Consider the following 144,179-nt stretch of genomic DNA (forward strand, 5'->3'; position numbering starts at 1 on the left):
GTTAAAAAGTTATACTTAAAAAATATTTATTCCATTATTCCTTATTAATATTTTATCTATTTTGATATTAAGTTAAGAATTTATAAAAAATTAAAACATAAAATTTTTATTCACCAATAATTTTTTTATATAGAAATAGTATAATAAAAAATTCAAATTTCCTTTGAAAATCCTTTGAATTTTTATCGTTAGGAACTGTTTAAGTTTGGAATTCGAAATTGTATTTTGGAAAGTATAAAAAGAGAGAAAAATGTTGAAATAAAATATGTAATTTACATATTTTCTTCCTTTGCTTCTCAATAAGCTGTTTGTTTGAAATAAAAATGGAATGGGTCTATGAATTTTTGTATGGATTCCGATTACTAAAATCCGTTTGATAAAAGATCCGGAATAATACATATTTAAGAACGGACTTATAAATGCTTACATATTTTACCAAAATACATACACACACAAAAATCGAAAACTTGCAATCTGCTAAAATTATTGAACATCCTCGGAAGTTAACAACAATACCTAAATGCGCCATGAAAATTTCGATACTTCATATGGCAAACGTCAACCGAAACATTTTCCTTATTTTAGAATTACAATTAAATGACATACAATAGCACTCCGTTTAGCGCTGTTTCGTTATAGCGCTCTTGATTCGGGAATGTTGTTTCTGTTTAAACTATTTATAATGAGAGTTGAAATTTTGATTAAATCGTCGTAAACTTCTGTTATATTTAATAAATGAGTGTAAACAAATCGTATAAAACAAGATTAGGCAGATGAAAAGTTAGCATGGATATTTTGAACTCGAATTTTGCTACTGCAGATTCCATAGCACACCCGGTAACAACAATGTCCTTTTCGGATTCAAATCCGAAACTTTCACTAAACAGACAAGCCAACCAGAGAAAGGTTGCTAATCCTATCTACATAGTCTGCTATGCCCAACTGCGTTGGGCATAGCAGACTATGTAGATAGGATTAGCAACCCATAGTAGCGTAATTTATTGGAGGAAAACCATTGGCGGAAGGATATTACGAATGATATACAATAGCTGGTTTGACTAGTACAGGCTAAGATAAATAATTATACAGAAACCTTAGACATAATTATAATAGAAAATGAAAAACAAAAAAGTGTACGTTTTTTTTTTAAAAAAATTGCTTGCAGCGAGATAAGTGCTAATCATATCTAAGACATATTGGGATCACTTTATCACAAAAGATGAAGCATCTCTCTTAGATCTTTATTAGACACAGGCTAAAGTGGATCCTTCACTTCGTATTGAGGCGACAAAAGTACTTTTCTTGTCGTTGAATTAAATTAATTTTTTTTTTTTGTTCTCTTAAACTTGATTTTTTTTTCTCTAAATAAAAAGAAAATAAACAAAAAAAATACTCTGTTTTAATAGATGTTTTTCTAAACACTGCAATTCTAGTACATTGTGAAGAACGTAAAGAAATGCGAAACTGATACAAATATTAAACTTATCGAATGCTAGAGCATCAACAATATCCTGCATGGAGAAAAAAAAAAAAAATAAATAAAATCTCAATTTTTAGCTTTGTTTATATTTTGAAAAAGAAAGATAGGGGTTCAAGGTGAGAAAACAATGAACGATAAAATGAGAAATAGATAATGGTAGAAGTCGTTTTTACAAAGATGTTCGTGAGATCAATTCTCCAATTTCGATTATCAGGATCAACCCCATTCCAATTAACTAAAGAATATATATTGTTATATTAAATATACTAATCCTAAGAGAGAAAAAGCTAATCTATAATTCTACGTATAATATCACTGAACATCGCCAATCAAGGTAGCAGATGGATAATGTATATTTAAACACTTTCCTACAAAAAAAAAGGGAAACGGATCAATGCCAGTTTAATAGTGTTCATATAAGAAGTAGTGTGTGGGGGAGGGTGTAGCTCCTGTAAAACTTGCTGATGCATTTTTCTTCAACTTGGTTCGTGTTCACGTTCTTTCTAAACCACAACAAAGTTTCAGTTTCTGAAGCATAATTAAACAGTGCTTTACTCCCAAAATACCTTCACACATGAGCGGCTTTTATTTGGCATCCTCCCAAGTGTTCGCCATGGTTGTATCTCGAAATAAAAATATAACTTAATTCACGAAGACAGGTATGTGTTCTCTTAGCCTTAAAAGAATCTTAGTTAGTTGCATTTTAAAACAGGGATGTCGTCTCTCGCATGACTCTTAAACGTATAGATGTAGTCGAGTTTGTATTTTAAAGCTCATTATTGTGAAAACAGCTAGTACTTAGTACGCTTAGCAACTTAAAATGCATCCCACAAGGGAGAGGCGTGTGCGTCCGATGAATAACACATGAACGGCAATCCAAGTACGCATCCAAAAGACACTTAAAAGTGAAAAGTGGAAGATGCCTTTCTTTATTTTACTGAAATTATACTTGACTTTAGAACTCGATAGATTTGCATATTACATGCATAGGTAGATAAATAAACAGGAGGGAAAGACATTGGCTGAAGGGGTGGGGGTATAAAGAATGATGCCTCCACTTCTTCTACAAAGGATCCCTTCCAGTGGTTTTATTTAATGTTCCACATCATTAGAACGATCATAACTGTGTCCAGAAATGAGTGCAACACTTAGTTTTCTGTCTAAGTCATTAATTACAATTGCTTCTAATTTTATTTTCGATTTCGCTGGGTAATATTAGTATTAAAATGATAAGCGACCACCCTCGCTCCATTCTCTTTAGACCTAGATTTAATTTCTGGACATACTATTTACGTTATCTCTAAATCTAGTAATTTCTCGTGTATAATTTACTCTAATGCAGTTTCTGCACACCACATGTTACTTAAAGACTTTATACCGGAATGTGATATTAAGTTTAGTATAATAATTGCTTAGATGAGAAATGATGTATTTAGGAAGTTAATTAATGTTATTTTCATAAAGAGGCATTAGTGTAGAATGAAGATGGCGCTTATGCTTGGTGACGTAACAGCATCATTGTTGGACCTCCACGAGACACTTTACTAAAATAGTTGGAAAAAAAAAAGTGCCTGTTGGTGGCAATTCGTTTTCTATTTCATTCTTTTTATTTTTTAAAGTACTGTGGGATGTAATGACCCAGCCTTAGTAACATCCAGACACAAAATAATACTTCTAGATTTTCAGATCATCCATTGCATTTTTTTAATCTATTTCCTCTTCAGGAATAAACGCCTCGTTATTTTCAACTGTTTCATATTCTAGGGGAAAGCAATTATTCAGTAACTTAGCCATTTTATGTTTTCTCCCTCCGATCATCTCCAGTCATCAAAGTTGTTCTTGTATAGTCATATTACTGTCTGCTCAACAGAAGGTGTTCTACAATTTTTCCTTTGGAAATCTCTCATATTTTACATTTTTCTGACAATCTAGACGTATTACTTTTGTAGTCTGAAACGTGTCTGTTTTTACGTTTTTTTATTCATTCATTTTATTCTTCCAGAATTTTTTTCATATTTTTATAAATCCTTATTTATAGTTCTGTTCCTTTTTAACCCGGGAATGCAGTCTAAAATTTCAATTTTCAGACGTTACTTTACTAACAGTTAGAACAAGTCCTAAATTTTCTATTCGCTAAAGTAAAAATTTGTTGTTTTTTTTAAATATAAACGAATATCTGTTTTAAGTTAATTGCTACAAACCTGCGATGGTTTAATTATTTTAATAACTGTTTCATTTCCTAATGTCCTTAAAATTACGTCTTTATTTCCTATTTTTTTTTTTAATTAAATTATTTCACTGTTATATGTGGAAAGTATTAAATTTGCTAGCAAAATATTAACACGTTTACACACACACACACACACACACACACATGAGGGGATTACACATTTTTTCTAGACCCTTTTTTAGAAAAGGGTCTAGAAAAAAATATGTCGTACGTCAGTATTGCAATGCAGGGTTTAGTTCAGGTTTACTTATATTCACTTTATTATGGAGATATTGACGTAAATGCACATAAAACACATTGGCGTTATCAAGAACTGTCTCCACTAGTTGAATTCCGTGCTATAAAATGCTCACTTGCCTTCACAACTATTTTTTGAGCGTGGCATAGTCTCTTTGCCACGAAATAATGTATGGAGGAAATGAAGGGAAATGTAATGTATCTAGTGGAGCGGTATCTCCCATAACAGTTGCATGGAGGGTCGTGTCTGGAAATCGGCATCATCCGTACGCCATTCTCAGAAGACTTAAGCACTTTTACCAAATCATTGTCGATTGATATTTTGTCAGTGGTTTCTACAACAATACACGCGGGACCAACGATAGTCTCCTTGACCCCCTGCCTTAAACCCTGTGGATTTTTGTTTGTAAGGGGCTCCCAGTGATGAGAAAACCTTCATGGCCTTGCGTGGTTGGCAACGGAGATCATTTGAGCACCTGATGCGAGGGGAATTCATTCTACTTTTTTTTTTTTCATTTATCTGGATTTACGATTATTTTGCCTTCTATTTGCGTTTCAGATTATCGACTGCTTGATTGAAATGAAGCCATATTCAAACCGAACAGCTCTGAGTATAATGTTGTTTTATTTATGTGCGCAAAATTAATTTATTCTAAATGAATAATTTTTATTAGTATAGTCTCAGAAAGATGTTTATGAACGGAGGTTAAAATAAAGAAAAAAAAAACCTTAGCGAAATTATGTTCAATGAGGTGTTTTTTCCTTTTTAACTACGTGATTTTCATCTCAAACTCGTTCATGTTATTTTACGCTGTTTACAGGCAGATAAATATAACTTTTTTTCTTTTTTGATAAATATCTTTTATAGTTAGTTGCGATTACACAAACAGCACACATATTCCTGCAATTGGGCTGTTACTGCTCAACAGTCCGCGCGGTTAACTTAGTAGCTGTGCGCTTCGAAACCGTATGCCTGGGGAAGGAGTGTCCCAGGTTCGATTCCTGTCGAAGACGTGAGGAATTTGAGGATCTTCCTCAGCCATAGCCAAGTTAGCCGGTCTTGGGCGCGGGCAGTAGGTTTTTCCCGCCAGTTTATCTGGCGTTTTTCATCCCACAAGCAGGCAAACTGGCCCCATGAACACACACGGATCTACAGTCATAAATACTTAACCCCCTCCCATGAGGGGGCTTAATTCGCCCCAATAGGGACAGGGGAGAAAAAGGGAGGAAACTTCATACGAATAAAATAAATAAAATCAAACTGCTCAACAAGAATTTTTTTTTTTTTAATATTCGGGTATCGTGATAAGACATCATGAAAGAGAAAGACCAGAGTCCGATCCAGTCTTTGTTCTTTTGCTCTTTTCCTGGAAAGGAAAACATTCTTATCGGACATGTCATTAATTAATCTAAATTAATTTCTCATTTTTACACATTTCTATCAAAAAAAAATCTGTTCTCATAATACCACGGGATATTTTCGACAAAATAACAAAACCGCATTATTAGCACGCATCATCAAAATAACGAATAATCAGCAACATTATTAGTAAGTCTAATAAGACTCCCCCGTATTGTTTTCCCAACAACAATCTTGTTATAATACCTTCTTCCAACATCCACGCACTCTCCAGTCGAACAGCGTAACCTATTGTAAAGTACACTAATTTAGTAGCTTTACTGCATCAGATTATTCAGCCGATAAATATTAAAAGCTCCTCCATGCGATCATACAAACAAAACAAAAAAACTTAGTGATAACCGCACATTCTGTTCAGGAAGGGAATATAAATATTTATTAGCAGCGTAAGGGTTTGTAGATAACAATAACGAAAATAATGATAAAAAAATGCCTTTGAACTTGTCTGCCAATGCACACACACACACACACACTCTCTCTGGCTGATTACAAATCACCTTTCATCTGGTAATTGCATTAGGATACTGAAGAAAATGGAGGCATGAATGCGATCTCAGTGAAAAGTTGGCTTTCGTCCAACGAAGATGGCTCATAAGTTTCCGATGTCAGTCTCGCGCCAGCGAGAGAATAAAAAAAAAAAAAAAAAGGGTTTCTGTAGCATCCTATGGAAGTCATATGGCGTAGGCACACAAATGCAAAAAAAAAAAAAATTCCCTCAAATAAAATACTTTCGCGATTCATTTCGATAAAACAATATAAAAGGAACTATTTAACTAATAATCAAAATTTGAATATCATTTTACAATCTTTAATTAGCTTTTGAAAAGCCAATTTAAAAAAAGAGATATGTTTATTTACTAGCTGATTATCTTATGCAATTTTATATAAGAATTGTAGCGCCCTCTATATTCTATTTGTTGTTTATCAAATGAAGTCATATTGAGTAGGCACAAATAGAAAAAAATTTCACAAATAAAGTACTTTCATGTTTTATTTCTATAAAAACAATTTGAAATTTTATTATTTAAGTAATAAAAAAATAGTCATTTTACATTTAATTATATAATTAAAGCTAATTAAAAAAAGAAGATATGCTTATTTTCAAGGTAAATATGTTACTCATAATATATGCGACTTTCAGCGCCCTTATATTCCAGTGGTTCTTTATCGAACTTACCAAATTCGTTAGTAATTAACTGAGAAATGACATATATTCCTGTCTTCGAGATTGACTGTAAATGCCATATATGATGAGGAATGAAGCTTTTTTTTTTTAATCATATTGTTAAATATCTGAACAAATGCACCTTTTATTTATCCAGGTAACTTTTATCGTGAACAAGAAGATAAAAAATATCCGTTTATCCGGAATTTTTGGGGATTCAAGTCTTTCATCATTGGCCTTTAGAATATAAAAGTAGCATTGATATTCATCGGAGATTTTCAGAAAGGGATGGGAAACGGATGGTGTGTGTGAGAGAGAGAGAGAGATCTCAGTTGACCCATGAGGGTACTTCTAAAACGGTCCTTGGACTTTCACTCTTTTAAGGTCCCGAAAAAAAAAAAATATATATATATATATATTAAAAATATAAAAAAAAAAAAAACAGAATACACGGAATAAAAACAAAGATATGCATTTTAAATTGTACAAAAATAACAGTATAATGTATAATAAAATCCAGTAAAAACAATAAAACAAGGAAATATATAAAAAATAAAATTGCGCGCGTGCATGTGTATATGTGTGTGTTATATAGGTCACAGACTTATTTTATTTAAATTAAATAGATGGCAATGTGAAAAAGACAGTGCATAACAAGAAAAATAAAATTACATATATGTATGATACGTGAAATAAAGACGGACGCTTAATTTGCAAAAAAAATAAAAAATAAAATAACTAAGGTACTATTTTGTATAAAATCCAAAATAAATATATATGATAATACACATTTTTTTTTTTTTTTAAATGAAAACTAAATAAATATTGAAAAATTTATTTTCTAATTTATTTATTAATTTTTATAAAACACCTTTTTAAAATTCATTAAATTTATACTTTTATAGTATGGGTAACAGATAAAAAATTTATTGTATATCGTAGCTTGGTATAACATGTCAGTCAGATATTGTTATAAGATAGCAAAATTCTGCCTTATCAGTTTTCCGTGTGGGTTGAAATCCACAACCAGCACATTAAAAATACTAGGAATTCCCTTCCTCGCGACCCCGGTGTTACCAACACAAAAATTAATAGAATCTTGTCGCGAAAAACTCATCCCCTTCAAACCAAAATACCTATCATTCGAAGGTAGGGCGACAGTCATCAAAACAATTCTCAAACCAATGCTGCTACGCACCATCAACCTAACAAACATCGCAGACATATTATCGATTTTGTTTGGAACAAGAGAAAACACGAGGTACGCAGGGCCTTTCTCCATCTTCCCCCCCCCCCCCCCCCCACAAGGAGGGTTTGTCCTGCCTATCCTCAAATATACTGCCACCCAACCAACACTGCTCAAACGATACGGAAAGCACCACTCTTCTGGCAATTTAATCAAGGATTTTATAGGACTTTTCCTACCTTACTTAGGGACCACTGGGCACGCAGGACCATGTGCGGTGATGGTGCCAGAGTGGTACTACAAAATCAGCAAAATATTTAAAATATTTGCAACGGATGGAGTTCGGGTACTTCAGCTCAGCTCAAACAAGCTGTACTGGAAACTATTTGATACCTTTGACTGGGAAAAGTCCGATCTGGGCACAAATGAAGAGGTGCTCTTCACCAACATAAAAAAAAAAAACAGCTGATCACAACCTTTTCACCGGGACTTGGCATGGAGAATAGCCTACGGCAGATTCCCGGTGAAATTGGTTAAATCAGGCTACAGCTCGCGACTTTGCAATCCCTTCTGCGACGTCTGCCACGCAGTGGTAGGGCACCCCTTCTACCATTGCCAGCCAGCACAACGCGTTTGGCAAAGGTTGCCTGAGGTGCTAGGTGCTTGCGATCCTGGTGCCCACGTTCGCTGAAGTAGTCTTGCTACAGTTCCCCCTCCCCCGGTGACCAAAAACAAAAAAGTACCTAATTTTCCTAATTAATGTGATAAAACATCACCTTTGGAAAATCAGGAAAAAACATCTTATCGAGGAAGACTGCATCTATCTCCGAATTAGGAACTGCCTCTCCGCCGTTTCTTGGAGCAGGAGAGATACTTATTGGGCGAAGAACGGTTCCTAAGGAGATGGTGCAGGCCACCAACCATTTGCTATATCACACAGGGGGGGGGGATTCCAAGTGTGTATACACTTATATAGTACGCCCACAGATACGAGACCCTCGACAATTCTACGCATGTCAAAAGAATGAGAATCCATTCCGATAATAGGGTAATCAATCCGTATTGTGGGATGAGTTGTTTATTATTACACGTCTGGAAATGAACCTTCTCATTTATGATCGTTGTAGTTTTTAAAGTGGCAACTATTTCGCTTGTATAACAGTTGGAAAAGTTTACGTATAAAGCATGTGATTTCGCGTGTTGGTGACCGATTCGTACATCGCCTTATTTCTTTCTCCCCTTCAACATGAATTGACTCTTCTTGGCAGCCTGCCAACGACAGCTCTCGCATCTGTGATCGGACTATAACACCACTGCTTTCGTGCCCTCCTTCTAAACCAGCATTAATGTAGTAGTTGTTTTTTTCTAGTTCTTGAAAAAAAAAGAACTAGAAACCTGAACAAACCCGAACTGCAAAGGCCAACATCGAGGTGGTCCCAAGCCGTTTTCAAGGCGGGGTCTTCCGGGCCAGGTCATCTCCCTTCTTGTTCACCGGGCTTACTGTTCTTTTTTTTTCTTTGTTCCTCTGCAAATCTATTTCTTCTCTAGAAATGTCTTCTGCATAGTCCTGATTTATATTTACTCTTGTTCAGTTTTGCTTTGTCTCATATTTTTCCTTTTTAAAAGTGAAAAGTCAATGACCGTTTTAGAAGCATCCCTGGGGGGGGGGGTCAACAGCTAAAACCGGTCAGCTGAGGCCTCTTTCTCTACTCTACACCTCGATCTTTTTATCTTCCTCTCCTACTGTCTGCTGAATCTCAGCACCTTTTTACTCCGAAGACCGATGATGAGAGACTTGAACTCACAAATTATTATTATATTAATACAGCAACTGACAACTTTTATTATTTTTTTATTAATTATAAATAATTATGTTATAACCAAGCAGTGATAGTAATTAATGACCAATCCCTACAGATTCCGTGAATGACTTTTATATGTGTTTCTTTCATCCTTCCTTTATTCATAGAAACTTTTAAACATTAAAAATTATGATTAAATGATCAGAAGATGAAAAAAAAAAATGCAAACAGCAAAAAATCATCATTTCAAGGATAAACATAAGCAAATGTCAGACGAGAAGATGCAGGCATTTTGCAAAGTTTTATCTCTTCCAGTACCAAATGCAGCTGATACCTGAGCGTGGGTAATCCCACGATATTTTCTCTGTCAAAAGCAATACGTTTTATGGAAGAAAATGCCGATCATATCCTAAATGATGCTTATTACTCCGCATTATTTTTTTTTCAATAGCTCTAAAGTGAGAAAAAGGAATGAATAGATTTTTTTTTTTTTTTTGATGAATCTATTAGGGCGTCTTGGTAAAATATAGCCACTGTAAATGACTTCTTCTGTTAGCTTCATCAATCTCTATGGCAAGGGATTCCCAACTGCTAGAATGTGAACTCAGTAATTTGATTTTGCTCTATGACAAACGAATTTAAGTCACATTTCTGTGTGGGAAGGTGATTGAGATCTCAAATCTAGAAAATCCACGTGTCTATTAAAAAAAATATTTTTTTTTATTATTTCTAACAATGGATTAATTAATATAAAAATAGAAATTACTTATAAGACTATTACACTTTTTTTATAATCTTTGTCAAGTAGCTTTATTTTATCCTCCTACATGTTTCGCCAATCCTTTTCTATTGGCATCCTCAGGGAATACAAACTAGTAAGTTAAAATGAAGGTTACAGACTAGGTTATAACTGATAATTCTAATTCATACAAAAAATTGGTATTGTGCGTGTCTCGTTAACGTGATTTATTCGTTATGGCTCATGACGTAATTGTTATGAAAGTTCATTTCTTTGATGTTTAATGATCTGATAAAAGTTTTCTAAATTTCTGGTAAAATTAGACCTTGATTCTTGTTTAGGTTTTCAGTTTTAAGGGCGAATGTAGCTGCTTCTTTAAAGGTTCTTGAATGGTAGTTATCTTCTATGTATGGCATAAGGCTCTTATCCCACTCAATATGATGGTTAGTAGAGGCAAAATAGCATGAAAAGCCTGAAATGTCTTGTCTGTTATTTCTGACATATCCTATGTGTTCTTTCTTTCTCGTTTCAAAGCTTCTAGAGGTCTGACCTACGTAACTAATACCACATGAGCAAGGTATATTATATACTCCAGAGTACTTGTAGAATGGGTGAGGATCTTTCGGTGATCTTAAAAATTTCCGAATAGTGTTGATTGGTTTGAATGCCACTCTGATCTTATGCGGTTTTAAAAGGTTAGCTAATTTTTTGGAAAGGTTGCTGACAAAAGGAATCGTAACTGTACTGATGTATTGGACGTCATCACGTTGTTGATGTGGTATATCAGTAAAGAGAATCTTGTTATAGAGTCTTTTTGGGTAACCATTTAAAGAAAGTTCTCTGGATATTGCGGTTAATTCCGTTAGTAGGGCATCCTTGTCTGTCGTATACTGTATAGCTTTTTTCTTGAGACTATGGATAATGCTAAGTTTCTGAGCTATGTGATGGGCTGAGTTGAAATGGAGGTAACGTCCAGTATTTGTAGGTTTTCGGTATATATACAGATAGGTTGATATTATTATTGGATTGTTTCTTTATTAAAATGTCAAGGAATGGCAGTTTTTTATCTTTTTCCATTTCTAATGTGAATTTGATGGTATTGTGGAAACTATTGATTTGGTTGAGGTAATTAATTAGTTCTTCTTTCACCTGCTTGTGCTGACTTATTCATGGAAGATCTAGAGAAAAAAATCTTAGCCCAGATCATTCCAAAACCGAAAATTTGGTACAGATATGTAGATGACATCTTTATCATTTGGGATCATAATAAAGAAGAACCAATGTATCTATTAGATTTTTACTTTCTAGTGCTCTACCTGTACTCATATCAACAATTGCTCTTTGCATGAATCGATATGAGTGCTATAAAATTTTAATTATTACTAATAATGTTAAACTTTCTTGACGCATATTTTCGTCTGCTTCTACTGTACGCGAGGATAATGTCTTCTGCAACTAACGGATTAGATTTAAATGGTTGTTTGTGAATCTACTGTCACTACAACCATTGCAATATCAAAATCATACGTTCTTTCCTTCATGCATAAAACTTCGAAGAAATTGTAATTGTAAGCAGTTCTAATTATTTCTAATTCTAATTCTAATTCTAATTAATCATTGAAAACTTCAGAGCGATAGATCAAAATTTCCATTTCAAGTAATTAATAAATATGAAATAAGATCTACCAAGCGACCTATTTTCCAGCCGGTGTAAACAAGAAAAGAAGATATATTGGTACTCTAAAAAAGAAATAAAACATAAAACCTACTGATCAATAAATAAAGATAATAATGTAAAATTATTAGATAAATTATCTATAATCACTTATAAACAAATATATTATAGATAATATTTTGTTAAATAAACATAATCTTTCAAATATTATTATTTAATAGTATATAAAATAATACACCTTTTATAATTTTTGATAAATCTACTAAGAATAGCTCCAATGCAACCCATGCATGTCCTAGGTATCCCCGTGTGGTTTCCGGGATAAGAAGAGTTCTACCGCAAATCCATGCGTGTCGTAAGAGACGACTAATTTGACGCTGAGAGTTTGAGTTCGCTCTCTTAAGGTTCCGGCACGGTCAGCTGAGGGGCTTTGTCGGTGAATGAATGCTTTTCTTCGGAATGTGAGCGGTTCTGCTCGGTGTGGGTGGATGGCCATCACTGAGTGAAGCAACGCTGAGATGGAAGGTCTTTCGCCCATGATTGAGTGGCCTACGGATCGTCCGAATTTTTAGAGATTGGCTTTACTTATGTATCACCAATGTAGTTAATGCATGTCGTACGAGGCGACTAAAATTAATACCCAGGAAGGGTAATGGATGGCAATGCTGTAGTCAATGAAGTTCTAACTGAGGCTCGGCTATTGCTGTTACCCTCTTGCCATGATCAGAGCTTTATAGCTCAATAACACCTTATCCTTACACTGTCCTCTACAGATAACGGGGAATATGAAAGGCAATCTTGCTTCGCCCCTTTAACCCAGTCCTTATAAGGATGCATGTCGTAGAACGAGGATTGGGAATCAATCGACCGTGAGATGCGGTGATTGATTCATTCAATCCAATACCCTTGGAAGGTAATGGATGGCAATGCTGTAGCCAATGAAGTTCTAACTGAGGCTCGGCTATTGCTGTTATCCTCTTGCCATGATCAGAGCTTTAATTGCTCAATAACACTTTATCCCTAGACTGTCCTGTACAGATAACCTGGAAGATGAAAAGCATTCTTGCTTCGCCCCTTTAAGCCAGTCCTTATAAGGACTGTAAGGATGCATTTCGTAAGAAGCGACTAAAATGGTCGCAGAGTTTCGCTCTCTCAGATTTCTTTCCGAACTTTGTTCCCGGTGAGGGGGAGGGGCTTAGATTTCTGGGGGTTTGCCGTGAGAGAGCATTTTGAGTCTCTGGGGAGGGTGTTCTCCGGCGTGGGCCGTGAGGGAACTTGTCGGTGGATGCCTTTCCCTGGAATATGAGTGGCTTTGCTTAGTGGTAGGGTGATCCGGTCACTGAGTGGGCCAACGCTGGGTTGGACGATCTTTCGGCAACTATCGAGTGGTCTAGGGATCGTTCTAAGTTTTAAATAAGAACTAAACAGAGCTTTGCTTTAAAATAGCTCCATTGCAGCACATGCATGTCGTACAAGGTGACTAAAATGGGTACCCAGGGAGGGTAATGGATGGGAAAGCTGTAGCCAATGAAGTTTTAACTGAGGCTCGGCTATTGCCGCTACCCAGCCATGACTAGAGCCTTTGACACCCCATCCACACATTTTCTTCAATCAGATGAAGAGTAAACAGTCCATCTCACAAAAAAAAAAATATATATAGTGACATATTCTGTAGCCTTCATTTATATTAATACATAAATATTAAGAATTTTGAATTGTTCATATCGTAAATATTACAAATAATATATGAATTTGTATAATTTACAACTGTCATAAACATAAATTAACGTGAATCAGATGAGATTGCATTAATTTAAATATTTAATGTTTTATAAACTTAACTAGTAATTTTAATTTCAATATTTCAGCCTTTTATAAAAAACTAACACGAAATTAAAAAGGATCGCGATTGGTTTTAAAATTAATCACTGGGCGTGTTTTTGCAGATTATTAATTAGTGCTTAAAATGTACTGTGCAGTATATGCGAATTAAATATTCAAGGTTTCATAAGTGTAATAGATGACCGTATGATATTTAAAATCTAAATAATCAACATGTGACTGATAAAAAGTTTCGGCATTGAAATAGACTGTATCCCATCTTATTATTAAAGGAAACTGTTTTTATGCTTCATAGAGATTGCAGTATTTGTTCGTCTAGAGCAGGTGAGCAGTGAAATGACGTCATACACGATGATGGATGGTACTTAACCGATAATATGGCCACCTTATACATCAATGCGGGAGTAGTAATGTGCATATTTAAGGTAAAGAATGAAAAATTATCCATTGAATCACACAAACGGTAAAAAAAATTACCGAGCCATAAAAAAAAAAAAGCTGGCATTATTTGAAAGCCCCAAGAATTGATCGGCCACAAAGAAAACAGTTAATGAGAGTGTGAAAATGGCATCTGTAGCAGTCGAGTTCGTATCCGCTTATTTGTGAAGAGAGAAAAAAAGGATGGGATTTCAATTTTGGTAACTACATTGACTTTCTCGTTCTTAGATTGTAATGGGGTATTTTTCTGTTGTCTGAGAACTCGAAGCGTGAGTATTGTTTCAAGGAAAACAATCTTTCTCAGTACTTGACACGCCTACAGTTTTATCTCAGCTCAGTTACTAGTGAAACCGATAGACAGAACAACGGAGAGATAGGAAAAAAAAAAAAAAAACTATTCGGCAAATGAAGTCACAGACTGTGCTGATGTCCTGCCAGTGCAAACATGCTAAGAGTAATTTTAGTCACTCCGGAGGCTTTTATGGGATTTCCTTAGAAATCACAGGGGATATTGACTTAAAATCTAATAAACGGACATGTGTTGTATATGATTAACGGACTTTAAGTAGCACAGTCAAAAAATGAACCCCCAGAGGTCGTATGTTAGAAGATCAAAGGGGAAACTTAGTGATGGAAGATTTCTGTTTTAAAACTATCTCAGAAATTATTTATGCATTTAAAGACTGTCTGAACGAAGCGAAGCTAGTGAATTATCTTTTGACACCGTACAAACAAAACCTTCGATTAATTAAGCCTATTTTCTAGGGAACAACTCATCAATTTCGCTTCCGATACTTGACCCTTGGCTTTGGCACGGGATCCTGTAAAAGTAGTCAGTTCACTTTTGCACGCCTCCTTTTCGGGTGATGGAGAGCAATTTCCTGCACTTCATATTGATCATAGTCTCGAGTTCTCCCGGAGATCAATAACGAAGGGCTCACCACTCACAGATAATATTATTTAGCGCAGCACATCGAAGCAATGCATTCATTATAGCATATGTAGCGCAAAGCGTAATGGGAACTGGAAGAATATTGCGTCATATTACTTGCGTGTAACGTAATAATTATTCATTTTTGCACAATATATTGAAATTATAATGGAATAACTTAATATTTGTTATTAATCATATTAGCTACCCAAGCTATCCATGACAACATTAATGCAAAAAATTAGGTTTTGTTTACGACACCATAATATTTTTTCGATAATTATTTGTCAATAATTCTCTTACAGCGAGGATCTATGTAACAAATATATATCAGGCTTTAGGTTTTTATGTGATTTCATCGAAGTTAACTTCTTTGATTTCCAGCTTGCATTGTAATTTATTTAGTTCTTGTTCTTTAGTTGGTTTCTCCTCTCTTCTGTCTTTTTTTGAAGTTCTTTAATTCTTCCATCATACTTTCTTTCATTCTTTAATTTTTAGTTCTTTAATTCTTCGTCCATTCTTCCTTAACTTTTTCTTGGATTCTTTTCATTATTTATTTATTCATTTCATCATTCTTTCTACAGTTTTTCCTTTATTCTCTCTCTCTCTCTCTCTCTATATATATATATATATATATATATATATATATATATATATATATATATATAATATATATATATATATATATATATATATATATATATATATATATATATATATAATATATATATATATATATATATATATATATATGTATATATATATATATATATATATATATATATATATATATATATATATATATATATATATATATATATACGGTTCTTTTATTCTTTCTTTTTTAAGTTCGCCTTTTATTCTTTCTTTTCTTCTTAGTTCATTTTGCATTCCTAAATATTTCTTTCCTGTTCATTCTTTAAATTTATCATCCCCAAAATAACGTTTTCATAATCTTCAAAAAATCATTAATATTTGGTTTCAAATCAAATCATAGTGAATATTTGGTTGCGAGATTACACACACTTTCGTTTAGCTTAAAAGATCAATCATGCACACACCTCTCTCTCATAAGATTAATTAAAAACGTGGCGTGGCATGTTTATTATTGTTAATATTAATAACAATAATAATGTCCAATTACGATCCATAATTAATTTTACTTGGATTTTTTTCCTTCGTCTTTACAGTTTTTTTTTTTTTTTCCTGTTCTCTCGAGTGGCCGCAACGCATGCTCCTCCAGACAATAGGGTCAATTCTTCTTCTTTTTTTTTTTTTTGGCCAATAGCAGGGACAGTCAATGAAGTAATATACAGAGACTGTTAATTGCTAAAGTTTTTATTGATTCTTTAAAGTTTAGGTCATAGTCCATCTAAAGGTTTCTACTGCAACTTCGTGGATGTGGTTTTCTCGCCACTTCACGAAATGCAGGAACAGGCAAAAAAGTTAGGATAATGGATTTTAGAATCCTTTTTAAAAGTTTACCCACATTTCAAGAGCTCTTTAGCTCTTAAACAGAAATGATGACTGGGTAAATTCATTCACCAAAGTGATCGGTACTAGTCTGATCTGTTATGAGCTGGCAATCACAAAACTCCTTTAAGGGGTGGGGGGGGGGTAATATCTAAATATCCATATCCATATGATATTCCTCAGTAACCTCATAAATTAAGGTATATTTTGTAAGAAGTGAAACATTTTGAAGACACTTAATCAAGACAATGAATATGATACTTTTCAATCCTGATCAAAATTCCATTTTTGCTTAATATGACCAGTATACATCAATGCATACATGCGTTCCATATTTAAGTCGTTAATGAATCAGTTTAGGTTCAATGAATGCTGTCCCCTCACCGAATTTTTAACCGACATTAATTCTACATTATGCTGTCAAAAGTGTTGTTCCTTTGGTGAGGTGTATTGGAACGCTATGAATGGGCTGGCTATTTCAGCGTCCCAGTCTAAACTAGATTAAACACTTGAGATGAAGTGGAACAACTCGTGAACAATCTCCGACGTCCCAAGTTCCTGTCAGAAGCGTGTGAATAGTTTAACACTTATAATAAATGTGATATAGGTCGAAAGTGGACTTACAACTTATTAAAATGTATTTTGCTATTTGTCTTTATTTCTTAGGTGTTCTAATACTTTTGGTACATGGTGTATATCCGCCTGTGTACAAACAGAAAAGAAACACATAAAGTTAAGCTAGCACTAATTATACACAGAAAATGTAAAATTGAGGGGGAAAATAGTCTGTGTCCTCCAATGGCGGCTCGTGGCTTGAAATCGTGTGGGTGCTGCAACTTTCGAAATATACATACGCACTGTAAGTAGACGTATACGCACTGTATACGTGTTTGGATAAAATATCAAAATTATGGTAAAAATTTAAAAAAAAATTGAACATGAAAAAATATTGTTTATTATCGATAAGATTATACAGTTTAGTATAATTCAAAATTACTTAAAAATAAAATTCATTCCTTGAATGGATTTAAAAATGGATTCCTTGAATGGATTTACAATTTTTGGATATTACAATTAAATTCTTTAATTGTAATTACAATTAAATTCTTTAATTGTAACGTCCAAATATTTAAAGAGACAGAATAAGCACGATAAGTACTACGAACACTCTACTACTAGCGCAAACCGCATATAAACAACGGTGGAACTGCGCAACGGACAGTGCCGCATTACGCTAATAGCTCGTATCTCACTATGACGTGCATATGCTTGCGCGCGTAGAAATATGACACTGTGGTAAACACAGTGCTGCTACCGTCCTTCGCCCTCCTAAGTGGTACAAGATGGATTTTTATTATTTTTTATACAAAATAAGAGAACTGTATAGGATTGTTGGTGATAAAATTAAATATTATAAGCAAATATAAATAAATTAGTAAATATATTTATATATCGAGAAAAATTGGGATGCTGCAGTTTCGGTGCCTATGCACGAGCCGCCCCTCGTGTCATCTAAAGTAAACTTATCTAATCATGTCAACAATGATCTGCTTACTAACAGAAGGAAACAGACAATAAAAGTTCTAACCTTTGATCCCGACAATATTGATTTTGATTTATTTGACTTTGTTTAAATGCTAAAATGGATCAACGTTGTCGAGATCAGACTGTTTTCCTGACACACTCGTTTTCATATGTCCTTTTATATCTTAAACGAAACTGTTAAAAGAAAAATAATTCAGAATCGCAGAATCGTTTTAACATATCAGTCTACTTAAACACTCCATCTGCTACAATGTCTTTTCTTATTGGTATTTCTTAAAATGGTTTTCAAGACAGGATATAAAAGCTAGATGATAGACACCATCTGTGTATATTTCTTCTGCATGATTTTTATGCCAGTCGCACCCAGGACAAGTTATGAGCTATAACACACATATATATTTAATTCTATTGATTGCCTGAAGTTTACATAACACAGAAACATTGCACTGGAGACAAATAGGATACTTTTTTCGAGGTCACTTCATGCGTCCAGCAAGTGTAGAATGGCGGTATCACACTGAGCGGTAAAAAAATCATCTATTGGATGAAGACAAGATGCAAATCTTGCCTTCATTTAACGGATTGGTAACAACAAATAAATAACTTGATCGATTTTGTAAATTATCACTTTCTTTTACATTAGCTTTATGCACAGATTTACACTTCTCTGTTACACGTTACCATTTTATAATACATACGCCATTAATTACTTCCACTGGGATTAAATAATGAAACTCTAAATGCAAATAAAACACGAATCAGTAAAGAATATATTCGATGGCTCTGTATGTGTATACTGCTAGTAAAAAGTACACTTAACCTCATTTTTGTTTCTTAAATTATTATTTATAACGCCAACAGTTCATAGTATGCGATGATCTGAACATTTGTGATAAAAATGGCATGATCTAGTCAGGTTTATATTTTCCTTTTGATGTGATATGAAAACTGTTTATAATATACCGTGTTTACGCTTTGCTAAGCTCTGGATTTCTACTCTCTCATGTTTTTTATTATCAGAGCTTTGCTCATCTCAGAAGAAATTACAGATAGAGTTACTCCATAAGTAGATCTCCGGAATCAGAAAAATGAACTCATCTTAATATTAAATTAAATTATGAATTAAACTAATTGGTGTACTGTACAAACTTTATATTAAAACATAAAAATGCATTTTATACAGATAATTTAAAGGAAAATATTAAATTATTTTTCATTTTATATGTTATCTTAATTATAACAGCCAATTAGATTACAAACCTGTGATAATCACTCGAATCGATGATCCATTGTGACGTCATGCAGTATTGAATTTCATGCCATCATTTGAGTTTCTTAATATCGTCCAAGTTTATCACAACACATTACGTATGCATGAAAGAATAATTAATATCTAGTTTGGAGTGACTGGAAAACGTATTTGAAATAAATTCTCCGGAAGATGAGTGGTAGTTCATTTTAATTTCAAAACACTTCCATTGAGCGATCAGATAGAAATTTGGCAGAGGGATGTTCCTGTTATCAGCACAGCTTCGTCCAACATTCCACCACTAGTGGCAGAATTTCATTTTATTCCAAATAAAAGATCGTAATTAAATTTACGCTATCCCATGTTCCCAACAAAGTTGTCCACTGTTAATTAATGATCGTTTAGCTTCCTTATAGTATAACTCATCATTTATCTTCAATATTCGTAATAGTAATGATAATAATGACAAATTATCTTTAATTAATGAACGAAAAACTATCGTATTGTACTTAACGATATATTTTCATTTTAATATAATTTCAATTTTTATATTAACTTTAGTGAATTTATTTTATAGGTGTATAGAAATATAGATAGTTTATAATGCAAAAAAAGTTAAATAAAGAATTTATATATTTTTTTACTCTAAGAATTTTTTTTGTGCAACGTTTTACTATATTGAAATATTTATTAATTTTAATGCAAATCCCAGTAATAATAAGAAAGAGATTATACTATGATTACAGTATTTAGTTTGTAAGTATGGTAATTATATTGCAGTTTATTCACTCCTTGCTATGTTTGTTTTTAAAGAATCTTATAGATACTGAACACTGCGACAATTTTTTTTTTCTAACTACGACTTTTTGTAAAATAATTATTTCTAGTAATTACGCAACATTTTGTTATGAAATTTCTATTTGTGGCTGCTTAAAGCCAATTCGTTTTTACTCTCGTGATCCACCGCTTTGGATGACTTTATCACAGTTTTTCTGTTTTCTTAGTCTCCATAGAATCGATTTTAATACAACACACAAAAACAAACTTCATTTATGATATTAATTAGGCAAGAAGTTCACTGTTCTATTTTTGAGTACCCATTCTCATTAGTATTGACTGTTTAAGTTTAAAACCATATGCTATTTCTTCATATATGTTTACAGTATACTTGAAGGTCGGGTTTTAGGTTGTTTGAATTACAACTGATGCATATGAGGCACGTGTATCAATTGCTTGTACTCAGTTCTGACTGGTTTGCAATATCCATTTGTATAAAACAAATATTACTTGAGAAAATTCATCTGGAGACGCTGTCATTCGGCACATTTAACTTGTTGCACCAAAACATATTTTATTTGAAGAAAATAAATATTATATTAAAAAGTCAAGACGTTGCTGACTATAAGGGCGAAGCAAAATGCTTTTTTATTCCCTGCTATCTGATAAGGATTACTGTGTGAGGAAAAGTTTATGAGCTAAGAGCTCTGCCTGAGTGGGTGCGATTCAGAGATCTTCATTTGGAAGTAGGATGGCCTTCGGTCTCCTATATTTTGAGAAGTCTGTTTCATCATAATTTGCTGCTTGTTGCACTAATTCATTTGGATGTGAAGAGGACACTGAGAAGAACTTCACTGCTGAAGACTGCAGGAAAGAATAGATGTAGCGGATATTTGTATCCCGGTGAAGTTGGACATTTCTGACGTACCATGGTGCGTTTAATATCATGCGGAGACATTTGTTTTGCACTTTCTGTAGTTTGAGGATATTTGTACTTGAGGTGTGACTCCAGGCTGGGGATGCGTAAGTGATAATGGGTCGAATCAACAGTTGATAAAGGAGCAGTTTTATTTTGGTATCCAGCTTGCTATTCCTATTGATAAGAGGGTAAAGCTGTGCAATGACTCTTGATGCTTTTGAACATGAGGCTTTTATATGTGAACTGAAAGTTAGTTTTCTGTCCAGCAGTACACCCAGATATTTGGCTTCTGCTTTCCAGGGAATCTTGGTATTAAATAGGAAGATATCATCTTTGGGGAGTATTGAGTTTTTAGTGAAGAGCATGGCAATACTCTTCTGAGGGTTTACTTGCAGTCTCCATTCCGAGAACCAGTGCTCTAATCTCTGCAGATTTTCTTGCAGTTTCTTGGTGACAAGGTGAGGTTTAATAGATCTAACAGCAGATGGAATCATTTTCTCTTTTATTATATCCGATCAGCGCAAGATGATTAAAGGTGTATTTCAATTTCTTAAAAATACTATATATTTTATCTATCTTAAATTTTTTAAAATAAATATTTACTTTATTATATTATTTTTTTAAAAAAGTATATAATACATATTAAAAATAAATCAATATATATTGAGAAATCGTGTGAAGTTACGTTGTAGGTTTATGGAAATATTATCTATTACATGACTATAGATATAATATATAATGTTGTAAAGCTATGACGTCACGTAAATACTTTTTACAGCTGAATCAACATTGTTCATTAAATAGCATTACCACTATAATGGCAGTATAACGTATATGATGAGATGCGTAACACGTACCAATTGCGTGTAAGCCTAGTCTAGCCATAAATACTGTTATAAGTTGAATAGCGCATAATCCTTTAATCTATCAGTAAATCATTCACAGCTTTCAGCACATACAAACCACGTATATAAAGTGCATATAGCAGCACTCAATATTCGAAACGTCCCCCTTTTGCCTTCACGCATGTCCAAAACTCTGTGAGGCCACATTTCGATGGCAAGCACGCGCAACAGCCAAAGAAAACGCTACCACTGCTCGCTCGAAATCCACCTTCAAGATGGGGATGTCGTTTCTTGCGGACTACTCTCTCAAACACCGACCACAATTTGAAGTCCAACGGATTCATATCGGGATTTCCAGACGGCCAATCAGATGGTGATATGTGGTCGGCACGTTCGCCTCCAACCACTGCTGTGGGGGCCTCGCCTTGTGTGCAGGGGCTGAGTCCTTTGGAAGGTCCACTGCCTATCGTAAAACACGGTGCTGTTTAGGAATGTACGCAGGTTCCAGCACGGTGTTTTGATACATTTTAGCAGAGGTTTTGAACCCTTTCTCGCAGAAATGCAACTTGGATACCCCCTAATAATCACCTGATGAGGGATGATGATTCCTCTGAATCCTAGGTGCTATGGTACGTGGACACGACCATCCGGGGCATAATCCTGATTATTCTGGAGGGTAAACGCCTCTTTAACGGTGAAAATCTTCTCATCTGTGAATAGAATATCCCTGTGTCTGTTGTTCGCGTACGGCAGGAGAAGTGCCTTTGATTTTATCATCCTCTGCTACATAAGTTGTGGTGGTAGGAAAGTAGAAAAACGATAGGTTCCCACCCAAGAGAAAGGTTCATCTCTCGCGACTTCACTTTTGCTGTTCTCACAGGATTAAGACAGAGGCGTGCCTTCACAGCCCTCATAAGCTGTTACGTCCTAACACAGAGTCGTTGACTTGTTCTTTGGTGGTCAGTTTCGTCTTCTGTATCGTTATAACGGTTAATAGTCCGATACACAAACATCCTGCTGATGTAAAAATACCCGAGTGTTTTTAGCGTGTTGAAAATAACTTTTTTTTTCTTTTTTTGAAAATAACAGATGGCTGCACTCCAGCCTTCTGAAGTGCTATTACAGCCATGCTGCTCTCATAATCTCCACCACTGCATGTTAACCCGTAAACCTTGGCAACTCTCTCTCTCTCTCTCTCTCTCTCTATGTCTCTACTGATAAACTCACGAATGTTGGCTCTGCACAACGCCGCTAACGGAACCGGGCTAGCGCAATTCTGTGGGCAGCGCGGGTGTATGCGGAAGTTGTAACAGTATTTATGGCAAGACTGTGTAATTATTATTATTATTATTATTATTATTATTATTACCAGGGATTAATAGGAGACCACATATATCACCCGGTCCAGATGTCATATCTTTTCTTGAACTCATTCACAATATCTGCACCTACAATATCCAAGCCGAGGGCTTTCTAGTCACGAATCCGTTTGTGAGAAAAATTCCACCTCTGACCCTTTTCTTAGTTGCATTCATTCTCAATTCCCATGGATGCTCTCTATCCATCCTCCAGAAAATTAAAAATTCTAATTATATTACTAATTATAATGAAGAGCCAAAGGCTTCGATTCGGCGACATGAACTTATTTAAGTTAAGGGATATTACATCCCATATTGTTTCTTAGCCGAATAAGAAACTCAAAGAGTTTCATGCCGAATATAGAAAGTATATAAAGTTCGGCGATTCCAAGCGTAAGCAAATACCTGGATAGTGCAGCACCTGACCCTTGAAGGTAGTGCAAGCTGAGGCAACTCATAGAAAGGGTGGAGCAAGCTCCGATCACTATTCTTGATATTCACCCATAATGTGAACTTAACTCCTAGGAGCTGTATTATTCAACATTATGAGAGAAGGTCACTACCCAGACCGGTTTCGACCTTATGAATAAGTAAAGCCGTCTCTAAAAATTCGGACGATCCCTAGGCCACTCAATTGTGGGCGAAAGATCATCCATCTCAGCGTTGGCTCCACTCAGCGATGGCCTTCCACCCACCGCTCATATTCCGAAGAAAAGCATTCACCGACAAAGCCCCTCACCGGGCCGTGCCGGAGAACACTTTCCCCGGAGACTCAAATTTCTCCCTTGAGGCAGGCATTACGAGAGCGAACTAATAATAACCCCCACCGGTTTCGACCTTTTTTGAGGTCTCATCAGTGAGTAGGTAGACATAGTTAATACCAAGTTTGTAGCGAACAGAACTTACATCCCTTCTGAGAATTGCCAAGAGGTGCCCTATTAAATTACTAATTATAATGAAGAGCCAAAGGCTTCAATTCAGCGACGTGGAATTATTTAAGTTAAGGGATATTACATCCCATATTGTTTCTTAGCCGAATAAGAAACTCAAAGAGTTTCATGCCGAATATACAAACTATATAAAGTTCGGCGATTCCAAGCGTAAGGAAATACCTGGATAGTGCAGCACCTGACCATTGAAGGTAGTTGGGTGCTGACTACCCTTGAAGGTAGTCAGCACCTGAAAAAAGGTCGAAACCGGTCTGGGTAGTGACCTTCTCTCATAATGTTGAACAATAATACAGCTCCTAGGAGTTAAGTTCACGTTATGGGTAAATATCAAGAATAGTGATCGGAGCTTGCACCACCCTTTCTATGAGTTGCCTCAGCTTGCACTACCTTCAAGGGTCAGTTGCTGCACTATCCAGGTATTTGCTTACGCTTGGAATCGCTGAACTTTATATACTTTCTATATTCGGCATGAAACTCTTTGAGTTTCTTATTCGGCTAAGAAACAATATGGGATGTAATATCCCTTAACTTAAAAATTCTATCCACTGGTATACCATACGACCATTGCAGAAGTTTGTAGATCTCTATCCTATCGTCCCTCTTTGCTAATATCTGCACTCCAAACGCTCTGTGCGACTACTAACTAAGGGAAAAGAAAGCATTTTAACCGCACATAGTGTTCTGCCCTTATAGTCCTTATAAGGACTGGCTTAAAGGGGCGAAGCGAGAATGCTTTTCATCTTCCCCGCCCGTTATCTGTAGAGGACAGTGAAGGATAGGGTCTTATTGAGCTATTAAAGCTCTGATCATTGCAAGAGGGTAACAGCAATAGCCGAGCCTCAGTTAGAACTTCATTGGCTACAGCATTGCCATCCATTACCCTCCAAGGGTATTAATCACCGTATGTGTAAGTAAAGGTGATATCTCAAAAATATCGGACGATCTCTAGGCCACTCATTCGTGGGCGAAAGACCGTCCAAATCTCAGCGTTGGTTCTACTCAGTGAAACTCGAGTACCGAGCAGAACCACTCATATTCCGAGGAAAATAATTCACCGGCAAGTACCCCTCAGCGGGCCGTGCCTGAGAACACTTTCCCCGGAGACTCATTTTGCTCCCTTAGGGCAAAACCTAAGAGAGCGAACTCATTTACCCAGGATAACAGCAACAGCCGAACCTCAGTTAAACTTCATTGGTTCAGCATTGCCATCCGTTACCCTATATATGGGCATCTCATATAAAATCAATCACCGTATGTGTAAGTAAAGGTGATATCTCAAAAATATCGGACGATCTCTAGGCCACTCATTCGTGGGCGAAAGACCGTCCAAATCTCAGCGTTGGTTCTACTCAGTGAAACTCGAGTACCGAGCAGAACCGCTCACATTCCGAGGAAAATAATTCACCGGCAAGTACCCCTCAGCGGGCCGTGCCGGAGAACACTTTCCCCGGAGACTCAAAGTGCTCCCTTAGGGCAAAACCTAAGAGAGCGAACTCATTAACCCAGGATAACGGCAACAGCCGAACCTCAGTTAAACTTCATTGGTTCAGCATTGCCATCCGTTACCCTATATGGGCATCTCATATAAAATCAATCACCGCATCTCACGGTCGATTCATCTCTGACCTGTTTCCTACATATGTTCTGCGAATTTTTTTTTTTTTTTTCGGTTGAGAGATGAATTTCACTTTCAGGTGTTATAAAGGCCACTTCACTTATTTCTGGTATTATATCTTACCAAGGTATTATCTTTTGTTATTAGAGCAAAGTTTTCGAATTATATAAAATATAATATTAAATAATATAAATAAATATAAGTATAAAAATTAAATCTTATCTACCATTATAAACAAATAGAAAAAAATTGATCTTCAATCACAGACTGGTTAAAAAAGTGTCACGTGAACAAATCAAACATTATTTGAAATGTTTGATTTGTTTGATTACAGAGCATTTATCAAACGTCGAGTGACCTCTTTTGAGCTTACCTACTAGACACAAATCATTTGGTTTTCCTTATTTATTTTTTTTTTAATTTCAAAAGGTGAAATTGAAACCAAAACTAAAACTGCTCAAAACTTTAATAAATAATAATAATTTTTAATTATGAAATTATAATAGTGTATTAAAATTTGTTAATATATTTAAAAAACAAATTTAAGGCCATGAGGCGGATGAATTATGTATTTGGAGATAGAAATAAAAGCCCATCTCCCAAAAGATTATTTCCAAATCGTATCTAGACAGGTTCCAAAAAAAAAAAAAAAAAAGTTTTCTTCTTCTTTGGCTAGTAAAACGAATTAACGATGATCCGAAGTAGGACTGTTTGATTTAGTTAGCGCGTGTGTGGTTCCTTACAAAATAAGACTTCAGTTGTCAAGACTGACAAAGTGAACGAGTAGTTCACTAAAGCTAACATCTAACGCTATTGGTGCAAGAATCAGCTCGTTCAGTTCAACACCACTTAGTCGTTTCGCTTTACGGAGAATCGCCGTAAAGTAACCCCTATTAGTGCAGCGGGTGACCTGATTACTAGCGTCACAAAGGGAAAGAGATTTTTGGAAAACACCGAGTGATTGGCCTTGATTGAACAGAATAGCCGTAGAAAAGACTAAAAACCTCTTTCTTTCTATCTTTCTCAGTTTATTCTTTTATGTGAAGGTGTCTATTAGCCGTGCTTGCGTTACAAGAGCACACACAGATATACAGAAAGAATAAGAAAGAAATATAACATACAGATAAATGTAAGGGAAAGATATGGAGAGTTGTACGTAAGCATAAATCTAATCTATAAATACCGAAAATTCCAGACTGAGATAATTGAAATGCTGTAAACCCGAAATTTCCATCGCGATGGTCTTTTATTTTTAGAACAAGGAACAATGGGAATGTTGCTAAGCAATAAATCAACCAAGTCAATTACTAATGTGTTTGTTAATAAGGTGGCATTGTTGGCTGTCACCCGGATGTGATAAAGTAGCTCGCAAAATCAGACCAGGAGGGTTGTAAACAAGGGAGTTCATTAGCTGTTGTTTATTAAGACGGTACCGTTTCGTTCTTTGACTTTCTTTAGAACAAACAGCTGTCAGAGTTCATTAGGGTCTCATTTATACGTTCTTGAGTTTTCATCCAACTGTATTATTCAAGATGAAGTTCTTTTTGTATTCGACTGTGATTATTAGGGTTTTAGTAAGAAGGGTTTCTTTATGTGGATTTTAAGGGAATTCACCGTGAAATTATTTCTATTCACTATTTGATAGAGCTTATTCCTAGCTTTTTTTCTCTTTTTGTGCTCTCTGTCCTCCCTTTTTTGTTCCTCAGTGATCTCCATCGTAGTTCTGGAAACTTGCAACACATCGCCATCGAATACCGAATTGTCCTTTGTCTTGGACACTTCCCCTCCCACTTAGTTATAAATCATTGGGCTTTCGACAGCCAGACACTGGACTGTCTGCTTGTCTCGCGCCAACAGACAGACGATGAACATACTGACAAACGATGATTTTTTTTTTCTTTCTTTCGTTAGCTTCTTCACGATATGTGGGTGCTAAAAGAACCCAATTCTCAGTTGTTCACTCCACTCTGCCCTCCGAATTTTTCTAGACAGAATTCCTACACGGTCAAATATAGGGCTCAATATTCGCATATCGTCATGATGATGTTTCTTTTGCGAAGTGATTGTGAAAGATCTGTCACGTGAGCCCATTGTTGATTTCCAGCAGATATATAATCCTGCTAATATAATATTAATGAAGTTTAGGCCTAAAACAACTGAATATTTCTGTTATTTTTACTTAGAATATCACAGCATTTTTGTGGTGATTCCATATCAAATTAAGGAAAATAGGCAGATTAACGTAAAAACAAACAATAAATAAATAATCAAAGTACACTCAGTTTTCTTTCAATATTAAAATAGGTGGCTATATTGGAAACAAAATTATCTTCCCTATCAGGATCATCACACCGGAATTAAAAAACTCGCAACTCTTTTAATCCAAATATTCATTTAATTAATACTATTATAGGCACAAAAGGCTTTATTCGGGTCATAGGCATCTCTGGCTTCTGTCATCCTCATTGAACCATTGCTAGCTAATTCTTACTTGAGGATTGTCTCTGATCAAGTATTGCCTTATATGGTGACAGTGTTGCCCTATAGATCTGCCTTCCCCCACGTGTCACAAGACTCACATTGGCCAAGCATAATTTGAACTTGATATCTAAGTATTCCGTGTGGCCGCATAATTCTGTTAATTTGAATCCCATCGATCATGTAGAACGCAGCTTCCGCATTGATCGACACCAGTACCGTTCTGTATAAACTCTGTAGTCCAGGGGCGAATGCTGGTCTTGAAATTCAGGCTTGCTCTTGTTATCATTCAGGGAGTGAGTGGTGTGATTAAAATCTGATTAGCGGAACAATGAATTACTGACCATTTAAAACTATATATTTAGAAATTTATGTACATTTAATCATATTTATAAATTTATGTACATTTAATCACACAGATGCAAACATTTATTTTACAAATGATATTCTATCTTGTTCAATTTAGCTACTTGAATACAAATTCTACCCTACGGTTCTTCTTTATGAACTGGTCAATAATATCGTCATAAAAAGTTGGTTGTAACTTAATTTTCCCAAGAAACACGCACACTTGTAAAGGCCGGCTGAGGCTCACTGGCTACAGTTACTTTGACTGCGTATGGCCTTGTGTTTGAGACGACGTGAAGGGAGCGGAAATGGCTATGCGCGCGCATGAAATCACAGTGCTGCAGAGAGCACCTGGAAGCTCCCACAACCGAGCAAGCCAAGGTAGCTTTGACTAGACGAGCAAGCATCAGCCTTCGATACACAACGCAAAGCGCAATTATTGCCGCTCAAGCTTAAGACGTCTTCTGTCTACAAAAATAAAAGCCTAAATGGAATGCTTATAACTGCATGCATTTATTAACAAATAAATATTACTTCTTTCTCAATTAATGAGCTTGCGCAACAAGCATGGAGAATTTGCCCCTGCTGTAGTGACAAGACGTTATGGTGTTTCATCGCGTGAGAACGTCCGTCCCCAAGTTGCAGGAAAAACTGTGTATAAATCTCAGTTCCTCGCGGTTTAAGGTCTTACAATATTCACTGTATTCCCGATCTTACTCTGTTGAATCATAAACTGTTGGAACCATTCTAAAGCCGCCATTTTCTTACCACTGACGAAATAGAGGTGATGCATATGTTTAATGCCACCTAGACATTTTTTCCCATCTGCTGTAGATAAACAAAAACTTGCACGTACTGGACCAAATGTATTAAAAATAATATGGATACTTTCTGCGTCATGATATTTTGTTTTATTCGTAGGATGCCGAAATCCGATTGCATAAAATAAAACAAATCCGATAATATGTTTTATTTTCCATAGGAAGTACACAAAACTCCTTTCCCTTTTTATTTATTTATATTTTTCTTGAAATTGATAGGATAATCGTCTCAAATCTCTAATTGTCGCCGATAATTGAGTTTATAATCACCGCGGATTTCAAATAAATGCCACTATCTCATTTTTAAACCTCAACTGTCATTATTGTCTGAGATAGTGTGAGTTCCAGGGTCGATTTCTCTGAGTTGCAGTCTTAGAATTCCAGATTTCCAAAGGAAAAAAAGAAAGATTATCTCCTGAAGAAGCTTTAAATCATGACTTTCAAATTTCGATCGACTTAGCTACATAAGTCGAAATAATACTTAGTTCAGTTACAGTTATTGAAGTCAATTCATTTTTCTTGGTCGATTGAGCCAATTCTTGTCAGGTTGTATTACTCTTTTTATCTAAAATTTGCTGTATTATGATAAAAGATGATTCATTGTTCTTCAATGAAAAATGAATCATTCTGCAGAATTAAAAGAAAATGCTAACAGACAAAAATTAATGCTGATCGTGCAGTTAGCGCTATTAACAATTGATTTCAGTTATGTTGCCAACGTTACTAGACAACTAACAATGATCTGAATTTGCCTATGTTATTAGCAAAAGATTTAAATTAAATTAAATGCAGGATTTTAGATAAAATCTTAGGGCGCCCTCTAGTGGTCATCTATGTAAAAATCCAGTGCTAATTTCAAAGAATAAATAAATTATTTACACGCTATATATACTGCCTTTCAAAAAGTTAAGAGACGTCAAAAGTAGTATTTTATTGTAAGTGTCTCGCACGAGAAGCGGAAAAAAAAAAGTTAAACAGCAAAGGAACGATCAGCGGCAAACACTCATCGAATTTCAGATGCCAAACTGTAAACATCGCAACAACACATTTCTAATTCTGTTATCCATTTAAGTGGGGCAGAAACATCTACTGGAGTTGTAGCCTTCGTTTACAGCGGGGTATTTCCTGTTACTTTTTTTTTTCCCTTCTTCTTTTTCGAATTCCTTTAAACGGGCGATTTCTTGTTAAATCATTCACTAGCTGCGGGTGGATGATAAATCAGTCGAGCCGTTGTATGGTTGCGAAGGGGAAACTGTGTCACTTCCAGTAGCGTGGATCAGATAATCAAATACGGCGAGCACGCTTCGCTTGAGCGATGACAACGCCGTCTTGTAAGTTGGATAAATGCGTTCCCATTTTCACACCTTGTTCAGTTTTCGTGCATGTTTTCGAACCCACACTTACTTAAAAAACGGTGTATTTTTGTGGCATTTATTCCACTTAGAAGAAAGCACGCTGTTAATCGGCAAAGATATGTCTTAGTGTGGCATGAGTGTTGCTTTTAAAGTGAGGGTCCAACATGGCCACTCGCATTATAATTTTATTGCCAGGTTATTATTATTATTACAACAAGAAAGAAAAGTATACTCCATAAACGTAATACTTAAAGATATCAAACTTCGAAAATTTTAATGCTCATTTCAGCTTATATATAACGGCTTTTATAGTTAGCTGATCACATTCGCTGATGGAAAGATTTCGAAAACTTGGAGTTTTAATATCAATAAAGCAAGCAAACTGGCCAGAAGGTACCTTGGTTACTTCAATCCTACTAGATTAAGGAGAAACAAAACGAATCTCAAGGTCATAATATATCGGCCACAGTGTTGTTAAAATGGTGTTTAATAATAATAATAAAAAAAAGTAGAACTACTGCGAACTCAACCGCATTGGCAATTATAATAGAAATTTTACATACTGCACTTTATAAGTAAAACTTTTTATCGAGTAAATACAGAACTTGGCACATTGCCAACGACAACAATGAAATCTAATTGATTTAACAATGGATAATTTTGCGTTTCGTTAAGCGAACGCTTTCCCCCAATACACTTAAATTGATTTATCGTACACTTTCCAATCTGGAATTTGGGTTGAGTTTAGATTACTGCCAAAGCAAGTAAGTCAGTTAAGTCATTTTCATACATGCTAACGACGCGTGTTCTCTAGTCGCTTCGTCTGTTTTATGGAGATGAAATATTCAGACTTTCCATTGAATCTGAATGATAAATTTACTACGATCCTCAATAGAAAAATTTTAACTTATGGGATTTTGTGATAGCATCTAGGGTGAGTTTCCTAACTCAAACTATGTCATGATTAAATTCATTAATAAAAAAAAGTAAAACAAAAAAATAAAATAAAACAAAACTTTTTTTCGTTCATTTATTTTATAGTTTAAATAAAATTCAAACCCCAAGCCATTTCGGACATCTACATTTGACCATTTTAAATGACAATAACGCAATAATAATAATGTTAAATACATTAACATTATTATTATTACGTGATACCTCCTAGGAGTTCAAGGACTCATCGCAAGAGGGCACTCTACTCCATAGTGTTATTAGAATTTCTATATGTTTATTATTGAATTTCTTTTTTTATTCGAAAGATAGTTCGAAAGATAGTTTGGGCTAAGAAAAATATCGAACGTCCAGTTTGGAAATTAAATATATTTTTTATATTATTTAAAGTAAAAATAACTTGTGAAATGCTTTCAGTGGACTTGTGGAGTACTATTATTCCTCATTAAGGCATCGAGTGTTACGTTCTGATTTTTATATAGTTAATAAATAAAGATATTTTGTAGATCAATAAACAAATTTGTTGAGTGCAGGTGGTTGGGGAACATTGCTATGAGGCATTGTGGTTTATCACTTTACTGAAAAGCATTTTTAAAAATAAGCATTTCTTTTATTGGAAGAATGGAAAGAACTATTTTGTTTACAATATACAGAGTGGGTTAAAATTCCACGTACAAACTTTGAAGGGAGATAGAGAACATCAAAATCAACCATATTCACATAGGAAAGCATGACCGGAAGGTACTAACAGGGACACAAAGATACAGAAATAATACAAGGCAGTAATTAATTTAAAAAAACTTTATTAGGCGTAACTGAACAGTTCAATAGTAGTTGGATACATAATATGGTAAAACGAGGTGCATGTCTACCATCTCAGCGTTCGTAAAACGACACATCTTCGTACGACATCGAAAGCTTGAATGAGGAAGCCCCAATTGCTCAATAATGATATCCTTATCCTTATAAGGACTGGCTTAAAGGGGCGAAGCAAGAATGCTTTTCATTTTCCCCGTTATCTGTAGAGGACAGTGTGTGGATAAGGTGTTATTGAGCAATTAAAGCTCTGATCATGGCAGGAGGGTAACAGCAATAGCCAAGCCTCAGTTAGAACTTCATTGGTTATAGCATTGCCATTCATTACCCTCCAAGGGGTATTGGATTGAATAACCAATCCCTGAACGATATCTTATAGTCCTTATAAGGACTGGCTTAAAAGGGCGAAGCAAGAATGCTTTTCATCTTCTCCGTTATCTGTAGAGGACAGTGTAGGGATAAGGTGTTATTGAACTATTAAAGCTCTAATCATGGCAGGAGGGTAACAGCAATAACCGAGCCTCAGTTAGAACTTCATTAGCTACAGCAGTGCCATCCGTTACCCTCCAAGGGTATTGGATTGAATGAATCATACCCCCTGAACGATATGTTGGCGTTAGATTAAACAAATGTATCCATATTATAAATTACAAACAGGTGTATTTAAAAATATAACATTTTTTAAAATTTCCTTTAATAGCGCAAATTTTATTACATATTACCAACAAATATATTTAGAATGCTAATATTTTATAAAAATATATTTGGTAAAATGATTATTAATTCTATTTTAATGTATTGAAGACTGTGTTGATCGACCCAAGCTATGGAACCTTGTAGTGTCAGTAAATGTAACAGATGATAACATATCCTTTTTCCATGTTGATGTCAGTTGTTGTTGATTGTGAGGGTATCTTTGTTTTGCTTGAGGTAGCGTTAGTCTTCAGGACAGAAAAAAAAAAGAAAAAAAAACTGAATTTTCGGAAGATTAACAACAAACCCTTAGGGGAACTTCCATATATCGAGGGAGTCACGTCCGGTGCTCAGAGCACAACGGAAGTTACATTTATCAGTGGGAATTTTTACAAAATATCATCTTTTGCACTGAATCCTTGGAATGCAATTCAGTAATGAGACGATATAATTATTGAAACTATTTATTTTTCTTAAATATATTTTATCGATTCATGTTGGAATGTATTTTAAAAGATTTAACTGATTCCTCTTGCACAATAACACTGTTGTAAAATAAGTAGGACTTCAGATATCCTCCCATCATTCAACTTTCTTTAACGTGTATTTGGCTGTCTTTGCTACGTATAATCCTCAGGCGACAGTAACATATGACTGATCAGCATTGAGCTGCAGTTTCCATCCATCTCTACCTCTGTGTGGTCTTTTTATTCTGTCAAGAACACATGCCATAGCTATCAAATCCAGCTATCCATTTCACAATGTCCTGTTAAATCCATTCGAAAAAATGATGGGAGGTGGAAGAAAAACGAAAGTGTAAATTAGAGTCGATAGTAGCAAAACAAATTCGACATGATTAAATATATATATATATATATATATATATATATACGTACATAAATAAAAAAAAGCACATCATAACAGAGGAATTCAAGTGATTATTTTGGATGTTTCAACTTGATTATCACGGATAACAGATTCAAATAAGACTAAAATATATATATAAATTCTCATTCATTTGGTTAAAATAATCTTATTTATAAAAATACAAATAAATAAATAGCAGGTGTTGGAATATATTATTAAAATATTTATGAGAAATCTAAAACTTTTGAAAATTTATAACTTAATTAGGTAATAAATTATTCTTAAATAAAAATTATATTCGATATTTATCTTCATTATGCATAAAAGATGCTTCTAAAAGGAATTTTGTTGTTCAAGTTCTTGGAATTATGTTTATGTTAATTTCTAAATTAATGTCGCTATAGTAACCATTGGTATGTATGCAATAATCCAATAATTCTAACAACCATCTAATGGCAAACAATATTTGTAGCATCTAAAACGTAATTTTTCATGTCAGTTTGTGTATAATTTTACTGATTAAAAAGTTACGCGCGAACTAATTACCAATATTATTCCCCATTCTCAATTATCCACCGAAGAACAAAATATTTCAATGTATCTTCAGCATCCTGTAATTCCTTTTGCTTTTCTAGCTAACCCATTGCGAGTCACGCTCATTAAGAGGCGGGTACCAGATGTTTAAATCCAATTACCGTACAGACAGAAAAATATGTGGCTATCTGTTGCTCGCGCTCCATTAGACCGTCGATGCTCTGATTATATGGCAAATTAAGAAAGACATTTTGAAATTGCTAATGGAAGTGTTAGAAAGGTTAATGTCACTTTCTTCCTATAGGTGGTGCTGATGTCGTCTCTACTGCTGTTGTTGCCACTCTCCCATGTCACTCATACCAATGCTGTCAGCGCTGGTAAGTACCTAAAAGGAGTGCTTGTGTGTGTGTGTGTGTGTGCGCGCGTACAAGTTTGCTAAAAATAAATCCAATTATCTTTTAGAACAGCGACGTGATAAGGAATGGCGGGGGAGGGGGAGATAGGAACACAGATTGATTTTTAGATGGTAGTGGTTGGGATTATTTAGTGTTTATTGAGTTAACAAAGTTTGAAAGTTAAGATTAATTGCTTCGTAGGAGGTAGTCAGTTGACTGTTGGGAAAGTTATGCTAGTCATATATGGAAGATTACCATCTCCACATATGATTTTACGAAACTAACTATAAAAAACCCTAAAGGATAAAGAAATATAATTTCTTTCAAATTGTAAAAAAAAAATTACCCGTTTTTTTTTTTAATCTATTTAAAGAAGATTTGAGAACATCACTTAAAATATAATAATAAAATAAAATAAAATAAAATATAATATAATATATAATATAAAATTAATCAACTCCTTGTCATAACTTAATTGTAATATTATGATGTTGAATATTTAAAGGTGTTAGAGAGAATATTTTAAAATTTTTTAAAAATTATTTTTTTCTAAATTTTATTAAAAATCTTAAAGTAAAATATAATTTACAATATTATTTCTAAAAAATAAAACTTTTTTTCTTGATAATTTACAAAACGAGTTTTATGACGTCACATCCATTTTATACAGGGAAGTTTTGTCTATTCCATAAAATGGAACTACAAATTTCCTTGAATAAGTAAAAAATGCAAGCAATATCCTTTAGTTTCGACAGTTTCGATATATATTTCTTTGACAATAGAAACGACACATACATTGCACATACCAGAAATATCAGTAAGCCAAACTGCATCACGGTGTCCTCGATACAGAGCAAAATGGTCAACAATAAACCGGAAATAGGAAAAGCCAATCTATTATTAGCCGGACAGTAAACTAATGGATTTTCTGATTCACGCTGAGTTCCAGTTTAACTTCTGATGTCGGAAGAGCCTGACGATGGTTGTAATAAGTTCTAATCGTTTGAAACAGGGCCAAAGAACTGCCACAGCTAAATCATAATTGACTAAGGCTGTTCCATTTTCTTTCTTCTTTTTTTTAAATTTTATTTAATTCGATGGTAACTATTTATCGAATTAACTTCATCGAGTACTTAATGAGTAACAAACTAATTAATGCCGGTAAATTAACACCCTGCAGTACATCAGCATAAGGTCCGTTTTTTTGTAATGTTAATAACCTTACAAAGACCAGCTTTGGAAAAAAACAGTATTTGTAAGATAACATAAAATGAATTTCGGTAACAAAAAAGGATGAAGATAATGTTATTTAAAATTTCGCTTTTTGGACTTATAATTGGTTCAACGTATCCCTAGTATGGTTTCATGCAAACATCACTTCAGCTTAGCAACGGCAAAATTTAATTTTCGTCAAAACAAAAACAACTCCTGCGTGAAAATTAATTATCCTATATATGCGGTGTGTGTGTGTGTGTGTGTGTGTGTGTGTGTGTGTGTGTGTGTGTGTGTGTGTGCGCTGGTGTTTCTTTGTCATGGTGAAAAGCTTTAATTTAGATGAATGTTTGAAGATTTTAAAAAGAAATATATTACTGAAGCTACGGTGTTTGCAAGGCCACAAGAGAACGTATTAAACCTAATCATATATGCGAAGGGCATATTTTTAACAGAAACCTACTTCTACTTGTTAACCTCTTATTTAGTTATTTTAAATGGTGAAACTTGGTCTCTGGAGATGGTAAACAGGATGATGATGAATATCAGTGTTTTGTAAGAACGTCTTTTACTTAGTATCTCATTAAAAACATCATGATTTGTGTATCCTTTGGATGCAACCAATGATATTAAATGTTCAACAACATCCCCCTTGGGGAATATGTGTCTTGTTGAATTGCTTGCTACAAGGGTATTTTAATTACCTGCTCCAGGATCTTATTACCAGCAAGTAAGAGATGATTGAGAAGTTGTTGCGTATATAATTAAAGTTGACTAATGTGTAGCAAGAATAAATTGAGTATGATATATAGAACGTTGATATCCCGTCTTCCGTTGGTAATATAAATAATTAAAACTGAGTTGTTTTGATACATTTTCTGGTTAGTTAGTTGTTGTGATGAAGCATATATATATGCTTCATCACAACTACGGTGTTTGCAAGGCCACAAGAGAACGTATTAAACCTAATCATATATGCGAAGGGCATATATGATGAAGCATATATATATATATATATATATATATATATATATATATATTTTTTTTTTTTTTTTTTTTTTTTTTTTTTTGGTTTTATTATCTTTGAAATTGTCTATTAAGAATTATCGGAGATTTTTCTCAAATTGGAAATTTTCTATGACCGTTATTAGCAGACCGTTGCCATGACAACAATAAAGAGAAGTGTCCTGGGTTTTCCTAATGATTGTTTGGTGAGTGAACAGAAGGTCTTTTCTATAGATTGCTGGTCTGTCCGGCAAATAGTTTTCTATCTGAACTCAATTATTCTGCTTCCTGCACGTCTTCCTAAGAAAACACACTCCACTTAAGTTCATGTTTTCAGAGAGTGCATGTCAAGACCAAATGAACACACTTGACTGTGTTGGGAACATAAGCTAACGACAGACTGTCTACTTTAACCAGCTTTCTCTTCTTCGGGTGTTCACTAGCCATAAACTTCAGGTCAAGTTGTGTAGAGAAGATGTCTACTATTATTTCACACATAATATTCGACATTCTAGAAGAATAAGGCTGTGCCCCAATTATCGATTGAGCGGAAAATTTTCACAGGTTTTTAAATTTATATAAATAAAACAAATTAAAATCTTAAAAATTAATTTAGATTTTCAAAGCTCGTTTAATAACTTAAATGAATTTTAAGTAATCTAGAATTTAATTCCCACACCTTAAAGTTTTTCTGAATTCATCGTATAAGAATATCTAATTGAATTTCTTGAGAGGGTCGACAAAAAGCTATCTTTCAACCAACATATCAAGACTGCATGTGCAAAAGCATCTAAAGCCATAGCTCAGATCTACCCGCTAATAATTAATAAAAATAGCAAGCTCAGCAACAGAATCAAATTGCAGCTATACCAGATGACGATTCGTCCTATAATCACCTATGCCTCTCCAGCCTGGAGCCACACCTCTAATACTAACATTATTAAGATACAGCGAGTGCAGAACAAGTGCTTGAGAATGATTTTGAACGCCCCGTGGTATGTTAGAAACAGCCAACTCCACAGAGACACAAATATTCCCTATATTCTCTCTTATCTACAATCCTTAGCTTCCAAATTTTTTCTAAAGACGTCCACACATCCCAACGATTTGGTTCAACAAGCTGCAGCATACGAGCCAATGGTCATATTTAAATATAGAAGACCAAAAACTATATTAGCCTCCTATAGCGATACATAATCTCCATGCCCATTCAGGGCGAGCAAACTGCTCGTAAATTTTACCCTCACTGTAACCACGACAGATAGCGGGGAATATGAAAAGCATCTTGCTTCACCCCTAAAGATAATAAATGTCAATTGTCAATTGAGAGGGTGGATACATTCTGATTGAGGAAGGTTGGATATATCGTATGTGTAGCGTCTCGTGATAGTCCTTGATGATGATGTGCATTCGTACCGTAAGTTAGATGTCATTCAGTGGTGATATCTGGTCTTAGAGCTACTGTGGGAACTTGTAAACTTCGTTTCTCAAGAGAATTCGCCGTAAAGTCTATGTTTCCAAGTCGCGGTGTTCATTGTAATTTGAGTGTTGATTGTGGTCTCACGATAGTCCTTTAGTGTGATGTATTTTGTGTTTATACACTATACGGAAATCCTTGAGATCCTGCTCAGGTAAGCATATATTTGAATATTTTAAACATGAACAATTTAAGTCCCGATGACTTTATCCAATCGCTGAATAAGAAGCTGGCCCTCGACCTCCTCAAAAAACTGTTGAAGAAATTTGAGGTAGAGTGGCCAGGGTTTCTAAACCTATATTCAGCAACAGACGACTCCACAGAAGGGGACAACTCAACACCAGGGGAAGAAGGGAAGACGAACCTGATAATCTCTGCTCCCACTCCAAAACATGATACAGAAACCCATGCACGGAAAAAACATAAAACAGCGGAGACTCAGATAAACGAGGGGATAGAAGATAACCCTAATACTGACCTCCCCACACCCAACAACGAAAAAGTTCCTCCAACTGTTCTACGGTAAAAAGAACGTTGGACGGCCCTTAGGCTATTATGCAAAACTACCAAATTGTCTTTTCATGGGCAAAAAACGTAGACGACGGAATTAAAATCCAGCCTACCACAGTAAGCGACTACAGACTCCTCACAAAAACCACGGACGAGTCAAATATTAAATATCATACTTACTCACTGAAGTCGGAGAAAAACCTAAAAGTTGTACTCAGGGGAGTAACATAAAATATCTGCACAGGTGAAATTACTGAAGACCTCTGCCTCCACGATCTCCCACCTGTCAAGGTTAGCAGAATGCTACGGGCTGACAAGAGTCCAATGCTCCTAGTACTCGTTGAGATACCCAAAACACACCAGAACATATACAACATAACAACGATCTGTGGTCTGAAAATCACAACAGAACCACTAAAGAAAAGAGCCTCGTTGGGCCAGTGCTACAGATGTCAGAAGTACGGACACGCACAGAAACTCTGCAGAGCAGACTACAAATGTGGGCAAAACCACTCCACAGCAACCTGCTCAAAACCCAGGACCTCACCAGCGAACTGCGGGGGCCCCTACCCGGCAAACTACAGAGGCTGCAGTCACTACCCTAAGAATAAAACAGGCAACAAAATGAAACAGATCTCTCAACCCTGCCCACAGGCACCAGAGTTGAAGGCTCCCCAGTTGCCTGACACCCAACAAAAGACAACAAAATACCAGCTCACACAAATGGAAAATACCACCAGTCTGGAAAGCCACCGTCGAAGCAGGTCATACGCCGAAGTAGCCCGCTCATCCAAAGATATCCAGCAGGACCAAATTCTTCCAAACATGACAACAGTCATCACAGCCTCATTGGCAAACATACTTCAATAAGTCAAACCCTTCACCAAACTCCACAAAAAGATTTCTAAAAGAAACCCAAACCATATTATCAATGCTTGTTAATGAATAAAACTAGATTACTCCCAGACTCACTAAAGATCGCCGCTTGGAACTCCAATGGCCTAAAAAACAAGACGCTGGAGCTTCAAGAATTCTCTCACAGATACAACCCTGACATGATCCTAATTACTGAAACTCATCTAAGACCTGCAGACAACCCAAAACTGAGAGGCTACACACTATATAGAAATGACCGACTGAACTACAGAGGTGGTGGTACAGCCATATTTATCAGGAACTGCATCAGGCACAATGGAATACTCACCCCTCTAACCTCCAACCTAGAACTCACCGGTGTCGAAGTCCACACAAAACTCAACTGGAAGACTTAAAATCTACGCCGCCTACAACTCCCCTGCTAAGACCCTGCTATTTTCCGACTTGGATGCTGTACTAGGTCCAAATGAATCCATCATCGTCGCTGGGGACTTAAACTCCAAACATCCCTCCTGGAACAGCAGAACCACAAATAAAAATGGCCATATCCTCTTCAGCTACACAGGATTAAACAACACTCTCGTAACAGGATCCATTGAACCAACCCACCACAGCCCAACTGGCATAGCCGACATCCTAGACATCGCCATCCTACACAACATCAAATACCAGCACAGCATTCAAGCACTGAACGAATTATCATCAGACCACAACCCAATCCTACTTCACTTAGGGAACAAAGACCAGTCACCTCCCACCCAAACCTCCATTATCTGGGAGAAACTTAAGAAAGTGCTACCTGAACACATTGGTCCGGTTCCCCATATAAAAGCCAAGGAAGAAATAGACACGGCAATAAAGAGCATCACCAATCAAATCAATAAAGCCATAACAGCAGCCACAGTATCCACGATTACCTACAAACAAAGTCGTCTCTCGGAAGAAATCATGGACTTAATAAGCGAAAAAAAACAGACAAAGAAAAAGATATCGCAACACTCGTTCTCCCCATGACAAAACAGCCCTGAACAGATTAAACAAATCTGTCCGAGAAGCTCTCCAGAACCACAGGAACCAACAATGGGACAACAAGCTCACCTCCATCTCCACATCTGGCAAACATCATAAACTCCATCCTCAAATGGCAGCACTTCCCCCAGTCATGGAAAATAGCTGACATCATCCCAATTCACAAACCATGCAAAGACCCACACCTACCTGAAAATTACCGTCCCATTAGCCTGCTATCCAATTTAGGGAAAATAGCTGAGAAAATCATCGTCATCAAACTCCAAGATCATGTCAACCAACTAAATATCATTCCACAAGAACAATTTGGCTTCCGTTAAAATCACAGTACCATCCAACAGATTCATAGAGTGGTAGAATACATCACCACAGGATTTAATTGGAATCAACACACTGGAGCCGTCTTCCTAGACATCTCAAAGGCCTTCGATAAGATCTGGCACTAAGGCCTCCTCTACAAACTTATCATCGCTAACCTTCCACTAAACATGATACACCTGATCAAATCCTCTCCAACAGGAGGATGCAAGTCAAAATCAATGGAACAGTCTCAACCCAACGGAAAATCCTCGCTGGAGTTCCTCAAGGATCACTGCTAACCCCGATCCTGTTCAACATCTATATGGCAGACATCCCTCAAAATCCTTTCACATCCACCATCGCCCTTTATGCTGATGACACGGCTATTCTAGCCAGATCTCGTAACCAAAACACTACAAGATACCATCCTGAATCTAGAAAAATGTTTTAAAGACTGGCGACTACAATTAAACCCTCAAAAAAGCAAAACAATACTCTTCACAAGAAGACGAGCATCCCCCAAAGGAGATATCACCCTGTTCAACTCCAAAATTCCCTGGAAAACTGAAGCAAAATACCTCGAATAATTCTAGATAAGCGATTATGCTTCAACAGTCACATCACGAGCACACGTACCAAAGCTTCAAAAGTTATCGCCCAGCTATACCCCTTTATCAACAGACACAGCAAACTAAGCTCAAGAAACAAAATTCTACTGTACAAGACAGTGATCCATCCCACAGTTATATACGCCTCCCCATCCTGGAGCCATACCTCCAAGACAAACATCTTCAAGCTACAAAGATTACAGAACAAATGCCTGCGAATGATACTGGACACCCCATGGTTCATCAGGAACGCCCAGATCCACCGGGACATAAATATCCCCTACATCTCTCCACTACTACGCTCCCTAGCAGAAAAATTCTTTATGAAGACATCTACGCATCCAAACCAACTAATTCAGCAAGCCGGAAACTATGACGGTAATGACCACTGGAAACATAAAAGACCGAAAACCATCTTAACACTCAACGACGTGTAACCACTTCTGCCCACTCAGGGCGAGCTAAAATAGCTCACAAATCTCTCCCATCACTGCTCCAGTAACAGACAACAGGGAATATGAAAAGCGACAAGCTTCACCCTCTGCGTCATATATGTCCTGTGTCCTGTGTCCGAGGCTCGGCTATTGCTGTTACCATCTTGCCTTGATCAGAGCCTTAAAAAAAATTGAATTTGTTGATCTGAGGTTAAGATGGCGGCTCACTTGTTAGTGCTGTGATTACGATAAGACGATTTTAGTTTTGATTCCTACTTTTGATTCCTACTTTGCAGGGTGTGAGGACCACACCCTGCAAACTATACGGGCTGTATAGCATTTCCCCCAAACCAAAAGATACAACTCAAAACCAGTAAACCTCTTCAAGAACGCACGTCCTCCGATCAAACCATAGTCTCCACAACGGATGGCAGATCGTATGCTGAAGTTACAAGATCAACCTTCCAAAAAGACCCAAAATCAAATCAGTCACAGCAAACCAATAAACCTATCCTATTGAACATAACAAGCCACTTACGTGAAATGCTTGCTGAACACCGACAAACCAACCCAAATCAAAAAGCCAAGGATATCATCTTAAGGCACACACACAATCACTCTTTATGGAAATTCTTAACGGATAAGTCTAAAAGGAAACCGAAATCGTTACAAATTGTTTCATGGAACGCAAATGGTTTATCTATCAAATTACAGGAGCTGCAGAAACCCAAGCAGACATCATACTCATAAATGAAACACATCTTCGTCCAAGTGACAAAATCAGAATCAACGGTTATAGCACTTACCGTACAGACAGATGTTTTGCTAGAGGTGGAGGCACTGCCATCTTTGTGAAAAGAAACATAAAACATAATTCAATAGCCGAACCCCAAACAGAACACATGGAAACTTCAGGAAATACATATGGAAAACACAAGCAGTATTACGATATATGCAGCCTACAACTTCCACCCAAATAAAAAAACTCCTTGAATCTGACTTAGATGTGATACTAAATACAGGCAGAGCAGTGATTATAGCCGGAGATTTTAATGCCAAACATTCAGTCTGGAACAGCAGAAACTCAAATATTAAGGGAAGAATACTCAACTCTTACACCACTTCAAGAAATATAACAGTAATAGGACCCACACATTACGGAGCAACCGGATGGCCTGGATATAGATATAGCTATATTAAAAAACATAGCGCACAGCTATCAGATACAAGCAATCAACGACTTAAGTTCTGATCATAACCCCATCATATTACAACTAGGCACCATACAAGATTTAACAGAAAACACCACTACATTTATAAATTGGAAATAACTTCCCTCAACCTTCCAGTCCAATACAGCATATAACATCTACCGAAGATATAGAAAAAGCAGTGAAAACTTTTGAAAAACAACTACTGACAGCTATAACACAGGTAACAAATATAACCAAATGTGCACCATTAAATAAACTCCCAGAGGATATAAAACGTCTTATCCAAGAGAAAAACAGATTAAGAAGACAATATCAGCGAACAATAGACCCAGCGGATAAACAAGCAGTCAATAGAGCAAAAAACCAGGTTCGATATGCCCTAAAGGATCACCATAACCAACTCTGGAATAACAAAATTCACCAATTAAACACAGAGGATTAATCAATATGGAAAATCATGAAATCACTCCGTTCAAAGCCTTTCACACTTCCTCCAATCCAAGGTGAATAGAGTGTTTTCTACAACGACGAGGAAAAAGCTGAAGCATTTGCTGACAGCATAGAAAAACAATGCAGCCCCAATTATATCAATACAGATATAAATTTCATAAGTAAAATCCACACCCAAGTGCGTAAAATAACTCAAAATGCCTCACTCCAATCCAATAACAAATCCGTGTCACCAACAGAAATATATGAGATTTTAAGAAAACTAAATAACAAAAAGGCTCCGGGTCCAAATGGAATAACAAACAAGGTGCTCAAGTTACTTCCCCGCAAAGAGGTTATGCATCTGGTAGCCATCATTAATGCCATACTCCGGCTAAATTATTTCCCAGAGCGATGGAAAATTGCCGACGTTTTCCTAATTCCCAAACCTGGAAAAAATACAGTTTCCTGAAAATTACAGACCAATCAGCCTTCGTTCATGCATAGGTAAGATATCCGAACGTGCTATTCTCACACGGGTTCAAGAGGCAGCAGATATCAACCATGTCATTCAAGATGAACAATTCGGCTTTAGGAAATATCACTCCACAACGCTACAAATTTATAGAGTTGTTGAATATATAACCCAAGTGTATGAATGGCACAAACTGGCGCAGTTTTTCTGGACATCACTCAGGCATTTGATAGAGTGTGGCATCATGGACTAATTTTTAAACTACACGAAGTTGGTATTCCATTACCACTAGTTCTACTTATCAAATCATATCTAAATAACAGAAAATTTAAAATAAAACTCAACGGTATCAGATCCACAGAGAGGAGAATCACGGCCGGAGTCCCTCAAGGCTCTCTGCTATCTCCCCTACTCTTCTCTATATACATGGCGGATCTCCCCAAACTGTTCCCAGCTATCCCCGCTCTATATGCCGATGACACAATCATTATAGCCAGATCCTTCCGTCCACACCTGGCCACAATCAAGCTGCAGAGAGCAGTCAACGAGTTGGAGGATTGCTACACCAAGTGGCGTATCGCAATTAATCCAAACAAAAGCTCTGCAGTACTTTTCACCAGACGTAAAGCAGAACCGAATACAAGCATACAAATGTTTGGTAAAATCATCCCTTGGCGCAATTCTACCAAATATCTGGGAATTCATCTCGATAGACGTCTAAACTTCAAGTCATTTATGGATAGTGTCGCCACTAAGGCAAGTCAGACCATAACACAGCTATATCCATTTTTGAATAGGAACAGCTTCCTAAGCATAAGCAACAAAATTCTCCTTTACAAATCAGTAATCAGACCGCAACTAACTTACGCCTCTCCAACCTGGGGTCACACAACTAAGAGCAACATCAACCAACTTCAGATAATACAGAATAAATGCCTAAGAATGGCATTTAATGCCCCATGGTTCGTCAGAAACATCCAGGTACATCAAGAAGCCAATCTTCCAGATATTAAGACCTACATGACAAGCATTGCGGAAAAATTCTACACAATCACGGATAATCAGCTAGTTCAACAGGCAGCGGACTACAAGCCCTCAGATCGTTTCAAACATAAAAAACCGAAATCCTCCATCGCAAGAGAAAGCTGATACAGCCTCAATGCTCACAATGAGCGGGTAAATTACCCACAATAATCTCATCACCCACAATCTAAAATCCAGATGAAGGGATAAAGAGCCAAGGACTCAGTCCATCAACCAATTAAGTTCAAAGTTCAAAGTATTAAATTTGCTGTTCTATTGTATGTCATGGATCGTGAATATTAATGTTCTCCTTTTTATTAAGGGCAATTTGAAGAATTGAATTCTTAGTTTGATGATAATACTTATTCTATTATGTCATTATACACTGATAAAGCACTATAACTACCCGCCTAATGTCCTGCTGGGCTGCTTTTCACATCGATAACAAGACAGGGCCGTTAATTGCCTTAAACAGCTGATGTCAGTTTGGATGTGCATCTATCTATAAGTTATCCAGTCCATACTCGAAAACGATACAATGTCAATACATCAGAGCATGTATAATTGTTCAGTTGGTTAATATCTGGAGAAATTCGCCCGCATTTCAAGAGGGGGTGTTGTCTATGCGTTCCTCGTATCAACTCCATAGATTCTGGGTCAAACGAAATGACACTATAGTCCTGGAAAACTGTCTAGGAAGAGATGCAACATACCAGAGAATGTGCAAGTGATCTAATACGTGCTGTCAATATGTTACACCAATTTGCATAGCATAAGTCAATACGCAACAGGTCCCGATTTTGACCAGCATCAGTGGCATAGCTAGAGCTTTTGCCGCTCCTCTCAATACACACCAAAAATACTACAAAAAGTCAAAACGATGTATAGGGAAATAAATTATGTTTGTTTTGGAAGTAAAACTTTTATTCCAACATTCTAAAATGTTATTTTTCTTGCTGTTCTATAGAGTGTATGGTAAGATTTCTTAAACGCAAAGTGTCGCCCGAGGCGAATCGCCCCCTCCTCCCCCACCAACTACGCCAATAGTATTACATTAGTTTCATAAGATGGTGCTATACCTGTCCTATGGGCCTTATGGCCGCTGCATCAGGAATCGTGACTCGTTAAACCACCACACCTTCTCCTGGTGTGCTGCAAGTGACACCAAAACAGTTGCTGTCGACAATGGCTTTCGATGAGGGCAATGTGTCTCGCTGTCCTACGGATACCAAAATCCCATGTGCGTGATCTACAACGCTGTTTTCACATCGCTGGTATATTGCAACATCGACTGGGACACCGTCACCTGTTGCACCCTTTGCTAACCTTGAACATCCAGTTTCTGTGTTCCTTTACAATTTTATCGGGTGGATGGCCGTATTTCAATGATATATGGTTTATAGCGCATAATAGCTATAATATACTATACTAATCTCTAAACCGAGAAACTAATCTTTCCTATTTTTTTTTACATTTATCCTCCCCCCCTCCTCACTTTATACAAGCAAGCCTTGAGTGCAGTCTTATTCTATGGAAAAGTAGCGTAGTGGCTCTCATTGACCTACTTGGAATGTTGCTCCAACAGTGGAGGGTCAATGACTGGCATAAGGAAATGCCTTTGGTGCTCTTTTGTGTAAGTTAGCCAAAATGACACTTTTTTTTTTTGTTTCTTTGTGCCTTTCCGTGAAAGTCATCTATCAGCTACATGTTTCCTCCGGTAAAGAAAGTTCCGTCGAACGTCTTAATGTCAACTGCAAGCAAAGGTTGCTGTAACCGGAAGTGAAAGTTTCCAAACAACCTTAGTTGTTATCAACAGTGATTTTTGCACAAAACTGTTGACAAAGCAATGAAAGTTATTTCAGAAAATATAATAACAAATAAAACCTATAGTAATTAAAAGGATTATAATGAAATGAAAATAATTCAATAAATTATCTTAAATATTTAAAAAAAAAAGAAAATATAATGCAAAAAATTAAGTACACCAAACGGTAATAAGCAAGAGACTATTATATTAATATTGTCGAAGATGTTTTTTTATTTTTTTATTTTTATGGTGTTTTTATGGTGGAGGAACTGATTGATTGACCGGGAGATGGACTACCGATCTGCCATCAGATTATTCTGCTTTTCTTTACTAAAAGATTGATTGAGTGCAGGAGATCATTGGAGAGATTAATAAAGTTAAGTAAAAGTGAGTGCGATCAAGAAGAATATAAAAACTTAGATCGCCGTCGTTTGTGACGACTGACTGGACATATCAGCAGCCGTTAAGCATAAGGTCAGGCCTAGACATGGACTTCCCATTTGAAGACCTAAATTTTAAACAACTGCTCGCAGTATTCAGACAAGTCGGAATACTACACACCAAATGGCCGGGCAGAGTACAGATCCCGGCAACCGAAACAGAGATGAACAACCCCTCTGACCCTATCCCCTGCACGTTTCTGCTAAAAAGAGAAGCCAGCCAATGGACACAGCGGCGCAAAACAAAGAACGAGTCCCGCCGGTAATCCTAAGAGCCAAAGCACAATAGTCGACAATTTCGGAGGCCATGAGAAACTCCGAGATTAAGTTCAAAACAGCCAAAAACTCCAACGAAGGAGTTCGTGTCCAGCCCGAAGGGACATCAGACTACCGTATGCTAACAAAGCTTATGGACGAACTAAAGACCCCATACCACACTTTCGAACTCAAAAGAGAAAAAAACCTAAACGTTGTCATCAGAGGACTGGTAGAAGAAATCACTTCTGAAGAAATAGCCATCGACCTTAGATCTCAAGGACTGGAGCCCATAAAAATCTCAAGAATGTACCTGGCAGACAAGCGTCCCATGCCGCTGGTTCTCGTAGAAATTAGCAAAGAACAACGAGAGATTTACGATTTCAAAACAGTATGCAATCTCATGATAAAAACTGAACCACTCAGAAAGAAAGCAACAGCAGGACAATGCCATCGCTGCCAGAGATATGGGCACGCACAGAAGCTATGAGCAGAGCGGAGTACAAATGTGTGAAATACGGGGACAGTCACCCTTCTCACGCATGCTCCAAACCAAACACCACTCGACCACATGCGCAAATTGTGGTAGCCCACACCCAGCGAACTATAAAAGCTGCACTCTCCACCCAGCTAACCTGACAAGAAACAGAAAAGCAGGCACTCCACCACCTCAAAAACGTGCAACACCCCTGGAAGAAGGAATCCCTCTGCTAACAACATCACACAGCTCATATGCTGCAGTAGTTACCTCAAAGGCCAAACCGGCAGAACCTACTCCCAATAATCAAAACTCAGCTGCTATCCTAGTTGCCACCCTAGGGGAGATGCCAACGGCTTTCAGCAAGACCAACCTCAATCAGAGTGATACAAACAAGTTCCTAAAAACACTCAAGTAATATTCTTAATGATAAGCAATGACTAATACGCCTACCTCGAATAACTTCACACAGATCGCATTCTGGAATGCTAACGGCCTAAGCAACAAACTCCTGGAACTACAAGAATTTACAGTACGATACAGAATAAACATTCTCTTAATCAATGAGACGCATCTTCGGCTCTGCGACAACCCAAACTAAGGTACTACACACTACTTAAAAATGACAGGCTCAACTCCAGAGGAGGTGGCAAGGCTATTTTTGTCAAAAAAAGACATAAGATACAACGACATCAAGAAGACCACAACCATAAACCTGGAAGAAACTAGAATTGAGATACACACCAACAATGCAGGTACTCTGAAACTATTTTCAGTCTACAATCCTCCAGGCAAATCATTCCTAGCCTCGCATCTCTCCCAGCTCCTTGACACAAACGAAACAACAATAGTGGCGGTAGACCTAAACGCAAAACGTCCCGCATGGAACAATAAAAACTCCAACAACAATGGGAAGAGTCTACACAAGTTTGCTATGACAAGAAACATCATCAAAGCAGGTTCGGCCGAACCAACACACACTACAGACCGCTGGGCAGACCTGATGGGATATAACCATTTCCAGTCACACCTCGCACCAATTCCAGTTACAGGTGGTTAATGATCTTAGCTCCGACCACAACCCGGTACTACTAAGCCTAGGCGGGGAAACAGAAATCATCCCCAGTGACACCTGCACAAATTTCACAAAGTTCAACGCTACTCTCCGCAACCTCACAGGCCCCCATCTCAACCATTTCCTCCCCTAAAGAAATAGACACAACGGTCAGTAGACTGGAAAACACAATCCAAGCTGACTTAGCAGCAGCCTCCACCGTCACTGCTCCCGCTCAAATCAACCTGCTCCCAGAAGAGATTATAAAGCTAGTCCGCAACAAAAACAGGATCAGACGCCGTTGCCATACCACACTGTTCCCCCCCCAAGATAGATAACAGCTAAACAGGGCAACAAACCTAGTCCGATAGGCGATCAAAGATCACAAGAACCAGCTGTGGGAGAGGAAGCTAAGCTCCTTAAAAACCTAAGACAACACGCTATGGAAAATTACTAAAGCCCTCCGCAGTGATCACTACAGCATACAACTAATTCATGGAGAAAGGGGCATAGCCTACAGAGACGAAGAGAAAACAAAAGCTTTCGCGGACACCCTGGAGCTGCAATTCAGCCCAAACTACATGCATGCGGACTTGCGCTCCATTGAAAAAATATCACAGCAGGTGTCCCCACAAGGCCTATCGCCGCTTCTCTTCAACATTTACATCTCAGACGTCCCAAGCACAGCATCAATCACCATGGCTTTCTATGCAGATCACATGGCGATACTGACCAGATCACTCAGGTCACAACCTAGCCACACAACGACTACAAAACGCAACAACAAATCTCGAAAAATGGTTTAAAAAATGGAGGATAGATGTCAACGTCGACAAGAGCAATGCCATAGTTTTTATAAGAAGGAAAGCAGCTCACGACGGAGCAGTCACGATGTTCAATGCGGATATCCCATGGCAAAAAGAAATAAAATACCTGGGAATCAAACTAGATAATCGACTCAGCTTCAACCCCAACTCTATCCTCTACTCAACCGAAGAAGCAAAGTTAGCACAGAAAACAAACTAAGAATACACAAAGCAATCATCAGACCTACGCTAACGTACGGATCGCCGGCATGGAGCCACACCTCCCCCAGCAACATCAAAAGACTACATGTACTCCAAAAGTAAATGCCTCCGAATGATCTTCGATGCCCCGTGGTTTGTTAGGAACGCCCTCCTCCACCAAGACGGAAACGTATCTTCTTTTCTCAGCCAGACTGCTGCCAAGTACTTCGCTCAGGGGCATCACTCCATCCAATCCAACTCATTCTTGAATCATCAAACTACGATGAAAACGACAGAGGGAGACACAAACGCCCGAAGGCAGCTCTGATCATTGATTCAAACGATTCTACACCGCCCTAATTAGGGCGAGCCAGGCGCTCAAAATTTCTCCCAATAAATAATCAAAACCTCAGCGATGAAGGGATAAAAATCCAAGGGATTGATGTCCATCTCGCCATAGAGGTTAACAGTAATATTTTTATGGTAGGTTAAGTCGATTCATAAGTTGATTATAATTTATATATATATAGTTTAATTTGGCGAAGGCTGGCTGAGGTACGTAGGATCCTGGTGCCTGACTTTCGCTGAAGTGATACTATTAGTTTCTCCCCCACCACCACCGCTGACCAAAAACAAAAAACACCTAATTTTTCTGATCAACGTCATCAAACATCACATATGTAAAATACGCAAAAAAATCTGCTCACTGAGGAAGACCGAATCTATCTGAGAATTAGGAGCGTTTCTCCGCCTATCTACGTCAGTTCCTGGAGCAGGAAAGGCACCATCTAGGAGAAGAACGGTTCCTAAGGAGATGGTGCAGGCTACCGACCATATGCCAGATCACACAAGGGAGGGGAATTCAACTGTGTGTACATCTGTGACACCACTGTCCTTATAGCCTCTTAAATCCAGATTTTTCTTTGTTATCCTAGTATAAGTTCTTTTATTCCAATGTAGGGAGTGGCCTGAATTGTTTCAGGGCATTTCGTCCAATTATTTCCCTCCAATGCAAATCTCGTCCAATCCCTACATTTCGTCGATTACCTTTCTCGTCCAGTAGGGCATTTCGTCCAATCCTATTTCTCCAATTCTTCATATTAGTCCAAGAAGTTATAATTAACTTGTGATCAGTAATAATAGTCAGTTGACACAAAAGACGAGGGTGCAAGACAATATGCATGGTCCACCCTCACACGTTTGGTTAGGTTAGGTTAGGTTAGTTGACACAGGTGACAGTAATAGTCAGTTGACATCGATGGGGCAAATTGGGATTGGACGAAATGTCCGACTGGACGTAAACCTGGGCTGCGAGGGCCAATATCGAGGTGGTCCCAAGCCCTTTTCAGAGCGGGATCTCCAGTGCCAGGTCCTCCCTTTTTTTTTTTTTTTGTTCACTGGGTTTTATTGTTCCTTTTTGTTTTTCTGTCCTTTTGTTATGTTCTACAGATTTTTATACTTTGTGGATGGGTTTTATAGTAACTTTAATAGTCCAATTTATATATTTACTCTTGTTAGGTTATTCTTAGTTTAGTATATTTTTCCTTTTTTGGGATTTTTCCTTTAAAATGTGAAAAGTCAATGAGCGTTTTAGAAGCACCCCGAGTGTGTGTGTGGGGGGGGGGAGTCAACAGCTAAAACTGGTCAACTGGGGCCTTTTTCTCTCCTCTAACACTATACACCTCTATCTTTTTCCTCTCCTACACTATCCGCTGAATCTCAGGATCTTCTTTACTCCAAAGGCCAATGATGAGAGACTTGAACTCCCAAATTATTTATTATTATTAATATAATTATTAATTATCTGTACGATCCCTTAGGATCGTGTAGATGGTGTAGGCCACCAACCATATGTCAGATTACACGGGGGGAGAATTAAAGTTTACGTGTAATTGCAATATCATTGATCAGTTTTTCAAAGCTGATTTTGTCCTCAGAGATTTTGTCCTGATTTTGTCCTCAAAGCTTTTTTCATTCTGAAAAAAAAAAAACACAAGCTTTGAGAACAAAATCTATGGATTAGGCTTAAATCAGAGTATTACAAATAATAATGAAATTATGATTAGAAAAAAAAAAGTTAAATTAGCCATTTCCATTTGAAATCAATTTCGGATAACAACTGATCTCGAAAGTTAATGTGTTATTTGGGGGAGGAAGTGAACTATCATCAATTAGAATGCTTTCATGCATGACCTCTGAACTATTTAAACCATGTTACATCGCTTCTCGAGCCATTGCTGCTACACTTCAGGTTTCACTAATTACTTTTCGTGTCACCACGAAATCTTGATGAGATTTCGGTGTTGTAATTGAACTGAGAACACGCATACAATGCCATTCGAAAATTCTCTCACTGACCTTTATCCGAGTTGCTCAGTTTCCATAGCAACCAATAGCATATGTATGTTTGCAAGTAGTGCAAATGCAAATAGCGGATTTGCAAATCGTCTGCCTTTTTTTTTTTTTTTTTTTTTTTTTTTAATTTTAATTTTTGTTGTTGTTAAGCCTAAACTGCTTCGGTATTTTGTGTTGGACAAAACCCAGGTTTAAAGACTGTCGTTTGTCTTAAGACAATTTTAAGACTTTGAGAGTTGGCAGTGATAGATTATAATATGTATTAATGATCGAGGAAACCAGATTCTATGGACCAAGGCAATAAACAATCCATGAAATTTATTCAGTGAGGAGAGGCTACTTAAAGAAAAACGGGAAACATTTCAAGCTACCAAAGGTGCAATAAATCTTTACAGTAATCGATCCTATGCTAGAATCCCTTTCGTAAGAAAAATAGTTATGGAAATTGTCAAAACGTATTGATTTTCGTCTTATATATTAATATACATAACTGAAACTACAGAACAAGAGTAGAAGAACTGACTTTTTTGTTTTTACTCACCTTGTCTGATGTGACTCGGTTACACGTAAGAACAGCCTGTAGTTGTTTATAAGTTGATATCGGTTATGGACGTGATCTAAATTATGCATAGTCGGGAATTATTGTGAAAACGTTAACAGCGACATCTGGCGGTTTTCTTTTTCAAGGAGTATATATTATGATTATTAAGTTATATTGTGAAATTACGTTTTTAATTGTCTCAAATTATTTCCTGACTTGTGTTTTACAATTTAAAATAATAAACTGATTAATAAAAAAAGGAAATTAAGTTTGCTAATAAATTCTAAATTATTATAAAAATTAGAAAAGTAAAAACTAAAATTACTTATAAACACTGTAAACACCATTTATATATTTGAAGAACATTTAATGAATATCTGAAGATGTAAAATTATATTTTATCTCATCGTTTCTCGTGTGATTATTTTGTATAACATTTAATGAATATCCGAAGATGTAAAATTATTTTATCTCATCGTTTCTCGTGTGATTATTTTGAAATAAAATCTTCAGACAAAAATTTAAAATATTCGGAAATTTCCAGACATCCAGACAACATGTCTTCCATATAGTTTAACTCCGTTAGTATATCCTATTACAGTAATGGGCGTTCTGCTCGTACGAAAACTAAAGGACTCGTGTATCGAAAAATTAAAGCCTTTTAAGGCCAGTTATTTGTCATTTTACGGCAGAGATATGGTATTAAAAACGATCATTATCCCAATGCTCATGCATACGATTAACGTAACAGAAGTTCAAAGAAATGAACTTTATAACCCACTAATAGATTTTTTCTGGAATAATAGGAAGCATGAAACTAGAAATGATACTTCAAACCAACTAAGGGGGATTTTCGCTTCCCAATCTAAAATACGTATACTGTGTGAACACATTTAAAACCATAACAGAAGTCCTTCAGTTCGAACCACGCATCCGGAACTTTGATTAAGTACTTTCTGGGGCATTTTCTTCCCTACTTTGGGACCACGGATTATGCTGGTCCTCGCGCAGAGGTTCTGCCCAAGTGGTATTATCCACCATGTAATTACATAAAGAAGTTCACGACAGATGGTAGAAGCGTTTTTCAATTAAAATCACCAAAGTGAGACTGGGAATTTTTTCAGTTTTCTAGATATGACACTCCGCATCTCGGAACAAATGCGGAGGTATAATATTATTCAACAATATCAAAAATAATTGAGGACAACCATTTCACCGGGACTTGGCCCGGAGGATAGCCTACGGACATCTTTCGGTGAAGTGGGTAAAGTCGCGATGCAGACCTGGACCGTGCGATCCGTTCTGTGACGCTTGCCAGAACGTTGAAACGGTTGGACATTTCTTCTACTTCTGTCCCCCAGCTCAGCGTATCAGGCGAAGATTCAGTAATGTACTAAGCATCCCAATGCTGACCTTTGAGGAGGTCGTGTATTTACAGTTCCCGCAACCTCTTAGAAAAACGCAGAAATTCTTAATTTTCCTAGTAAATATGCTGAAGTTCCATATCTGGAAAGAGGAAAAAAACCGCAGATACGGGACGAAAATAGAATATACGCGAGAGTCCTCAGTGGGTTTTATTTTTACTTGCGTAGGTTCTTGGCACAGGAGAGATACCCGCTAGGGGATGGAAGGTTCTTCAACAAATGGTGCAAACCACCGATTATCTGTTTCATGACACAGGGTGGGGGGGGGGGGAATTAAACCTTGTCTATTTTTATAAAATAATTCTTTGGTTTTATAGTTCAAAAATAGGAGGGGATTGACCCGAACTGCGAAGGCCAATATCGAGGCGGTTTATCAGCTCCTTGAGCTGATGAACATAAATTATTTTGAATAATTTATGTTTATTCAAAATAATTTTTCATTTTTCATTTATGGCATTTTTTTAGGACAGGTGTGATGTCTAAGGACCTTTCTAGTCACAACCTCACGGTTAGATAGCTAAATTGGTCGACAGAGGCCTCTATAAACTTCCTGGTATCATACTCTACCTTTTGATCTCTTCCACTCTCACTACTTGCTGATCCCCAGCACTCTTTTATACTATAAAAGCCGATAATAAGGGACATGAACTCCCAAAATATCTTTAAATAAATTACGTTAAATACTTTATCTGAATCCTTAAATATGTCTTTGGTCCAATAAGCTTCACACCTGAATAAAACACTTGGATACATCGCTACCATTTATTAATAGGCTTAGGACATATTTGGTTACATTTCTCTTTAAGTTGGTGTGTATTATATAAAGAAATTTCAATTTTTTCCGGGTTATCTTTAATAAAATAAAATGGCTAATCCATTATTTTTTTAAAACTCGGTAACTATACTCCAAAAAAGTTTAGAACTATTTATGAAATGTTTGATTATATCAAAGTGAATCCTACAGGTGGCGCCACTTTAGAATTAAGAACTTCCGTGAGTGAATCTTTTTTTTCATTGTTTTATTGTTGTTTCATTACAAACAAAGTAAAAACCGCCAATAGACTCGGAAAACGTAAAAACTCATATTAAAACTAAAACGCATTTGGAAACACATCATGAACAGCATAAACAGGATATGACGTCATGCAAGTGATCTTGCGTGATGGAAACTATATTTTCTAAGTAAAACCTTTTAGGTAACTGATCGTGTCCTCAGGGCTCCCTTCAAAGTGAGTTATCGTACTACTCTACGAGAAGCTTGGATTTTGGCCTAGCAGCCTTTAAACGGGATGAGAAATCATGTATGGGGAAGTTGAGACCTACAAACTGAAAGGCAATTCGCTTTAACAACAACCAGGTTAAGCGATTGAGTTGTATCGATTGCAGAGTATTGATCGTTTCAAGGCTCGTTCACAAGAAGATAATCCCTTGGGGAGAAGATGATGGATTCTGTAGTTCTATCTATAGATGGATTCGGGTCTATAAACTATTTTCTAGATTCATCGAAAAGATTTATGCTCTCCTGCAAGAAGCCTTGAAGTACATCGACTTTGATTTAGTATGTGTTCGTAGAGTGATATAAAAACTAGCAAATAATTAGGGAGAATTTCTGAAGTATGTGCGAATGGAGGAATAGGTGGGAGTTAAATAGAAAGGGTACCCCTCCCATCCCAGTGAGTTCATGAGAGTAACCACCAAACGATAATTCAAAGGAGTTACTATTTAATGCTGGAAGTGTTATAACGCAGACCGCTAGAAGAATCATTTATTACTTTGAGTCCAGTCGCCAACTAGAGCAACTTTTTCTAGTTCTTAGCTAAGCAGGTTTCCGACTTAGTCTATCTGCAGCACAGGTAAGTAGGATTTCCACGCACAGGAAACACAAGCTGTTATATCTGAAAATATTGGATTTAATATCAGAAAACAGTACTAGTGTTAAGGTTTACGAACACGAGATGGCAGCACTTGTCAGCCTTACTCCCTTCCTGATGCCTTTAAAATCATCGATAGGCATGGACTCAGCTTTCGATGATGATTGGTTGAAAATCGGCTCCTCTCCTCTCCTATATCAATGCCTAATTCGTACTTAAAGTGCTCTGCCTACTTTCCTAAAGACATTAGAATATTTATTTTTTTTTAACTAAATTTATCATTAAACGAAAGAGATAAAAGAGCACCAATATACACACTTTCTTGGAGATAGTGCGCATTTCTAGTTTGTCAAGCTGCTTATTGCTTGTTTAGTCGCCTTCCCTAAAAAGGCAGTCCTTTTTAGGGGTGAAGACTGCCTTCTTCTGAAGCACAAAACAACCAGCGCCTGTTAAACCAGAGAGACTTTTAGCACTTGCAAATATTAGATGAACGCCTATATATCGAATAGAATATATTTTGAGAAGCCATTTCTTGATAGGATAATATTCAAGTACTGGTAAGTCTTTTGGAATTAGTGCTGAAGACAATACGCCACTCTATGAACAACATCTTTATTTCTCTACTTTCTTTCTTAACTTCTACATCATCACTCACCGTAGTTGGACGCATTTCAACTATGCATTGAGACGTTCATGAATGATAATAAAAAAGCTGTTTTGCTTTGCGAATTTTGCGACAGTTGACTCTGCCTAACTTTAGGCTGTGTTTCTAATGATAACATGCTTATAAAATCGCATTTCTTCGCGCTTTCTACACTAAACAAGTTTTTCGGTACTAATTTTATATCACTTAGAACATTTTTGGCAAATAATTTTATATGTAAATTCGCTTTCTTATACAGTATCCATAACATTCGAGAAAACGCAGGACCGACCCTAAAGAAACGGTAAGAAAGGGCCCCCGCAATTCATTATTTAAACTGTACTATTGCCGTAAGTGACCCTCTGCTAGCATATCGTCTTGTAAATTCATAAACTCAAAATTTTGTCAAGAAGGTTGGGGTCATTTGTGTTGACCTGTCAGCTCAAACGCTACGTTAAGAGATAAATAGGTTTTCCTTTCTCAAAACTGGAAAAACTGGTTAATGAACGTACCGCCCTTAGTTTTCTCTATGTAATTGTAACAAAGAACTGTACACCACCAACAATCAGTCCATATTTAGAGTTAAATATTCATGTCATGTGTGCAGTACTGTTTACGGACATTTACTAAAAACAATCAATTAATACAATAAAGAGAAATTTGTTTGATATTTTGGTAAGGTGATGTATATTTCTATTTAGTTTTTTTTTTTTTTAATTCTTCGTTTACTGGATAAAGTTTTACTCTTTGGAGGAGTTTAACTACATGGACGTGACTGTATTTTTCACAAACTCAATAAAAACAAAAGATTAAATAGCGAAATGCGAATTCTTCTTCGTTTTGACAAGAATATCTACTTATTATCATCAAATCTGTTTGCTGGGGGGGGGGGGGGGGGGGGAACCATAACTTTATGTTATTGTCTGACAGTTTTCAATAATGCGAGTATTTGATTAAGTCCCAAAATTTCAAAATTTAATCTGTTTCATTAATAATACTCCGTTCATCTTGGTTGAGGCTTTTCATCTTTGTTTAAAAGGCTCCCGTGTGTGTGTGTGTGTGTGTGTGTGTGTGTGTGTGTGTGTGTGTGTGTGTGTGTGTGTGTGTGTGTGTGTGTGTGTGTGTGTGTGTGTGTGTGTGTGTGTGTGTGTGTGTGAAATGATGACTAGCGCGTCGTTAGGGTACGGTTAGCATTGTTTACTATGATAGCCACATTAACACAGACAAAACAGTTTTGTTTCAATTGCTGGCCATATCAGCTGGAGCAAAACTGATAGCGTTATTACAGAGAGTCCTAACCGTACTGTGGAAAATAAATCACTTCACAACAGAACATAATAAGGTATAATTATCTTGCTCGGTAAGGTGTATGCATTTAGCATCTGTGAATCGAGCAACTGGCCCAATTAAGGAAAAGTGGAAATGAGAAACGACAGTGGATAAGGGAAATAAACGAACCAAAGAGAGAAAAGCGTAAAAAAAAAAAAAAAAAACTAACTACATCGTTGGGTGGAAGCCTTAGGGGAAATGGATACTCAAATAGAAGTCCCGTTATAAACGCATTCAAATTAAGTAGCGTTTTGCGGCTGTAATGGGAGCCATTAGCGATACACATTAAACAGGCTTATAAAGAGAGTGTTGTCAGCAAGCTTACAGATAAATAAACAGACAGTGGTACCGACATAGTTAAGAAGAGATGATGTTCACGTGCTAGAAGGAGCAATATATACAAAATATAAATAATTAAAAATGCTGTCATTTTTTAAATTCTTTCGTGCTGGGATTTGAAAGGCCACAGTTGAATTTCTTCACAACTTCTTTATCGCAAATAAATTCATCATTCTACAATATATATAATGATACTGTCATGGAAATGATATCGAAAAAAGCACGTCCTGTGGAAATGGCGTGTTACGTCCATAGTGTTAGACCTCTCAACGAAAGATCGTTCCATAATAAATTTAGTTTAATCCTTTATCCAAGTGTAAGCAAACAAAGTTTGCGCCTGAGGTATCTTCAGGACTGAGGCTGAACTCGTGGTAAAGGTGGACCAAGCTCTCATCACTCCTTGTCTTAGTATCTCCCATAATGCAAAGCACATCTTCTTGCGGACATGTATAATGCTATGCATTAAGGGAAGGTCGTGAAATCAGTTTAGTGGGTGGTCACGAATATGTTTTTAAACAAATTAGAATAGAAAATATCACGGCGTATCTCGTAGATTTGAGATCTTTAACACGTTTAGGCTGTGCGGTGCCACATTCCACGTTTCTTTCAAGAGGGAAATATTATGACTGTCAGTACTGTATTTAGTGGTGCTAAGCTACTTATTTTTCTCGTATTGACTATGTGGTGCATGTTTGGTTGCGGATACAGGGACATTTTCAGTCTTCTTCCAAAAGAATAGGCGTAATGAGCAAAATTCTGTTCATTGAAATGAATAAAAATGAATTTGTATGTTTTACGGCAATTACACCCTTTGAGTTAAATAAAACATTTCCTAATTTATGTTTTGTTGTTCATTTTCAGTTGTTTTTTTTTTCTATGGAATTTTTAAATAAATATGATGCAGCGCGAAGCAAAGGCGGAGTAAGCTATACGCACTTCGCCTTCTAAAATCATTTTAATATCTTAGGTGCCGATGGGGCCCCGTATTATATATTAAACCGATACAAATAAATACTACACTTTTCGTTTCTCAGCGTTTGGGTAACATAAGAGTGTAGTATCCGTTCTTATCAGCATAACATCTGATAGGGACCACAAGTTATTAACTAATTTTTGAAAGGCAGCAAAGTGCTTGGGGGCTTGCTCCACGTTGCCGTGAGATGCCTAGCATCGCGGTCAGAATAATTTAAAAAACGCTGGATTAGAGGAGGTGTTTCTAAGCCTTTCTTCTACCTGTTCCTACTTGGTCGATCTTTGGCACACACAAGTAGGGTTGGTCTCTAGGAAATTGGGAAAAAAAATGTTTTATTATCCTGTAAACTCAATGAAATCGAACGTAGAAACCACACTATTTGTAACAATAAATAGTATTAGGATTAGAGATCACTAGATGGCGACAATTGTCTGCCGTACTCTCTTTCCCGGATGCCAATTAATATCGTTGATAGTCTTAGGCCAGCTATCAATTAGGCCAGTTGATAGTCTTAGGCCAGTTGATAGTCTTAGGCCAGCTATCAGTAGGCAAGACTAAATAGCCTTGCCTACTCCCTTCTCTCTTTTTTTTTTTTTCATCAAAAATAGTCGAATTTTGTGAATGAGATTAAGTACAGAAGTCAATATAAGTGCTGGATATAATTCTACACAGACACATAAATAAACTCTAAACCGAATGATTATGGCATTGCCTATTTTGATGTCAATGTCAACGCATGAGCAAATATCTTAGAGTTCCAGTACTCAACACTGGAAATGACCTTGTACAATACCGTTTGACCCGTGTTCTATACTGTAGGTGCTTAAACTTTTTATCTGCGATTCCATTCCTTTTAAATAATCATGTAACCAGAGTAATGCTTGATGAAGTTTATTTCTGCAATAAATTAAACAAACAGAGAATGAAAGGTTGTAGTATATAGTCATTTCAATAATTCTGTAATAAATATCTAATTCATTCACATTTATCAATGTTTGTAGCGATCCCCCAAATACTTTTTTGAGACCCTTGGGAGGGGGGCGATCACAATTTAAGAACCGCTGATTTACTCTACACTATATAGAGTAGATTAGTGGTAGACACCCACTCTGTTAATGGTGTGTTTGTAGCCAGTTTAGCGTGAGGAAAGCTCTTTTACTGGCTAACTCGTTTTTAATCAGAAAAATCACATATAAAGAATCCTCTCGTAACGAGAGTCGAATTGAGATCTTTTCAAATCGAAGGGCATATGTGCTAATGTTTTTCCAACTGCATCACGAAGATGCATGAAAAAAGACTTCGAATTTTTGAGAGGACAGTTTCTCCTCCTAGAAGTTCTAAGTCTTTTATCATCATACAATCAGTCTCATGCTGCGATGTTAGGAGGAGATGTTTCTCCTCCGAACATCGCAGTATCAGACTGATTAACTAGCTTTCAGATAATAATAATAATAATAATAATAATATATTTTTTTTTGCTGTGTTAGGATGCCACGGAATCTATGATTGAGAAATTCGCGCGCGCGCACTCACACGCACACGCACGCACGCACGCACACACACAATAAATTGGAATGTACTGATGCGTCGCTGAATTGGAAGCCTGAACGAATATATTGTGTTTCATTAAGTTTGTATGGTATTTTGGATGCGTGTTTCTTGTTCGCAGTATGTCCTTAGAGCTCTTTTCAGGCTATTGTAGTTTGTAAGGTTTCTGTATTCAAAAGGTAATTTGTTTATAATGTCTGGGATGTAGAAGTTTCGCGTGGCCTTTCCGTAGTGATTATTGTATTTATATGTGATATAATTAGTAGTCTGAGGTCTTGTTATACGGAATGTATTTCTAACTGTCCTGTAGTTGGCATCGAAATAATGTTTTAGCAAGGCTGCATAGTGACATAAATGTTTTGCTGTCAGTATTTTGTGTTCTGACATTGCAATGTTTATAAGGTCGTGATTTTCTCTTTGTTCCCAAAAGATATGTGATATTAATGAGATGCTAGATTCTGTTCCCAACACCACTGCCTCCGAAACCATAAAGCACAGCTTCATGAAAGATGCAAAACCTAATATGAAAGACGCAAAAAAAAATAATAAATAATAATAATAATAATAATAATAATAATAATAATAATAATAATAATAATATCTTTTTAAAGGGTCTTTGCCTCTACAGAATTCTAACCAAGATCTTTCCAGAGCATCATCATCGATACGAACTGAGCCAATAGGCTCATCTTAGGACTTCAAGAAACATCCCAAAACTTTCTAAAATATGTAATAGATTACAGTAATGGGTACTGTCCGACCACAGATACTAGAACCCTGGCTGGCAATGTGCCAAGAAGAGTCAATTCATGTTGAAGGGTAGAAAGGAATAAGGCGATGTACGAATTCGTTACCAACACGCGAAATCACGTGCTTTATACGTCAAATATTCCTAGCTGTTGTACAAGCAAAATAGCTACCACTTTAAAAACTAGAATTTTCATATAAGAAAAGCTAATTTTCCGAAGTATAATAATAAACACTGTTCTCACGAAACGCATTGATTACCCTATTATCGGAATGGATTCTGCCATGCGCAAAAGTGTCAAGAGGTCTCGCATCTGTGGTCGCACAGTACAAGTACTTTATTTAACAGAAATGCTTCAAATAACACAATTCACTTTTATTTGCTGCAGTATAAAAAAATGTATTCCTATTTACCAGTTTACGTACCATTACCAGAACTTGAAGAAAGGGACTAGGTTACATTACGATTAAATATATAACACCGGATCAGGAGTGATTCTTCGTGGGAAGAGCATGACCTGCTTCATAAAGTAGTCGGTGTTTTTTCTGTGCATGTTTATATTTAATACGTGATTTACTTCATGTTTGTTTTTTATTACGTTTTTTATTCCTTCGTTATAGTGGTGAGTTGCATTTATTTTCATAACCAATATGAATACTATAACTCTCCAGAGTCTCAAATAATCCAACAGAAGCAACTGTTGGAAAAAGGCATTTTATATCTACATATGAGTTATTTATTTATAGATGTCTTTCATCCGTGATTCATAGAAGACTAGAACTCGGTTGTCAGAATGGGCAACTACAATCAGTTACTAACATCTGCAAAGAAAATTGTTTTTAGAAAAAGGTATACACCAATGAATTCTTTAGCAACAATCTTATTTAAAAAAAAATCATAAATCCATCTACAAAAGTCCTAAACAAATTTTATATCTAATTCCAGTTTTCATTTTCAAAACTTTTGAAAACTTTCGTTACAAATTTCAACAGGGAAAGTAATAATTGATTTTTAAAAAAGTTACAGTAAGCAGAACTAAACTGCTACTTAAACATCTATATTAAGTAAAATTATCCATAATTTGTCTATTAAAATATTCCTGAATGTTTTACTAAACTACCGCCAGGTGGCGATACCGTATGCATCGTGAATTGCCTGTAATTTATTGAAGAAAATAATAGAGCTATACAATTCTCTATGTTTTAATTAATTGTCACCAGGAGGCAATACTGTATGCGTTATGAAACAAAAATGAACTATTTTTAATATATTAAAAAGTGAATTCTAAGCCCATTGTTCATTTTCATATGTGCAACTGTTAACCCAGTTTTTTTTTTTTTTTTTTTTTTTTGGACACGCATCGAGTTCAAGAACATTTATATTCTGTGTTAGATTCTATAAATGGCTTTTGCCAAAAAATCGATTTATATTCGAAGCGACATGGTTTGGTGAATAGAAGTTGGGAGTCGTGATATGATTGATGTCCCAGAACATTACATACAGGACACCAAAAGATAAGTTTCCTACTTCATAAAAATCTAGCTACACACAACGTTTTATAAGAGCTGTGGCCTATAAATTAAAAGCAATTTGTAGGAGCTGTATAGCTCATGTCGTTATCTTGATGTCCAAATAGATGATTTTTTAATGGAGTTATCAATTTTATTATGGGCATTTATCAAAATAAGGATCCTCGGAGTTAGTGGTGAATCGAAAGAGATCTCTATTAAGTCTGACCCACTCTCCATTAAAAAAAAAAAAAAATGGTAACCTAGCAACACTGCAATAATTAGATTTCAGTTATCAAGACCACGTGGTTTGCTTGCTATTAAAATTAACTGTGTTTTTCTGTCTATTTTTTGTTTTATTCGCTCTTTTTTTCTATTATCTATTTTTTTTTCTCTTCCGGTTGCCATCTTCCTCCCATTTAGGTTAGGGGACTAGTTGCCATATGCCTGTGGTCGTTCAATAACTCTTTATTATCTATTTTGTCAAAGTGTGCATTTTTTTTTTCTTTTTTGTTTCCGGGTTTCATCGGTCGCCATCAATCATAAAATGATCAATAAAACTTTCTCTGTCAAAGTATACGAGCATATCAGAATTTCGACCACCCACTTCAATGGAAAAGTTGTAAATGTGCCATCGAAATCTCGACCTGTAACACACATACGCACACCTGTCTTTATTTCACGTTAGAATTAATTAACGGCGTTTTAATTGGAAAAAAAGTCACGCATTGCATCATGGGAATTTTCCTTCCACATTATTGGGAAATGTCCAAAGTACGAAAATTTAATATAACCGAGAAAACTAATTTATTACTTTCACTGATTGAGGTAGGTGGGAGTTCATCCTTTGGAAAAAGAAATAAATAAATAAAAAGTACGTGACAGATTAACCTCTGATGGGACTTAACTGACCATAGCCATCTCAGTGAAGATACCCACCTTCTAATAACTTTTCCAATGGATTGTCGGTAAAGCTTTATTGATTTTCAGGTTATTAGCTTCGCTAATGATACAATACAATAACTCCCACGAGTAATTAGGCATCCCTGACGGTGTCCCAATTTGCTCCAATGGCTCCACTTGAATTCGTTAAACACATCTCCCATCAATACGTTTTTCTGGTTCTGCTTCGCGTTTCCATTCTTGTTGGCCCTTCCCGAGCCAACTTTCAAGCTACCGATTCTAATTAAACAGATGTAGTGAAGGCTGCGCCATGGTAATTATTATGCTAATGACGATAACAGCTACCGCTTGCTTTAAACGCAAGTCTCAAGCCTTTGTGGTTATTAATAAAGGTGCCATTTTGTGCATTAGCCTGACATCTTCGGAGCGTTTGGTCTGAAGTGCTTGAATAACAAGACGAAAAAGATTCATCTGGGAAATGAACGGTGAACGAGGTAGGAAAGAAGGAGAAGAGACGTAGATAGATAAAAGGAAATAGAATGGAAGAGAGACAAAGTGAGAGGAAGATGCAAATATGAGAGAACACTTTTTTTTTCAACCCAGGATGAGTTGTACAACAGGATCGTATTTAGGCAAAGCACGTTTAAAATAAAAAGAACAATTGTGAGAGAGAATTGGTGAAAAAGGGGAAAGAAAATGAAACAGAATGAAAGAGAGAAAAGGAGACAGAGAATGAGAGAGAGAGAGAGAGAGAGAGAGACAAAGTGAAAAAATGCATTCTCTGTTATGTCGAGAAAATGTCGGATGAACAAGTTTTGTTCTAAGACTCTCTGCTTGGCTGTCACTTCTGAAAAAAAAAAAACTTTTTAAATACTTTTATTGCAAACAGCATTCGATCTTGAAATTTCTACGCCTAAGTACACAAATAGAAGGAGGGTTTCTATGACTCCCCTCGTTTTCCACGCAGTTCGCCGACATCCACCGCAAGATATGTTGGGAAGTCATTGTCAGACGACCCATTTCCTCATTTTTATCATTCATTGTGGGTCGTTCCTGCTTAATATATATCCATCAGTTTTTTTCTTCTTGTATCTTCAGGATTTCTCTGACGTATATGTCTATCCTCTGCCTGCGATTCATCTGCTAATTGGTGTTTGCACTTTGAGCATGAAATAAACGACAAAGAAGTCGATAGCTTTAATCAAATATTGATACATAATTGTTTTATATGCATATTAAAGTGAAGAAAACAGTCGGAACATCGATGTGAATACCAAACAATCCGAAACTGTGCGTGTGGCGTGTAGATGGCAGCCGTGATATGGTTGGATCATGTTAAAGCGGTATTCGATTCGAGATTGCGATCACAGAGTAGCATTTAGGTGAAGGGAGAGAGAGAGAGAGAGAGAGAGAGAGAGAGAGAGAGAGAGAGAGAGAGAGAGAGAGAGAGAGAGAGAGAGAGAGAGAGAGAGAGAGCTATTCTGTGATGAGGTAGAACATGTTTATGAAACTAGGGAAACTGTCCGAGCCAGAATAAAAACATTGAAGAAACGTGTATATCCATAAAAAATCATGGTGCTCTCTGTCATAAGTTTCTGAATAAAAGTCAGTTATAAGGAGAGTGCACACATATTAGACAAATTGTTGTTATAACGAGTGTTCATTATAACCGATGAAACATATAGAAAGATTTAAAAATGACTTGGGAGTCAAGCAGCAAGTAATTATTACGATTCATAAAAGAAAAACTAACGCAAGTTTAGTAATTATGTTAAACACTTCGAATGTTAGTATTCGAAGTGTATTCAAATACTGACATACTTCGTCATGTTACGTTAGGCAGGATGTTCAAATGGAAAGAGATCAATCGAAAGAACAATTGAAAGGGAGACTTTCGAGAGCCAAAATATTTTTTTTTTAAAAAAAATCATGTTAGCTTTATTGTTAACCACAGTTTGTGTTGTAATTCAGGCAACCTGAATTGGTAAACAATTATAGCTTTATCCCCCCCCTACACACACACTTGTGGTACTATACAAGTATGTCAACTTTGAATTCACATCATTCATATCAAAAATGGGGAAGGAGAAAGAATCGTTCATGTCCATGGTAACGATCACATCTGATAGAAATATTTCTATCACATATATATATATTCAGAAGACATGGCATATGTTCAGCAAAATGCTTACATATTCAATACAAAAAAAAAAAAACTGGGAAATGGATTGAGTCCTTGACTCTTTATCCCGTCATCTGAATGAAGAAAATCTGTGTGGATGGGGTACTATTGAGCTAAAGGCTCTAGTCATGGCTGAGTAACGACAATAGCCGAGCCACAGTTAAAACTTCATTGGCTACAGTATTGCCATTCGTTACACAAGAAGTCCTAAAACTTTTTGTGTACAGCATTTTCGATTCCGAATTCCTTATCAGGACTGGCTTAAAGGGAACGAAGCAAGAATGCTTTTCATCTTCCCCGTTATCTGTAGATGACAGTGTAGTGATAAGGAGTTATTGAGCTATTAAAGCTCTGATCATGGCAAGAGGATAGCAATAGCCGAGCCTCAGTTACAACTCCATTGGCTACAACATTGTTATCCATTACCCTTCCTCAATTGCAAAAGTGGCATGTCAGCCCTTTATTTTGTTAATATATAAGTTAAAATATGGTGTATGATGGAAATTGGAATTAAGGAGATGTAAAAGCTTTAAAATTAAAAGCTTATTAAAAAAAAAAAAAGAATGAAGCAAATAATTTTTATTCTAAATAGCAAGATAATATATATAGTTTATAGTAAAAATACTAAAAATAGTATATCGTTATTTGTATATTCGCATAAATAGAATAAGGCATATATATGTTAAGCAGACTTTACCATTTTAATATAACTAGAAACAACTATCTGCAATGTATAATAAATCCACATTACCTCTTAGATTATATATTTATACGATTATATATTATTATTATTACGAACACGTGAATTTATTCAAATGTTTTTTATGAATATGTAAATAATAAACAGGATTTTTCTTTAGTAAACGACAGGATTTAAAATATAGTTTTGGTTTTAAGTAGTATTAGCAGCATAGATGTAAATTACAACAACATAGAAACAATAAAGTGCATTGCGAATCTAATTCAAAAAGATAAAATGACAACAATGAAAATATATTGTTATGACAAAAAAAAAATTCAATAGTCTTCTTGTATCAATAAAACATGAAAGCAACCCAAACAAATACAACATCAGTTTCTAGAAAGTCAGAATCCAAATCTGGGGGAGAAAAAGAAGTCTCTTTTAAGCATGCTCAGTGATGTTCAGCTGACGCATTTCAAAAGATGGAATTTGAACCTATCTTGTTGATGAGATGATTCAAATAAAGCAGATCTGTCAAAGGAAAGAGATAAAAGGCTAATTATTACATTAAGGACATTGTTCAATACACAATTTCTAATCTTCAGCTGACTATGAATTGATGTTCATAATACCCTATGAGTATCGCTTGGCTAACTAACAACAACGTAATTGAAGAGGGTATTGTTGCAAAAGATGCGCTCATTACTTTATGAATACCGGACCAATTGTATGCATCACTTGCTACACTATTGATTGTTGAGTTACAAGGCCAAGCTGCTCATTATGGCTTCATCAAAGCCACACGGCTTGTACCATCATAAACATCTTCCTCTTTCGTCCTAATGAGAATAGCCGTAAGTTTTAATTACCATCTTTCCAGTTAAACAGATGTTAACATTTCAGTGTAGTATTAATTAAAATTGAACCAAATATAATCAATCAAATAAGACAATCATTACTCGAATAGTTTAGTGATGGCAATGAATAATAAAGTAAAATTATTTTAAATAACTTTTAAAATAAAGATGGAACTCTAATTATAATTAATATATTCTTAATAAAAATTAAAATTCTCTTAAATTAATATAAATATTATAAAAACACCATAAATAAAAGATAATAAATTAATTTATAGACCAAAAAAAAGTAAGTCAATAATAGATGGCAATGCTGTTTCAATGAAGTTTAACTGAGGTTCGACTGTTGCTCTTACCCACTTGGGCGATGAGTTTTTGAGTTCGCTCTCTTAAGGTTTTTGCCTTAAGGGAGCACTTTGAGTCTCCGGGGAGAGTGTTCTCCGGCACGACCCGCTGAGGGGCTTTGTCGGTGAATTATTTTCCTCGGAATTTGAGCGGTTCTGCTCAGTGGTCGGGGAGCCCGTCACTGAGTGGAACCAATGCTGAGATTAGGACGGTCTTTCGCCCACTATGGAGTGGCCTAGAGATCGTCCGTATTTTTGAGATTTCACCTTTACTTACATAGTCGGCTGTTGCTGTTATCCTGGGTGTGAGTTTTTGAGTTCGCTCCCTTAGGGTTTTTGCCTTAAGGGAGCACCTTGAGTCTCCGGGGAAGGTGTTCTCCGGCAGGGCCCGCTGAGGGGTTCTTGTCGGTGAATTATTTTTCTCGGAATTTGAGCGGTTCTGCTCAGGAGTCGGGGAGCCCATCGGGGTGCTAGGATGGGGCGGCCGACACTGAGTGGAGCCAACGCTGAGCGGTTCTGCTTAAACGGGGAGCCCGTCGGGGTGCTTGGACGGGGCGGCCGTCAATGAGTGGAACCAACGCTGAGACATGGACGGTCTTTCGCCCACTATGGAGTGGCCTAGAGATCGTCCGATTTTTTGAGATTTTACCCTTTACTTACTAATCAGGTTCGGCTGTTGCTGTTATCCTGGGTGTGAGTTTTTGAGTTCGCTCCCTTAGGGTTTTTGCCTTAAGGGAGCACCTTGAGTCTCCGGGGAAGGTGTTCTCCGGCAGGGCCCGTTGAGGGGTTCTTGTCGGTGAATTATTTTCCTCGGAATTTGAGCGGTTCTGCTCAGGAGTCGGGGTGCTTGGACGGGGCGGCCGTCAATGAGTGGAACCAACGCTGAGACATGGACGGTCTTTCGCCCACTATGGAGTGGCTAGAGATCGTCCGAATTTTTTTGAGTTCACCTTTACTTAAACATCGGTGATTAATACCCTGGGAAGGTAATGGATGGCAATGCTGTAGCCAATGAAGTTCTGATACTCGGCTATTGTTATTACCCTCCTGCCGTGATCAGAGCTTTAATAGCTCAATAACACCTTATCCCTACTCTGTCCTCTACAGATAAAGGGGAAGATGAAAAGCATTCTTTCTTCGCCCCTTTAAGCCAGTCCTTATAAGGATAAGTAAATTTATTAGCTTGAATGAATGCTAATTAATAATCCTTCTTATACATTATAGATTTATGATAACATAAATAAATATAAGATAATAGTGCTAATTGATTCTCATTCATAGGTGTTCTGAATACATAAACACACAATTGGAGAAAACCGTCTAACCCGCTTTATTATCAGCGATCATCATCGTACAACTGAAGATTTAACGGAAATCTCATTTTGTTGAATGCCATTCTACATCGGAAAGTAGATTGTTCTAAATTTCTTTCTCTATTCCCCCCCCCCCCCCCAAATAACTTCTAGCTCGAATTCTACAATTCTCTAAATTTTAGTCATAACCTCCTGCGGCATATGAAAGCAGAAGTTTGAATCTACCTTTGTTGATCGCGTGACGTTTTAAGTCAAAAGGAAAGTACACTTCTGTCAGTATGACATCTCTCACGTAACTGCATTACTGGTGGCACCTCATTAACATTCATATCCGAGCTGTCCTTTTGCAAACATCTCATCAGAAAGATATGAATAAAATTTCCATAAACAGCTCTGATATATGTGCATATGGTTTGAGGAATTCTTCAACTTAACTTGTTTGAAAGAGCAGAGGAATCAAGAGACAGCTAACAAAATTATGGCATTTACTATAATCTATACATCATTTTCGAATTATTTGCAGAAAAAAAAAGCTCTACAAGAGTATGATTTATGTATCTGATTTGTCTTTAAAAAAAAACATATAATTAGATATCTGAAAACCTTGTTTAATTGTTGCATAAGCCAATATATTAATTAGTATTTCACCTATTGTCTTTATCAAAACATTAAGCAGTTTGAAGCCTAATTATTTGGAATGTTTGCGAAAGAAACATTCCAAATTGTTGCCTCAACAATTAAATTTTCGTTAACGTCTTCATTTTTGAGATTTAATAGCCCATGGCAGATTTTTTTTTCTTTAAAAAAAATGTCAACTGCAGTTTAATTATTATACGTGGATGGTCTGAAAAGTTCTCGGCCTAACAATGAAAAAACGAATTTATAATTTCAAAATTATTTTTATTTTTCAACATAATCTCCCTTAAGACTAATACATTTATTCCAGCGATGCTGCAGCGCCTTTAGCGCCCTCCCTGTAGTGGTTGTCAGTAAGATCTGCAAAATACCCCTGTACAGGCTGCATTCACCTCTTGATTCGAAGAAAAACGCTGACCAGCGAGGAAGAGTTTTAGTTTTAGGAAGAGATAGAAGTCAGAGGGAGCCAAATCTCGGGAATAGGGTGGATGTTCCAACAATTCATAGTGCAGATCCCTTAATTTTCCCATCGCCAAAACACCTTTGTGGGAGGTGCATTGTCCTGATGAAAGATGATTTTTTTCTTCTGCAAACCGGGTCTTTTCTCACGAATTTTTTCGTTCAGTCTGGTTAAAAGATCGGAATAATATTCCCCGGTTATTGTTTTACCCTTTTCAAGATAATTAATAAACAAAATGCCTTTAGCATCCGATGCCATGACCTTGTCTTCTTTGGCGCTGAACAACCGGCTTCTGTCCACTGTTTTCACTGCTGTTTGGATTCTAGTATGTACTGGTAAATCCAGCCCATTTCTTAATTGTCGAAAACAAAGGGGAAGAAGAGTGCCCATAAACTTTTATGAACTTCGAATAAATTTCTTTTGCCGGTGAACCTTCTTTTACAAAGAATTTTATAACCACGATACTCAGTTTTTATCTATTTCAAGGGATACAAACACTTTTGCTTCAGACAGCTGTAGAAAACAAACTACTTGATAGAACGACTTGCAATTTCACACGGATGGTTATGACAGATGTTCCAACTTAGGAAAAAAAAACATCTTGCCGATAGTGTTACCATTTATGGTTGAGGCCAAGAACTTTTCAGACCACCCACGTAGATTACAGGATTTAATTTATTACATGATTTTACTTATATATATGTAATTTATATATTTATTTTAGGTTGCGAATGTGTAACATTCGACACGACCTACGGCAAAGAATTCGGCATCTTTACCTCTCCCAATTGGCCTATTCCTTACGATACCAGCATCGAATGTCTTCTCTATACTTTTATCGGAGAAGAGGACGAAATAGTGGAAATTATCTTCGACGAATTTGACGTACAAAAGACGAACTTAGAGTTAGTTGGGTTTTTTTTCTATTTGTCTATGTTTAATTTCTCATAATTACTTTCTTTAAATTTAAATGAAGTATTTGATTCTGAAATTCCAACCTATTGTCGAGGTTATGAATAATGAGCCAACATATTTAAATTTCTTTGCCTGCTGAAGTCAACGATTTTCAGTTTATTGACGCACTCTGCCGGTAATCATTGGTACTCATTATTGCGCCTGCGTACACTAAAACTTGAGTTCCTATTTCAAATTATGCATGCTGCATTTTCCTGTTACTTATTATTTCTTCATAATAAATAAATACCTCGCATATAGTATAAATAAGCTTTTAAGCCGTTATATCATATAACCTCGTGCGGTGGTCGGGATAAGAATAGCCCACTGTAGCCCATGCATGTCGTACGAGGTGACTAAAATGGGAAGGAAGGGTAATGGATGGCAATACTGTAGCCAATGAAGTTTTAACTGAGGCTCGGCTATTGCTGTTAATCTCCTGCCATGATCAGAACTTATAGCCCTATATTACCCCATCTATACATTTTCTTCTACAGGTAACGGGGAATATGAAAAGCATTTTTGCTTCACCCATCTATCCAAAAAAAGAAAAATATATCATATATTGCTCCACAAGATAAAACAATACCGAACAGAAAAAATCGGCAAGTCCATGAAGCTCTTCAAAAGCACCGAAACCATGATTGGGAAACCAAATTGACTAATTTAAACCCAGAGGACAACTCCATCTAGAAAGTCTTGAGATTTCTTTGCACTAAAAGGCAACTTATAAACCCAAATACAGACCAAGAAGGCAAAGAAAATAGTCCACACATACAAAGAAAAAGATGAAGCTCTAATAGACAACTTGGAAACAAAATGTAACCCCTCTTACGAAAATTTAAACATCAACCTTATCACCGCCGTGTCAAGCAAGTCTTAAGAAAACTAAAGGATAATTCAAATCCAATTACACCTACTTCTCCAGCAGAAATAACAAATATTATAGCCCATCTGAACAACAAAAAGGATCCAGGTCCAGATGGCATCTCCAACAGAATAATAAAATTAATACCCAGAAATGCTATAATTCATTTAGTCAACATAATCAACGCTACTCTCAGATTTCAGCACTTTTCAACAACCTGGAAGACTGCCGACATCATTCCTATCAAAAAGATTGGAAAGAACCCCATCTTCCAGAAAGCTACAGACCTATCAGTCTTGTATGCTGTCTTGGTAAGGTATCCTGTCTTGAAAAAGTTATTCTCACAAGGCTTCAATCTGAAGCGGACAAATTAAGAATCATCCCAAATGAGTAATTTGCATTCCGTAAAGACCATAATACTGTACAACAGATACATAGACTGGTTGAGCAAATCACAAAAGGCTACAATTGGAACCCACATACAGCTGCAGTCTTCACAGATGTTGCAAAGACTTTTGACAAGGTGTGGCATCAGTGCCTGCTATATAAACTCATAAAATTCAACCTACCAATGAAGCTAATAAAAATGATCGATGCATACCTTAAATACGGATATATGAAAGTCAAAATAAATGAAATTATGTCAACTAGAACCAAAATCGTGGCTGGTGTGTCTCAGGGCTCTCTTGGCCCCCTTTTATTTTCAATCTACATAGCTGACATCCCCAATAACCCTAGTACAACCATCACTGCATTATATGCAGATGACACCGCTCTACAAACAAGATCACTCAGTCCCCGACTGGCAATCATTAGACTCCAAAGCATATTCATATACTAGAAAAGTGGCTGATGGACTGGACATTCAAGTAAACCCCCCAAAAAAATTCAGCTATAATGTTCTCCAAAAAGAAGGTCCAAAGCAAGAAAGAGATTCACCTATTAGGAGTCAAGATTCCATGGCAGATCGAATTAAATACCTCGGTGTGATGCTTGACAAAAAACTTCAATTCAGCAATCACATGAAACACATCGGCTCGAAGACATCTAAAGCAATCACGCAACTGTGCCCCATGATCAACAGCAGAAGCAAGCTGGATGTACGTAACAAACTACTTATATATAAGATGGTAATACGCTCAGTCATCACTTACGCATCTCCTGCTTGGAGCCGTACCACGAATACAAATATTCAAAAACTGCAGAGGATACAGAACAAATGCCTGAGGATGATTCTGGATGCCCCCATGGTTCATAAGAAGCTCCCAGATACACAGAGAAGTCAACGTTCCTTATATTTCCTCCCTTCTCCACGATCTAGCAGAAAAGTTCTTCACCAAGGCAAGTAATCATCCAAACCCGCTGATCAAACAAGCTTCGAACTACAATGAAGCGGAATACTACAAATATAAAACACCCAAATCAATCTTATGCTCAGCTGAACACAGTTAATCTCACTACCCTCACAGGGCGAGCTTAGAGCTCAATGTTTACTAATCAACCGGATGATTAGTAAACAATGCAGTGATGCCGTCACAGCATTATCATCAGGTTATCACAACAATTAAATTTAGAGCCATTTTTGGCTCATGTATTGTTGATAATTTCTTTATTGTGATTTGAAACAGTTTAATTTTGTATTATACAAAATAAAATGGGGAAATACACAATGATGTGAAATCCAGGAAGAAATATTATTTACGCTAACAATGTAGTCACGGCGTAACTCAATTTTATAATAATGGAATAAATTTTGTACGTTTCCTGTTATTATTTGCATTCCTTAAAGAATTAACTTATATTTTGTTATGAATATTGATAAAAAAAACTTATCATTGATAACATTTTCTTAATTTCAATCATTATTTTCTTACTATGAGATTAAATTTAGGAACGGCTTTCATGTTCATATCTCCTTCATTTTTCTTCCTTCTTTTATTACCTTTCTCTGTCATTCCTTCGCCTATTTTTTCCCTGCCTCTGAGTAGGCTTTATTGTCTACGTGTTATCTTTCTGTTGTGTTTAATGTATTGCTATCATTTTCCAGTCTTTTCTTTTAGCTGTCTGTATATCACTTTTGATTGGCTGCCCCTTTTTTTTTTCTATCCCCTTCTCTGCCTTCTTTAGCACTTTTTTTTTTTTATCGTTCAGTCTTTTTGTCTTTTACTCTCCATAGAATCACCGTTAGCAACAACAACACCTATTGTTGATATTTTTGACTGTTTTACGGTGAAAAATCCGATAACATTGAACCCTTTTTCTTACAGTTTCTTAAAATGCTCTTGCAGTTTTTGAATACAATAGATAAAACCATAGTCTTTTCAGAATGTCTAAGTGAAACAACAGATTCCTTTTTTTTGGAAAATCAATAATGCGGAGTCACACGAACTTCCCTCCCCCCATTAAAAGTTTCACATCGAAAACGGATGGAAAAATCAATAGCGCAGAAACGTTTTTTTTTTTTTAAACAAAACGACATATTTTATCTTTGCTATAGTATGATAAAGTACCAGGTTTTTTGTCAAATGCATAATACTGTTGTGTCGCTTCTATCGATCAATACACATTGCTCAGTTAATGCCAAAAAAAAAAAAAAAGCTTTTGTTTTCGTACTAGAAATGACAATGAAAAATTATAAGAATTCATAAAGTGACACAATAAAATAGTATCTTACGTTAATCGAAAATCTATAGGTAATTATAACCCCGGCTGTCATTACTTCAAAAGGAATCCGTCATTGATAATTAACACCTCAGCTATCACCATCGACTGGTTAATCTGGATTCTTAAACATTCGTTCTCCATTAGCCAACAATTGCATTTTCTTTTTTTTTTCAACCCCCTTCCCACCCCGAGTTTCTGCCTTTGAGTTACTTCCAACTTCCAATACCAAAGGAAAATAAGCAACAACCACTTGATGAGATTTATAGATAATTGACGGAGATAAAATGGATTTAGTAACCTTTTTATTTTTTTAATGGAGATAGGATATTAATTCTGATGATGTCATTGGTAGGTGTTCTGGGATTTGGAGACAGTTAAACCATAATTAGTCTCTTGCTTTCTTTTGTTTTTGATGCGAACTCAAGTTAAGTACTAAATGTGATAGTCAATTAAGCAAAATGCTGTCATTTTCCGGTAGAATTAACCTTAGTGTATTGCGATATTTCCTTTGTTTCCTCCTCTTTGATAAAAACAACTTTGTGTTAATAAAATATTAGCACGAAGTAATAAAAAACAGGAACATAAAGGCCTAAGAAACAATTCTGGTAATTATTTGTAATAATAATTGTTGAGATGAAAGTTCATAAAATAAACAGCAGAACTGTAGTGTTAAATTAACCACGTCTTACAAAATGTCGGAAATCATATAAATAATTTTATGAATTTATTATGCAATGCATTATTGAAATTTTTTTATTATTTATCTCTTGTTGCAAAAGACAGATTCCTATTGGTTGACATTCATTTTAATAATTGTTTATTCCTTAGTCACGTGCTTGTTACCATTTTTATTCCTCATATCATATCGCGTACATTAATACTTTGTTTCGGATCAACAATAATTCAAAAAACAACAATGTGCAATTCCTGCATATTTCGAGCAGTAAACGCGCAGCTGTCATAGCAACCAACAGCCAATTGGAACTGCATATTTGACAAATGATTTATAGGGTTCGTGTAGTATTTCATAAGTAGGAAAGACTGGTGCATATTGCAAAAATATTAATTAAGCCAAGAAAGAATGTCAGAAATTAATAAAAATTAATAAAGATAAAAAGAAATTTAATTGTCAACATTATATATAATGCTAGAAGATTAACTACTTTGCAAATTGGGAGGAGAATATAAAAATAGATTTCCTTAAATTTTATAGCGCGATGAAAAGAGTTAATTTGGAATATTTTATTAAAAAAAAGGGGATGCCTATCTAATATTTAATTATTAGACAAAATTATTTAATGAAATTTGGCGAAATGATCAATTATTCTCAATTAAATCCTAGTGAAAATTGATAATTAATTTTTAAAAAGCAAATGATGTACGGTAGCTGATTGTTTTGGAACCCAAATAGTTTATTTCTTTCTTTTTCTTTTTTTTTTTTATCCACTTATAACAAAAAATGTTTTTTTCTCTCTCTCTCTCTCTCTCTCTCTCTCTCTCTCTCTCTCTCTCTCTTACAGATGCATCTTTGGGGATTTTGTGAAGCTATTTTTACACCTGGAAGATCCAGCTGTGAACGAAAACACGCCTTGGAATATCGTGATGTGTGGGAAAATAGCAGACATCGATCAGACATATTATTCCTCTGGTCCAAGTCTGATTTTCGAGTTCCATTCGGATTGGAGGCGCACGAACAATACTGGCTTCAGAGGAACATATCGATTTCTAAGTAAGTAGCTTGTCCTTAGTGTGTGTGTGTGTGTGTGTGCGCGCGCGCACGCACGCACGCACACACACACACACACTCTCACTCATTCTATTGGGTATACAGTTCTTTTGAATGGGTCAGAGATTAACACGGGAAAATGGAAGAACCTACACGCCGTCACAAAAGGGAGAAAGAAAAATCATTTTCTCTACTAGGCAGACATCGCTTAGTATGTACCCTGACGGTTACATGCGGTTACCATGACAACCGCGTGTCTCTTGCGGGCCCCAACAGTATTGTTGAATTTTTCAGCGGAACTAAAATATCAAGAAACCCAGTTCAGCCGGAAAATGTAACTTTGTTTTAAATCAAATAAGGCTTGGAGCTAAAAGCAGGTTGGACAGAGTAGGAAGGCACGTCTTGCCACTCTTACACATTGGCGGAGAGTGGATGCTTCTATTTACTGCAGATTTTTTGGCACTTTAGTAAGTTTGAGCGTTCCTTTTTCTCCTCCCCCCCCCTTCCTCAAATACTAACACACACAAACTTGCTGCGAAGCGTTCAACCGGTCACGTGGAACATTTCAGGAATCTGTTATTCGTGTAAACACGAAGTTTGCTTAGGAGGGGAAAAAAAAAAAAAAGAACGAAAAATTGGATGAAGGAGCATCGCTCAATATCGGGGGAGGAAAAATAAAATAAAAAAATAAAAAGATGCCACTCAGTTTTATATCCGATGCAAAGGAAAGTAAAAGGATGTTGATGTAACGGAAAGTATTTGACGTATTGAATGGCAACTGAAAATCTCTTAGAGTCAATCATCTTATAAAATAGGATTGGTAAAAAAAATGATAAATGAAGCTTCCGTTTCGAAACATGCAAAGGCAGTCAAAAGGAAATACGAATATTCGCATAGCGCTCATTGAATAAACCAGTTTTGGTTTGTGAAATCGATTTTTTTTTTTTTTGTACTTAATGAAACGCATTAAACATTGGCACGCAGAGAATTAAAAACAAAATCGCTTTTAGTTTAATTTGGCCATTATTGTCTGCAATCGACAAGTTTAGCTTGATCGCAGCGGCCTCTAGTGGCGTGTTCATTTTTTTTTTTTTAAATTTCTTTTATCGTTAGCGAAGTTTGGTAAATGAAGCTCGAGAAATATTCTTTTATGAATCAAACACGAACAGCATTTTTTATTTAGGAAACAGTGATTTATATTTGAGAAAGCAAATTAAATATTAAAAAAAAAAATACTTCAATCATGTCTTGTACGTTGTTCACTAAAATAAACAAAGGCATTGTCTTTTAGCTATAAATTATGTTTGTTTAAATTACTCTAAAAGATGCTCTTTATAAAATGAAAACAAGAGAACGCTTTTTTTTTAGCTTAAAAGAAGCATTTGATATCAACGAAATAGCCTTAATATTAAAGAAAGAGAATTAATGATGAAATAAATTTTCGTTATGTTAATCTTTCTTTTTGATTTCTGTTCACTTAGATTGACATTTCGCTGCCTGATGTTTTGCGGCGACCTCTAGGGTGGTAATAATTCATGTCATAGTTTTAATAAATAAATTATTCTTGAGAATTCAAATTTAAGAAATCATTTATTTTAGAGCAAAAAAACGTTATCTTTCATAAAAAGAACATTAAACTATAATGTATCACATATTATAAATGTAATTTGCTAAAAGTATTATTTTTTTTGTTTTAAATTTAAAAAAAAATAATTAAAAATAAACAATCCACCATTTCATGTAAAGTATTTCAAGTAAATAAATTATTACTTTTCTTGTGTATACGCCTTTCTCCCCGTGTGGTTGCCGGGATAAGAATAGCACCAATGTAGCTAATGCATGTCGTACGAGGCGACTAAAATTGGTACCCTTGGAGGGTAATGGATGGCAATGCTGTAGCCAATGAAGTTCTAACTGAGGCTCGGCTATTGCTGTTACCCTCCTGCCATGATCAGAGCTTTATAGCTCAATAACACCTTTTCCTTACACTGTCCTCTACAGACAACGGGGAATATGAAAAGCAATATTGCTTCGCCCCTTTAAGCCAGTCCTTATAAGGACTATAAGGTATACGCCTTTCCAATTACTTAGGATTAAGCAACGTTGTTGTGGCAGGCCCCACCGAACCAACTCATCTCAGTAGGTTTGGCACTGTTGACATCCTGAATATAGCTATCCTGCAGCATATCAAACTTCAATACAGCATTATAACTATCTATATCTATGGATGAACTATCATCCAATTACAACCCAATTCTACTACAGCTGGGAAAACAAGAATACCTGTCTCCTCCTTCTGACTCCTACATAGCATGGGAAAGACTGTCAACAGCACTCAAGGATTATATTGGACCTGTTCCTCACATACGCACAAAAGAAGAAGTAGAAACTACAGTTACAAATCTCACACAACAAATTAATTCTGCTACAACGGTAGCTACCCCCTACAAATCTGCCCACAAGCCAGATCGTTTGCCTGAAGACATCATGAATTTGATCAGAGACAAAAAACAGAGCTAGGAAATAAGGAGCTACTGATCACTCCGTCTGGGAACAACTGAAAAATATCAGAAACAAAGACAGATCCTTCCCCCCAATATTCTCTGACCAGGGCCTTGCTCACACAGATGTAGACAAAGCAGAAGTTATAGCAAACAATTTGGAGGAACAATGCAGGCCTTCGCATGAAAACTTTGACTTTGATCACATATATAAGATTCACAGCAAGGTCAGACACTCACTCAAACTTCCTGACACCAGCACTGACCATATTGCACCAATGCTGAGACATATGACATTATTAAAAAATTAAAGAACAAAAAAGCTCCTGGGCCAGACGGCATTACTAATCGGGTGATCAAACTTCTGCCCCGAAAAGCAGTAGTGCCCCTGACCATAATTATAAATGCAATCGTAAGTCTTCACTATTTTCCTTCCACCTGGAAACTGGCCGATGTAATTCCTATACATAAGCCGGGCAAGGATCCTCACCTGCCTCAAAATTATCGTCCAATCAGTCTCATCTCCAACCTAGGTAAGATTGCGAAGAAGGTCATCCTCGCACGTCTTCAAGCCTCAATAAATGAACTGGACATCCTTCCTAAAGAGCAGCTCGGTTTCCGGCAATACCACAGTACTACTCACCAAATCCGCAGAATAGTGGAATACATTATTACCAGCTACAACTGGCGTCAATACACGGGAGCTGTTTTCCTTGACCTATCCAAAGCATTTGAATAGGTCATTTATGTATTAATCCAAAATATGGCATTTTGGATTACACATAAATTTATCTCAGCTGGTATCTCAATGAAATTGACACATTTAGTTAGTTCATATCTGCAAAACAGAACCATGCAAATCAAGATTAACGGCACTACTTCATCTCAGTGACCCATCTTGGCCGGAGTGCCACACGGATCACTACTGCTCCATTGCTGTTCTCTGTATACATGTCTGATATCCCGCACAACCCAATGTCATCCATCATTGCCCTGTATGAAGATGACACAGCATTATTAGTCAGATCTTTCCGACCACATTTCGTTACTAGAAAACTTTAAGAAAACCTTCTAAAATTAGAAAGATGGTTCTCCAAATGGAGACTGCAAGTTAATCCCCTAAAAAGTTCAGCTATTCTCTTCACAAAAAGGTCGATATCTCCTGTAGGAGACATCTTATTATTCAACACCAAAATTCCCTGGCAGACGGAAACAAATTACTTAGGTGTCGTCCTCGACAAAAATTAACTTTTAACCAACACATCAAGGCTACATGTACAAAGATCATCAGAATCAAACTGCTTTTATACCAGCTGACGATTCGTTCTATATGCTTTATTCGTTACTTATGCTTCTCCAGCCTGGAGCCACACCTTCACTACAAATATTATCAAATTGCAACGGGTTCAGAACAAGTGCTTGAGAATGATCCTAAACGCCCCCTGGTTCGTCAGAAATCATCAACTTCACCGAGATACAAATATTACTTATATCTTCTCCTTCTACAAACTTTAGCTGCAAAGTTCTTCCTAAAGACGTGCACTCATCCCAATGATCTAGTTCAGCAAGCTGTAGCCAATGAACCTACGGATACATTCAAACACAAAAGACCAAAAGCCATTTTAACTTCCTTCAGTGATGTATAATCTCCATGCCCATTCTGGGAGAACAAACTGCTCATAATATTTTCCCTCACTCTGACCGTAACATAGACAATGGGGAATATGAAAATCTTTTCGCTTCACCCTTTAAGTCATAAATGTCAATTGTCAATTCTTGTGTATAGATTAAAAGTAATATTTAATATCAATATCAATAAAGCAGAATTAATGATAAAATACATTTTATTGTTTTCTTTCATTATGATTTTTTTTTCAAACAAATTTTCAAATTTCTTATTTATAAAATAAAAAGATTCAAATTGAAATCTTTTTATTTTATAAATAAGAAAATGAAACTATAATGTATCATATATTAAAAATGTAATTTGCGTAATTTTTCTTTTATATTTGAAGAATTTAATAAATGTAAACAATACACCATTATATAAAAAGTATAATTAAGTAGATAAATCACTGTTAGTGATAGTGATTTACTACTAGTGATATTTACTACTATTTATTACTAGTGATAGCTTTCGAAAATGACTCATTGCAAAGGAAATACTGTAATCGTTTTTATTTTAAGAATTGTGCTGATTAAAGTTACAGCGATTCAGAACAGATGTAACTAAAAATTATTCCACCTTTCTGGGCAGAAAATGCGATTATCTCTTACTACATTCCTGCCTTCTGAAATTAAAGTGAGTCGATCTCTCTTTTTTTTTTATCTGCTGTGTGTGTACTTTCTTACAGAGTTCAGATTAAACGCATCAAATATTCAATGATTGTACATCCAGATGAAATCTAAGAACTATGAATGTACCAATCACTAAGAGAATGCGCTTCAAATCAGTAATTTGGGAGAAAAAAAAGTGAAAGAAATAGATTGATTTCTTAGACGTGCAAAAGGTAATTAGAGATTCTAGTGAATGACCTCTGTTCCAGCAAATCCTTTTCGTACCTTTTAGCGATAGAATCACTTGAAATTACTGCAGATAAAAGAAGTTAGCGGGAAAAAAACTTCATCCATATCGAGGGTTAGAAAGTGATTAAATCATAAAATATTTTGGGCATTTGATTCTCAAATCCAATGTGAATATTGCAGATTTAAAAAAAAATAAATAATAAATAAAAAAAACTCATCTTAACGAGCTATATAAAAACGTATAGGGAATAATTATGTTATCCAAGCTATCGCTTAAACCTCTTTGTCAGATTTTATTTCTTTTTTTTTTTTTTTCATTTATTTAAGGACCGGACAGAGATAAAAACCACGTTCATTAGGAGCATTTTAAATTATGCAAATCCTGCTTCATTTTGTAACTCTCTCGTAACAAAACTGCCTGAAAGAATTTTCTCTTATTTGATTCTCGATTGTTTTAATGAAGCGTATAAGATTTTCTGTTTTGTAGCGTTTCCTGGAGCCAATTATTAGAAGAATTAACTTGTAAAAGAGTCTTTAGTTGTTCCAAAGAATAATTTTTGCAATAAAACATAAATGAAGAGAAAGCTCCATTCTCGCTAGCGATGAGTACATTGCAAGCAAGAACTGAATATTGTCTTTTTATTTCCTCTTTGCTTAATAATGGCTTTATCAAAGTATTAAAAATGAGCTAAATTAATTTTGGATAAGAAATAATAAGGCATTTTATTCTTACTATAACATATTATAAACAACAAAATATAAGAGTTATTTTTGTTTAATGTTTCTAGAATTTATAATAACAAAACGCCATTAAGTTTTTTATATACAAAAGATAGATATATTTATTTCATATCAATATATATATATATATATATAATCGAGGTGAAGTGAATCAATCGACCGTGAAATGCGGTCGATTGGTTCATTAATGCCCTTGGGGGTGATGGATAGCAACGCAAGGCTGTACCAATGAAGTTTAACTGAGGTTCGGCTGTTGCTCTTATCCCCTTGGGCGACGAGTTTTTGAGTTCGCTCTCTTGGGGTTTTTGCCTTAAGGGAGCACTTTGAGTCTCCGGGGAGGGTGTTCTCCGGCACGGCCCGCTGAGGGGCTTTGTCGGTGAATTATTTTCCTCGGAATTTGAGCGGTTCTGCTCGGTAATCGAGTTTCACTGAGTAGAACCAACGCTGAGATTTGGACGGTCTTTCGCCCACGAATGAGTGGCCTAGAGATCGTCCGATATTTTTGAGATTGAACCTTTACTTACATAGTCGATTGGTTCATTAATGCCCTTGGGGGTGATGGATAGCAACGCAAAGCTGTACCAATGAAGTTTAACTGAGGTTCGGCTGTTGCTCTTACCCACTTGGGCGATGAGTTTTTGAGTTCGCTCTCTTAGGGTTTTTGCCTTAAGGGAGCACTTTGAGTCTCCGGGGAAGGTGTTCTCCGGCACGGCCCGCTGAGGGGCTTTGTCGGTGAATTATTTTCCTCGGAATTTGAGCGGTTCTGCTCAGTGGTTGGGGAGCCCGTCACTGAGTGGAACCAACGCTGAGATTAGGACGGTCTTTCGCCCACTATGGAGTGGCCTAGAGATCGTCCGTATTTTTGAGATTTCACCTTTACTTACATAGTCGGTCGATTGGTTCATTAATGCCCTTGGGGGTGATGGATAGCAACGTAAAGCTGTACCAATGAAGTTTAACTGAGGTTCGGCTGTTGCTGTTACCCACTTGGGCGATGAGTTTTTGAGTTCGCTCTCTTAGGGTTTTTGCCTTAAGGGAGCAATTTGAGTCTCCGGGGAGAGTGTTCTCCGGCACGGCCCGCTGAGGGGCTTTGTCGGTGAATTATTTTCCTCGGAATTTGAGCGGTTCTGCTCGGTAATCGAGTTTCACTGAGTAGAACCAACGCTGAGATTTGGACGGTCTTTCGCCCACGAATGAGTGGCCTAGAGATCGTCCATATTTTTGAGATTGAACCTTTACTTACATAGTCGATTGATTTTATATGAGATGCCCATATAGGGTAACGAATGGCAATGCTGAACCGATGAAGTTTAACTGAGGTTCGGCTGTTGCTGTTATCCTGGGTAAATGAGTTCGCTCTCTTAGGTTTTGCCTAAGGGAGCACTTTGAGTCTCCGGGGAAAGTGTTCTCCGGCATGGCCCGCTGAGGGGTACTTGCCGGTGAATTATTTTCCTCGGAATGTGAGCGGTTCTGCTCGGTACTCGAGTTTCACTGAGTAGAACCAACGCTGAGATTTGGACGGTCTTTCGCCCACGAATGAGTGGCCTAGAGATCGTCCGATATTTTTGAGATATCACCTTTACTTACACATACGGTGATTGATTCATTAATGCCCTTGGGGGTGATGGATAGCAACGCAAAGCTGTACCAATGAAGTTTAACTGAGGTTCGGCTGTTGCTCTTACCCCCTTGGGCGATGAGTTTTTGAGTTAGCTCTCTTAAGGTTTTTGCCTTAAGGGAGCACTTTGAGTCTCCGGGGAAAGTGTTCTCCGGCACGGCCCGCTGAGGGGCTTTGTCGGTGAATTATTTTCCTCGGAATTTGAGCGGTTCTGCTCAGTGGTCGGGGAGCCCGTCACTGAGTGGAACCAACGCTGAGATTAGGACGGTCTTTCGCCCACTATGGAGTGGCCTAGAGATCGTCCGTATTTTTGAGATTTCACCTTTACTTACATAGTCGGTAGATTGGTTCATTAATGCCCTTGGGGGTGATGGATAGCAACGCAAAGCTGTACCAATGAAGTTTAACTGAGGTTCGGCTGTTGCTCTTACCCCCTTGGGCGACGAGTTTTTGAGTTCGCTCTCTTAAGGTTTTTGCCTTAAGGGAGCACTTTGAGTCTCCGGGGAAGGTGTTCTCCGGCACGGCCCGCTGAGGGGCTTTGTCGGTGAATTATTTTCCTCGGAATTTGAGCGGTTCTGCTCAGTGGTCGGGGAGCCCGTCACTGAGTGGAACCAACGCTGAGATTAGGACGGTCTTTCGCCCACTATGGAGTGGCCTAGAGATCGTCCGTATTTTTGAGATTTCACCTTTACTTACATAGTCGGTGATTGATTCATTAATGCCCTTGGGGGTGACTGATAGCAACGCAAAGCTGTACCAATGAAGTTTAACTGAGGTTCGGCTGTTGCTCTTACCCACTTGGGCGATGAGTTTTTGAGTTCGCTCTCTTAGGGTTTTTGCCTTAAGGGAGCACTTTGAGTCTCCGGGGAAGGTGTTCTCCGGCACGGCCCGCTGAGGGGCTTTGTCGGTGAATTATTTTCCTCGGAATTTGAGCGGTTCTGCTCAGTGGTCGGGGAGCCCGTCACTGAGTGGAACCAACGCTGAGATTAGGACGGTCTTTCGCCCACTATGGAGTGGCCTAGAAATCGTCCGTATTTTTGAGATTTCACCTTTACTTACATAGTCGGTGATTGATTCATTAATGCCCTTGGGGGTGATGGATAGCAACGCAAAGCTGTACCAATGAAGTTTAACTGAGGTTCGGCTGTTGCTCTTACCCACTTGGGCGATGAGTTTTTGAGTTCGCTCTCTTAGGGTTTTTGCCTTAAGGGAGCACTTTGAGTCTCCGGGGAAGGTGTTCTCCGGCACGGCCCGCTGAGGGGCTTTGTCGGTGAATTATTTTCCTCGGAATTTGAGCGGTTCTGCTCAGTGGTCGGGGAGCCCGTCACTGAGTGGAACCAACGCTGAGATTAGGACGGTCTTTCGCCCACTATGGAGTGGCCTAGAGATCGTCCGTATTTTTGAGATTTCACCTTTACTTACATAGTCGGTGATTGATTTTATATGAGATGCCCATATAGGGTAACGAATGGCAATGCTGAACCGATGAAGTTTAACTGAGGTTCGGCTGTTGCTGTTACCCACTTGGGCGATGAGTTTTTGAGTTCGCTCTCTTAGGGTTTTTGCCTTAAGGGAGCAATTTGAGTCTCCGGGGAGAGTGTTCTCCGGCACGGCCCGCTGAGGGGCTTTGTCGGTGAATTATTTTCCTCGGAATTTGAGCGGTTCTGCTCGGTAATCGAGTTTCACTGAGTAGAACCAACGCTGAGATTTGGACGGTCTTTCGCCCACGAATGAGTAGCCTAGAGATCGTCCATATTTTTGAGATTGAACCTTTACTTACATAGTCGATTGATTTTATATGAGATGCCCATATAGGGTAACGAATGGCAATGCTGAACCGATGAAGTTTAACTGAGGTTCGGCTGTTGCTGTTATCCTGGGTAAATGAGTTCGCTCTCTTAGGTTTTGCCTAAGGGAGCACTTTGAGTCTCCGAGGAAAGTGTTCTCCGGCACGGCCCGCTGAGGGGTACTTGCCGGTGAATTATTTTCCTCGGAATGTGAGCGGTTCTGCTCGGTACTCGAGTTTCACTGAGTAGAACCAACGCTGAGATTTGGACGGTCTTTCGCCCACGAATGAGTGGCCTAGAGATCGTCCGATATTATTGAGATATCACCTTTACTTACACATACGGTGATTGATTCATTAATGCCCTTGGGGGTAACGGATGGCAACAATGCAATGCTGTACCAATGAAGTTTAACTGAGGTTCGGCTGTTGCTGTTACCTCCTTGGGCGATGAGTTTTTGAGTTAGCTCTCTTAAGGTTTTTGCCTTAAGGGAGCACTTTGAGTCTCCGGGGAAAGTGTTCTCCGGCACGGCCCGCTGAGGGGCTTTGTCGGTGAATTATTTTCCTCGGAATTTGAGCGGTTCTGCTCAGTGGTCGGGGAGCCCGTCACTGAGTGGAACCAACGCTGAGATTAGGACGGTCTTTCGCCCACTATGGAGTGGCCTAGAGATCGTCCGTATTTTTGAGATTTCACCTTTACTTACATAGTCGGTGATTGATTCATTAATGCCCTTGGGGGTGATGGATAGCAACGCAAAGCTGTACCAATGAAGTTTAACTGAGGTTCGGCTGTTGCTCTTACCCACTTGGGGGATGAGTTTTTGAGTTCGCTCTCTTAGGGTTTTTGCCTTAAGGGAGCACTTTGAGTCTCCGGTGAAGGTGTTCTCCGGCACGGCCCGCTGAGGGGCTTTGTCGGTGAATTATTTTCCTCGGAATTTGAGCGGTTCTGCTCAGTGGTCGGGGAGCCCGTCACTGAGTGGAACCAACGCTGAGATTAGGACGGTCTTTCGCCCACTATGGAGTGGCCTAGAGATCGTCCGTATTTTTGAGATTTCACCTTTACTTACATAGTCGGTGATTGATTTTATATGAGATGCCCATATAGGGTAACGAATGGCAATGCTGAACCGATGAAGTTTAACTGAGGTTCGGCTGTTGCTGTTACCCACTTGGGCGATGAGTTTTTGAGTTCGCTCTCTTAGGGTTTTTGCCTTAAGGGAGCAATTTGAGTCTCCGGGGAGAGTGTTCTCCGGCACGGCCCGCTGAGGGGCTTTGTCGGTGAATTATTTTCCTCGGAATTTGAGCGGTTCTGCTCGGTAATCGAGTTTCACTGAGTAGAACCAACGCTGAGATTTGGACGGTCTTTCGCCCACGAATGAGTGGCCTAGAGATCGTCCATATTTTTGAGATTGAACCTTTACTTACATAGTCGATTGATTTTATATGAGATGCCCATATAGGGTAACGAATGGCAATGCTGAACCGATGAAGTTTAACTGAGGTTCGGCTGTTGCTGTTATCCTGGGTAAATGAGTTCGCTCTCTTAGGTTTTGCCTAAGGGAGCACTTTGAGTCTCCGGGGAAAGTGTTCTCCGGCACGGCCCGCTGAGGGGTACTTGCCGGTGAATTATTTTCCTCGGAATGTGAGCGGTTCTGCTCGGTACTCGAGTTTCACTGAGTAGAACCAACGCTGAGATTTGGACGGTCTTTCGCCCACGAATGAGTGGCCTAGAGATCGTCCGATATTTTTGAGATATCACCTTTACTTACACATACGGTGATTGATTCATTAATGCCCTTGGGGGTAACGGATGGCAACAATGCAATGCTGTACCAATGAAGTTTAACTGAGGTTCGGCTGTTGCTGTTACCTCCTTGGGCGATGAGTTTTTGAGTTAGCTCTCTTAAGGTTTTTGCCTTAAGGGAGCACTTTGAGTCTCCGGGGAAAGTGTTCTCCGGCACGGCCCGCTGAGGGGCTTTGTCGGTGAATTATTTTCCTCGGAATTTGAGCGGTTCTGCTCAGTGGTCGGGGAGCCCGTCACTGAGTGGAACCAACGCTGAGATTAGGACGGTCTTTCGCCCACTATGGAGTGGCCTAGAGATCGTCCGTATTTTTGAGATTTCACCTTTACTTACATAGTCGGTGATTGATTCCTTCAATCCAATACCCTTGGAGGGTAATGGATGGCAATGCTGTAGCCAATGAAGTTCTAACTGAGGCTAGGCTATTGCTGTTACCCTCCTGCCATGATTAGAGCTTTAATTGCTCATAACATCTTATTCCTACACTGTCCGCTACAGATAACGGGGAATATGAAAAGCATTCTTGCTTCGCCCCTTTAAGCCAGTCCTTATAAGGATAAGGATATATAATCGAGGGTATGATCGGAGAGAAGAACAATCCAATACTCTTGGAGGGTAATGGAGCAATGCTGTAGCCAGTGAAGTTCTAACTGAGGCTCGGCTATTGCTGTTACCCTCCTGCCATGATCAGAGCTTTAATAGCGCAATACCACCTTATTCCTACACTGTCCTCTACAGATAACGGGGAAGATGAAAAGCATTCTTGCTTCGCCCCTTTAAGCCAGTCCTTATAAGGACTATATATAATCGAGTACATTTTGATGCGAATGGGGTTCTGTTTTTATTTTCACTCTTATTAATTTAAAATTAAATAAATATTTAATTAATTTAAAAATTTAAATATATATGTATAAACAAATAAATTTGTTTTTAAGTGATGGACAGTATATTTAATTTCATTACAGTTACGGAAAATTTAATTAAGGATTTTAAGATTGAAGTGTAAATTGTATATATCATTTAAATCTATATGTAATGCCATCTTTAAATTTCTGTTTGTTTTCTATTATCCAGTTATATATTTCAGCTACGTCTGCGTGGAGTGACACTAACACGTCATTAATTGTATTACAGAGGTCTTCCAGACAGACGGACAACTGGTGCCAGGGACACTTTGCGATTATCACTTCTACAGTGAGACGGCCAACAGGACGAGGGGGAGGTTTTATTCTCCTCAGTACCCTAGTTCGTACCCAAAGGATGTTAGCTGTACGTATCACTTCACTGCCAAACAGAACGAGAGGGTGAAGGTAGTTTTCGAACATATACGACTGCAGCGCGGGGATCTCAGGTAAGTCCAAAGAAAATTACAGCAGAAAGTGCTTGGTTCAGGATTGTTGTATATTTTCTATTTTTTTTTTTTTTTTTCTAATTTAGTTTGGCTATTCTACGAACTTTAATGTAAATAACTGACTTTAAGATGGAATTGTTTTTTGGGGGGTGATTAAAAAGTTACATCCATGGTTTGAATTAACAATAAATAAATAAATATTAAAACTCAATTAACAGTTCGTTACTGAAGATCTATTTATAGGACCTTTTTATTTACAGAAAACCTAAAAGTTTGAAAAATTTTACTTGGAGTTTTGAAACACGATTAGATATGAATTTTGCATTATTTCTACTGTGAAAAAGCTATGCAAATAAATAATAAAATTAAAGAAAAGTAAATTGAATATTAGATATCGGGAAATTAAATATTTAATCTTAAATTAAATAGTCTGTTGAATTTTTCCGAGTCGCAGCACCGTTAATACGATTTCGGATAATCGAGATACCGTTTACTATTCACATTCTTTCAGTAACTTACAGAAACAGCATCTCATCTTAAACTTCACCAGAACGCATATTCAAAATGATATTCACTCCATTTAGTCTCATAATACTAACATTCATATATTATCATCATCATCATCATGGATGGCAAAACACAATATCCTGAACATAAAGTCTAAACAAAACATAGAGTCTAAGACGTACTGTTACTCAGACACCATATCAATAACGCTTACTGTAACAATAGAGATACGCATCGCATAAACAAGCCATCAGTTCCCAACCGGTGGTACGCGTACGCATTTCCACTATTTTACATTAAGATAGACACTGAACAAAAGTGTCAGTATTTAAAAAACAGCTATTTTAAAAACAAAGGGTACAATTTATAAAAATGAGTTTAAAAGGGGGTACACAAGTGGGAAAAGGTTGGGAACCACTGCTCTACACAACTAGGTGCGATAAGAACTTGTATGGAGCGTCCTTGAAGGAGCATCTCATACCCATACTGCTCAACAACCAACCACACAATCTGAACAGTGTCAGAACATTAAATTAAAATACAAATTGCGTAAATTGTATCAACACACTTAACAACTACAAAAGTTGCTAATTGTATATTATTATTATTATTATTAAGAGAGACCTCCAGGGAGTCAGAGACTCATCGAGTGAGGCCAAGTAATACAACCGTCCAACTATCATAGTTATTCTTGAATCCATTCACACTGCTTGCAGTCACAACATCCAAAGTCAATCCATTCTAATCACGCACCCCCCTCTGAGAGAATAGCCCTCAACCCCTTCTTAGCGACCTTCATTCTCAGCTTCCAAGGATGTCCTCTTCTCCTTTCTCCATAAATTAAAAAACTTACGGAAGTCTCAATCATATCTCCCCTCTTTCTCCTGTTTGCTAATGTCTGCAGTCTACAAATTCTCAATCTGTCTTCATACTGAGTATTCTACAATCCTGATATCATTTTTAACACTCTCTCCAGTATGTCAGAATTACAACGGAAACTAGACCTGCGCACAATAGTCCAAGTGAGGTCTTATCAAGGCCTTGTAAAGAGGCAAAATAAAATCCTTATCTTTAGTTGTGAACGTTCGTTTCAGCATTGCAATTATCTTTCGAGTTGTATTTGCAATCTGTGCCACACGACCCCTGAACTTCAACTTCCTATCTACAAACACTCCAAGATCCTCATCAGTTTCTTCAAGTATAATCCCACCAATATAACACGACATTGGGTATCTAATCACGCCGAAGTGAATGACTTTTTAACATTTACTGAAAGTGAACTGACACCCATTTTCCCGTGCCCACAATTCCAGCCTACTCAAATCATTTTGCAAGTAATGCATATCAGCAGCATTCCCGATTACCCTACCTCTCTTAAATTATCAGAATGCGAGTCCTAACCAATTTTTCGAAAATCTTCACCACCACTTTTGAGATACTAATTGGTCGATAGTTTGATACATCGGTATTTGCACCACCCTTGCGCAATGGGATTACCATACATTCCTGCAGAATCTTCGCTGTTCTGAGACTCATATTAAACAGTCTGGTCAAAGGAATGGCCAGTTCAGCTGAACACTCTTTTAGCACACGTGCTAATATTATCCCATCAGTCCCTGCTGCTGATTTCTTATTAAATTTGTGGAACAGCTATAATATCTCGGCCTCACACATCTGCGTTTCTTCATCCAGTGAAGAGCTAAGAGTGAGTTCAATGTTGCGTTCACCAGCTTGATAGCTTTTAACAAAATGCGCACTAGTCAGCTGAACAACCTCTTCTGCATCTATAACCCTCACGCCATCTGGATTTAGAAGAGTTATTTTTTCATAGTCATTCTTTCTTTTACTTGCAGCATATCGATAGAATTCTTGTGGGTTGCGTTTAGTACGCAGAGCCAGTTTCTTTTCATAATCAGACTTTGCTTTCCGTACAACAGTTGTGACTATTCTAGCCTGCTGCTTATAACGTTCATAACGGACGTCATCCTTATGCAAGGATGACCTTATGCGGTATTCCTTTCACATCATCATTTTCTTACGAATCTCTTGCTTAATAAGATTACACATCCATTTGACTTCTACCTTATTAATTCTTCGTACTCTCGGGATACACTCCGATATCGCATCATTTAAGTATTGTTTAAATGCTTCCCATGCACTGTCGATATTCTTCTCATCGAGCAACCAATCCCATTCCACTGAACTCAGTATACTCCTCAGTTGGTCATAATTTCCTGCTTTGTAGTTCAGCATGCAACCTTTTCCGAATGGAACATTCTAAACTTAACCAATTCCGATGTGAGTACCGCATGATCACTGTCACCAACCGGAAGCAGAATAGGTGTTTAACTGAAACGCCCTCTGACACTATAATCAAATCTAACACTCTTTGACTTCGAGTTCCTTCTGTCACATGCTGCTTGTGAATATCACCCGAATCATAGTAACCACAATAACAAAAAAAAGTTAATTGTTATTCCCGCCGTCTTCAGAAAAGCTAACTCTATCTTCAAAGTGAGTGGGATTACCCTGCCTCACAATCATTTTACTATTATTCACTTAGCACTTTAAACAGAACTCTTCTAACAGATCATAAAATGCAATATATAAATTGTATAAATGTAAACAGCCTGAATGATGATATCTTTGTGTCAAATGTATATAAAATAAAAAAAATGAAAATATTTTTTTTATTTATAATATGTAATAATAACTGCTAATATATTACAATTTCGATTATTTTAATATATTTAGTTAAATAATTTGTTCATAGATGTCACTAGGATAAACTTAACATCAATGCTACGTTGTCCTGTGACGTCATTCTAGCAAGTTCGTGGCTACTAAGCAGTTATACATGAAATCTTGCGTGTTTCCTATAGTTACTTACTGAATTTCAAAGAATGTTACTTGTATTCCAATATTTATTTTTATTATGAAATATCGTAGTTCTTTTTTCAGTGTTTTTCTGTTATAAAATCATCAAAGGGATAAGAAGCCCAGAATTTTTAATTTTGGGTTTCTTGAGTATGGGAAAAAACTCTGTTTTCAGGATTTTTCAATGTTTTTTAATGTTCACGTTTCAATCCTCACGCAGTTATAATTTGAGTTAGTGCTACAGTCCATAAATGTAAACGAATACACACGTATGAGGCTATTAACTTTCTAGTGACGTCACCTTCTAAGGAATTATTCATGTATTATTTACTTCACCAATTGCTTCTTACTCTCGTACCCATTTACTATAAGTGAAATGGATTTGGAAGCTAGGTTAGAATTTAGTGTGACTGAATTCGAATGTTGCTCATTAAAGAAAGGTGACATTCCTGCTTTTTAATATTACTATTTTATAATAATAAAAAATTAATCTCTTAACAATAATACTGTAACTTAAAAATGGATTTTAAAATTAGCTGGGAAAAAAAAAAATTTATGGCAGAAAATGTATCCAATGAAATGATTTTAGGATAATATTTTCTTTTTTGTATAAGATCTTGTATTAAAAAAAATTCGAAAGGTTAGCAGTTGTAATGCGTTAACAAAATTTCGCAGTATTTTTAACGGCACTGTTTTCGTTTTCGTAATAAATAAAGAAATCGCGTTGAGGTCAATGGATTTCAAAGAATAAAAAAAAAAAAAAAAAGCTTTAAGCACAGTTACCTGCGCTTTCCTAGAGGAAGTCGATGTGACCTCTTGTGCAACCGAAATAATCAAAAACATTTCCGATAACATCTATCGCCATAAATGTGTTCAGCTATGAACCCATTCCCGTAAGCAAAGGAGTTCGACAATGCTTTCCTCTGAACTCCCTTCTTTTCTCTCTAATACTAGAATCTTTTGTTTTGTTTTTAAATAAAATTTATTTAAAAAAAAAAAAAAACGTCAACTTTATATGAAAAGTCACCTATGAGAGGAATACCGCTGTCCATAGGCTCCAAACAGAGCAAGACTGTCGTGAATGCTAATATTGCGAGAACCTTCGTGATTCCGATGCTATTTACATTTTCTTCGGCATACTGCAACTGTTTAGCGTGCTCGGTGGTCTTCGTGCTAACCTAAACAAAATGAAAATCAAAATTTTTGGAAAATTCGGCCCTGCCAATCTTCCGTAGGGTTTGACACTATTAACAATATTAGAATTTCCCTTTCTTGCGAGCCTTCAATTCCTCGTGACAAACCCGTCCCTTTAAAGCCAAATTGTTTGTCTTGCAACAGTCATCAAAATCGTCATAATACCAATATTGTTACACACAATGAACTTAATAAACACCACACACGCACAAAATAAAGCTATTTAAGGCAACTCATCGACTTATTCTGGAACCACAGGTACTCAGGGCTTTTCTCTATCTCCCCCTTCCCTCCATGTAAGGAGATGGGGGGGACATGCCCTGCTCATCTTAAGATATTCATTTTTCGCTAACACTGTTCGAACCATACAGCAGGGACATCAAATCCCTCAATCGGATATGGACATTAGCCTACAATTTGATTCGGTTCAGGTGAGTACGATTTCATCGAGTCACGATCGAATTTGAACTTTGCTGGAATGAACAAGTTTTGTGTGGTTCCAAAGAACTCTGCGCCGAGTGTGAATAGCGTGAGAAGCAAAGCCAGACGTGTCGGGTTCCAGAAATGTAATATAGTCTTGATGTTCTTGAAGATGATATGAGTAAGGTACGTGATAGACTCCTGGTGAGGAAAGAGGTGGTCATGTATCCTTCGTAGATGGCAAGAAGAAGACAGTTCCTAAGGTGGTTTGAAGGAAGTGTGTAGATTGAATTTACGAAGAATCTTTGCTCCAAGGCTTTTTTAAGGTAGAGTATTGAAATTCGTTTCTCAGTAGAAGGAAGATGATAATTATCAATTTTAATGGTAATTTTGTTGCACCCATTACATATCAAATTGCTTTAATATCATTCAGTTATCTAACAAAAGGTGATCGAAAAAGTCCTTATAAGGACTGGCTTAAAGGGGCGAAGCAAGAATGCTTTTCATCTTCCCCGTTATCTGTAGAGGACAGTGGAGGGATAAGGTGTTATTGAGCTATTAAAGCTCTGATCATGACAGGAGGGTAACAGCAATAGCTGATCCTCAGTTAGAATTTCAGTGGCTACAGCATTTCCATCCATTACCCTCCAAGGGTATTAATCACCGCATCTCACGGTCGATTAACTCTCCAACATCATTCCAACCCCTCCAACCGACCACCATCGAAAAAGCACATCCTATGAGCATTATGTACAAGCTTTATGTATGAAAGAATTTGGTGTCAAAGAGTTTTTTTTTTTTAAGATGAACACCGTCATCTTTATGGATATAAAAATACTTTTTTTTTTACAAGAGATTAGGAAATAACATATATGAATTAAGATGAAGACTTTCAGTTGCATCTCACACACACATCTCTTTTCATACGGAGTAAACTATCTTTTAACCTGCTGTTTTGGGGATCCATTACCTATGACAGGCGGAACAGAGCCTGTGCACGTAACCGCGAACTATCATACTGAGAGAACTGCGCGACAAATTGATGTTCTGTCGGTTGCGGTGCTCTAGGAGTTCGATTGATTGGAATTACAGCTGGGGGGGGGGGCCTCAGTGTATCGTGTCTTTTAATTTGCGTGTAATCTTCTAGCCAGTTTATCTGTTTTACGGAATAAAAAATCCCGAGTTTTCGGGAGCAAAAATAAAAATCCCCTCCCGTATGAGATCGACTAGTTTAAGTATTCAGCCAAAAAAAAAAAAAAAAAAAAATCGAACTCAAGTTTAGAATTCCGAAGATAACCTTACCTCTACGATTTTGTTCCCATCTGCTACTAGATAATCATCCCCAATTGCGGACTTTTTTTAAACCTAATCTTTCGATAATTAAGCTTATCCAATCGTCCACTGTAAGCGTTATTCTGAAGTCCATTAGACTGATCGGTAGTCGAGCAAATTAACCTAAATACGACTTAAAAAGTGGTAATTTTTACCCTCCTAAACACATCGTCCGTCTTCAATTGTTCGGCTAACGTAAACTAAACCAATAAAAGCGCGAGTTTGTTTGTTGTTTCCATCCTTTGTATTCGCTATGTAATTAGCCATATTCGCTACGAAACAGTTTAGCTTCATTTTCCATCTAATTGACTCCACGTCTCATTACTCTTTCATCATGGAGAAACGTTTATTACTATCCAGAGACGCGTTATGCACATCTAGTATCTCTATGTTCAATTGTATCCTGCAAATATAAACGAAACAAATATCAAGTCCTTAGTTTGGACCGTCTTCTTAAGAGAGTACTTATTTTATACGTCAATAAGCTGTGTGTGGGTGTGCGTGCGTGCATGAGAGAAAATATGCACCAATAATAAATGAATTGTCTATCGAACACGACTTAAAAAAACGATGCATTACTCTAGTTCGCGAACGCGCAAGTCCCTAGTAGGAAGCAGTGCAAACGTTTCCATGGCAACCGAATTTCTACAATCGTTTGTTGCTTTTGATTCAGTTTAAATGAAATTCTAGATAAATTTGATTTACGTAACTTTTAAACGTAATTTTTTTTTTAAATTTATATTCTTTTTAACTGTCTGTTCTTTCCACAGGCATATAATTCCAATCGGGCTGCACGGATTTTAATAATATGCGGTGCTTTGAATCCTTATAAATCTTTGAATAACATTTCTTATTTACGATTCTTACTAAAATATGACGCGAGATTTCGTCACATTTTAGTAAGCATTTCGTCACATTTGGTTTTCAACGGATTCATTTTAAAGGTAAAATTAGGCCAAATGTATAAAGTGTAATTCATATTTAGGATGTTATGGCATAATCATCATCTTAATTTTGGTTTACTTTGGGCTATTTTTTTATTAAAAAAAATTTTGAAAAAAGAATACGAAATACGTCACTCATTACAAATAAACTGCGTACAGGACGTAAGCCAAAACAGCTCAAAAGATCAATTATTGTAATGATGCATACGTTGCTAGATACCTATGAGAATTAAAACATTCATATTTTTATCTATAATTAATTTGATTTTTATTATTCTTTAAATACTTATTGTAAAATAAAAATAGATGCATAATACTTACAATCCATAATATATACTCTTATTTATACCAAAAATCAATAATTTATTAAATCCACCTTCTATAATAATATATGCAATAATATTATTAATGATGTAGATGATACATAATATCTTGAGAAGATAGATCAATCAATCGACCGTGAGATGCGGTGATTGATTCACTCAATCCAATACCCTTGGAGGGTAATGGATAGCAATGCTGTAGCTAATGAAGCTTTAACTGAGGCTCGGCTATTGCTGTTACCCTCCTGCCATGATCAGAGCTTTAATAGCTCAATAACACCTTATCCCTACACTGTCCTCTACAGATAACGGGGAAGATGAAAAGCATTCTTGCTTCGCCCCTTTAAGCCAGTCCTTATAAGGACTATAATATCTTGAAACAGACTTCGTTTTTCATATCAAAAATATTTCAATCAGCCAAAATGATATATATCATATCATAGCAATTTTTGACATTATCTCATTATTTACTAACGTCACTACGGAGGAGGTATATTGACATTACTAAAGGACAAATTGTCTAAAAAGATATTTGCTTTATTAAAGCATTGTATTCAATCTGGCTACTTCAGATATAGGGACTCCATTTACAAACAAAACCAAGGCCTAGCAATGGGCAACCCTTTATCCCCGGTTTTAGCAAACATGTTCCTGGAAGATTTTGAAACAAAAGCCATATCGTCCTTCTCACTTAAGCCGAAACTTTGGAGACGTTATATTGACGATATTTTCATCATCTGGAGTCATGGACACACATCTGTCATGGATTTTCTTCATCATCTTAACAACCAGCATCCTAATATAAAATTCACTGCCAAACTAGAACGAAATAACTGCCTTCCATTCCTGGATGTATTTCTTACACGATGCTCTGATAGATTTAAAATTTCTGTATAAAGAAAACCCACTCATACCAACAGATATCTGCACTGTCAATCTCATCACTTTCCACCACAAAAGCTCGGAACTATTTCTACCGTAGGACACAGAGCACGCTCTCTTTTAAATGAACCGGATGAGCTCAAAAAAGAAATTAATCACCTTTCTCTTATCTTTAAACAAAATGGATATTCTGAAAAAACGATTGAGAAATTTCTTCTGGATCCTCCTAGGCAGCGTACTACGGAAACTACTGATTTTAAAGGTAGCATCTCAATACCTTACATTAATTCAGTCTCCAATAAATTGGCTAAAGTCCTTAAAAATACAACATCAGGACGTTTTTCACTACACTCCCTAAAGTCCGTTCTCTTATAAGCCATCCGAAGCCTATTCATCATAACCTGAAATATCCAGGTGTTTACAAGTTATGGTGCGACTGTAATATTCCTTATTTTGGACAGACAAACAAATCTGTTGAACTTCGTATTGAGGAGCATAAGCGAGACATCTCCTATAAAAGATCACACGCATCTGCCCTATCCAGTCATGTTCTTTTCTCAAACAATCCTCATGATGATCTACAGAGTCACTCAGTTTGCTGGGAGAAATCCGAAAACATTTTCTGTTGCAGTGATGAGTTTGAGAGGAAAATCGTGGAGGCCAGAGAAATCCTCTTTAATCACCACTTAAAGAATTCCAAGAAGCGCATGCGCGTAAAAAACGCAGAACTGAAGAGTTACGCTTAGACGACAAAATGGATGATGACACTCCTAACACTTCAAGTACTGTTAAAGTGAAGGTTCCCCCCCAATCATCCTACGAAACAAAAGCAAATGAATATCAACGGTGAAGATCAAAATACCGTATTTACTCGAATATAACTCGCCCGCGCGTATATTTCGCACCCCTCATGTTACTTTACGAAAATAAAAATTAAAACGTTTCGCATATACCTCGCGCACGAAAAAAAGTTTAAAACTTTCAGAAATAGAGAGGGAATGAATGTTGTTAGGATATTTTCAGATATTTTGGAATTCGATGGAAGAGAATCAGCATTTCAACTCAACAATTGTCGGCTTGCCTTTGTTGTTGAGTCGTGCGATCGTTTGTTAATACCGCACCCATCATATGCAAGACCGGAAGTAGCGATAGCGAATAATAGATTCCCGGTAAATCATACCCATTTTCATTTTTTTTTTTTTTAATCATTGCGATCTTATGATTCCGAAATGATAAAACGACGCACAATAATGAAACGGTTCGTTTTAATTTAATTACAGAAGCATTGTCGCTAAAGATTCGAATATATCGCGTGATGAAGGTGAGCCGCTGATCGCGTAAATACCTAATTGATAATTAAAATTTAAATGCGTTAATTTTATAAATAATGTGAGCAATTATAATTAATACTGATGATTTCATCCTTATTATTAAAAGAGACCTCCAGGGACTCTGAGACTCATCGAGGGAAGCCACATACTACACACACACACACACACCCGCTATCATACTTACTCTTGAATTTATTGACATTGCTTGCACCAACATCCAATGGCAATCTATTCCAATCACGCACCACCCTCTGAGAGAAAAATCTAGTCCTCACACCCTTCATTCTCAGCTTCCAAGGATGCCCTCTCTTCCTTTCCCCACCCTCCATAAATTGAAAAATTCCATCAACTGAAATTCTGTATGACCCTTTCAGAAGTTTATAATTATAAACGTCACTGTCGTTTTTTCCCTGAAAAACTTAAGTTTTCGAAAATCCCCGCATATACGAGTATCTCGCACCCTGATTTTTAACTTTAATTTTGGGGGAAAAAGTGCGAGTTATATTCGAGTAAATACAGTATTGCCTGCTCATGGGCAAAAAATACAGACGAGGGCGTAAAGATTCAGCCCACCACAGAGACTATCGTCATCTAACCAAAGTAATGGACATCCTCAATGTACAATACCACACATTCTCCCTCAGGTCGGGAAAAAAAAACTAAAGCTGGTACTGATACGAGTTACTGAGGATATCGCCACCGAGGAGATAGCGACAGATATCAGCTGTCGTAGTTTGCCTCCGGTCAAAGTGAGCAAAATGTTTAAAGCTGACAGGAGACCGATGCCACTTATCTTGGTGGAAATTCAAAACCCCGATAAATATTTATGAATTAACATCGGTCTGTGGATATCGGCAGGGCAATGCCACAGATGTCAGAAATATGGGCATGCTCAAAAATTATGTGCAGACGATCACGGGTGTTTGCAATGTGGAGAGAACCACGTCACTAACACCTGTGCCAAGCCGAGAACCACATCGCCAGATGTGCCAACTGCAATGGCCCTCAAAACTGCAAAGTACAAAGGATGTAGCTATTATTCAAAAAACAAATTGGTAGTAAGAAATAAATCAAACACATCCTAACCTGACTGCGATCATTACTGACTCTCTCTCTCTCTCTCTCTCTCTCTAGTTACCATGCTTCAAGATTTCAGTAAATCAAACCCATCACTAACCTCTACAAAAATATTCCTTAAACACAATTCAATAGCCAATCCACCAACCCCAAATTTAGAGATTACAGGCATTGAAGTCTACACCAGCACAGATGGTAAGCTCAAAATCTATGCTGCTTACAACTCACCAATCAAAACTTTACCGTTGGCTGATTCAGACGCCAACTCTATCCCTTGATTAATTGCCGCAGCAAATTAAATACAAGGAACGAACTACTACTCTATCAGATGGTGATTCGTCCTATAATTGTCTCTCCAGCATGGAGCCATACCTCTAATGCTAATATACTGAAACTGCAACGAGTGCAAAACAAATGCTCGTGAATGATACTAAATGGTTCATCGGAAATGAACAGATTCACCATAATACAGCACTAATATAAAATAAAAAAACATCGTAATATAGACATATATTATTATAATATTTATTGCATTTATATTCGATATTTTCTGTTTTTAAGCTTTTTTTTTTGTGCTTCTTATCAATACCTTTGAAATGCAACTTAGAGGAATAAGCATATATTGACTAATATTCATTAAGTGCCGAAATGTGCACGAAGCAAAATTTGTGAACCAACACCAATCTATGATTTCTTCCATTAAAATATAAAAAATAACAAAAAAAGAAATAATAAATAAAAATTAAATGTTTCTTTTAAGATAAAAAAAAAATCTACTTAGTCTTAAAAACATTTTAAATGTGTTTTCATTATTTCACGGTCCCCTTAAACAAAACTAACGGCCCTCAAGGGAGCCGCGACCCACAGCATACTAAAATGGCTTTTTATTATTTATGATTATAAAACTAAGAACAGATTACGGAAGAGAAATCCTTCTCAACTTATATATCATCAAGAATATGTTCGAACTTTTATATCAGAGGTAAATACAAATCGATAATGTATCTTATAAAGTAAACAATTCAAGTGTTTTACTGTTTGAATTTTCTACTTAAAGGGTAGTGCATCCCCCCCCCCTAGGGGAAAGCGCATCCATTCTATTTTGGTCAATCTCTTTTTGCCAATCTGATCCACTGCGTCTCGGTAGTTGTTGAGGTCTGATTTTTTTTCCTACTTTTTTCGTTCCCGAGTCAAGAAGTTTTAGCGTCGTTCGACAGTGCTGTGTCAGCTGTCTACTCCCGGTCACCCCCCCCCTATCTGCTTCTCCCTCCTCATCCCCCTTCTCTAAGTCTAACTTGACATTATCAGAGCATCGAGTCTTTTGTCTTCCTTTCGTTGTCCTGAGCGCGTGGTGTCCGCGCTTTTGTTCTCTCAGGTAATCTACAGCCTCATGCGATCTGTACTTTTATGCGCTCCCCTTTTCTTTCTATTCTACTTCCTACTCCCCCCCCCCCCCCATCATCCTTGTGTGTGCCGCAATCCCGTTTAAAATAGCCAGAATGCCTCCTTTAAACTTGCTTCTACCGTAATGCTTCAAACACCATCTCTCTCTCTTTCTCCCGTTGCTAAGCAACAAAAGGCTTAACGTACTTTTAAATGGTGAATGTTGCTAAAAAAATGTGAGAATGAATTTCGTATCTTGGATTTTTTGCAGAACGAACAAAAATATTTGATAAAATAAAAAAATAAAATAAAAGGGACCTAATTTCCCTTCAGAGTTTTTCTTAAACTAAAAATAACTTATCATGATGGAAAAATACGCAATATGAGATTTTTTTTTACCAGTATTATAGGTTTTTATAGTGACCCCAAGACACCTATATTATACAAATGTTGCTGATTTTTATAATGAGTAAGTGTTTCCATCTATCGGTGAAAGTTAAAACTATTCATCGCTTAAGGCTAATCCCATTTCCATTATCGATGGATTATGTATTTTCTTTCTTTGAAATTAAAATGAAAAAAAGAAAAAAAAATCTGTGCGTAGTATATGCACACAGAACTAGACTTACTTCTTCAGCACGCATAGGTGCATATTATATTTATAATATAAATAGAATACTGATTTACTAACATAAAAAGCCAAAAGGCTTCAGTTCGGTGATGTAAAAATTATAAAAATAAATGGAAGCTTGGGCATAGCGATCATGTCTCCCATAAGGTCCGGCTAGGGCAACTCATAAATGCCGGAAAGTGTATTCCCGTAAACTCTCTGGTCAAATTTCGTACGAAACTTTCATAGTTTCTACATTTGGCTTTGAAATAATGTTGGATCTAATATCCACTTGATTTTTACAGTAATAAATATAATTATTCAATAAAATTGATTCCTTTATCATTCACAATAGATTTATAGTAACTTAAAGTTATTATGAAAAATTATTATCTCGAACTACCTTAGGAAAGGTAAGCCTGTTTAAAAACATTTATTCATATGCATACTATTTATGGACATTAATAGCTGGTTATTTCTGTAAAACTACATAATAGTTTCTTAAAACTTCTGAAGAATATGGTCGAACGATATTCTTTACATAAGCAGTTTCCTGACTTTTGAGTCGTTTGTCATCATCAAAGGAAAGTTCTTTTGTGCCTGAATATTAAAAGCTCTGTTAGCTTCTTGGTAACATACACGAATGTCCGATTTTCCTGCTGGATGAACTTCGTTTTCGATTTTGTAAGACAACAACTGCTGGAGCATTATTGTAAGCTAATATTGTTTCCACAAATGTAGAATCCCTGCAAGTCAACGTTGCTCCAATCACCGTAGCATTGTTTCATCTAAAATTACTAGAATCATTGTTACACCCAACATTATTGTACCATTTGGCGAGTAAAGATTGCTGTAGTCACTGAAGCATTGTTGTAAGGCAACATTATTAAAATCATTCTTCTAATCGAACATTACTGCAATCATTGTTGTGAGACAATGCTACCAGTCTGTAGTTTTGTTCCAAGGAACATGATTGCAATTATTGTTGTAAGTCAATCCTACAATTATACAGTAGTTGCAAGTCAATATTACTTATCTGTAGCTTCCTTTTAAGCCAACATTATTACAATCATTGCTGCAAGCCTACATTACTAGTGTAATAGTGATTGTTATAATGTCATAATATTCTCTTACAACAATAATTGTAGTTTGCTGCAAAGTAGCATTATTTTAATTATTGCTATTACAATTCATTGTAACAGCAATAATTCTAGTATGATATGAATGATAGCTTGCAAATGATAGTTGATGGTAAACTAACATTATTACAATCATTGAGGAAGGTATGATTACTACTGTTTGTTGCAAGCCAGCATTGTTACATCCACTGTTGCAAGTGAACAATACTGGTCACTTGTATCATTGTTGCAAACTAACATTACTTCAATTATTGCTGCAAGTTAACGTTATTACAATCATTGTAGCAAGGCAAGATTACTATGCTAGCATGTATATACTAATACTCATGCTAGCATTGTTGCACGCTAACATTATTGCACGCTAAAATTACTATATTTTTGCAAGTCAACATTATTACAATCACTGTTGCACGTCAACAATACTAGTCATTTAGCATTGTTGCAAGTCAACATTACTCCACTAATTCTAGAATTATTACAAACTAACATTATTACACCTATTTTAGCATTGTTGCAAAGTCACGTTAATTCAATTATTACTGCAAGGTAAGATGATTACAATCATTGCGATTACTAGTCATTGTTACAAGCCAACATTATTACAATCTCCTGTTGCAAGTCAACAATAGTGGTCATGTTAGCATTGCAGCAAGCCAACATTACTGTACTCATTATTGCAACCATCATTGTTGTACGCCAACATTATAACAATAATTGTTATGATAATAATTGTTCATAACATTATTATCATAATATTATCAGCCAACATTACTGTACTCATTATTGCAACCATCATTGTTGTACGCCAACATTATAACAATCACTCTTGAAGTGAACAAGATATTTAGCATTGCTGCAAGCCAACTTTACTAAACTCATTGTTCAACCTAACCTTATTACAGTTCATTGTTGAAAGCCAACATTTTAATAATCACTCCTGAAGGTCAACACTACTAGTCATTTGAGCATTGTTGCTAGCTAACGATGTAGGAAATAATGCGCATTCTCGTAATAATACCTATTTGAATTCTGAAATATTTGTTTTTGGTAATCGCCTTCCTTAAATACATCCAATAATCATTGATCTAAAGACGTTTTCGTCAGCATCGAAACTGCTGTGATTAAAGTTTTTCTAATCCGTTCTTCGCTCAGTTTTTGTTCGGCTCTCATTCTAATGCGGACTTGAACCACTTACAAGCGAGCCGGAAGGTACGCTAACAGCAAAAACAATTTGCGTTGTTCCTAAAGCGATTTAAATGCTTTCCATTTGGATGTGCAATTTACGAAAACACAATTTCTTCAACCATTTTTCTTTTGTTCTGTCTGCCGGTGAAAAACTACTTAAACGCAAAAGTCTCCGTAAACAGAAAGCTTACAACATAAGGAAGGTGGAACGTCAAAACCTAATTTAAAGTACTCGAAAAGAAGTGATAGATGGCAGCACTGTTCTCCAGAAACCAGAACAGATCGCAGACAGGAAGGAAATTGAAAAAATAGCACAATTTAAAGTGTAAATTACTTTTATACCAGAAAGAAAATGTTTAATAAAATTTAAATCTGATACACCGCGCAAAAACGTTGCGCATGCGTGAGTTATTGTGACGTCACTAATTTTTATGTCATTTTTATAGTATTACCGTTGATTATTGCTAACTAAGAGATTGTTGAGATACCTAACGCTATTGTTGCCTAGGATATTACTATTTGAAGGTTATATTTATGTCGTAATTTAAATAGGGAGTATCCGAAGCATCAGACTGACAAACCTAGCGAATAATTATGTAATAGTGACGTTTATCATTAGTTATATATATATATATTTTTTTTTTTTAGCATAGACAGATAACCTTCTGGTTAGAATCAATGCAATTTTCTTTGCTTTACAGCTGCCTCAATAGCCCGGATGTCATCATAATATACGATGGAAAGGACAGTGCTAGTCCCATTATTGGGCAGCTCTGTAATATCAACACTTTTGTGGAACTCGTATCTACCGGACCGGAACTGTTCATTGAGTTCATTAGTCGAAGTCATTTTCCGGGTCAAGGCTTCAAAGGGTCGTTCCTCTATGAGAGCGAGTCAAACAGCAAAACTCAAGTGGACATCCCTTTTATGGGTAAGTTTATTCTTCTTAACTTTATAAGATTATTTAAATATAGTTTTGTAATCATGAAAATAAAGATAATATTCTTATTATTATATTTATATCACCGTACAATGATGACTTGGATTGGTTTAGATCAAATCATGTAATTGATGTCAAGTAGTGTTGTTTTGAAATGCACAAGCGCCCTCTAGGGGCGTCAATCTGAATTAAATTCAAAGAATATATTAATCGTAAGAAATTAGTACCAGCAATAATATCAGTAAGCTGTAATAACAGTCTTCGCTTTCTTGAATAGTATTAAGTATTAATATTATTACTCATCTTTCTATACATGTGAAGCAAAAGGACCATCACCATAATCTCGGATAATGCTTGTAACAATTCGTCCTGGAAGTGTGATCGCTGGCTGTTTCTCAGCTAGATTCATGGACCTGGTCAGCTTTAAGCCTTTGCTATGCAAGCGTTAGCAATGGCTAGGCCGAGACAATGAAGTATTCTTCCCCAACACACACACACATACACAAGCGTCCGTTAGTGTTAGCGATAACACGCGATTTAGTCTTGCATTAATTGTTCGTCGTAATGACACAAACAATAAATTGTGGATGGAATGTCAGTGCCCTTTTCGTGACTCGTAAAAATTTACTAAAACTGGGAAAAAATGTCACTGCAGAAAGACAGGAAATTACTTGAGATGATACCTTAATATAATATATATATATTAAGGTATCAATTAATACCTTCCAATATCCAGAGCCTACTTGAATTTGTTTAAAACATATCTGCAGCAATACTTGCAGAAGTTTATTCCAATTATTGACAACTCTTTAGTGATTGATGTACAGAAAGATTATATTAACAACTAATAGAATCTTTCCTTAAATCAATCACTCTTCATTAGTTTAAAACTGCATCTCTTAATACAGATTTAAACTAATAAATCCAAAGTATTAATTTATAAGAGCACTCAGTCTCAATACTAATAGAATCTTTCCTTAAATCAATCACTTCTTATTAGTTTAAAACTGCATCTCTTAATACAGATTTAAACTAATAAATCCAAAGTACTGATTTATAAAAGCACTCAGTCCCAATATTGATCTGGTCCCTCTCTTTTGAACTTTCTCCAACATATCCAATATCCTTTCATAGAGAGGACTGCCAAAGTTCGATACATTATTCCAAATTAGGTCTACCCATTGCCTTATACATGGAGATAATTACACCTTTGTGTACTGGAAGAGTTGATTAGTTTCTTCTTTCACCGTTTTGGTTTTATCCATACCCAAATAGTTGGTTATTCTCGGAGTTTTGATACGCAGGTGAAAGTCTTTTCATTTTAATCTTTTAAATTCACTGCCATTTTTCAGAATAAGGGAGCATCTCATCTAAACCTACAGAACTTAATCTTTATTGTTAACTGCATTTCCCACTTTGGTCGTCTGCAAATTCAGACATAGACTTTTAATTCCAAGATTAATAGCATTGGTAAAAATTAAGAATAACAATGGACAAATATTGATCTCCCCAATCCCAATCTACGACTTAGAAGAGAGTCCAAACCGAGGCAAAATATCGTTCTCTATCTTATCTCCCTTAATCATACTTAATACTTGCCTTCACCTTAATGCTATTTCCCCAATCTGGCTGACAAACGGATCCATGACTGCAGCAATGCGAAGGCAGAATTTATATTGACGTCCAGTACGATTCCTTTCTGCTTTGTAAGCATCGTTCTTGCACCTAATGTATGTTACTTTTGAAGATGTTCTACAATATTTTAATATAGTCAATAAAAAATGGAAAATAATAATAATAAAACAGTAATTCTATCATAATTGCGATTGTCGAACTACCCAATCAGATAAAGATGAATAAAAAAAATGAAAAGGAATTTATTCATTCTTAGGAAATGGATGGATATCCTTTTAAAATTACTTCTGCTAGCATAAAATGAAATACAAAGGTTTTTTTTTTTTTTTTTGTGAATCTTCACTTCAAAATTAAAAAAAAAAAAAAAAAAAAAAAAAAAAGACATTTTTCTTCCGTTTTCGTTTTAAAGGAATTTTTACTTTAGCTTGACAAAGACCAAAATTTCACAATGGCAAAGCAGAAAGTTAAAAGGTATTGACATGAATTGTGAACAAAAGATAGGCACAGGAAAACAAAAAACTACCTCAAAGATTGAATAATTAAAATGAAACGGGAAATAGCTCTTTAGCAAAATGAAAGGAAAAATTACAATCTAATCTCAAACTCGTTAAACCAATAGTAACGTACGCGAACTGTTCAAAAACATGAAATCTACTTTGATTGTTTGTCCCAGAAAAAAAAAAACATGATTTATGACTTTAATGTGAAAAAAATTAACACTTTTTAACTGTTTGTCATTTCTCGCTAGATGGCGCTGAATTTTCCATTTTTGACTCATTTTTAAACATTTTGAATTTCATACCAACTGATTTCAGAAATAAATTGGGATAAAAGCAAATATTCTAATTTATTCGAAAATACTTGCCTATTTTTCCTCAAATGACATTTTCAAAACAATAATTATAATTTATTAAAAATTAAATAAGAATTATTTCATTACTAATAGAGTGGGTTTACTAAAGCTTGGTTAAAAGGACAGTTTGAATTATATTACTTTAATTTGTGATTTAAAATTCGTTAATTTGTAAACAGTCTTCATAGATGGCGCTAGCATAACATCAACTGAATTATGATAATATTTTCGTCATTCATTGTAAATAATCCATTGATGCTATTAAACATGTGCTTATCTTCGCATCAAAATAAATGTGCCACAACTAACTAAAAGTAAAAACTATGTACGGAAATCTAAAATCAAACAGATAAAATTATTTACTTGATAACTTTTTCTAATAATATTAACAAATATATATTTAAAAACCGAACCGTTAGTCAGTTCTCTATTTTCTCAATAGATGGCGGCACAAGCTAATTTAATTTGAAACTTTCACTCTCCGCTGACAACTTTCAAAAAATTAACTTGTTTTCGACATAGGGGGCGCTGTTAAGTTGATCAACAATATTGCGGTCGCTTCTGATGCTTTTGCTTGACCTAGTTCCTGTCACCACGTGGCCCATAAGGATTAGCACCTTTCCGTTTAATTCTCTCACCACCTCTGTTCACTAAACATCCCAGGTGGCACGTGCTCGCTCGTTTATCTTTAACACGTCAACGCACGGGAAGAGTGTGGATCGGAACTAGTCACCCGAGGGGGGGGGGAAGTTTCGGTATGTGCGATGGGTTCTGTAATAATCTTTACCACATTAGGATCATCAATCGTACGATGTCGAAATTACAGACAGATATTGAGGCTGCTTCCCCAGAGAAATATCCCGGATAAGTACAAACAAGTTTGCTCGTCCTTCTTCAAGCGTGACAAATGGGAATGATGTGAAGAATTTCTTGCTGTCATTCTTATATCGTACGTGTGATTTATTGCTTTACTTCTTTTTATCCATCCCCTCTTTTTTCTTTTTTGTTTCTTGTGTATCAGTTAATGATACTTAACTTCATGTCTGACTGTTTCACTTTTCTATGTCTTATTTGATTTACAGAGTCAGTGAGGCGTACGCTAGAATACCACACCACAACGTCAGCTCCTGGTAAGTTAATTTTCAGTAATATTTGAGAGTGACAGGTGCTTCCAACTATGAGGAAAAAAATTACAAACTTGCCAAAATTGAATTAAACCAGTAGCTTTTTTTTTTTTATCTTTAAAAATTGTGTCGTTATTCTTTTGTATTATATTTATTTAACTGATTACTTTTGGTAGACTTTATTGGTATTACTGAACAGTAAACTACACGTCTATAATCCTATCAGATAAAAAGCAACGTGAATATTATGTATTTTTTATACGAAAGTATAAAATCTATACGATAATCTATACGATAGGAAAAAAAATTGCAGTTCCCTGTCATTATTTACTGATTAACTGGTGCTGCCATCTATAATGAGATTTCTAAAACAACTTTCTACTTCAGGACAAAAAAAAACAAAATTCTAGGTAAGGTTGTTTCTATAAATTTATATTTGAAATTTTTACTTTTCTACTTTCACAAAAAAGAGTTTCGTGCGAAAATTAAAAAATGTGTATTGTACATTGAATGCAAATCTTAATCTAAACGATCATTACTGTTTTGGAAATATAAAAATCTCACGGTGCTACCATTAGATGGCGCCACAACTCATTTATTTATGGAACATGAATTTGTTTTTGCTATTATTGTATTAAATGCATTTTGTTTTACGAAAATTGAATTGCGTACTAGAAATGTACTAAAATTGTAAGAAATGAAAATGATGCAGAAAAATGTTTTTTTTCATAATGAATGCAATAGATTTTTTTAGTTAATGTTAATTATGATTAAAAATAACGAATGTATAATTTAAAAGTAACTCTTGGGAAAAGTATTACTTTTAAATAGATAAATTTAAAAAAAAAAAAAAAACATTGAACAGTTCTGTGACGTCACATTTATTTTATCTTTCTGGCTTCAACCACATCATACAAATACGACTATACCTGATGACACCACTGCGAAAATTATTCAACGCTGTTTTTTATTATTATTATTATTTTTTATTTATTTCACAGTTGATAATATTATAAATAAAATGTAAAGATCATTGAGAAAAAAACTCACTCTTTCTCTTAATATTACATTCGTCTTCATAAATAATAATCATAATTATTAATGCGATTTAAATTGAGATAATTTTGCATGCACTTTATGAATTCTTGAAGTCTTTTTTTTTTTAATTGTAGGAATTCTTTATAATTGAACAAATGCTTTGTATTAGGATGCCAAAACTATTCCAGAGATATCCCTGAATCAAATTTTGCAGCAATTTATATATTAATGCACGCAATAACTTCTGAATCATCAACGTGCTTCAAGTGCAAATTAAGTAGCTTATTAAGAAATAGTCTCACTGCATATTTTAATTCGATTTCAAATCGAGATCGATATGATTCTCATAAGTAGATTACTGTAGTGAATAATTAAAATACGTTGGAAATATTGGTCTTTCAATAATGCTCTTGAGAATTCTGTTCATTCGACGTCAGTGCCACATAAGCTGTGCTTCCTTGCATCGAAATTTATACTAATTCTGGTATACTAAATAAATCTAATGAAAATATTAATATATATTAATATGCGCTCATGCAATCAAATATTTCTACACTAATATTAAATTGTAATGAAGAATTCCTAATAAAGTTCATATATATATATATATATATATATATTAGGATTACCAAGTTATTTTATAAACTTGGTTATTTTAACTCCTAATCCCAAGTATGCAAACGATTAAGTTTGCGCCTGAAACAAAGTTCAAGTCTAAAGATGGTAGTACAATACCAGGGCAACTCATTGTAAAGGTGGTAAAGCTCTGATCACTATTCTTAGTATTTTCCCATAATGTAAATATTAACTTGTAATATCCCCAAGTTAAAAAATTTATTACATCTATATCTCCTCCAGAGATTTTTATTAAAACATCTTGTTGCAACTTCTATAGGTAAAGTTGATAAGGCTCCGTATTACTATAACCTTAGTATTTAGGATCTAGCTACTCACTGAGGAGCCCTCAAAAAAAGGTTGAAACCGGTCTGGGTAGTGACCCCACCCATAAAGCATTGCAGTATACATCTTTTAGTGAGATGTGCTTTACATTATGGGAAAATACTAAGAATAGTGATCAGAGCTTTACCCACCTTTACAATGAGTTGCCCTGGTGTTGTACCATCTTTAGACTTGAACTTTGTTTCAGGCGCAAACTTAATTGTTTGCATACTTGGGATTAGGAGTTAAAATAACCAAGTTTATAAAATTACTTGGTTATCCTAATATACAATATCCCCAAGTTAAAAAATTATATATATAATAGTACTATATAAAATCTTAATGATAGGGTGTTATTGAGCTATATAAACTCTGATAATAGCAGGAAGGTAACAGCAATAGCCTCAGTTAGAATTTCATTGGCAACTGCATTGCCATCCATTACCTTCCTTGGATAGCCATTTTAGTCGCCTCGTACGACATGCATGGGCTATATTGATGCTTTTGTTAAAGTAAAGCCAAACTCTAAAAATTCGGACGATCACTAGACCACTCAACAGTGGCCGAAAGACCGTCCAACTCAGCATTGGTTCCACTCAGTGACGCCCCTCCCCCACCGAACAGAACCGCTTATATTCCGGAGAAAAGCATCCACCGACAAAGCCCCTCACTGGGCCATGCCGGAGAACACCCTCCCCGGAGACTCAAAATGCTCTTCCAGAGCAAACCCCCTGGAATCTAAGCCCCCCCCTCACCGGGAGCGAAATTCCGGAAGAAACCTGAGAGAACAAAACTCTCGATACTCTGCTTTCATTTTATTCGCCTCTTACGACTCGCATGAGTTGCGTTGGAACGATTCTAAAAGAACTGGGAGATGGTCTGAATCCTTTACGTTTTGTCCCGTCATCTGAATGAAGAAAATATGTGTGGATGGAGTGTTATTGAGCTAAAAAGCTCTAGTCATGGCTGGGTAACGGCAATGGCCGAGCCTCAGTTAAAACTTCATTGGCTACAGCATTGCCATTTGTTACCCTGGAAGTCCTAAAAAGGAATTTCTTTTTCTTCACATCCCGATACATAAAGTCCTTATAAGGACTGGCTTAAAGGGGCGAAGCAAGAATGCTTTTCATTTTCCCCGTTATCTGTAGAGGACAGTGTAGGGATAAGGTGTTATTGAGCAATTAAAGCTCTGATCATGGCAGGAGGGTAACAGCAATAGCCGAGCCTCAGTTAAGGCTTCATTGGCTACAGCATTGCCATTCATTACCTTCCAAGGGTATTGGATTGAATGAATCAATCACCGCATCTCACGGTCGATTGATTCCCAATCCTCGTTCTACGACATGCATCCTTATAAGGACTGGGTTAAAGGGACGAAGCAAGATTGCCTTTCATATTCCCCGTTATCTGTAGAGGACAGTGTAAGGATAAGGTGTTATTGAGCTATGAAAGCTCTGATCATGGCAGAAAAAGGTAACACCAATGTTGAAAGCATGTTATTTTTTAGTAACAGTAAACATATTAGGTGTTAGCATTTTTCATCTATAATTTACGTTATTTTCAAATAAAAAAATTAAAAGTTTGTTTTCTTAATGATATTATACATACATTTTAAAAATATAGCAAAATTTATTTATACTTATTTTATCAATTAATAACTTGATTTTATAAATTTTGAATACTTGACAAATTAAAGATATCACTATTATGCCACATGATATTAAATACGGATTTTAATAGAAAAATGTATTCAGATAACAGCGTTGATACCTTCTCAATATATTATATCTGTCTTTAATTTAAAAGAAAAAAAAAACTTTATAAATCACACATTTCCTGATAATTTTCCTACTCAGTGTATACATTGTGAACATTACAACACAAAGTTTGTAATGTTCACAAAATAGCCGTGTTTACAAGCAAAGAAATTTCCAGAATGCATTACATCCACTCTATTTCATAACGCTGCCCTCTATTCCCTAAAACAAACATCAGGCAACTGGTTCTTGACATCTTAAAAGCATTTTGCTGTCGTCAAATCCCATAGGCTATCCCATAAGTCCTTGCGATGTATTTAGCTAGTTTAGTTATGTCTGCAAAAGAATGACGAAATTTTCTTGACGAATCGTCTTCTTAGAGCTTTCAGATGATAATGTTGGTTAACAATGATAGAATAGCGAAGGACAGTGCGAAAGAAGAAGAAAATAAGTAACATAATATTTGATGTATTCGACGTGTTTTTAAGTTATTTAAGAGCAGGATGATGGTTGGTTTTGTTATAAAAAAAATCGCAGTTGTCCGCTGGGATTTTTCCAGATAATACTGATTAACGGATTTTCTTTTGAGATGAGGATCCATTCCCCAACATAATGGATGGTGTAAGACTTCTCTTTTCGTCAAAGAAGAGGTGTTATTGACAACTTAATCTTTCTTTCCCGGACAACGCCAACTTTCCTGAACTAAAATCCAAAAAAAAAAAAGGTTTCTCCGAGACTCCACAGAAACTTTCGATTTTTTTCAATTTTTTTAATTTAAAAATACACAATTTGATTTATTATTATATATCCGTAATAATTTATAACAAAAGTTTAACTATTTCGTTGTTGATTCGTATCCAAGTTGTATTCAATTAATGGTTTTGATTGTCAATAATGTCTGAAATGGAAAGCAGATGGCGCCACTATTCAACCAACTCGAGGTCTGTAATTTCATTGGTCCAGTCGTTGGCTTATACGGATATACACGACCAGTAGTTGGATCCTATTTGCTCTAGAATTCCATTGAATAGCTGATTTATCTGGAATTTGAAGATACGGGTAATGATTAGTAATATAGTGTTATGGGTTCGTCAAGGGGATATATTAATAGTCTTCTAACAAGGCTTAGTATAGAATTGTAATATGAAATAACAATTCTAATACTAAAAAAATAAATATATGAAAAATAAATAAAAATCTAGGGTTAGTAACTCATGACAGACTTAAAGGAAGCAGAGCAAATACGTTACCATAGCAACTAGCGTTCGCATGATGGTTTATTTCAATAATACTCTTTTAATCAGTAGGATAGGATAGGATGAAAAATTGCATTAATACGAAGTGGAATCAAAAATGCATTAATACAATCACAATACATTTTAGTTGATAGGACGTGCTGTAAGATTACTATTTTATAATGGAATTCGTTTACAAAATTGGATGGAACGCAAAACAAAGTGACAAACAAATTTTTGAAAATTATCTTTTATTTTATCTTTTTATATTTTTAAAAAATATTTCTTTGTAGAGAATTTTAGATTCCATGGCATCTCCTTTGTTTAGAGGAGATGGAGACTACCATCTGCATTGTACCTTTTCTCCTTTATTATAAAGTGTCATAGGGAGCTCCAGACGTCCTTCCTTCTTTCTCTAAATTCTCAAAAAAAAATTTTTTTTTATCAGAAAATGTTTAATCTTTAATTGCATAAGCAGAAGAGTGCATACTTCTACCACGAGTCTAAAATTTTCCTAATCAACGTGTAATAGACATTTGGATGTTCGTGTCTTTTAAGTAGTACGTTATTACGACAATCACGTCAAAGGTGATCATATCTTGGGCTTTAATTTGCATATTTATTTTCCTTATTTTAATTCGTGTTTTAGTCAGGTAGAATTCAAATATTCATAGATTTTATTTGAGATTTAAAGAATCTCAAGTAAAATACACGATCATCATTTGCAACTTCCGAAATGCTTTTGATTTGACTTTTTAAAACTTTAATTAAAATAATAAAAATGCGTTTTAGAGTATCATTGCTTTATTTTAAGTGTCTAAAATAGTATTTTTTTAATACGAATTTCTTTTTGCGTGTGCGTCTCATGGCATCTTTCTAGATTATCCCCCACCGCAGTCATTAAATGTCACATTTGTTACAGACTCCACCTTTCCAACTCTCCACTCCTCCATTAAAATCTTTACTATTTAAGATTAACTTTAAGACATAACGTATTCTTAAGACTATAAACATGACTTATTCCGTGCCAAGTTTGTCCCATTTTCAGTTCAAGAAATCTTCCTTGAGGTGCTCTGATCTGCTGTTAACGACAGAGCGTGATCAGAACAATTGAAAAGATAGAATGAATTATGTGGTTCACTTTCCAACGTTACGTAATGATGGAGCGAAAAAAAAAAAAAAAAAAAACTTAATGTATATTCTTACATTGATAAAGAAAGAGTCTAATTCATAGCTTACGAGGTTCGGTAGATTATTATTACGTTTCCACACGCATCTTTCTTTTGTCGGATCTTCGATTCTACTGCGACCACCGAATGACTTTTTGGTGTTTCTTTTTTTTGAAGGTGACTTTTAAATCTTTTGTTTCTCTTCTTGGGTATCCACCCCTATCGTTGACAAATTACTACCCACAATGAGACGAGTCTGTCCACCGGTTTAATAAAATCAAAAGAGACCGTACACTGATTGCGACCGAAAAAAAAAAAAAAAAAAAAAAAAAAAAACCTTTTAGGACTGTCAGTTAGTCTTGCAGTGATTTGTGGGCGTTTGTCTTTTTTTTTTGTGTGTGTGTGGGGGGGAGGGGAAGAAAAGTGGAGAATGTACGTATTCTAACGGCACTTTTATTCCAAACATGCATCGCATTTTCTGTGGCTTCCGTACACACACACACACACATACATGACGAGCGCGCGCTTTGTTGTTCCCTATTGTCGTTTTGCCATTCATTCACGCTGCTTTAACACAAGACCAATTGTAGGAAGCGGATACAGCTATCGAAGTTCTCTCCGTTTTGTGACCAACCCACGTATCACTGCTAACCGATCCGCAATGCTACCCAGACAAGTAAATATAAGTTTTTTTTTTTTTTTTTTTTGGTTAGACACGCAAAGGAAAGAAAAAAAAAAAAAAAAAAAACCAAACGATATCACATATGGCACACATCACACCAATACCGACTTCCCTTATGTTAGTTTTGCGTCCGGTATAAACGTCTCTTGGTTGCTATCCGTCTCCTGTTTCATATTTATCATCCCCCTCCCTCCCCCTCTCCTATTGCGTGCAAGTAAAATTTCCCTTGTAGTGAAAGCCGCAGTTGTGTTTTACTGTCAGACGTTTCCTTCGATGGTTTGTGGAAACATCAGGCGCATCTATAAAAGCAGCAGCGAATTCTCTTTGTAGCCCGCAATACGCGTGATTTATTTATCAAGCCAACAGTAAAGTGATACGAGAACAGATGGGGTTCCCTTTGGTGTCTTGATTGTTGCCAGTCATCACAATGCAATGAAACTATCAAATACCATACTGTTCGATGGTCTGCGCATGCGTCACAGAAGTCGATACTGTATTTTCTTCTCTAGGACTTATGGGTTGGGTGCTATTTATAAGATTTTTAGTACATAAAAAAAATAGTTTGGATAAAATAGACGTAATGAACGTTCTGAATAGGGAAACCCTTAATGATCTCGTGAAATTATTAGCGTTTTGTACTGAATTAAATTTGAGATACTATGCCTGGTTTACCTTTCCTACGCATTGCCTTAGTGGTATACAATACTTGAAGACTAAATTATAGAACTCAAAAGCTTTAATTTAGCATAAACACATACTGTAATGTAGGATATTATAGATCCAGCGATATTTTATAGAAAAATATGGAAAAAAGCTTAATTTCTAAAGTTTTTAACGTTTTTTTTTCTATATTTGACTTGAGATTAGTATTGTCTGTTTTTTTTTTTTTTTTTTTTTTTTAATGTTGCTTCCACCAACGACTTCGAACCCGCATAAACCTATATAGTATATGCGGGTTCGAATCCCACCGTGGGCATGGATGTTTGCGATTGTCTGCGGAAATGCTAGTGATGGTAGTGGGCAGAAGATGGCGTTGGTGTAGATGATAGGGTTCGCTGTGGATGAGTGGTGGAGACGGAGAGTTGTAACGTGGTTAACCTCCCTGGAGGTGTCAAATAATAATAAAAATATTTTTGCATGATTTCGAACAATTCACTCACCTGATGATTCTTTAAGTATTTATCCAGTTCTGGTCTTCTTGATAGAGCCTCAATAGCCCAGTCAGAACAGAAGAAGCTTTTTGGTTTGAAGATTGTTTTTTTTTTTTTTTTAATTCTCGAAACAGACAAATCGGTCCTGTGAACACTCCTATCTACAGACATCCTTCGAGGGATGCAGTATCGGAATGGCAAGCGACTGCTTTAAATAGCCCGAACCTCTATTTAGAGGATTCAACCAGTCTTGGATGGACAAGAACAGGCTAAGAGGAGGCTCTTCCTTTGCTAACGTCAGCGTTGCTAGATTCAAAAACACAGAATTCAAAGACTGTTATAGGAGCGTAACTGATTTAATAATGAGAATTAAAAAAAAAAAAAATTTTAATGGTTGGGGCAGATGGAGTTAATTTTCGCTAAAATGGGAATTTTTCTGATGCGAACGATAAATCAGAAAACGGTTATTTAGTAGCCATGACAACAATATGAAATCCCATTTTCCAGTCTGCGCACAACCTATCCTGTGCTAATATTATTAAAGGGCTAATCTATCTCTGTACTATCAAAGGTGTGACTCCAGTGATTATTATGAAAGATTTCCCTTATAAGAAGGTTAACCCCATTTCTTAATAACTGTCCCAAAGGATTCCATCTTTTATCTTCGAACTTTTCAAATTACTGACTATCTTTTGCACTGATTCATCACTTATCGACATCAAAAAAATCCCCATAATGCAAGATTAGCTGGAAAATGTTAGATTTTAGTGAATTAACCCTTTGAATTCTTAATAATGGGTGTCCCCTCATCAGTCAAGAAGAGTACAACAATATTTTCTTGGTAGAGGGCGCCACTAGTGCAACTTGTCTTTTGCGATTGGTTAGATTTTTTACAGCTTACGTGGCTGTTTTCTCGTAATTATTATTGTATTTAAATAAATAAATAAATATAAATAAAGCGTTATCTCTTATATTCTCATTTCCTAGACGAGCCTTAGTCTTTATAAGGACTAGCTTAAATGGACGAAGCAAGAATGCTTTTCATCTTCCCCGTTATCTGTAGAGGACAGTGTAGGGATAAGGTGTTATTGAGCTATTAAAGCTCTGATCATGGCAGGAGGGTAACAGCAATAAGGTGTTATTGAGCTATGAAAGCTCTGATCATGGCAGGAGGGTAACAGCAATAAGGTGTTATTGAGCTATGAAAGCTCTGATCATGGCAGGAGGGTAACAGCAATAAGGTGTTATTGAGCTATGAAAGCTCTGATCATGGCAGGAGGGTGACAGCAATAGCCGAGCCTCAGTTAGAACTTCATTGGCTACAGCACTGCCATCCATTACCCTCCAAGGGTATTTTGGATTGAATGATTTCAGCAGGTGAGGTGGGTGCAATTTGAATGGAATGTGTGAGAGCTGAATTGAGCGAATATCTGACGTTACGATGGATCTTGTAGATATGACTAATATCAAGGTGGTCGTATGCGGGTTTGCATTGTTTTTCAAGATGAATTGCTATTGCCTCAGCTTTATCAGCATCAGTGTGGATGAGACCTGAATCTGTTTGAAGAGGGGAAAGAGGTTTATTTCTGTTTTTAATCTTTCGGATAAGATTCCATACAGAGTGATCCTCAGTGGAGATGGAGGTCAGTTTTTCTTCCCAGAGTTGAGTTCTATGAGCTGCGAGTGCATCTCTCACTGCAGAATTGAACCTGTTTAAGATCCGCTTGTCTTGTGGCGCCCTGGTGTTGTGGTATCTTTTTCTAGCCTTATTTTTTCCCTAATCAGATTCATAATATCTTCAGGCAAGTGGTTGGATTTGTGAGTAGTTGCAGGGGTAGTAACTGCTGCACAGGCTGCTGTAATCTACTCTGTTAGATTTTTGACAGCTGTTTCGATTTCCTCTTTTGATTTAATGATGGGAACAGGACCAATATATTTTGGAAGCACCTTGGAGAGCCTTTCCCAAGGAATAAATGAGTGAGGGGGGGGATAATTTTTCAAGATTTCCTAATTTTAACCGTATTGAGTTATTATCTGATGATAGATCATTGATTGTCATTAGATTGTATTGGAGTCTGATGTGCTGCAGTATGGCTATGTCCAATACATTAGCCCTACCACAGGTGTTGTGATGGGTGGGATCAGCAGGACCTATTACATGAAGGTTGTTGAAACCAGCATAGTTCTGTAGTATCTGTCCATTTTTGTTGGTGGAATGGCTATTCCAGGTAGAATGCTTGGCATTTAAATCACCTGCCACAATGGTAGGCTCTCCACTATCAAATAAGGCGTTCAAATCCGAAAATAATAATGATTTTTGTGGCGGATGGTATGCTGCAAAAATTTTTAATTTGCCGACAGAACTCGTGAGAATCTCAATGCCAGTGACCTCAAGATTGAAGGTAGGTTTATGGAGTGATGAGAGATAAAATTCTTGATGAAAATTGCCGTGCCTCCACCTCTGTGGGTTGATCTGTCAGTTCTGTACGATTGATATCCATAAATTTTGGGATTGTCTGCAGGTCTTAGATGCGTTTCATTTAGTAAAAGGACATCTGGCTGATGTCTGTGGACAAAATTTTGAAGTTCTAGGATCTTATTTCTCAAGCCGTTTGCATTCCAGGCTATGATCTCTAGGTAGTCTGGTTTTAATTTTTTACCGTTCATTAGTGAGCGCTGAAAATGATGACTTGGGTGTCTTTTAGAAATCTGTTAGTAGAACTTTGTGAAGGATTGGATCTGCTAAAATCTAATAGCATATTTGCCAAGGAAGCGGTAATGATAGCTATCAAATTTGGGCGTGATGCTGACTGTTCTAAGGATGTCTGTTTAGGGCGGGTCACATCCGCATATGTCCTAGACTGCTGTTTTTGAGGGTTTTTTTTGGGGGGGGCTCAGTTTTCAGCAGATGGGCTTTCAGCTCTGAGTCTTTATTCTGAACTTTAAGAGGCTGTGAAGTAGTCGCTGATGTAGGTGAGCTAATAGAAGAAGAGAATGTTTCTTCTTCAGATTTTCTATTAGGTGGATTATGCAAACATCCTCTGTAGTTGGCAGTGTGAGGACCGCCACAGTTGGCCGGGGTAGATTTTGGCTTAGAGCATGTGTTCGTTGGGTGACCGACCCCACACTTCAAGCATTTAAATTCGGCCCTACACATTTTCTGGGCATGACCAAACTTTTGACATCTATGGCATTGCCAGTTGAAGCTCTTTTTCTTAATGGTTCTACCGAGATTTTCAATCCACAGATGGTCGTCAAGTCATATATGTGTTAGTAGGTGTGACTGATCTCAGTCAACACTAGTGGCATTGGGGTCTTGTCCCTCTTGATCATTCTGCTGCAGATCTGTAGTGATTTCGTCTGTGGAGACATCCTCAGATACACCTCTGATCACCACCTTGATATTTTTTTCAGAACCAAGTGAGAATGTATGATACTGAATTCCACTGGTATTTAATTCAGATGTTAACCGACGATAGTCCATAACAGTCTTGGGGTGAATTTTAACACCATCTGTGACATTCTTTGCATGGTGGTAAGAGATCTTTAAGTTGTTCATTGTATTCCTTAGCGACATCCATTTCTTCTTTTCACGCAGAATAATCGGGGGATCTTTTCCCTTGAGGAAGTAGGAGAGTCTGGGACAGAGCCATCTTCTTCCATTACATCCACATTTGGTGGTTCGGAGGTCGCAGTTTTGCGCGCGCGAACCTCCTGATAATCAGTGTGGTCAGTAAGGAAATGATCTTCAGCCGTTGTTGCTATTTCGGTAGCGCTGTCTTGAAGAAGTTCTAGAAGTTGAGCGTCGTCTGTATCAGCTTCTTGTATTTCGTGAACTACTGCCTTACCTGGCCATTTTGTGTGAAGCAGATTTCCTATATGCTTGAAAATTGCCAGGAGCTGCTTGAAGTTAAGTTCCTCATACGGTGCATCTATGGTTGGACCCACGTTTTGTTCTGTGGAACAGGACATGACTTTCCTTTTCCACAGTATTGTAATAATAGACCTACTAAGTTGATTATTTGAACCTGTTTGAGAACCAAACCGGTTGACTATATACCAGTAAAACTACTCACTGCCAATAAATACTTGTCAAATTCCTGTGACTCACATTTTATATCCAGAGTCCTAATATAGAACTCAAGAATCCCCTAGAACAGTCCTTATAAGGACTGGCTTAAAGGGGCGAAGCAAGAATGCTTTTCATATTCCCCGTTATCTGTAGCGGACAGTGTAGGGATAAGGTTATTGAGCTATTATTTAAGCTCTGATCATGGCAGGAGGGTAACAGCAATAGCCGAGCCTCAGTTAGAGCTTCATAAGCTACAGCATTGCTATCCATGACCCTCCAAGGGTATTGGATTGAATGAATCAATCTAATCCATAATCCCCCCCTAGAACAGCCTCAAACAGCTCATTTGAAATATAATAATTATTATTATCTCTAAATGGTGTACGAATAATTTAAACGAATTAAAAAAAATTTAAAGGAAATCAAAATAAAACTGACAACATTTTTATTTTGTTTTATTTATTTAGTTAGTTTTTATATTTTTCTGGTGATTTTAAGCAACTTGAAGAAAGATATTCTGGCATAATCATATGATTCACTTTAAAACATTGTTATGCTGAGTAAAGATCCGCCCACAACCACACTTTTCACAGTATTTGCAACTTTCCATTGTCAACTGCGAAACAATAGCCCTGTTCGCCTAAATAGCTTTTATGAGATAAAGTTTCTACCTAAGAAAAAAGTACGAACCAGAAGAAACCACTCGATCAATGTCACATTACAAAACAGTGTTCCTTACCAGGAACGTGTTGGCGCTACAGGAACATGGAAAGATAGGCTCTCGCTGTTCCTGCCTATCACAAACACTCTTACAAGCAACCTGCATATTTCTTTGCTTGTAGTAAATAAACAATGGCTTTCATTATTATTTGAATGTAAAATAAAATTAAGAGTTCAATTTCAGTAAATCTACCAAAAGATGAAAAGAAATCTATTTAATTGTTTAAAGATTTCGTGAATGTAATTGTTGCAAAATATGTAATTTTCACTGTACAATATTGTATTTCAACAAAGTTTACAATTGTTGCGAAATGTACAACCAATCTGTTTTATCGTTTACAGATTAAAAAAATCGAGTTGATTTCAATTATTATGAAAAGTACAAGCAAATCGGATTTATTCTTTACGGATAAAAAATCGAGTAAATTTCAATTGTTGCAAAATAAATGATCAATCAGTTATCCATTATTGTTTACAAGTGAACAATTCCCGATTACATTTCAACAATGTTTGTTCAAATGTAACTGATTTTTTTTTAATTGTTGCAAAACAATATCTGTCAAATTCTCATAGTTTAGCATTTGCATAATTATTTGTGTAGTAAACGTAACAGACACACGAATAAATAAATAAATATGTCTGAAATAAAACAGTTCTGCCTTATGTTAAAGGCCAAAAAAAAATGCCGAGTTGCATATCACCAATGGTTTAGAATATTTGAAATGCAAAATTAACTTCTGGAAATAATTTTTCATAGACCTATGGGAATAGAGATAGGGAGGAAATGTTTTTTTATTATATTTTTAATGCTAATATTTGCTACTTTGAAGATGTGTTTATTATTATACACAAGTAGATGTTTTAACCATTTTTTTTAGATGGACGCATCAGGAAATTTATTCTAAGTACTCTTTTAATACGAAAATATCCGCGTTTGATATAATCAGCAAGCTCCAGAGAGAATTGGGAAGATTAATGGCTTTAAAGAGAGCACAAGAAATAATGAATTTTTTACGAAGTATTTTTTTTTTTCGTCTCGAAAGTGAGAGAGAAAAGAAAGAAAGTATTTTAAGAAACAAGATGTGTTGTCCTTTTAACTCCATCGGAAGTCGATGATAAGTAGTTGAAAACGAACAGAAGATTATTATGAAAAAGAAAAAAAATAGTACGATATGAAAAAAAAAAAAAACTAAAGTTGCGAGTAATCATCTGGCAGGATATTCTCAAGAAAATTGGAGTATTTTGAAGAGTCAGGATGTTAGAAAGGATTTTTTTAAATAAAAAATAAAAAATAAAGTGATGTAAAAATTCCTTAGGAAAAAAGCGAATTATTTATTTGAAAATCCACGATTTAACATACGAACACAAAAAATCGCATAACATAATCCAAAATAGCCTAAGAAAACTAGATAGTTTCAAATGCGTTCTCATTAATGACCTACATAGCCAACTATCAAAATGTAATTAAAAATATGTTTACAGTAAAGAAGGACATATTCATGAGAAACTAGGTTTCCATATTATAAAGTATATTATACTTGCCAAGAAATTATATTCTTTATTTTAATCATTACCCAAGTGTAAGCAAACACAAAATGTCAAAAAAAAAAATTATCCAAATTTATTTACGTAGTAACACTTCCTGTAATGTATAGCACTAGATGCGTAGAAGTGTGCTTTGCATTATGGAATACTAAAGCAATTAATGTTGTCTTGTACACAAGAAGACTACTCTTGCAAATACTTGATGCAAATTTTGTTTGAATAAATATAGCTAAGTACTTCAATAAAAATATAAGTTATTATTAAATCTAATATTCTTTAGTCATTCTAAAATTTTGTATAGCTAAATTTTTCTAGAATAACTTTATAATATTCTTATATTATAAAGTTAATATATATATTATAAGAATATACACGGTGTATAAACGGTGTATATTCTTATACACCGTTTTATTCTTTGAATATAAGGAATATTAAAGTTACTAGATTTCTCAGCTAGAACTTCATTGCCATCAATGAAGTTATTTCCATCCATTACCTTTTTTTTAAAAAGGCAATGAAGGTAATGCCATCCATTACCTTTTGTTTAAAAAGGTAATGGATGGCAATGCTGTAGCCAATGAAGTTCTAGCTGAGGCTCGGCTCGGCTATTGCTGTTATCCTGGGTAAATGAGTTCGCTCTCTTAGGGTTTGCCCTAAGGGAGCAATTGAGTCACCGGGGAAAGTGTTCTCCGGCACGGCCCGCTGAGGGGTACTTGCCGGTGAATTATTTTCTTCGGAATGAGCGATTCTGCTCGGTGGTCGAGTTTCACTGAGTAGAACCAACGCGGAGATTTGGACGGTCTTTCGCCCACGAATGAGTGGCCTAGAGATCGTCCGATATTTTTGAGATATCACCTTTACTTAAACATGCGGTGATTGATTTTATATGAGATGCCCATATAGGGTAACGGATGGCAATGCTGAACCAATGAAGTTTAACTGAGGTCGGCTGTTGCTGTAATCCCCAGGATATCAGTATCCTGTGGAATCCTAATCCTGTGGCCTCCTTTCTTTCTGAGAGGGTTGTAGATGATTACTAGGGAGATATGAGGCAAGGTGGTTTCCCGTTGCCTTCTCTGACATATATGACTGTAGCCGAGTGTGTTCACGGAACCGGTTTGCCTGTTTTGAGGGATGAAACATCCTCCACATCCGCATGAGACCGATTAATTCACCTTTTGTCGAAAGAGCCAGATTAGGGTTCCTCACGGCATAGACGGGAATCGAACCCAGGTCTTTCCAACCTGAGCTACGGAGGCTTAAACACGGAATATTTCTAGTAAAATATTACCCTATCTATAAATATTTCATCAACCAATAATTAATTAAGCTAAAAAGGATGCTAAAATTTAAATATTTACATAAAATCGATTGGTACAGTGCTGCCATTAACATATTAAAAGTTACTGAATTTAATTGTTGCAATTTTAAACAATATGATAAAAGTAAATGTATAACAGGATTTCGAACTAAGGTAAATAAAGACAGTATAGTATGAAGATGGGGAATTAAATTTTGAAGACAAAAGTGTTAGGAGGAGTTGAAATAATATGGAAACCTAAGCGAAAAAAGTAAATAATATATTAAGTACATTCTTTTAATTTCGCTTTTATTGTCAACGTTTTAATGAAGCATACGGATGTGATCCTGAACATTTCTAGGAAATGTTCAGGATCACTAGACTGCCAGAATCGAAAGGGGCTTTCTTAGACGTGCTCCCGAGTTAGTCGATAACTAGCACAGCCAAGAATAGTTTATTCTAGGAAACTGAGAGTTTTAATCCTGCAACTCAAGAAATCCACCGTGTCTCTCTCTCTCTCTCTCTCTCTTTCTCTCTCTCTCTCTCTCTCTCTCTCTCTCTCTCTCTCTCTCTCTCTCACCACACAACACACACACACACACACTTTCAGATAATAATATGAATGGAGAGAGGGTTAGCTGTTTGCCTTACTCTCTTCCCGCGATACAATTTAAAATCATTGACAGTTTTGGACCAGCTATCTGCGATTGGCTTCCACTCTTCCTAGTGTCCAAAAAGTTAGTTAAGACTAAATAGCCGCAGCTCTTTGGGGAATATAATGCTTTAACGGATTTATTTTATTTTCATTTTGCTATTCTTATTTATTTAATTCTTAAATTTTTTTTTAAGTTTTGAACAAGGAGTATCGTACTAATCTTGGAAGGTCAGTATCCACATTGGTGCGTGAATAAGAGGAGTCTTGGCTCAGAAAAGAAAATGTAAATATTAGAGGAGACTGGGGAAATTACCATAAAGTAGGAGAAAGTTAAATATTGATAAAGTAAAGAAAGATTAAGTTATGAAAATAAAGACTTCAAAGGGAGACGAAAAGCTTCGGCGGTGAAATAATTGATTTGGGACAACGTTACAAGCAGGAAAGCATAAATTAATGGATTGAAGTGGCTACAAAAGAGTCTCATCTCACTAAAAACAATGTTTCAAGCCAAGATTAAATTTTAAAGTAACTCTAATGCTATCTAGATAAACGGTTAAAGTTGAAATCTGGTTATTTATGGTGCTCCATGTTGACAGCACGTGCATTTATTATTCACAAGGAAAAAAAAAAGAAAAAAGAGTAACTGTGACACATCATCCTTTTCACTCCGGGCAGTTCAAGAGACTTGTTTCACCCCTGAGGTAAAGCTGTCAGTCTTACACGTTATTTTATTTTTTTATTTTTTCTAGTTCACATTTCTTGCAGAAATAAAATACGCCTATTCACAGTAGGCATTTATGTGTATAAATTTATACGCAAAATGAATTTATATACTCCTGTTGGGTTTTTCATATGAAATAAACATTAAAACTGTTCGTTGCTAAGCAACCAGTCACGCGTATAATGATGAAATTTCAGTATTGTTGCAAAGAATTCAGTGTGAAGTGTAAATTAATTGTTGACAAGCCTCGCTCTTAACCGATTGTTAACAGTTCGTGGCAATTATTGAAACACATTGTTACAATTGACAATTTCTGTATAATTCAGGAAATCAACCATACTCATTAAGCTGACCGGAAATGCACCTGGGAGACTTATAATTAATTCAAATGCGATCAGTACAGTGTTGATAATGTATACAGTACGCGGATGAAGCTTATCAGAATTCGATGTACCGAAAGTCGGTCCAGTTTGTAGGTAATTCTCATTGCACAAAGTTTCACTAGAACAGACTCATATCTCCTAACTATTTATGGTAACATTGAAGATTGAAGCTTGGAAAGAGGGCATGGAACGACATCACTAATAAGTTTCATATGTGTGTGTGTGTACGTCTTTGCTGGTAACAGCTTCTACCATCTAAGACAAGAGTATTATTTCCCTAGACGAGAAAGCAAACTCCCTAAGATACTGAAGTCATTTTCCGCCCACGGCCTCTTTTCTAATCAACCTGGGATATCGAACTTGACAAGGAAAACTCAGCTACCTTTTGAAATTACAACGCAAAGATACATTGCAGCTAATCAGACACACTAGCTCTGCCATCCGAATTATTTAAGCCACCATGAAAAAATATATCTATCTCCAAAGAAAAACTACTTTCGTGGCCTCATTAACTCTACGGCAAACACATTCTGATAGCGAAGTTTTGTATGATTTCAAATTATGTCTTGTGGTAAGCTATCGCTGAAGCAAGGGTGGATAAGAAGTCTGCACGGAGTTCTCGGAGCTTTTAACAAAGTTAATTTTCTTCTTGCAGCAGACAGAGAAAGAGAGAGTAGAAAGAGGAGTTAGTTTTTTTTTTTTTTCCTAAAAAAAAATAAATAAATACTCATTAATGTACTGGTCATGATCATAGCAATGCGAGATTCACATGCAGAACGAAAATGGTTCCCGTAATTGGCTAGAATTTTTGCGAAAATATTCGACTTCAAACATCTTCATTTAATGAGGGACATTCATTAAGCTTTCCGGTGGAATTATCATTGGATGAAAAAATAACCATTCATCTATCAATTTGAATTATACAGCAGCTCATCTGTCAGTCAAGTTACAATGATCCCACTGGCCGCGTAGCTAAAATTGTATTTAGTCCTATCTTCTTTGAAAACAAGTATTTGTCCATTGGTGATGGCTTCATTCAATGCTAATAAATGATTTAAAAAAATCAAATATTTTACTCTCCAAAAGACAGGAAATCTTTTGAAATTATAGACTTCGATGGTTTAACATTTTATTTCTTATATTTATAGAAGTTTTTCTATAAATAATAAGTAAAGTTATATTTTTATGTTAAACATTTTTAAATAGTTTATTTTAAAAAAATTAAAAATATATCATACTTCTGTAAATAACCCACATGATTATATTATAATTAAATAATAAGAAAGAAATCCCATTATGACGTCTACTAGTGACGTAATAAACGTCACTAGGTGTTTTGATTAGTTAAAGCCATTGGTTAGAGCTTTCATCTGTTGCCACTAAATGATTAAGTAAATAGAAAAATGGTTTATAAATAAATACTGTAATTTATATCTTTTATTGTAATTTAATAATAAATTTAAAAACAATATGAAGTTAATAAAAAAATCTAAAAATAAAGAATACACCTTTTACATTTAATATAATTAAAGTACAATTATTTTCGAAGGATATCGATCTTGAGATGAGGGGTTTCACGAGACAGAAAAAGTCATTTTTAGGACTTCCAGGGTAACGAATTGCAATGCTGAACCAAGGAAGTTAACTGAGGTTCGGCTGTTGCTGTTATCCTGGGTGATGAGTTTTTGAGTTTGCTCCCTTAAGGTTTTTGCCTTAAGGGAGCACTTTGAGTCTCCGGGGAAGGTGTTCTCCGGCACGGCCCGCTGAGGGGTTCTTGCTGGTGAATTATTTTCCTCCGAATTTGACCGGTTCTGCTCAGTGGTCGGGGAGCCCGTCACTGAGTGGAACCAACGCTGAGATATGGACGGTCTTTCGCCCACTATGGAGTTGCCTAGAGATCGTCCGATTTTTTGAGATTTTACCCTTTACTTACTAATCAGGGTAACAAATGGCAATGCTGAACTAAGGAAGTAAACTGAGGTTCAGCTGTTGCTGTTATCCTGGGTGATGAGTTTTTGTGTTCGCTCTCTTAGGGTTTTTGCCTTAAGGGAGCACTTTGAGTCTCTGGCGGAGGTATTCTCCGGCACGGCCCGCTGAGGGGGTTCTGGCCGGTGAATAATTTTTTTCGTAATGAGCGGTTCTGCTCTGTGGTCGAGTTTCCCTGAGTGGAACCAACACGGAGATTTAGACGGTCTTTCTCCCACGAATGAGTGGCCTAGAGATCGTCTGATTTTTTGAGATTTTACCCTTTACCTAAACAGTTCCAGGGTAATAATTAGCAATGCTGAGCCAAGGAAGTAAACTGAGGTTCGGCTGTTGCTGTTATCCTGGGTAATGAGTTCGCTCTCTTAGGGTTTTTGCCCTAAGGGAGCAATTTGAGTTACCGGGGAAATTGTTCTCCGGTACGACCCGCTGAGGGGTTCTGGCCGGTGAATTATTTTCTTCGGAATGAGCGGTTCTGCTCGGTGGTCTAGTTTCACTGAGTGGAACCAACGCGGAGATTTAGACGGTCTTTCTCCCACGAATGAGTGGCCTAGAGATCGTCTGATTTTTTGAGATTTTACCCTTTACCTAAACAGTTCCAGGGTATTAACAAATGGCAATGCTGTACCCAATGAAGTGTTAACTGAGGCTGTGCTATTGCCGTTACCCAGCCATGACTAGAGCTTTTTAGCTCAACAACACTCCATCCACACAGATTTTCTTCATTCAGATGACGGGATAAAGAGTCAAGACTCAGTCCATCGCCCAGTTCTTTTAAGATCTTGAGATGAGATGTGGAGACAATCAATACCCTTGGAGGGTAATCGATGGCAATGCGGTGAGGCTCGGCTATTGCTATTACCTTCCTGCAATGATCAGAGCTTTAATTGCTCAATAACACCTTATCCCCACACTGTCCTCTTCAGATAACGGGGAAGATGAAAAGCATTCTTGCTTCTCCCCCCTTTAAGCCAGTCCTTTTAAGGACTTAAGAAAAAATGTATCTGAGTATGTTCATGTAATTATACATAATGGTTTCTTGTTCTAAATTTGAAGTTCTTATAACATTCCAACTGATGGATATTGGATTTTCTAGCCGATACCGATATATACGAAGATGGGGGTGGTTAGATTTATGCACATAGTTCTATATTTTGTATATAAACTGTATTTTGCTCGATGAAAAACAGTCTAGAAATGCGTTTGGCACTTCGAGACTGTTTAAGCAATCATGTTTTTGAGAAATATAAACTGTCTTCTTCGATTTATCATCTAACTATTTGAAAAAAACCCTAATACCGATATTCAGAACGCAGAGCCGTGCACAATCTCAGGAACAATAAAGAAATGACAATTCCAGCATCATAAAGGCAAAAGTAGGTGTGAATAGAGTAGTATGAAATGAAATTCGATGGATTTATGCAACAAGAGAATTATCATCTCAGTACATCCACTTGAATGTGGAGTTTTATTATAGTTGATTCGTTTTATCCGATGGTAACTTGAACAAAGAATAAAATATCCGATAGAAGCTGGTTTGAAAAATAAATGCGTGCATTAAAACAATGTACATAATGACAATTTTTACAGGTTACTACAAAGTTCGTTAGTTATTGTAAAAGTGGCCTCTTTCTCATTGTTTATTATATTCTGTGCAAATATTTGAGTTGAGTTTTCATTTGGTTAAGAATGGAGCAAGCGTTGCGTAAACTGCTTAATAAGCAACGCATATTGGCAACACTTACTTATTGAGATGGAAAAGCTCGCGTGTGTAGGAAACGATAGCAGGAATTTTAAATTAAAATATTTTTACTCTGCACAAAATGAGATATCTGTTTAATTTCCAGTCTCTTGATTTATAAAAGATAGTTTACGTTTCATTTACATTCATTTAAAATTAAAAATAAACGAAAATTTAAAAGATAAGTGACAACGGATATTTTGGAGACGTCAACTATTTTGTGAATTTTTAAACAGCTATTACAAAATGGCTTGTGTATTCTAGAAAATATTTACTCTTCTGTAGGATACGGATATACTTTTATAAGATGTGTCCACAGGGAATATGGAGCTTTTGTTGCTCTTTTAGTATTGACGATGCTTTTTTTATTTATTTTTGAAAGACCGGGTTCGAATTCCATCTAAGACGCGAACCTTCGTAAGGGCTTTTCAACTAAAGATGAGTTAGATGGTCTCATTTTTTTTTTCTCCCGGACACTATATTTCATTCCGTGTATATATATATATATATATATACATGCATGTACGAAAGCCTCTAACACCTTTTCGTTCTTCAAAAGACGTAAGCGAAGCTCCTTTAGCCCTAACTTACTTTTGGAAATCGGTGGGTAGTCAGTTTCTATCCGTAGGCTGTCGTCGATAGACGAGTTCGCTGCTGTGTAATTTTTCAACGTATTAGAAACAAATAATAGCAGAATAGCGCCATATTGGGATCCTAATCCCTAATTGTTCTAACACGTAATTGTGAATGTAGTGTGAATTGTACGGTTGATATTTTTTTCAGTTGTGAAATTAAAAATCGAATGTCAGAAAGAAAACAAAAGTTATAAATATGTAAAAAAATCGACTATTTCATGAGCTGAATGAAAACAGAGCTTTAATTACAACCTATAACGCTACGATTTAAATACGTTAAAATGCTTTCAAAAGCTCCAGGAAAATAGGATCTGACTTTATCGATTTGTATCATATATATATATATATATATATATATATATATATATATATATATATATATATATATATATATATATATATATATATATATATAAATATATATATATATATATATATATATGTAGAAAGTATTTTTACCTTGGGTATAAATATATGTTAAAGATACCAAGCAAATTTAAATAAATAAATTATATATATATATATATATATATATATAATTTATTTATTTATTTATTTGTATTAATGCTATTAGTTCAGATGTTACAAAGGCCTTTTTATCGAATTGTTTATTTTCCTTGAATATTAGAGAGGGTATTGTTCGTGATAGATTGTGTGATGACATGGGTGAAATGAAAAAAAAAAAAGTTGAAATCAATACAAACACGCACAAGCGAATAATGTTGGTAATTTTAATTTGGAAATAGCCTTAGCCAAGCATGTAAAGATCTGTTGAATAGAAATTAAGTTATTTATCTTCCGTAGCCTGCCAGCATATTCCCATCAGCTAAAGTAGAACTTTTCTATTCGTTGAAGGAGAGAGAGAGAGAGAGAGAGAGTACACTTCTGGGGTTTTCTTTTGCTGCTAACACTCAATTCGAAGGTTGAGTAATCCTGTCGTTAATGTTTAGTGTAAGTGAGGTCGACAAAGACAGATGGACTGCAATCTAGTGGACCAGTTTGTATGGCATTCTTGGAGCACAATGTCTTACGTGGGTCGGGAGCTTTTACTTCCGTTTGTGTCTACGTGTGGCAACAAAAAAAAAAAAAAAAAAATGGGTGTGGAAGAAAATTTAACATTCCGGCTGTAGCAATGTGTTGACTTTTTTTTTCTTTTCTTTTTTTTTCCTACTCGCAAGAAACCATTAGCAGAGTGGAAGGTTTTTTTAGTTTTCTTTTTTTACTTGTCAAGGCACCCTGACACATTGTAACTTTCTCTTGAAATATGGTGTCCCTTCATCCTGTCTGCTCTAAAAAAAAAGTCCGGAATTTCTCTAAAAAAAAAACATCCTCCTTGACTTATATAAATTAAATCTACCTGCATGTTTCTCGTTATGTATTTTTAACCTTAAATAGCAGACGAGATTTTAGGAAAATACAATGATAATTATTTTGATGTAACTAGCGGCCTCTATCGGCAATTAATAACTGCCTAAAGGAAATCAATTGAAAAAAAATATAAAATAATGTTTTTTAGCTGTATTCATTGTTGCTATGATCAAGAAGAGCGCCCTCTGATGGTTAAAAACTTGAAAATGAATTAAAATATTAGAAAAATATCCATTCGCCTTTATTTTTCTTGCGTTAAAACATTTTCAGTAAACAATGGCTTTTCCTGTTCTAACACATAATATTAGTAGAATATTTTGTTATCAGTTTTTTTGTTTTTCTTTCACCATTTGATGTGTAATATTTGCCTATTTCATATCATCTCACAATTAGTTTCGTAAACTGTACCTGCGTTTTTGGAAATAATCATAAAATTAATGTTTGGTTCTAAATAGCAAAGATAAGATGAGTATCTTTTAAATCTCCATGATTACATTTTATGGCTTTTAAATCTCCATAATTACATTGTCTTAATGACATTGATATACACTAATAGGATTAGGATCGTATCTTTTGTTAATGCCTGGAATGTTCAACTTTATTAAGCCTATAACAGGATGCATTAGTACAGATTTTGTTTAGTTGAATGGGAAATTTTATTTGAACTTCACCACCCTAAAATGAAGTCTATAAGCAACTGAAAGATATTATAAACAGATAACACAGCTTTCGGAAAATATCTGTTCAAAGATAATTATAGAATCCATAGAGAAATATAAGATTTTAAGCTGATTTTCAATAAGTATTTTCAATGAATTACTGGCATAATATATCGTAACTTTTCATTTAATTAGGACCTGCAGTTCGTGTAAATCGCTTCCCATTTGCATGGACGAATTTTGTTATCACATGTTTTATGACGTCATTAACCATGTCGGTGCTTTTCCTGGTGAAAATGCTACAGCCTTATATGCCAACATTATGATTTAGTAAACAATTAAGATTTTACGTATTTATTATATCCCTCTTTTCTTTGCCTAATGCCATAAACTAGAAAGATGATGCCTTGTTCATTAAGTTCCTCAAATATTGTTTCTGAATTTTCAAATCTTAAATGAATCCCTTAAGACACATTTTAACATTTTTATGATATCTTGTGACAGTCGCTTGTCGGGTCTGTCACAAGACCTCGTAGTTTGCGCAAAAGTAAGTGTATTATTACATTAGCCCAAGAAGTTCGCAAACTGTGTGTGTGTGTTATTTCCCATGCTGAATTTTCGCCTTCGTTTATCAAGCGATATCTTGTAGTGTCTATTATGACAAAAAATATCTGGTTCCTGATTTCTTTCTTTTTATTTTGACAGGAGTGTTGTTTTAACGCGAATTTGTCCCAGGAAAAAATGCAAACATATCGCACATTGGGGGTTAAAGGTTATATAATCCGATATCCTGTTCCAGATGCTACTGGGAATTTTTGAAGTCACTTCAGGCCTCCAGTAAGCAGGATCGTAGTTAACACAGATAATATTAAGACAGCTAAATTTTTCAACGTGCGCGCGCACACACACACACACACACACACACACACACACACACACACACACACACACACACACACACACACACACACACACACACACACACACACACACACACACACACACACACACACACACAAATCTGCAGTCTACGATTATTCCAGGGCTTTTCGTTCACTGACCAATAATCCTATCCATACTTTTGCTGATGATAGTACACTGAATTTTTCCTATTCATTTAACAATCTCAGAATGAAGAAATATCTTCCAAGCTTCAGGATCTTCTGCAATCAATGCTTTAAACACACCATTATTCCATTCTTCAATGCGGGGAACATCATCTTTTTCGTCTTCAATATTACCGACACACAAACCTCTCTTTTTGTTGCAAAAAAAAAAAAAATCTCATTTCATCTTTCTTTATCTTTGATAATTCCCAGATCATGAGGCTTCTTTTTTCAGATTGACATTTATCTCCTGTCTTTCATAGCATAAATATATCAAATGATTACTAAACTAAAGAGCCAAAAGGCTTCAGTTCAGCGATGCAAAATTACATAAGCAAAGTGGATATTAGATCCAGCATTATTTCAAAGCCGAATGTAGAAACTAATGAAAGTTTCATAAGGTAAGTTGGCCAGAGAGCTTATGGGAATACGTTCCCCGGCATTCACGAGTTGCCTTAGTGTGGACCACTTAGAAGACATAGGTGCCGCCCAAGCGTCTATATAATCGCCTTTTATTAGTCCATTTTGATAAGGTTCACTGGCCTGATAGCTGTTTCGAACTTGTTGGTGCTCTTCAAACACTGTATATAAGTAAAGAAGCTCTGTAAAAATTAGGCCACCCTCAGAATGCTGTTGAGTGTATTCCCGTAAGCTCTCTAGTCAACTTATTTTTACGAAACTTTCATTGTGTCTACATTCGGCTTTAAAATAATGTTGGATCTAATATCCACTTTGCCTATATATCAAATGAGTTGCTTCCTCAGGCTCTAAAAACCTTGGTCATCCTTTTCCACTGAAGACATTACTTTTCTTGCAACTTTCTACAAATCTATGATCTGCGAAACCTTAGATTACTGTTCTCATTTTGGCATCAAGCACTTCCCTAAAAATTCTTGACGTGCAGAGGTCGGCAATCCGGTTGGTCACTGATCTACCTGTGGAAGAGACTTAAGGCTGAAAAGTGGGGCCATTCGTTTTGTAGTCTAAGTTCAAACCCGAACGTGTCTTCACTTCTTCTTCCATCCAAGAAGCAGCCAATGCTCTCCAATAACTACAACTTTCTGTTTAAAAAAATTAATGCCTTCTTTCTCCCTTAATTCGTGACCCACACATATCCAGTGTACTATAGGTTTTACAATGTGTAGAAACGATCTATAAAAAATTGAAATTTCAAAATAAATTTTGTAAATTGAAGGAAAATAAGGGCTTCGAAAATTTACCAAAAGTCTTTTAGTATTATGTAAGGTAGAATATTATTTTTAATTCTAAAAATTATAACTGTATGCAATTTTTATATTAAATAATAGTTTCGACTGAAATCCAAGTTCGAAAACTATTTTTCATGGATTATTTTTCATATTAAATAATTTTGCCCTCACAGCATTGATATTTTAAAGGTTTTGTAACCTGTGTGTGAAGTAAATATAAATAACAAATAAATAAAGGCTAGAAATAAATCCACTAACACCCTTTATTCATCAAAAGGAGGTGACGCCATTTAGTCTTAACTAATTTTAGGAGACTAATGGACAACCAGTCTCCACCCTTAGTCAATTACAGAAGTTGGCTCAAGACTTTCAGTGATTTTAAATGGCATCCAGGGAGGAGAGTACAATAGAAAATGCTATGGAGATGAATTCATGGTTAGGAACCAAGAGATAGCAGCAGCTTGTAATCCGTAACACTATACGGATTATTTTCTGACATTGTGTGAATTGCCTAATTAACTCGGGAACAGGTTCGATAAAAGGCTTAGAAAAAATTCTTCTAGTCTGCGACTAAAATTGAACTTACAACTCTCTTTCTTCGGGTGGTCTAACGCTCTGGATGCAAATATTATTTTCCACACGGCTAAACAAGCCTATAACGCCTTTTCATTTCCCAACCGTCGCCCGCAGACACTTTTGGAAATCAGTAGGTATTCCACACTTCATGATCATCATCTGTAGTTTGAGTTCGTTTCTACCGACGATTTCTAGACTTTGAGTGATGGACGCAAATGCTGCCATCTCGTGGGGATTCATATAAAAATTAAAACGTCACATTTATATATAAAATAAATATAATAAGTTATATTAATTAAAAACGAGTAAAATAATTATTTACAAAATTATTAATCATAAATAAGACAAAAAATTAAGAGTTTCTTTAGAAACACCAACTAGAAAATGTTTACGATGTCTGCATAATCCATCATATATAAGTATAATAACATCATATATAAGTATAATAACAAGATAAATGAATTATCTTACACATCAAAAAAGAGATCTAAAATCAAGACAAAAACTACGTTGTTTATCTCCTCTGTCATAAATATTTTTGTGGACATTATTTGATCTTTAAGATATTTTACTTATATAATGAAAACGTGAAGAAATATTTGAAAAGCTAGCCTCAATTTTAATATGGTGTGAGGCTTTGTATTCTTGGCGTGTTTCCCGTATGGTGGCCTGCATAAGAATAGCTCAACTGCAGCCCATGCATGTCGTACGAGGCGACTAAAATGGGTACCCAGGGAGGAAAATGGATGACAATGCTGTAACCAATGAAGTTCTAACTAAGGCTCGGCTATTGCTGTTACCCTCCTGCCATGATCAGAGATTTAATAGCTCAATCACACTCTGTCCTCTACAGATAACGGGGTATTTGAAAAGCATAAGCCAAAAAAAAAAAAATTTTTTTTTTCTTAGCGTATTTTCCAGCCAACAAAAAATTCGATACTAAAGTTGCAAATAACTTAATTAATTCATAAAAACTGTATTTGGTAACCGACAACACATGTTTTACGGTAAATATATTGGTGTATAAACAAGAAAAAACATTAATTTATAAAACCAAAAGACGTGTTTTCAATTAAGGTAATTTCCCTAGTGGGAAACCCTTTTATTACATTTCTAACTGCGTTTATTTAAAACTGAATTTTTTTATGTATATCAAGGGGATTATATCGATTTTTAACATTCGAAATAATTCTTCAGTGGTTTCTAGGAATTATACGTGCTCCGTGGCATTTAATTATCGAAACAGGATTTGAAGTAAGTTTTTATCGACGTAATTACTTGAAGTATGGGATTTTAGTTCTTAAGTTTTTATTCCAACCAATACGTACTAAAAGGTTTTATTTTTTTATTACTTTTGAAGACGGTTTTCTTTCCTTTATTTCATTAAAATAATGATTGGTAGATTCATAGTTTGAAGACTAGTAAGTTGAAGATTGGTGTGAATGAGAATTAAACTTTAAAAAAGATAAATTTCTTTAAAATAAATATAGTAACTTAAATGAAGTATTAAATTCTTAATAAATCTTTAAATTTTTTTAAGATTTGTTCAAGTTCTCCCTCACTGCCCTCTACAGATAACGGGGAAGATGAAAAGCATTCTTGCTTCGCCCCTTTAAGCCAGTCCTTATAAGGAATCATGTTATCTAATGGATTAATTAATTAAATCTAAATTTAAATTAATGATTATTTAATGATAGTTATATTATATTATATTTAATGATAGTTATATTATATTATCACATTTTACAACGTTATCTTATTTTCATATTCATATATTTCATATTTATATTTGTTTTAAAGATAAATAAATCTCAATAAGTTATATTAATTAAAAACAAAGTGAAACAATTAATTATTAACAAAACCATTAATAAGTAATACTGAATTAACTAAATAAGCACTTAATAAATATTTCATTATTGATTATTAGTTAAATCATTATATATTTTATTACTAATAAAATTATCAGCGTAGTTATTTTAAGAAGAGAAATGTTATTCCTTCTACCAAAAAAAAAAAAGTGCTAACATTTTCCCTAAGAAATAAAAATATGTGAGGATGATAATATTATTTTGATAACATAAGGAGTTTCTTCTCCTTTGTTTATATATTTTTGGTAAAAATGTGATCTCGAAGTACACAGTATTTATAATTTTTATTTCTATCTTTTTTAAGCATTTTATTGAGCTTACGCAGGGTTTTGCTTTAGTTTTTTTTTAAATTTATTTATTCTTTTTTTTTTTTTTTAATTTTGTTGCTTTACTTTTGTATTAAGTAATAAATATAGAATTTTATATATTTGATAGTATTTTATAATGTTCTAGTATATGATTAAGAACTTCAGTTAACAAAGTGATCTACAATAATATCTAAAATAATTTAATGATGTGTCGTGATATTTATTTACTCATCATAAAACTGTAAATCTTGATCATAAATAATATAATATATTATATTGTATTAAATATAAAATTAAATAGCTCTGAATTAATAAATTTGTATGAAATATAATTAGATATTAAAGATTATTATAAATTTTAAAAAATTATTAAATTTTCTGTATATGAAATTAATATAATTTTTAAGATTTTAATATACACCTTCTAGTGATTATAAGAAAATAATTATATATTTGTATTTCTATCCATTTTAATCAAGAAGATGTTATGGGATTGATTCATTCAATCCAATACCCTTGGAGGGTAATGGATGGCAATGCTGTAGCTAAAGAAGTTCCAACTGAGGCTCGGCTATTGCTGTTACCCTCCGGCCATGATCAGAGCTTTAGTAGCTCAATAACATCTTATATACCTACACTGTCCTCTACAGATAACGGGGAAGATGAAAAGCATTCTTGCTTCGCCCCTTTAAGCCAGTCCTTATAAGGACTTAATCAAGAATCCAATACCCTTGGAGGGTAATGGATGGCAATGCTGTAGCCAATGAAGTTCTAACTGAGGCTCGGCTGTTGCTGTTACCCTCATGCCATGATCAGAGCTTTAATAACTCAATAATATTTTATCCATACACTGTCCGCTACAGATAACGGGGAAGATGAAAAGCATTTTTGCTTCGCCCCTTTAAGCCAGTCATTATAAGGACTATAAGGATTTAACGAATGTGAGGAATTTAGGAAAAAGTCCTTTTTAGGACGTTCAGGGTAACAAATGGCAATGCTGTAACCAATGAAGTTTTAACTGAGGCTCGGCTATTGCCGTTACCCAGCCACGACTAGAGCTTTTTAGCTCATCAACACTCCATCCACTCAGATATTCTTCATTCAGATGACGGGATAAAGAGTCAAGGACTCAGTCCATCGCCCAGTTCTTTTAAGAACTTTAACGAATGTGAGGAGATATTGAAAAGAGCCGTAGTGGCTGGATGAATCAATCGACCGTGAGATGCGGTGATTGATTCATTCAATCCAATACCCTTGGAGGGTAATAGATGGAAATGCTGTAGCCAATGAAGTTCTAACTGAGGCATCCTGCCATGATCAGAGCTTTAATTACTGTCCACTACAGATACAGATATAAGGGGGAACATGAAAAACATTCTTGCTTTTAAGCCAGTCCTTATAAGGTCTAACAGATGGCAATTCTGTAGCCAATGAAGTTTTAACTGAGGCTCGGCCGTTACCCAGCCATGACTAGAGCTTTTAGCTCAATAACAACACATTATCTTCAATCAGATGAAGGGATAAAGAGTTAAGGACTCAGTCCACTCTCTCCTCCCTCCCCCCCCAAAAATTATTTATTTATATATATAATTACAATAAATTGGTTTATTGTAATTATATTTGTTTATTTATTTATATTCTTTTATGTTTATAAGTACTGTATATATCTGTTTTGTTTTCTTAGATTAACTGGAACTAGAGAAAGAACACGTTATTTGTTTATGTTATATTTATATGTATATTAAATAATTGATAAAGACGTGTTTGTCTAACAGGGGGGAATGTATTATGAGAATTTGTACAATTAGTATTCTGATCTTGATGTCAACATTTTTTGATAATTATAGGAATAATATCATTAGAAAAGTATCTTGAATTATGGTAATAATTACCGAGATTTATTAACAATATATATACTAATAGCATTTATTTATAGTACTAATTAACACCTAATATTAACACTACTTATTTATAGTATTAACTGTATTCATAGTAATAGTAATAATGAACAATATTTATTTATCCTAATAATTCAAATGCTTTTATTAGATTTTTTTTAAACATTAGCATTACTTTATCATTAGCAGTAAGTAATATAGATAATTCATTATATGTTCAAAAATGGACAAAAATTCCATACAAAAATACCGATTTTATTTATTCATCGGTTTGTTGTTTAAAGTTGCAGAAAGTGCACTGACAAGATTAGAGGGAATATAATTCTCCGTAACATCCACTCGAAACGCATTAATGTTGAAATATGTAATACATCATTTCAGTGCTTCCCGAGGGATCACAATCGCAAATTGATGCCGTGTTTGTAGGATTTCAAAAATACCTGGACGTGTTTTGGTAGGTCCAGGAAGGAAGATTTATGATGTTCTGTTCTTTCTGCGCGATGTTCTCTTATTATAATTGGTTTATTATTATTTTTTCTCCCTGAAAATATGTTTCAGAGAGTGTAGAAGCTTTCTTTGCCTTTGCAGATGCTCATGGTTATTAAACTCACAACGAGTGCTGTTTATTTATTTTTATTTTTAATTTTTATTTTATTTATTTATTTTTTTTATAAATTCGACTTGCGTGAGTTTCAGGTTTGGAGTGAAGGGAAATAAACAGGTTGGAATAAACAGAATTTTTTTTTTTAATCACTTTCAGTCTTTTGATGTTTCTTTCTTGCTTTAAGTTACATTTGTTAGAATAGGAAGCTCAAAGCCTACGCAGCACTCCTAGTATGACGTAGGCAGAAAATAAATTAGCATGAATGACAAACACATATGCACTGCATTAAAAGCACAAGCGAAGATGGAACGTAACGCGTGTAAAGTTAATGTAATATTTAATGTAAGGATATTAAATATTAATATTCAATATTATTTAATGAACTTAATATAATATTCAAAACCTCCTTGGAAGTTCTAATATACAAAACAGTGCGTCACAGGCTGAAGGAAATAAAATATAGAGAGAGAGATAGTAAGAATAACATTATTGTTAATTATATATATAGGCAGGGAAAATAATTCTTATTACGTGTTTGGATATTGATTAATTATTTAATTATGAATATGGAATTGTATTGTTTTAAAAAGGGCTTGTTTACGTTTAATTTGCTAAAAAATTAAATTAGCAAAAAGTTTTAATTACAATATTTTAATTAAGATATAGTTAGACACCGTTTAATTTTTTCTATAATAAAATATGAATAGAAGAATATTCTCTGACAGAAATTACATGGAGAGATTCATTCAATCCAATACCCTTGGAGGGTAACAAATAGCAATGCTGAACCAAGGAAGTAAACTGAGGTTCGGCTGTTGCTGTTATCCTGGGTGTGAGTTTTTGAGTTCGCTCCCTTAGGGTTTTTGCTTTAAGGGAGCACCTTGAGTCTCCGGGGAAGGTGTTCTCCGGCAGGGCCCGCTGAGGGGTTCTTGTCGGTGAATTATTTTCCTCGGAATTTGAGCGGTTCTGCTCAGGAGTCGGGGAGCCCATCGGGGTGCTAGGATGGGGCGGCCGACACTGAGTGGAACCAACGCTGAGCGGTTCTGCTTAAACGGGGAGCCCGTCGGGGTGCTTGGACGGGGCGGCCGTCAATGAGTGGAACCAACGCTGAGACATGGACGGTCTTTCGCCCACTATGGAGTGGCCTAGAGATCGTCCGATTTTTTGAGATTTTACCCTTTACTTACTAATCAGGGTAATGGATGGCAATGTTGTAGCTAATGAAGTTCTAACTGAGGCTCGGCTATTGCTATTACCCTGCTGCCATGATCAGAGCTTTAATAGCTCAATAACACCTTATCCCTACACTGCCCGCTACAGATAACGGGGAAGATGAAAAGCATTCTTGCTTCGCCCCTTTAAGCCAGTCCTTATAAGGATAAGGACAGAAATTACATTAAATATTACATATCTATATACATGCTTAGGTGAATATTCACCCCTGGGGGGTCAACAGCTAAAACAGGTCAGCTGAAGCCTCTCTCATCTACTCTACTACTATGCACTCTTTCCTCTCCTACTATCTGCTGAACCTCAGCCTATTTTACTCCACAGGCCAATGATGAGATACGTTGAACTCACAAATTATTATTATATAAGTCGGTAAAATGTTTACTGACTTATAAATCCTAAGATCATACATCACAGGATCATTTCTGTAGTGGTGGATTAACTGTCGTTACTTAATTTCTGAGTTTTAGTGGATGTTGAGATATTGTCCTTTTTAGGACTTCCAGGGTAACAAATGGTCTAATAATCGCTGTTTCGGAAGTAAATATAGAAAGATTACCGTGGAGGAAAAGGAGAGTTTTTGCTCTCTTAAGGTTTCTTCCGAGTCTAGCTCTGTGCGTATCAACTTGATAGGCTAAGAGCAACTTGTAGTATCTGTTCTTAACCGTTAATATCGGTACGAGTCCCATAGGGGTTCACGATATTTAAACGGGAATTTACAGATCTTCCTAAACCTCGGACCGGGGAAATATCAAACACTTGGTAGTGGTGGGAATAGTCTATCTTCCCCCCCCCCCTCACCAGCTATGGCTTTGCCGCGTACGCGGACACTCGGAATAGAAGTTGAAGCCGACCTACAACCTCGATGTTTGGCTAAAGCCCTCATCCAAAGCGTCGGTGCTGATCAGATTTTTGGGTTTACTCCGTTCGGTGGTGGCCGTTTTCAAGTTGTCGTTCGAAATGTACAAACGAGAGATAAACTACTCGGAGGATTTGGATGTAATGGGAAAACAATAGTCCCATTTCTGGTAGGAAGCATCACCAAAGTACTTAGAATCCCCAGATTCCCTTTGGAATATATTGACACTGATATAAAAATTATTCACGAAATATTCGGGAAATGGGGCGTTGTACGTAATGTAGAAGTCTTAAATGATGCAGACAACCCGGAATGGAAGTCGGGCGAGGTCATTATCTCCCTGGAGATGAAAACGCCCGTTTTCCCAACTTTGTTGTTATCGGATCCGCCAGAGTAATGATTAACTACCCTGGCGTAAAAAAACAGTGTTTCCGATGTGGTGCCTTCACTCACCTTGGGGCAGACTGTCCTAGAATTAAGTGCAAAAACTGCTTCCAAGCAGGCCACAATCAAGAAAAATGTGAGGCAGCTTGCCTGAAATGCGGGGTCATTGACCACAAAGTGGACACATGCCCATCAAGAACCCTGGCAGAGAGGATGGGAGGTGCAATCACACCTGCAACTGCACCAAGCAATGGAAATGGCACAGTACAGGAAGCCTCTCCACCTTTAAAGGCCACTCCTGATGCTACAGAAAGCCATCCCTCCACCTCTAAGACAACCAAGAAAAACCGTAAGGGAAAAAAAATTTCCACAACAGAAACGAGCAGTAAAAACCACACAGAAGAAACAGTCGATATAACTACAGTAGAAGAAAGAGAAGCTAAATAGTAATATAGATAGTGATATAGAAATAGCCAAGGAAGAAAAAAAGATGGAGGCAGACACCAACACTTCCAAGCGGCCATTAAGCCCACAAGAAGAAGAGTTGATAACACCAAAAACAGCTAAAGTATCTGAGACCGCCCACCCAGAAGTCCCTCATGCAAAAGCAGGGGAGACTCTAAGCCATCTTATTAGAGGTATCCCTGGGGTGGCGGATAAATTCAA

At 36.1% G+C, this 144,179-nt stretch overlaps 1 protein-coding gene and 1 pseudogene across 1 annotated transcript; both read left to right on the forward strand.

Moving 5' to 3' along the window:
• The first annotated feature begins 35,065 nt into the window (after window positions 1-35,065).
• On the forward strand, window positions 35,066-110,905 carry LOC150099304 (neuropilin-2-like). Its single transcript, XM_090404306.1, has 7 exons — window positions 35,066-35,116; window positions 72,148-72,328; window positions 77,430-77,638; window positions 89,744-89,960; window positions 105,866-106,095; window positions 109,675-109,722; window positions 110,889-110,905. Exons 3-7 carry the CDS (start codon window positions 77,512-77,514, stop codon window positions 110,903-110,905), a joined length of 639 nt encoding a protein of 212 aa, XP_090260432.1. The 5' UTR covers window positions 35,066-35,116; window positions 72,148-72,328; window positions 77,430-77,511.
• Window positions 60,292-60,464, forward strand: LOC150099305 (U2 spliceosomal RNA; annotated as a pseudogene).
• Window positions 110,906-144,179: the final 33,274 nt, after the last annotated feature.

Source organism: Typopeltis vanoorti, chromosome 14, assembly GCF_054136105.1.
Source record: "Typopeltis vanoorti isolate ZY-2024b chromosome 14, IOZ_Tvanoo_1.0, whole genome shotgun sequence".
NCBI classification, from domain to species: Eukaryota; Metazoa; Arthropoda; class Arachnida; order Uropygi; family Thelyphonidae; genus Typopeltis; species Typopeltis vanoorti.

What these genes read in the sequence shown, in the direction of transcription:
- LOC150099304 (XM_090404306.1), top strand. Translation starts at nt 77,512, where the DNA reads ATGTGTGGGAAAATAGCAGACATCGATCAGACATATTATTCCTCTGGT. An exon ending in CTGCAGCGCGGGGATCTCAG is followed by an intron (nt 89,961 to 105,865) that starts GTAAGTCCAAAG and finishes TTTGCTTTACAG; the next exon opens with CTGCCTCAATAGCCCGGATG. An exon ending in AGTGGACATCCCTTTTATGG is followed by an intron (nt 106,096 to 109,674) that starts GTAAGTTTATTC and finishes TTTGATTTACAG; the next exon opens with AGTCAGTGAGGCGTACGCTA.